This window comes from Gorilla gorilla, chromosome 12 (genome assembly GCF_029281585.2).
Source record: "Gorilla gorilla gorilla isolate KB3781 chromosome 12, NHGRI_mGorGor1-v2.1_pri, whole genome shotgun sequence".
In the NCBI taxonomy this organism is placed as follows: Eukaryota; Metazoa; Chordata; class Mammalia; order Primates; family Hominidae; genus Gorilla; species Gorilla gorilla.
In genome coordinates this window covers 43,190,218-43,334,396 of record NC_073236.2, presented here as the reverse complement: position 1 = coordinate 43,334,396, position 144,179 = coordinate 43,190,218, and the positions used below count along the sequence as shown (strand labels likewise).

Here is a 144,179-nt window from a genome sequence, read left to right as displayed (position 1 = left end):
TAGACATACGGTCTTTAAAGAGGTAATTAAGTTGAAATGAGGTTTTTAGAATGGGCCCTCATCCAGTCTGACTGGTCTCCTTATAAAAAGAGGAGACTGGGACACAGACACACACAGAGAGAAGGTCATGTGAACACACATGGAGGAAACAGCATCTATGAGCCAAGGAGAGGGGCCTCAGAAGAAACCAGCCAGACTTACAGCCTCCTGAACTGAGAGAAAAGACATTTCTGTTGTTTAACCACTCAGTCTGTGGTACTTAATAATGGCAGCCCTAGCAAACTGATACAAATTGATATACTTACCCCATGGCCCAAGCCTACCAATCTATTCTAATTTGCACAAGTGAGTTAGGTCTAGTGCTCCATTAGTCACCAACTTTAAGTGAAGTTCTACTATGTCATCCTTACTGTAATTCTATATTCAGATACAGACACATGGTTCATCTAAAAATTAATCCACTCAAATCTTATACTTGAAGATCAAAAAGTACCTGTATGATTACATGACTCGCCAAACAGCATGCATTTTTACCTGCTTGAGCATCTTAGCTGTGCTGCGTGCCATCCAGATTTAAGATGAAACAGCAGGTCTGAACTTATATAAGTGTGGGAAGGCAGAAAGTGACTTGGGGGGAGTTGGGGCCCAAGGATAACACAGAACTTTCAACTGGCCTTCACTAGTGAGTCACCTGTGCTAAGCATGGGAGATGCTCTGAGAAGAAGAACACGTGCTCTGTTATCCCGGAAAGCTTGCAAAGCTTGCAATAGCTGAAGAAGCTGAAAGTTAAGTGACTTAATTTAAACAATGTCATAAAACAACTAATGGCAACAAAGACTAGGAGGCCACCATGAATCCCCAGAGACTCAAGCGCAGTGATTCCAGTTACTGTTTTTCTCAACGGGCTATGGGATAGATTTCAATTCCCTGGGACCTGGCATTGTAGACCTCTTTGAAACTACATGAACAGTGCTAGCTTTTAAACCCCAGGGGCATCCCACAGGATGTTCTTGATATAGTTGCATGAGCTTAGTGAGACAGATGTCCGGTGTTGTCCTCTGATTTAGGACTATTGCACTCATGTGTGGGGGAAAAATGAAGGAGGATCTCTCCGGTTGGGGGTGGAGTTGGCTTGGTTCCGGGATGGACAGTGTACTCCCCTAGCTCCACCTGTCATTCAAGACCAAGCCAGCAGAACAAAACTCAGCTCATTGTGCTGTCCTGGGTCACCTCGGCAGTCACTTCACCTCTCAGGCCTCAGGTTCCTTGTCTATAAGCTGAGACAACTTCCCCAGTGCACATGATCGTGCTGGGATGAAGATCACAGCTGGGGAGTGCTCTTTGTTTTTAAGGAATTGGGAGAAATGAGGGCAAGGCAGAAAGGCAGTTGCCTCTGTAACTACATGGATGTAAGCCCTGCCCCTGTGTCGTGTACACTGTTCTTCCTCCTAGTTCAGTGGAGGAGCTGTCCACCCTCAAACTGGCAGGCTGGGTGTGATGTTGTTAATGGTTCTCCCCGGAGATGTGCCCTAAAGAGGAGGAGTTGGGATTCCATTTCCAAGGCCTCTGCTTAGAGAGAGTACCTGGTGAATCTTCTCAGGAAGTGCTCGACTAATAAGCCAGACTCCACCAAAATGTGCTGGTGTTGGGGTCACCTGTGAACTTTCCCATAGGCCAACGCAGGGACAGACGTATACATCACTAGCTAAGCCACTGCTGGGTCAATTTAGATATTTAAACTTTTCCTCTTTCTAATTGTTTTTCTCTCTTCATTCTGTTTTCATTTACTCATTTAAGTTCCACTTCCTTTGTTGTTGTTGTTCTTGTTTATAAAACATACTGAAAAGATTCTGGGATGTGAGTTTAAAAACTCCTTCAAAATCCAGATATAACTGCCACCCTATTTGAAACACATCCTGAACTGTGCTTCTTTTAAAAGACATTCAGTGGGAAGGTACCACTTCACATCTATTATGACGGCTGTTACAAAACAAGCAGAAAATAACAAGTGTTGGCATGGATGTGGAGAAATTAGCACAGTGTGCTGGTGTAAAATGCTGGAAAACTATATGGTGGCTCCTCAAGAAGTTAAACACAGAATTACCATATGACCCAGCAACTTCATTTCTGGGGACATACCCAAAAGGATTTACAGCAGAGACTCAGACATCAATAGTCAAAAGGTGGAAGCAATCCAAACGTCCCTCAATGGAAGAGCAGATAAGCAAAATGTGGTATGTATGTATGATGGAATATTACTCAGCCTTAAAAGGGAAGAAAACTCTGACACATGTTGCAATATGGATGAACCTTGAAAATATGCTGCATGAAAGAAGCCAAATACAAAAGGACAAGTATTGTATGACTCTACTTATATGAGGTACCTAGAGTGGGGAAATTCTTACAGAACGTCGAATAGAGGTTACCAGGGCCTGGGAGGAGGGGGAATGGGGAGTGAGTCGGTCCCCATTAAAATGGGGACAGAGTTTCAGTTTGAGAAGATGAAAATAATTCTAGAGATGGATGGAGGTGCTGGTTGCTGTATATTATAAATGAGCTTAATGGCAATGAATTGTACACTTAAAAATGGTGAAAGGGTAAATTTTATATCATGCATATTTTACCATCACCACAACAAAAAGACAGAAGTGGGGAACAGCCTGGACGTTTCCCACTCCCTGGTATCTGTTTGGTTGATCAGACTCATAGCCCAGGAGATATGTATGGATCTCACAGGCAGCTCATGGGTGCAGTAGAGAGATGCTATCGCAGATATATCTAGTGGAAAATGCGTATTTCTGTAAAAATGCTCTTTACATCACTCAAGCAAAGAAAACAGGGCCATATATTTTCCTTTTTCCAGTCAGTTAAAAATAGTGAATTGAACCCAGGCCGATATGCTGATAGCTCTGTTTACTTTCCATCTCAAAGAATTCCTGCCTGTTCTGGGGAAAACTAAGAAACATTTTTGCGTGCATTTCCATGTTTTCTGAGCCTGAGGAATGTGATTGATCGTGGCCAGAATTTAAATTGCCAAGTTCTTAGAAAAGGTATGTTTTTCAACGCCACACCCCACAACCCAATGTCCTTTTCCTCAGATTCTCCAATACCATAATTTAACTAAATTTAACTCGGCAGCTGAGGTTTAGCTTTGCAGTGCTCCCCACACCCCACCCCAGGTCATGATTTCTAAGCTCACACTCTTCAATTGACAGAGAACGTTGAGAACAAATCAACCTAAGGGATGTTATTACAAAAATTGAAATCTCAGGATCACCTCATTAAATTTTAAGTCAGACTTTCCATCCCAGGGCATCAGAGAAAGTATTTAGTGACCAAATATTTTATGTGGTTTTGTGGTCCTAATCTTACTGTCACAGCCTAAGAATGATTTTCATCTCATTTTATTGACTTGAGCGTGAACATTGCATCTCATTAAGCCAAAACCTAAGTTGGCACAGACTGGGAGCTGCTGCAGGGTTTCTCAAAGTGGATGCTGAAAAAAATCTTCTGAACCACGGAAATACCCTTGGGCCGCTTGGCCAAAATGCACCTTTAACAGAATTTCTTAGCCATTCTCTTTTCTGTTCCATTTTAAAACTGGGAGTTCAAAAGAGCTTCTACCCTGAGCTAAAACAGAAGACCAGGTCAGAAAAAAAAAAAAAAAAAAAAAAAAAGATTGGCTCACGGTTGTGGAAAAGTTCAGGCAGAGGCCCCTTGAAAAGGTGTGGCCAGGCGCAGTGGCTCACGCCTGTAATCCCAACACTTTGGGAGGCCAAGGCAGGAGGATCACGAGGTCAGGAGATTGAGACCAGCCTGGCTAACATGGTGAAACCCCGTCTCTAATAAAAATACAAAAAAAAAAAAATTAGCCGGGCGTGGTGGTGGGTGCCTGTAGTCCCAGCTACTCTGAAGGCTGAGGCAGGAGAATGGTGTGAACCCCAGAGGCAGAGCCTGCAGTGAGCCGAGATCGTGCCACTGCACTCCAGCCTGGACAACAGAGTGAGACTCTGTCTAAAAAAAAAAAGAAAGAAAGAAAAAAAAAGAAAAGGTGTGCTTGTCTCTCTAGGTTCATGTTAGCTGTTCTGAGCATAGAGAAGGGTCTGTGTTGGGTATGAACCTACTTGAAGGAAGCCTAGCATAGGGCAAGACTGTTGAAGGAGACCTATTATTCCCCTCACAGGTGTAGACATTTGTGAACTCAGAGTCTCTTGATCTCATTAAAGTGCCCAGTTAAGGCATAAGCACCCTGTCCCCTGTGATTGAATGGTTCACTGAAATTGTCATCACATTATTATGGAGGAGTGGGGATGGTCACCAAAGAAAAAGGCAGAATGGCCGAGCGGCTGAGAACCTGGGCTTCAGTCTCTGCTATTTATAATTGTGTGACTGTTAGCAAGTTACTGAGCTTTTTTAAGCCTAAATTCCATTATCTGTACAATAGGAATAGGGATATTACCTAACTCATGGGATGTTTGTAGGGATTAAATGAGGTTGTCTGGGCAAACACAATATAGTGGCCAATAGAGGGTAAAGCATGTGCTAGCTATTATGTCTAGGTAATTATCTCTATTATAATTGTCATGGACCAGACAGTTCACATGTCTGTTCATCAACTGAGGTCTACACAGCACTGTTTGCAGCCAACACCCTGGGAAGTGCTGAGAGGTACATCCCTATAAGGTAGGTGATCTGGGAGTTTACAGGCTAATTCAGGAAAGAAAGAAGGGTACACTAAATTCATGGCGAATTGTTTCAGAGTTCAGAGAAGAGCTAGGTCTTCAAATAAGCAATAGACTTCAGGCTGCCCCCGAATAACGGTAGAGTTTGGGCAGAGGTTCTGGGCCAGCATTCTAGCTACACTCATGTACCAAAGCCTGTTCCTACTTGACCTCATGCTCACATCCCTCAGGTCAACATTTCAGAGCAGCCCTGACGTCAGGACACATAGAACCATCTTTAGGATGAGGACCCCAGATTAGGAGGTGACAACTGTGAGGGCCTGAGAAAAATGTGTTCCTGGCTTGATGTTGGGTCACCCTCAGGGGTATGAACATAGGAAGGAAGGAAGTTGAGGGACTGGTCCTTTTTCAACCCTTTAATTTGTTGACAAAGAAATGATGCTCAAAAAAGGTGATCTTCTTCCTTGTGTTTTGCTTGCTCAGCTTGTCTATGAATTCAGTCACTCCAAAAAGGTGACTACTACTTACTTCTTATGCCTCTTTTCCTGTGAGATTCTTTTTCTTTTACAATGTCCAGTTTTACACGTGGCAGAATGGCTTTTCCAGCCTACAAAACATGCGACTTGGTTTAGTTGATTCAGACTCTAGAGAACCAGAGAAAGCTTGGGGGCTGAGCACAAAAGTCACTGAGCCAGGCAGGGTCCAGGCAGGAAACAGATGGCACTCTGCAGGAGGGAGGTCTGCAGCGAGTTTAATAAGAGGACTGTTTTAACAAGGGATAGTGGTGCTCCTTAGGGCAGGCAACAAGCAAAAGCATATACCACCCGGGACTTGGAGGGACGGCGAAAATGTGATAACCACCAGCCTGAGAGAGAGGCAATAGCTGTAAAGAGGGCTCCCTGGCAGAACTGTTGCTTTTCACAATGAAAAACAGAAGGAGGCCAGGCATGGTGGCTCACGCCTGTAATCCCAGCACTTTGGGAGACCAAGGAGGGTGGATCACTTGAGGTCAGGAGTTCGAGACCAGCCTGGCCAACATGGCAAAACCCCGTCTCTACCAAAACTACAAAACTTAGCTGGGTGTGGTGGCATGTGTGTCTGTAGTCCTAGCTACTTAGGAGGCTGAGGCAGGAGAGTCGCTTGAACTCAGGAGGCAGACGTTGCAGTGAGCTGAGATCTGAGATTGCACCACTGTGCTCCAGCCTGGGTGACAGAGGGAGACTGTCTCAAAAAAAACAAATGTAGGTATATATATATACACATACTATATATAATAGAATATATATAATTAAAATGCATACACATTTTATTATGTAAATAATAAATATTTATTGTTAAAAAGTAAACTAGAGAAAATTTTTAAGAAAAAAAGTTACCTATTTTTATTTTATTTTAGGTAATATTTTATTTTATTTTAGGGAATATCTTTCTTCTGTGCACATATGTGGGTGTTTTTATGTAACAAAAGTTTTTGTATGACAGAGTAGGATTGTGCTCCTTATTCATTTTTTATGTTTTTATATCCAACTTTCTTCAGTTAAGGTGACAGGTGAGCATGTTCTTGTGTGGCTGGCTACATGGGACCCGTCTTACTGGGACATCATAATTTATCAGACATCTCCTAGCATTGGACATTCAAGCTGCTTCCTGTTTTTTTGTTATTATAATTAGACCACAATGAGAGTATGCACACTTTTGGAAAAAGGTGTATCTGATGTCTTGTCCTTGTTGCCTAAGCTCTCTGAAGTACAGAAAAGCAGTAGAGTTTTAAACACATCTTCAAGGTAGGCAAAGTGTACAAACATGAGCCACTCGTGCGTGGATTAGGCCTCGCTCTCGCCATGTACAGATCATTTGCGTGTCCTACCAAACTCACCTCAAGTCTCTGTTGTCAGTGGGCTCCTGACATTCAGCGGGAGGAGAGACAACACTGGAAAGCAGGCGACTCCTTCAGACCCTGTGGGGCAGCGTGGCTTGTGTGTCCTTGGCTCTGCACCACCCTGCAGGAACAAGTGATCCCACTGGATAGGGCCCGGGATGGAGCACACATAGGCAGGTGGTTGGGCCTGGAAGACTTTGGATGCATCAAGCTCTAGGTTTCCATTCTGTGTTGGTGTTCATACATCACCATTGCTTTCAACTTGGGGCTGCTGAACAGGACCAATGTCCACATGGGATTACCATCTACGCCTCCCCAGCCCCAACGTGTGGAGCGCCTTTTAAGTGACTGGAATCTTCTTCCTTCCCAACCCTGTGGACACCCCCACCCAGCCCCTGCTCCTCAGTCTCTCTGCTCTGAGCAGCAAGGGTTGTCCTCCTGGCAAAGGCTTAGATGAAATGAGTTTGCAGAAGGAGGAGAAGGTTAGAGGACTCAAAACCAAAATAGAACAGTTAGTACAAAAATGGTTTCCTGTTGCCTGTTCTCTGGCATAGGCTTATCTGGAACCCATCTGCTCCCAACAGAGTTGTAGAAACATTAAAGAAGAAATTTTGTTAAGAGTTCACTTGGGGAAGTCTTGCAGGTCTAACCCACTCATGGGAAGAGAACCTGCTCTACAATACTAGTGGGGGACTTTAAGAGAATGTGCTGAAAAAATAATACTAGCTCATCTGCAGAGTACAGAAAACTGCTCCGGCAACACCTAACACTCTGCATTTCCAGATTCTCTGGCAACATGGGAAGCACTGGCAACACTGGGCCTGTTTGCCCTCGTGGAGCACCCCGAGGTGAGTAGAGACTGCTCCTGTACTGGCACCTCCCCCTCACTCCGGAGCAGCGCTGTCTTGGGTCCTGCATCTCAGTGATGGGGGGTGCGCTTCTGACAAGTCAGGGAGGCCCCAGGCCTCTCCACTCTCCTGCAGTTGTCTGTTTGGCAGGACAAGAGGAGACCGGAGGGTCCGCCGGGGGCCCATTATGGGGCTCCAAGTCCGAGCCAAGGAATTTAGACCTTGTCTTTGTGGGTGCTATTTGAGGGTTTTAAACAGAGGAGTGACAGTCCAGCAGGCAGTGCTGTGGGAACCGCTGGGGGTGACTTGCAGGCATTTCAGTGATCTGACTTTGATCCTCTCACAGCTGGCTTGCATGTGGCACCTGGGGGCCCAGTAGAGGATGTGAACACCTGCAGAGAAGATGCAAAAACATCTTCTCTCCAAGGGTCCCCAGCACCCTCTCCCCTTCCTCATTCTCACCTGATCATCTTGATTTTTATTTCACTGAGAAAAGAAAAAAAAACAGGAAGAGAACCACCTTACCTCCCCACCACCAACTCTCCCTACCCAACTGTTACTGAGGCTCCACCCTGCTCCCAGTAAGGCCTCTCCGTCTTTTGTTCACTGGGTCTCACCCCCTCCTCCTACCCGAGGACTTCCTCTGCATTTTCCTCCTCCTCTCTCTCACCCTCTTGCCTTTCCTTTCTGCTGATTCTTCTCATCAGCAAACACACTATACTACTGTTACCGGAAAGGAGTCTGATCCGGACGCCAAGAATGGTTCTTGGACCTTGCACGAGAAAGAATTCGAGCCAAGTCCATACAGTAAAGTGAAAGAAAGTTTATTAAGAAAGTAAAGGAATAAAAGAATGGCTACTCCATAGGCAGAGCAGCAGCATGGGCTGCTTGCCTGAGTACACTTATACTTATTTCTTGATGATATACCAAACAAGGGGTGGATTATTCATGAGTTTTCTGGGAAAGAGGTTGGCAACTCCCAGGACTGAGGGTTCCTCCCCTTTTTAGACCATATAGGGTAACTTCCTGATACTGCCATGGCATTTGTAAACTGTCATGGCATTGGTGGGAGTGTCTTTTAGCATGCTAATGCATTATAATTAGTGTATAATGAGCAGTGAGGACGACCAGAGGTCACTTTCATCACCATCCTGGTTTTGGTGGGGTTTAGCGGCTTCTTTACTACAACCTGTTTTATCAATCAGCGAGGTCTTTGTGATCTGTATCTTGTGCCGACCTCGTGTCTCATACTGTGACTAAGAACGCCTAACCTTCTGGGAATGCAGCCCAGTAGGTCTCAGCCTCATTTTGCCCAGCTTCTATTCAAGGTGGAGTCACTCTGGTTCAAATGCCTGTGACACTATCTTCAGTCTTAAATATAAAAACAAACTAACCAAATAAGGCCCCCTTTAATTGCCTCTCTATTTTCTGGCCCCTTTGCAAGCAGAACCCCTCAGGAGGGTTGACTCCTCCAGTTCTTTCACTTCCTCACCAGCAAGTCCAATGGGGCTGTCATAAGTACATTTCCACAGGACTTCTTTATCAAGGGAATGGGTGCCTCCACTCTGCATAGCTGAGGGTCCCTTCTTTGTCCTATTTTATGCCTCTGGGGCACTGGCCACCCCCATCCAGTCCCTCCCTCTGGAAATACTTTCTTGGCTTGGCTTTTGGGGCACCATGCTTCCCTGGCTCCCCGCTTTCCTACCCTGTGATTGTCCCCATGCTCACACCACTATTTCCAATATAGGACTTGGTTACTTAGACTTTTGGTCTCTCTAGTTGAGCTCCAAGCTCTGTTTCTTCTCTATCCTGAGTATCCAGACTACCCTGGCACTCAAGAAAGGTAAGCTGAAAAAAGGGACAGTAAATGGGCCATCGTTTGTACAATGCCCAGAGGAGCGCAGAGGTACATATGATGCTTAAGAAGGGCAGTCCACCCTTACAAATGACCACAGACTTGCTTCAAACAACAGAAATGTATTTTCTCACACTTTTTTTTTGAGAGAAGTCCGAAGTCTGCATGCCCACAGGACCACACTCCCTTCCTAGGCATTAGAGAGAATGCATCCTTGTCTATTTCAATGTCTGGTGTCTCTTGGCATTCATTGGCTTGTGAAGGAATGACTTCAATCTCTGCTCTATCGCCTTCTCCCTGTGTCTTTCTGGGTCTACGCCTCCCTCTCCTTCCTCTTTTAAAGACACCGGTCACTGGATTTAGAGCCCATCCAAAATCCAGCATCTCAAAAAATGTAAAAAAATAACTAATTACATGTGCAAAGACCCTATTTCCAAACAGATCACGTTCTGAGATTCCCAGTGGACATGATTTTGGGAGATCCCTATTCAACCCACTGTATACAATAAGTTTAGACTTCCCCTTGATATTTAGATTTTCTAAATACCCAAAACAGTCACTAGAGATTCATTCTACTGAGTCTCAAAGATATTTTAGTTCTTCAAATCATATTCTTGAACATTCAAGAAAATGTTTACAAATTAATGGAGCAGACAGTGGTGTGGCATTCCTGACCTATAAATTCGAATATGTACAAATGCATCTACTTTTATTCTCTTAGCAGTGATTTTTTAACGTTTACCTTGTGCTCCCATTCCACCTAATGGAGAAAATCCAGCTAGTCATTTTCAGATAATTTCAGTCTTTTTTCAGTCCTTTCAGATTGAAATACATTGAATCCTACTTTCCACTCTAACCACCATCTCCCCCATTTCTGCTTCCAGCCACAGCCCCAGCTGGCACCGTGAGCAGGGTCTCTGGGGTCCTGTTTATATTACCAGGACATCCCTTAGGACTGAGCACACAGACCCTCTGACCATGGACCTCCAGACTTGCTGGCAGCTCTGTGCCTACCACAGACTCGGCACAGACCCATACCAGTGTCCACTTCCCTACATCATCTCTTACCTCGCCCCTCTCTGCTCCTTCCCTCACTGTATTTAGGCTTGGGGCGGTAGGAGATGAAGGTCATGAATACAAAACAGGCCGGTTCTGCCGGATGGTGTTATACACAGATTTTCCCTTTTAAAAGCTTAGACAAAGGTGTTTTTGTTTTGATTTAGTTTTCATGTTTTAACTTAAAAAGCCAAGAATTGTCCTTCGATCTCAGTTTCCACTGTGGCCATTTTCTCTGAGACAATGACTCCTGTTACTCAGGACACAAGTGAGGATGTTCATTAGAGCAAGGATGGAGAGTCCCTGCTGCCAGGACCACATAGTTATATCATACCATCCACAGTGCAAGGAAAGACCGCCCATCCCGCCAGAGGCTTTGCTCATAGCACCCTTAGTGTCTGAGAAATCACTTCATGCTGCCTCTAGGCCAAAGAAATACCCACCAGTTCTTTTTTGTTTGTTTGTTTTTTGAGACGGAGTCTTGCTCTGTCACCCAGGCTGGAGTGCAGTGGCGTGATCTTGGCTCACTGCAAGCTCTGCCTCCTGGGTTCACGCCATTCTCCTGCCTCAGCCTCCAGAGTAGCTGGGACTACAGGCACCCGCCACCACGCCCAGCTAATTTTTTGTATTTTTAGTAGAGACGGGGTTTCACCGTGTTTGGCAGGATGGTCTCGAACTCCTGACCTTGTGATCTGCCCCCTCGGCCTCCCAAAGTGCTGGGATTACAGGCGTGAGCCACCGCACCCGGCCCCCACCAGTTCTTTATGTTAAGAAATTACATTCAAACAACTTAATAAGTATTTATGCTCTAACAACATAGTAGCCATCTGGAAAAAAATACATCTAAAATGAAAAAAATAAAATTTGTATTTTATTCTTTAATAACCACAATTTTTTATTATTCAGATTCATGCCTATAGGGCACTGAAGCACTTTTTGAACATCACAATCAGATTTAACACCACCTGTTATGGACTGAATGGTGGCCCCTCAAAATTCATATGATGAAGCCCTAACCCCCAGTATGACTGTATTTGGAGACAGGACCTTTAGAGAGATAACTAAGGTTAAATGAGGCCATAATGACGGGGCCTTCATCCAGTAGGACTGGTATCCTTATAAGAAAAGGAAGGGGCCAGGCGCGGCGGCTCACGCCTGTAATGCCAGCACTTTGGGAGGCCAAGGCGTGTGGATCACCTGATATTGGGAGTTCGAGACCAGCCTGGCCAACATGGTGAAACCCCATCTCTACTAAAAATACAAAAATTAGCTGGACGTGGTGGTGCACGCCTGTGATCCCAGCTACTCAGAAGGCTGAAGCAGGAGAATCGCTTGAACCTGGGAGGCGGAGTTGGCAGTAAGCTGAGATCGCATCACTGCACTCCAGCCTGGGCAACAGAGTGAGACTCCACCTCAAATTAAAAAAAAGAAAGAAAGAAAGAAAAGGAAGGGATGCACCAGAAATGTACAAGCACAGAGGAAAGGCCACACAAGGACAAAGAGAAAAGGTGTAGGGGAGGAAAATTTTTTTTAGGTTTAATACTTCGGGCCTGTGAATTAAACTAACAAAAGATACATTAACAGGAGAAAAGATACATCATTTTTCTCAATATCTACATGTATAGGAATTCACAGAAAAGAAGTAGAACTCAAAGCAGCTGTTAGACTCAGGAGCTTATACATCATTTTAACAAAGAAAGGGGATTTGGGCTTCAAAGGATGGTGAATCTTGAGTTGGTGACCAGGTAATATATAGGAGAACACATGGCAGATAAGGTTTAGTAAGGTCTGTTTACGCAAACTCATCTCAGTGCTGACTCCTCATCTCATTGATAAGAGTGCTCTTCTCTTCCAAGGGAAAGGAGGAAAACTTCATGTAAGGAAACATATGCCCTGCTTTTAGACAGACGAGGAAAGAGCAGACAGATCTTCCTATATTTGTTGATTCTTAACTGCCTTCACCTCAAGATGGTCCTTAAGCCAAAAAATATTCTGGGGCGGTATATTTTGATTCCCTTCAATGGTATCTGTCAGGCAAGGAGAGAGGCCTCAGGAGCAGCTAAACCCACTGACACTTTGATCTTGGACTTTCAAGTCTCCAAAACTGTGAGAAAATGAATTTCTGCCATTTAAGCCACCCAATCTGTGGTCCTTTGTTATGGCAGCCCTAGCAAACCAAGACACCATCACCCACATTTCCTTTCTCATTTTTTTGGAGACTGAGTCTCACTTTGTCACCCAGGCTGGAGTGCAGTGGCGAGATCCCAGCTCACTGCAAACTTCGCCTCCCAGATTCAAGCGATTCTCCTGCCTCAGCTTCCCAAGTAGCTGGGATTACAGGTATGCACCACTACACCTGGCTAATTTTGTATATTTAGTAGAGACGGGGTTTCACCATGTTAGCCAGGCTGATCTCGAACTCTTGACCTCTGGTGATCCACCCACCTCGGCCTCCCAAAGTGCTGGGATTACAGGCGTGAGCCACTGCACCTGGCCCACATTTCCTTTCTTTACATTTTATTTTATTATAGTGACTTACCTTTGACATCAAACAGCATATCATCTAGGGCTGAAACTACAAACTACCTCAAGCTTGGAGTCCACATGGTGTGGGCCAGAGTTAAGCATCACAATCTTCCCTACTAGAATTTGAAATACCCCAGGGACTTTGTGAATTTGCTGTAGTATATCCAGGGCACTGCAGTTTGGGAACCATGGCATCAGATAAAAAAAAAAAAAGTGATGTCTTTCTCCTTCAAGAGCCATAGGTTTAATGATATGGGTTAATATTTTTTTCTTATATATCCATCCTTACTATTGGGTTCATTTGACTAATAATCCTTGCATCTGCATAGTATTATAAAAATTCGTGGTTTTCAGTATTTGGTATCAATGTTGTAGGCAAAGTATAGATATACCATTCAAAATAGTAGAAGAAGAGAATGTAAATGTTATGAATTCTATCAAAGAAAATGAATGGAATTGCTTAAGAGTTGTGAGGTGAAGGGCAGAGAGGGGTGCAAGGTGGTGTGGGGGTTTTATATTCTATAAAAGTAGAATAGAAGAATGAAAATAAATATTAAAAAATGAAGAGGGGTGGAGAAGATGGGGGAAATTTCTGTGAGCCAAGTTCTTCACATACATGATGGAAAGATAATAGATTCCATCTAAATCTGATCAATTACCAGAGGGATGAATATGTGCTATTAAATTGTTTTAGAAGAACAAGTAAAACGGATACAGGTGGCTATTCCTGGGGTATAATTCCTGGGGTATGTAGGAGGGGTTTCAATTTGAAGCAAGATGCCTTTAGTTTCCATTTGATAGCATTCTGCTTTATTTGAATTGTTTTTGATTATTTGACTTGATAGTTTTCATAATCAAAGTTTCTAAGGAGAAAATGTTCACCTAATGTTAAATGGAAAAAACAGTATCCATAACAGAATATACAGTATGAGCCTAAGATTGTTTTTATATCTAGTTTTAATATATATTAGGGTAAAAAGAGTGGAACTGAAAATTTCAACAACTTAGTTTAAAGCTCAAATTGGCTTTTATCAATGATTCATGAATCAGGCAGCATTCCTTGTAAAGATTTAGAAAGATGCTCTGATGAGCTGAGCAGAAGAGATGAGCTTTATGGGCAGAAAAAGGCTGAAGAAAGCAGAAGCAAGGAACAAAAAGCAGATTGGTTGTTTCAAAGTCATTTTCCTTATAGGATTAAAACAGAGGGGATTCCCTTATCATGCCAGCTCAGGTAAACTGGAACCCTTCTGGTTGGTTGTGTGAATCTCATTTTTTGGAAAACTGTTAAAGTTCAGTTTGATCAGCTGGCACCTACATAAATGACACCACTCTGATTTGTCTGGTCTGTTGGGGCTCAGTGCAGGGCTCAGTCGAAAACAATAACCTCCCATGCCTTTCATTTAACAGAAATAAATAAACCATACTATTAGCAATGGCTAACTCTAGATGGTGAGAATAACAGTGTTTTTTATTTCTGAAATTAGTAGGTAAAACACTTATAATTGGATAAAAAATTATCCTAAGAGCTGATACCAGAATTTTTATTAGGGAAAGAACTAAATTTCCAGTATATGAGATTTTTGAAAACACTTTCTTAGCCCTTAAGGAGTAGGTAATAGCCACAGGCACGGATGTCTACCAACACTCAGGCACTGCAAAGGAACCTGCTCTGCACTTTTTTTTTTTTTTTTTTTGAGGCAGAGTCTTGCTCTCTCGTCCAGGCTGGAGTGCAGTGGTGCCATCACAGCTTATTCACTGAAGCCTTGACCTCCAGGACTCAAGCAATCCTCCTGCCTTGGCTCCTGAATAGCTGGAACTACAGTTAAACACCAGCATGCCCAACTAATTTCTGTATTTTTTGTAGGGGCAGGGTCTTGTTATGTTGCCCAGGCTGGTCTCAAACTCCTGGGCTCAAGCGATTCTCCCGCCTTGGCCTCCCAAAGTTCTGGGATTTCAGGTGTGAGCCACCATGCCCAAACTCTGCATCTTTTTTCAAGCTGCAGAGCCAGCCTGTGCTTGATAGCCAACCCCCAGTCACAGAAATAAGACCACACTCTGAATTGCTGCTCTTCTATAAACTGCTTTTCTGCCAAATTATTTGGCAGTATGGTTCCCACTCTGGTTTCCAAATCTCTGTAAAAGTCCAAAATAGCCCCAGGCTGGAAGGATGGAGATCATGGAAGTCTTCATAGGCCTCACATAGAAATCAACATGTACAGATTGATCCTGGGATTGATGTCTGTGTGTAAGTGTAGCTGTGGTGGATGGGGCAGGAGAGGTTGGTTTTGGCATGAGCCACAAGGACTGTCTTCTTTTTTCCAAGGAGCTTCTTAGGAGACTCAACACACGCTCACACCATGAGATTGAAGTGGGTTAGGAGTCACCAGTGGGTAGGTCTGTGTGGTTAGGTCAACTTAGCATTGTCAAAACTTACAAAGTCAGGGCTATGTGCATAAGAAAAACTGCCAGGTAGGTATTGATGGGACATATTGGGGGCAGGCACCTTCCTGTCCCAATTTTTGCATCCCTTTGGAACCTGGTAAGAAACTTTCACTACTGAATCTACAACCTTTAAGAGAGGGTCCAGAGGTTGCAAACTCATGTGCCAACAGCCAGGTGAGTGCATGAATGTGTGACATGGACCACTTAAGACAAGAGGAAATAGTGGAGAGACACTGAGGGGGACAAACAGAACCACAGAAAAAGGGTGCAGTGGGATCCAAGCCCCCAGCTGCAGACGGGCAGCCCTGGAGGAGAACCTAAGGTCAGTCTGGCCAATTCAGATGATAAGGCCGCTGGAAAATCATACCAGGGTCAGAGGCCTTGGCCCCAGCAGTGCTAGCCAAGGTTTCCAGACATCTGACGTGGAACTCTAGCTCTTCCAAACCCAGTCACGTGCATCAGCATTTTGCTCTGTTGTTTGCCCCACTTCTTTCCCCTTTCCCTCTCCCTCCTACATTTTTCCTCTCCATTAAGCAAAACAGACCTTGACTTTCTTGCTGAAATGTTACTGAAAACAGCTTACTTAGAAAAGCTGACTTTCCATAAATATCTCAATTTATGAAGAAGAGAACATGATCACTGGGAATCTGCAGACATTCTTGATTAGTTTCTGTTTGCTTGTTTGGCTTTCTCAGGGACATTGGCCAATGCACACATTCTTTTCAGACCTGCACATTAGTTCTGGAGTCAAGACTAGAATTTCTTAAGCCAAAGGACTTTACAATCAATGACCCTTCAGAGCCCACTGATGGGGGTAAGAGGAAGTTCATTATCCACATAAAGAACACGGAGTTAATGACATTCTGGGTTTAACTGTCTTCATCTGGATATGCCCAGGTATATCAAAACAAGAGATTAAAGCAGGACAAAATCATTTACCTTAATGTCTTCATCCACCCCTCATGATGTGCTAGCACAGTGGGAGAACAGAGCAACCCTTAAACTTTCTAGAATAAAGAGCTAATTGGGTACCACACTTATCAATGTGAGGCCAAATACCTAAAGGCTTCCTTTTCTGCTGAATTAATTGTTTTTTTCATACTGAATTCTAAAACCGTTGGAAGTAACCTTTTACCTCTGCCACTCAAACTTCCCACCACTGGCTGTCTCACCCTTTATTGGAGAGGTTGGCTTTGAGAAAAAAGAAATAGGATGTTTTTGTTTTGTTGTTGTTTTATTTTATAATCTGGACTTCTTCTTCTACCTCCTTCCCACCTTAAGTGTTTTAAAATCAATGAATAGCTTCACAAGGGAAAATGAGTATTTGCTCCTTACTCAAAGTCCTCTCTGTTTGATTCCTGTCCTAAATTGAATATTAACTTGGGATGCCTTCTTCCTCATACTTTTTTTTTTTTTTTTTTGAGACAGAGTCTCACTCTGTCACCCAGGCTGGAGTGCACTGGTACAATCTCAGTTCATCGCAACCTCAAACTCCCAAGCTGAAATAATCCTCTCACATCAGCCTCCCAAGTAGCCAGGATCACAGGTGTGAGCTACCATGCCCAGTTAATTTTTTTTTTTTAATTAAAAAATTTCTTTTTGTAGAGATAGGATCTCACTACATTGCCTAGGCTGGTCCTAAACTCCTGGACTTAAGCAATCCTTCCATCTTGGCCTCCCGAAGTGCCAGGATTACACAGAAATAGATGATTACGAAAAAACAGAGTAAACATTATGCATTCGAAGAATGGATATGTCACAGTACATTATTATCACCAGTTACATAGCTGCTTTTTTTGAGACAGTACAAAACCTTTGCTGTGGTCTGAATGTTTCTATTCTCCCAAAATTTGTATGTTAAAATCCCAAGCCCCAATGTGCTGGTATTAGGAGGTATGTTTTAGGGAGGTGAATAGGTCATGAGGGCTGAGCCCTCATGCAGGAGATTAAAAAGACCCCAGAGAGCTCCCTCACACCTTATACCATGTGAGGTTATAGTGAGGAGGCACCATCTATGAACCAGAAAACAAGCCCTCACCAGACACCGCATCTGCCTGCCACTTGATCTTGGACTTCCCAGCCTCCAGAACTGTAAGAAATAAGTTTTTGTTGTTTGCAAGCCACCTAGTCTATGATAGTTGTTGTAACAGCCCGAATGGACTAAGACAACCTGTACGTAAGAAAAAAGTACACGTGGAGAAAATTAGGCAACTCCTTGAATTAGTTCCTCATGAAATGCTTAGAAAGGTTTGTTATCTACTTTATCCTTTTGACTTTTTCTTGGAGGAGCAGCCCATCCATCCCCTTGGCAAATAAATTGCTGGGTGTGTGGTAGCATTTTCATGTAACATTTGATTTTCTGGATGTCTTCTAAATCAAAACAAGATGGCTGCAGTCCTGTTTGTTCCTGATGTGCATCTTCTATTTATGTTTGTCACCGCCCCCAGCTCCCTCTCTCTGTCCTCTCCCCCGTCCTCTTCTCCAGCACTCTCACATTCTTCCTCCCCCTCATTCCCTTCTTTGTACCCCATCAGCCCTGCTTTTAGGTCTGAAGTCCGTAGTTTTCAGCTTGAGGGTGGAAATCCAGCCTGATATGATCACTAATCTCTCTTGGCCACCCTTCACCTCTCCCAGTTAAGTGGCAATTCTTCGTGCCTCTCTGCAAATGTCTTCACTGTAGTACCAACAAGACATCAGAGAATCAATTAGTGCCAAGACCACTCATATGTGTCTGGAGAGTTTTCCAGGTCAATCTATGTTGGCTTAAAACCTTCCATATTTTCATAAATTATAATGGTCTGGTACCGTGAAGTGAACTGGAGAACAAGGCCTCTTGTTCTACACAGGGAAGAGTTCATTTCAAGGGGACATTGACAAATACGGTGACATCTTGATTTTGTCAAATGTCACTATTTATTTTTCAACTATTTTAGCTCAGCAAAACCAAATCTCTCCCTTCCTGGACTTTTTATAACTTTACTGTGACTGTTGAATTTCATGTGTACTTTAGATGAAATATAACCTCTATGTTTCTGCAACATTTGCACTTAATAAAACTGACTATTGTTTTCTTAATGTCCAAGAACACTTTCAAGAGATTTCAATAAGCCTCTTTTAAAAGGCTTTCTTCTGCCCAGGCCCCAAACCAGGAAACTATATTTTACCAAGGGTAAATAAAATTTTATCATTTCCAAAATTCAAGTGTAGCCTCCACACCAGGCACCCAACATGATTAAAGAGCCTGCTGAATTTGAAAAAATGTGTTCTGTTCCCTTTGGTTCAAAAGTGTGTGCATGTGAAACTCCCAAACAAGTTTATAACTGCTAGATACATACATATATATATATATATATATGTACATATATTAAATGATAAATATATTCTATAATTGCATTATATATCTCTATATCACCAACTTAATGCTTCCATTCAAGTTCTGATGCAAAGGTCTGTGAGTGGTCATTCAATCTGCATACAAGCACAATCAATAAAAGGTTTTATATTTAAATCAGGACATGCTCAACCTGGCATCGCCAGAAGCCTTCTCACATGGCGCCTCTAGACCCCATTGCCTTCCCACTCGGAGGTTCCCTGTCCACCATCCTCTCCTCCACCCAAATGCCATCCTTGGGCGTTTATAGCTAATTACTTCAGTATGTTAACTAAATTGGTCTCCAAGCTCTTAATGAAGTTGCAAAAGCTCATTTGCAATATGACTGCTGTCCTCTTAAAACTGGTAAATACCACCATTACTTTCCCTCCAACTAGGCTGGGCTTGCAGCAGAATGGAAGCGGTATATGTGTGCTGCCTTAATGGGGAGCACTCCTTTAGACCGTGAATGCTCAGAAGCTCAATGCTTTGTCTTCCTAATGATTTCAAAATCCTGCTAAACATGTTACAATTGCCCAGGACCCATGCATCTCAGACATCAAATTAACTATCTTCATGTATAGATATGAAGATCTTGTCAAAATAGTTGACAATAATTATCAAAGGAAAGATGTATTATCACAGACGAAGACCTTGAGAAAATCTCTAAAGGATTCTGTTGAGTCTGAGGCTCTCTTGATGTGCATTTTCTCCAAATGAGTGGGTGTCACTGTGAGCTCAAAAACCTGAAACCAACCTTTTCCATTACTTAATAATTCAGATCACCATCTGGTTTATTCCCCCACAATTTATCGCTGCACTACACATGATAGAGTGTCTTCAGTTCAGCCCAGTCAGAAGATTCTGGGGATGCTCCAGGAATATACTTTCCTACCACGATCACTTGGCTGCTAGGTTTGATCCTGGTCAATATGCTCCCTTTTGTGTGTGCCAACAACACACTTAGGAAAGGGTTCACACCTAATTCACATCCCTTGGTACTCTGCAAGTAGACACACGCACACACACATGCACTCATGCACACAGACATGCACATAGAGGCACACGGGACTTTCTTTATTCCCACGTATCCCTGAATCCAACAAGCTTTCCACTCTCATCCCAAAACCAACTGTAAAATCCCAAGCCCCAATGTGCTGATATTAGCAGGTGTGTTTTGGGGAGGTGAAGCTTGTCGGATTCCCTGAATCCAACAAGCTTTCCACTCCAGGACCCAAAACCAACTTTAAAGCACAGCTTTTACCACAGTTACTCCAGACTTAAGCAAGAGGAATTTCAGTGTGTGACTAGGGACCCAGGACTATTCCCAGGTGGCTTTGACTTGGTAACCTCAGAAGGATGCTTGTCCTGTAACCAGCTGTCTTTTGTGGTATGGCCAACAGCCAGGTCTCTGCTCTCTGAGGCAATCAGTAGAAAAGACAGGAGAGGCAAAGGCTGGAGGGGATGGTATTTGTTCACTGACTCAAAGGCAAATCATTCACGTTAATGCTTCTTTATTGGCATTTGTTTCCTGAACGCGTTGATTACTGGCTTTCCTGCCTCTCATGTTGTGTGTCCATGGCACTGCCCTAAACACAAACACCCTAGCTAGAAATTGGAAGAAATGAAAATATAGGAAGAGAGTGACTGATCCTGATGATTGCTCTCTGAGGGTAGGAGAATGCAAGTGGAGGTTTACAATTTAAAAAGGAAGTAAACAACAGAACAGGAAATTCTGACACAAAGTACAGGAATAGCCAATTAAGATAAACATTTTTTAATAAAAATTTCTTTTGTCCAACCCCTAATCCTCAGCGTTGCTGGAGATCCAATGGCACATAGTTCCGGGGTTGTTGATCTTGGATTCAGTTTTCTTTAAAAGGCTTGCCTGCCTGCTGCCTGACTTCTTTCAGTCCCAGCCTAATGTCATTCGGGTTATAGGTTATTGGCTGTTGGCACTTGAAGCATCTGTGTTGTGTGTGTAAATCAGTGACTATAGTTAGAGGAAGAAGTTCAAAGTCTGGAATTAATGACTCATGTTGCTGGGAGCCATTTGACCCAACTCTCTGCTGCGCCCCAAACCCTAGTTTTACTTGGCCAGAGTTCTCATGAGTACTCAGTGAGAAACTGGAATTAGAAATCAGTTCTCCTCTTTGAAATGCAAGCCTGATGGCAGTACAATGATGGAAAGAGACAGCATTATCCAAGCACAAAACCAAGGCTTGCCCTCTGGTTATTAAAATGTTGAAATACTTCCTTATTCCTTGGTAGTAGCAGCCTCACAAGCTCCCCCAGGCGGCCCCACTATGGCATGAAGATGCCTAAGTCCCCCCACACTCTACTGGACTGCTGCCTGTTCCAGCAACCTGATGGTTACCCCCGTACCTGCACAGCAGGAGGCCTCTGTGTCCACCTCCATTCCGATTGGCCAGCATCCCATCAGTAAAATTCTTTGAATGTTATCCCTGCACCAATCATCACTCGTTTTCTCTTTGGGAAGTTCTGGTTGCCACAATTTTAAGAAGACTCAGTGGGACTGAAGTTAGGTAACTGAGATGTTTCCACAGAAAGTCAGAATACCGTTGAGAATTTTTTATCAAGAGACACAAAAGCCTGGAGAAGGCGATGGTTGAATAGGATGTTCCAGGTGAACCAGGGCTCAAGCTCAAACCCAAAGAGCACCTCTTACCAAAAGTATAAAACAGCTGTGCTTAGATAAATGCAAGAAAGTACTACTTTGTACAGCCTGTTATAAACTTAGGAACACTGCATAATATCCAAGATTGTTGAAGATGTAAACAGGTTCAAAATGCATAATCAGTTTTTAAAACGTGAGCATCTGTTAGCTTGAATGTGCTCACTGTAATCTCGCCTCCTGGATTCAAGCGATTCACCTGCCTTGGCCTCCTGAGTAGCTGGGATTACAGGCATGCGCCACCACGCCCGGCTAATTTTTTGTATTTTTAGTACAGACAGGGTTTCACCATGTTGGCCAGGATGGTCTCGAACTCCTGACCTCAGGTGATCCACTAGCCTCAGCCTCCCAAAGTGCTGGGATTACAGGCGTGAGCCACCATGCCTGGCCGAATGTGCATTCTGAAGGGGCAAGTGGAATCTCTGCTGTAGGATTATAACTGTTTGAGGCTGCCGCCAAGGATGGTCATACCTCCGATTATTATCTTGTTGCTTCTATTAAAACAGAATTTTGAACTGAGAGTGATGTGTCCACTTGGACATCAGACACTTTTGTCACTGCTGTCATTGTTGACATGGTGGGGTTCAGAAGAGGATGTGGAAATTCTTCACAAATGGATGGGGGAGGAACCTGAGAACCTTCCTATTTCTTGCCAGGGAAGTCTCAGAAGTTTCTAATGGAGCATCCCCTGACTCCCACCATACTGCTACCCATGGAGAGAATTTACGGTTTGGGATTGCTGGTGCAACGTACAGCGGCTGCACAACAAGGTGGGTGAGAAGAGATTAGACAGAATCCTGGAGGTAAAATTTTAGTTCCAGCTGAGTCCTCGAATCTTTGTAGAAATTTATTATTTGATTGAACATAACTTACCTTTTTTCTGACTAAAAATGATACATATTTGCTGGGTGAAGTGGCTCATGCCTGTAATCCCAGCACTTTGAGAGGCTGAGGTAGAATAATTGCTTGAGCCCATGAGTTTGAGACCAACCTGGGCAACATAGCAAGACCCCGTCTCTACGAAAAAATTAAAAATTAGTTGGGTGTGGTGGCATATGCCTGTGGTTCCAGTTACTCAGGAGGCTGAGACAATAGGATAGCTTGAGCCCAGGAGTTTGAGGCTACAGTGAGCTGTGATCATGCCACTACACTCCAGCCTGAATGACAAAGCAAGACCCTTTCCTCACCAAGAAAAAAGAAAAAAAAAAGAAAAAGAAAAAAAGAAATATGTTTATTATCAAACATAGTAATCCAGAAAAGTATAAAGCATAAAATAAAAACCCAATTGCCCACTACCCACACATGACCCACTGGATCTAATGTCAACATTGTACTAAATGTATTTCTGGACAGCTTTCTCCATAATATGCATATACACACAAGTAACATGCCATTTACAGCAGTCGAATCATACTATACATGACAGTTATGTTTTTTTTGGGGGGGGCGGTGGGGGGGAACAAGTTTCGCTCTTGTTGCCCAGGACGGAGTGCAATGGAGCAGTCTCAGCTCACTGCAACCTCTGCCTCCTGAGTTCAAGTGATTCTCATGCCTCAGCCTCCAAAGTAGCTGGGATTACAGGCCTGTGCCACCACGCTCGATTAATTTTTGTATTATTAGTAGAGACAAGGTTTCACCATGTTGGCCAGGCTGGTCTCAAACTCCTGACCTCAGGTGATCCACCTGCTTCGGCCTCACAAAATGCTGGGATTACAGGCTTCAGCCACCACACCCAGCCTATAATATGCTTTTTAAACTCACTGTATAATAAGTCAATAAATACAGCGCTATTTCATTTTTTTTTTTTTTTTGGAGTCAGGTTCTTACTCTGTTGCCCAGGCTAGAGTGCTGTGGTGCTGTCACGGCTCACTGCAGCCTCAACCTCCTGGGTTCAAGAGATCCTCCCACTTCAGCTTCCTGAATACCTGAGACCATAGGCACGTACCACCATGACAGGCTAATTTAAAAATATATATATTTTTGTAGAGATAGGGGTCTCACTATGTTGCCCAAGCTGGTCTTGAACTCCTGGGCTTAAGCAATCATCCTGCCTTGGCCTCCCCTTACCATTACTTATAAAAATGGCAAAAACTGCAATTACTTTTGCACCAACCTAATAAAACTCTGTAGGAAAGCACTTAGTTTGTTTCCATTTTTTCTACTATATGTTCATGATGAAAATTCTTGCATCCTATCAAACATATTCTTAGACCAGAGCTCTAGATATGGAATTTCTACATCAAATGGCATGCTTATTTTAAATTTTAACAAACATTGTTAAACTGCTCTTAGAGACCTCTAGATTTGTGCGCATATATATGCATATATATATACACACATATATGTATATACACACATATGTAAATATGTATATGGAGAAAAAGAGAGCAAGGGAAAAAGGATAGATCTATTTACCTATGTATACAAAAAACGACAGAGAGACTTATAAGGAATTGACTCATGCAGTTATGAAGGCTGCTAAGTTTAAAATCTGCATAGCTGATGTCTAGCTCTAGTTCAAAAACCAACAGTCTGCTGTACAGCCAAGAAGACCCAATGATTCATGGCTGATGAAGACCACCAGGGAGAAGGATTCTCTCCTACTTGGGGTAGGGCCAGCCTTTTGTTCTTTTCACGCCTTCAACTATTTGGACGAGGCCCACCCATGGAAGGCATTCTTCTTTACTCTGTCCACTGATTCAAATACTAATCTCATCCAAAATCTCCCTCACAGAAGCACCCACAGTACTGTTTGACCAAATGTCTGGATGCCTTATGCCCTAGTTAAGTTGACACAAAATTAACTATCACACTTGCCCTCCAGAAATCTGACCTTATACTCACACCAGCAGTACACCAGAGTTGCTGTTTGCCTCCAGCGGCACCTGCATTGGCCTCTGCCAATTTCTAATTTTTACCAGTGTGGTAGGAAAAAGTGGTATCTTGATATTGCTGGGGTTTTTTTTACTTTGCACATTTTTTTTTTTTTTTGAGACTTTCTCCTCTGTGGCCCAGGCTAGACTGCAGTGACACAATCATGGCTCTCTGCAGCTTTTACCTCCTGGGCTCCAGCAATCCTCCCACCTCAGCCTTTCCAGTAGCTGGGACCTCAGGAGTCCACCACCACTCCTGGATAATTTTTGTATCTTTTGTAGAAATGGGATTTCACTGTGTTGCCCAGGCTGGTCTCAAACTTCTGAGCTCAAGTGATCTGCCCACCTTGGCATCCCAAAGTGCTGGGATTACAGGTGTGAGCTACCGTGCTTGGCCTGCACTTCTTTATAACTAGTGAGGTTAGGCACATTTTCATAAGGTCATTGGCGTCTTTTGTTGTTGCTTGGTAAATTAACAGCTTTATGTACTTGACCAAATTTTCTATTGGATTGATTGCTTTTGTTATATTAATGTATAAAAACTTTGTATTAGTAATATTAATACTTCGTCATATATATTATAATATTTTCTCCAGTTTGTGTTTGCTTTTTAACCCTTGTGTGTTATGTGTTATGTTATGCCATTTACTTTTCAGGTGGTCCAATTCAATGTCTTCCTGCATAGTTGCTATTATCGATGCCTTCCCTTATCTCAGGCTTCTGAAAATATTCCATTGGGTAAGTTTCAGCATCTGACAATTAGGGGGACATCCAGCTTCCAAGTTCAAAAATCCTATGTGTTCTGCTTGTTAACACTCACCCTACTCTTTGCCTACAGAGCCAGTTTCTACTCCCTTTCCTAAATTCTCTTTATAGTGCCAAGATGATCAAAACCAACCCATCCCTCCCGCTGTAGTTATAGAAGCTCTCCATCAGCACCGGGGGCCAGCCCGGTGCCAGGGGTTGGGTTACCAGTTAGGTGCCAGGAGTAACTTTGACATGATCACAGAAAATACACATTAGTTAACACAGCAACAGCTGTGTGGCTGTGCTTCCCAGACGCTTGGGTCCACATGTCTTCAACGGTGCCCACGTACTGAGCGCAAGCTAATGCCAGTGACTGCAGTCTGAAAAGTTAACCCCTCGTGAGACTTTAAAGCTCAGGGTGATCTTTGTTTGTTTGTTTTGTTTCTTAGGAATTTCCTCTACAGGAGACAAGAGTTTTCAAACTGTACCAGACTCAAACTTTTAACTCTAATTGCACAAAGCTGAAGAGTGGCTAAAGACAAAACAGGGACTAATTGAAAGTAAATTAGGGGGCCAGATGCGGTGGTTCACGCCTGTAATCCCAGCACTTTGGGATGCCGAGGCAGGAGGATCACCTGAGGTCAGGAACTCGAGACCAGCCTGACCGACATGGTGAAAAACCCTCTCTACTAAATACAAAGGATTAGCCGGGCATGGTGGCGCATGCCTGTAATCCCAGCTACTTGGGAGGCTGAGGCAGGAGAATCACTTGAACCCAGGAGGCAGAGGTTACAGTGAGCTAAGATTGCGCCACTGCACTCCGGCCTGGGCAACAAGAGCAAAACTCCGTCTAAGAAAAAAAAAAAAAAAATTCAATTAGGGGATCAAGAATGAATCATTAAACATGGATTTTATTTGGACATCTCTTCTTAATATGGCAGAAGCATTGGGTTTTTAAGGTAATAAGAAGCCATTACATTAAGGTAGTGTGAAATGAATATGCAAGGTTGTGTGCACTAGCACCTGTCACTTAAGTGGTAGTCTGTAGGGGTTTGTTGAATGAATGTATGACTGAATGAAACTCAAAATACATTATTGTTGGATCAACTAAGGCTTAAATAATGTATCTATGGTAAACCATGATAAAGGAACAAACACAAATGATTCTGATCTCTAGTTTCTTCGTATGCCATTAAGAGAGGATTGTTGCAAATATCTTTGAGGGTAACTCTCAGAGAGGTTGGAGGTGGAGGCAGGGATTCATTAGAGCAATCTGAGCAGCTTTTCTAAGCTAAACATACCCCACTTCCTCCCACTATAATGGTGTGCGTGCGTGGCCCACCACCCCATTCTTTGGCTCACTTGGAGTTTCTATACTCTAAGTGGAACTCACTCCTTTGGTGAAATGTGTTCCACTTACAATGTGAGACATGCCCAAAAGAGCCCATCCTTTGTTTGTAAGTTTCTCCACAGGTCTTCTACCGAGCCAGCACTAGCCATAATACCAAGTGCTGCTCCACCCCTCAACAATGTCAACCTCCTTTGCTTGTTGATGACCTCACTGTGATACTGTAAAGGGCAGAGTAGCTGATAATGCACCGAGCCTCTGTGCTCAGGAAGTCTTGGGTGCTCAACATCTGTTGTATCTCTGGCTCAAGTGGGTAATAGTGCTGTAAATCAACAGGTGTTCATGAGTTCACTCTGCCTTACGTGCCTGAGGCCCTGGGTGCATGGAAGGAAGCTTTGGGCACCGGCCTGGGTGCTGCAGTCCTGCCCCTCCCAACCTTGCCCTACGTGAACAGGCACCTGGGCAGGGCTCTGTTACACCCTCAGCTGCCCAGCCCATCTCTTGGCTCTCCTGCTGTTGGATACACAGTCCCATGAACTCACTGATTTAATCCATTTTATTACCACTAACTAAATTTAAGACATTTTCTCCTCTAACACAACAGATTTTTCTTCCAATTAAATACTCATCAAAGTGATTAATTAAATGAAAGGCTAGTGTATTTATGCTCCATTTTCCATGTCTGCTTTGCTGGTACACTTTGCAGTCCGGACTTTCCCATTTTCTAGCTGTCAAAATCCCTTCTTCCCTAATTTGGAATGTATGTAGCTAATTCCCTCTGCAAAATCCTATTCACTGATTTAGGCTGGTTAAGGAATTCCCCTTCTCAAAGCGTCGCTCTACTGATCTTAGAGGACACCGAGCTCACTTTAACATGAAAATATAAAATAGAGAGCCTCCGAGGACGTGATTATATTTCTAGTTAATTTGTTCAGACCTTCATATAAAATGACACTTTAATTTACATAAAATCTGTCGACCTCCAGAAATGGCTTAAAAGGTCTAAATAGGGCCGCACACAGTGGCTCACACCTGTAATCCCAGCACTTTGGGTGCCTGAAGCGGGTGGATCACCTCAGGTCAGGAGTTCAAGACCAGCCTGGCCAAGATGGTGAAACCCCGTCTCTACAAAAAATACAAAAAAAGGTGGCAGGTGCCTGTAATCCCACCTACTCAGGAGGCTGAGGCAAGAGAATCGCCTGAACCTGGGAGGCAGAGATCGCGCCATTGCACTCCAGCCTGGGCAACAAGAGCGAAACGCCGTCTAAAAAAAAAAAAAAAAAGGTATAAATAGGGAAACAGAATCTACTTCAAACAATTTCAACAGAGGGAATTTATGCTAGGAACCGGGTGCACAGACGATGGGGGTGTTGAGAGGCTGAATTGGGAGAGTGAGGAAGAGCCACTGCCAGTGGCCCAGGGTCACCCAAAGGAAGCTCAAACCATGGCAGGGGCCACAGCTGTGCCAGAGACACCAGCATAGGCACAGAGAGGGGACCACCCAGCTAAGCCCCAGAAGCTGGGAAAGGAGGCTCCAGGGCAGTGTGCTCTGGCAACCCGGAGCAGAGCAGGCAGGAGAAGGGCTGAGAAGTGGACCGGAGGCAAAGGCCCAAGCTAGGGTCCCAGCCTTCCTTCTCCAGGCTCCAACACAGTCCACATGATGTGGGCAGCTGAGGCCACTCCATGGCTCCCTGACAGTGAGACGTGTGCCTCTGTCCACTGGGAACCACTGCATGTCCACAGGATTGAAGAAAATAACTGTCTCAACCCCCCTTCCAGCCGCATACTCAGGCAGAGTGTTAGCCATAGTGCCTCCCACGTTGCATCTTTTAACAGCCTGGCTTATGTTCCCAAAATGGTGTTGGATAACTAAGGAAATAAAGAGAGTGACGTTTCCTGCAAACTTACATTTCCAGGCTGGGATACGCACCTGCTTCATGAAACACCCACTCTTCTGACATTTCTCCTAACTGAGTCACACAGGCTGAATTTTTCTGATGCTTAAGTTATGTCTGTGCGAAGTTATTCTGAAGGGTATTTGGTGATTTAATGAACAAAGCAAATATTGACCTTGTACAATGCAGGTGTCCATCCACAGGTAAAAGAATAAACAAAATGTTGTGGTCTATCCACATAATGGAGTATTATTCATCCTGAAAAAGGAAGGAGATTCTGCCACGTGCTGCAACATGGATGAACCTTGAGGGCTGTATACTTAATACAATAAGCCGGTCACAGAAGGATCAAATTCTGTATGATGCCACTTAGAGGGGATATCTAGAGTGATCAAGTTTATAGGAACAGAAATTAGAGTGGGGGTCACCAGGTGCTGGGTTGGGGGGACAGGAAGTGGAGAGGTGTTTAATGGGGACAGAGTTTTAGCTTTAGTTGGGGCAAGTGAAAAGAGTTCTGGAGATAGATGGTGGTGACAGTTGCACAACAATTTGAATATACTTAATGTCACTGAACTGTATATTTTAAATGGTTAAAATGGTCAATTTTATGTTTACCACAATAATGCATTTTTAATTTTAAAAATGTCTATTTACCTTGTGGTTTCGTCCTGAACTGGTATCCAGGGAAGACCTGGGCACCTGAGGACCTGACCTCACTCTTCTCCTGCGTTTGGTCTCTGGCTGGTTCTACCCAATGACTAAACCCAACCAGAAGCCAGACAGCAAAGGAGGCCTTTGATGCTTGTTCACATCAACCACCCTGGCACACAGCAAGGGTGTGTGTGGGAGCAGCAGAGTTGCCCAGGGCCCCTTCCGCCCCAGCTTTTCCAATGATCCACCACATGATGGTTGTAAATGGCTCTAGAATTAGAGTCTTGTTGACCAGATTACAGCCCATTATTTACAGTAATTGACAGGGCACATCTGGGTGTGGCTTCCTATATAAACTCAGGGGCTAGCAAGGCATTTGGTCCACTCCATGCTCTCCCTCAGCTCCTATTTGAGGCTTGGCATGTCACCGATTCATGTTTCGTCCCTCTTATTGAGGGTGTTGATCGCTGCTAGAGTACAAATAAGTTTAGCCAAGGGGTCACCAGCTGTCATCGATAATGTCAGTTGGTGTGGATGAAGACTCTACGCATAAATTTGAGAGAGAAATTTGAGGGAGACAAAACAAGGGTACACAGTATCCGGAATGTGCAGAGTGATACTGACCTGTTGGTATACTGTTGTGTTCCATTTTTTGTGTATATTTTTAGCATGTGACTTGAGACACAGTGAAGTCCTGAATTTAGCGGATGTTTGAAAAGCCCAGCCCAGTCCTCAGCATACAGTAAGCATGCTTACTTTCTTGCTGAAGATATAATAGCGCAACATGAGGTGCTGATCGTAGTCCTGGAAAGCATTACAGTCCTGAACGCTGTAATCCCAGATGCTGAAATCCCTAAAGATCAAAATTCCTAAAGCCTAGGACCCTAATGTTTAAAACAAGGTGACACACAGTGCTGTTGCTGTTTGATCAACAGTGTTGTTTCTGCCAAATTTGTGGTCTGTATAGGCATGCGTGCAGAATGGATTTCCCTGTACCCAAAGCAACTTAGACGCATGGCACAGAAGATGGGAAAATTTAACAAGGAATGCTCATGTCAGTGTACACGGACTCCTAGAAGAGTTTCGAAAAGAACAGCATCATATAGAAAATGGAGGTGAATGTATTCTCTAAGGAGGGCCATGTCCTAAAAGAAAATTTGTGATGTAAGACTTTAAAATAAAATTAATGATAGTGAAAGTCAGCCAGCTTTTGTGAACTATCTCTATGCAATCGCCCATAATCCATCCCTGTAATACACTTTTTCACATGCTGAATTTTCTTTTTAGTTTATTTGGGGGAGGGTTCTTTTTAAATTTGTTTCCCACTATTTTAAACTGGCAGCATTATTTTTTACAATTCTCTCTGCTATGTATTTCATTATTGCATCATTTCCAATACTGGAGGTTTAAATCGTGTAAAGACTTTGAGAGAGTTCTAATTTGTTCTACGCATTTTTTTTTTTGCAAATTTGACTCCAGGAAAGTGCATTATCACAACGTTATTTTGTATGTAAGCATTATGTGTGTACATTCTCATTAAGTGAAGACATGTCCTTTTTCTATATCTGGGTTTGTGAAAGACAAAATTTCTCAAGGTCTTGATTCTTTGGGTGACTGCATATGTGGTAGTGACCATCATGTAGTTTTGTTGTGTTTTGTTCTGTTTTTTTGTTTTTTTGAGACAGTGTCTTACTCTGTCACCCAGGCTGGAGTGTAGTGGTGCAATCCTGGCTCACTGCAACCTCTACCACCTCCTGGGTTCAGGTGATTCTCCTGCCTCAGCCTCCCAAGTAGCTGGGATTACAGGTGTCTGCCACCATGCCTGGCTAATTTTTGTATTTTTTTTAGTAGAGACCAGGTTTCACCGTGTTGGTCAGGCTGGTCTTGAACTCCTGACCTCATGATCCGCCCGCCTTGGCCTCCCAAAGTCCTGGGATTACAGGCATGAGCCATGGCGCCTGGCATCATGTAGTTTTTGATCAGTCTCATCAAAAGGCAGGTTGTCCATGATGGTAGTTCACAAGACCACAGTTAGCAATCTGGTTCACCTGCTCATAACTGTTATACCTGTGCGACTATCATTAGTATACCTAGAGTGGTTATGCTTGTAAAAAGATGTATGTTATTATTGCCTATTTTATTGCATTTAGTGGCCTATGAAGTGGTCTGTCATTTTTTTGATGTGTCTCTAATAAGTCCCCTTTTAAAAATGTAAACAAATGTCTTGTAAAGAATTTTCCATTATTTTTTCTAGAGTTATATTTTGGAGATTTTGATCTTTAAGGATTGAGATTTTAGGGATTTAAACTTTGGGGATTTGGGTCTTTTGGGAATTCAACATTCAGGGTTATGGGCTTTGGGACTGTATCTTTCCAGGTTATGGCCTGAACTCCTTAACATCATACTGAGATTATTATTGCGTCAATTTTCTGGTAGGATAACATGATTCATTTCAACACCCAGACTAGGTCAGCATAAGCCAAGTTCAAAAATAAGAGGTGCCTGGATTCTGTACACCAGAAAATGGTGGTGCTATTTTTCAGGTTGAAACTTCCCAGAGCTGATCATAAATGTATTTACACTTACTGGACATTTATGCAGCCGTTCCTGCCTGTTTATTGTTCTGGGAAGTGCAGAAGGAATGTTTATGTAGAGGTTTCAGGAATAGCAAATGGAGTGGTTAGGCAATGAAAGGTATTCACTTGAAAACGAGGCTGGGCTTGTCCTTCCAGATTCTGCAGACAGGGGCTTGGTAGGCAACGCGGTTCGCAAACCACTCATCCTCTGCACCCCAACACACACTGGTTCTGCATCTGAGGACTTTCCAGTCCAGAAAAACAACACTTTCCTCGGTCTACACTCTTTTCCGCTTACAAAAATGATATCGGTCCACGCACTCCCTCCTACAACCCTATTCTCTCGCCCCAGAACTAAGTGCTTCTCCTCTTACCTCTCTGCTATCCTTCTCTGGCTCCTTGGCTAGCTGTTTTCCTCTAACATGCAAACCACCAAGCCAGCAGGGAAAAGCCTGCCCATGGTGAAAGAGACCCAGCTCCCTCCAGCCAGCGGCCAGGTGCATTACCCCCAACCCCATGGCTTCTCAGCTCAGGGAGGGAGAGGAGGGAAAGGCAGTCCCAGCAGCAGTCAAGCTGGGTGGGATAGAGGAAATGGAGGGAAACGTGGGCCTGGCTGGCCCTTGTGACAGATAAGAAACACAAACACCCCCCAGCAGGCTCAGCAGCACTAGGCTTACAGCAGTGGCCTGTGCAGCACTCAGGTGGCTGAGCTTTGTACCATCCTACGTACAAAGCTCAGCTTTGGCAGGCTCCAGGAGCGACAGAACCAGGTTCACAGAAAGATTAAGGCTGCCCACCCCAGAGCAAGAAGCTGTAGTGACAGCGACTCCCTCAAAGATGAGGGTGGTGGCAACAGTGGTAAATGGCACCTACAGTGACTATAAGGGAAAGGTGCTCCAGGTTCAAGGTGAGAGCCTCAGGCTATGACAACAGTGCACAGTTAGTTCATTGCAAGCTCCTTGAGCTGAGGTTCTTCTCTTATGTTCAGGGCTGAGGCTCCAAGACCTAGCACAATGCTTGGCACATGGAGGAAGCTCCATGGACAGTTCTTGGAAAAAATGAATGAACAGCACTGATGGATGAACAAGAAGATTTTATGTCCCACGGGCAAAATGCCTTAGTTCATGGGCCTGGGGGTGCTGAGATTTTGCAGGAGACACTGCCCATGGTGGGGTGCCCTCACCCAGGCTGGTAGCTGGGGATAAACTGGAAGAGCTCACGGCCATCTGTGAGTCTCCATCCTGTCGATCCTTGTGCCTGCCAGTGTCTGGTTCCTAGTGGAGGCTCAGTACATATTTCCCAAATTGAATAAAAAATGCTTGTTTCAGACCTATCTGTTTTGTAGTTTTGGTCTCCAAGTTTTTGAAAACATGACCAAAAAGTATCTGTCCGCCTTTCCCCTATGATACCATAAAAGACAGGCAAGTGCCACATTCATGGGCAGTTCCTCTCCTTGGCATGCCCAGTCCTGACCACAGCCCCAAGTCCTGACCACGGCGCTCCCTGTAGATATGGCTCCTTCCCACAGTGTCTGCTGTGGGTAGTGAATGTCAGGCAGGCACCCTCCCTCACATCTCACCCATCCCCAAGACTGTGAGAGTGTCAGTGTGGAGCGGGAAGAATGTCAAACAGGGCTGCATAGAGGCAGAAGCGTACAATACCTTTTCTTGCCTTCAGCAGGGTCACAGCCAACACTTCTCTAACAAAAGACAGACCAACAAGAGAAAAGCATAATAAGCTTGGTGCGATGGCTCACATCTATAATCTCAGCACTTTGGGAGGCTGAGGCAAGAGGATCACTTGAACACAGGAGTTGGAGGCCAGCCTGGGCAACATAGCAAGACCCTGTCTCTACCAAAAAATAAAAAATAAAAATTAGCCAGGCATGGTGGTGCATGCCTGTGGTTCCAGCTACTCAGGAGGCTAAGGCAGGAGGATTGCTTGAGCCCAGGAGTTTGAGACAGCATTTTGTGAGTTGTGATAACGCCATTGCACTCCAGTCTGAGTGACAGAAACAGATCTTTCGAGAAAAAAAAATTATTTCATCAAAGCTTTATGTGACATGGGAGGCTTCAGAATGAAGCCCAAAAGGCCCAAGGAAAGCTGTCCATTATTATGCTTAGATTTGATGAGGGATGGACAGTCACGTGGAAACATGATGAAAAGGGAATGATCTAACGCTAACAGGCTGAGTGGGAAAACTCAGCAAGGCCTGTCTGTTCAGATTCTTTTTTTCCTCTCTGTGTGGAAATCCTTCCTCCCAGCTATAGAGCAGAGCCCTTCTGGAATGAAGATCTTATGATCTACTTTCAGACATGGCAGCTCAGAGAATTTCTTTACAGCCAGCTCTTGCCCAGAAAGGTAGGAAAAGGGTAGAGTAATACTTTCAGGATTTATGGCTGGCTTTGCAGGAGAGTTCTGATTTCTATGACTCACCTTGGGAAGAGGATTCTGCTTTCTTTGAAAGCTTCAGGGGAGGAAAAGAGGTGGAAGATAGGAAGGCTGGAAAAGGTCAGAGGGCCTTGCTGCTGAGGCTGCTGCTGAGGCCTTCTGAGTAGCCGGTTTGCCAAAGCATCATACTAAAGAGTATTGTTTCCTGAGTCCCAACAGATGCTGTTGTTAGAGACCAAATACACCACCCCTAAATATGCTGGAAAAGTTACCCTTTCGAAGAGGATTTACATCTGTAAAGGAAATCTCCATTCCTGCACCAGGAAGAGAAGGATGACTAAATCCTTCGAGATGTATCTATGGAGAAGGTGCCAACTTAACATGATCCATTTTGTTCATTTTCTGTGCTTTTCCTGGGCATTCTTCTCCCCCATAACAGGGTTTTCCCACGCCATTCTTTCTGTGTTTCAGAAAATGATATTTCAGCCCAAAGTTTCAACTCCCTCTTGGATCTACCCTAGAGATTTGCTCAGCTCACTGTGTAACTCCCATGGATATAGAAGGTATCCATGCTATTTAATATTCAACTTGTTTGTTTTTCTCCTGTTGATCTGTCTTGTGTTCCAGGGCATCCCAGCTAAGAACTCATGAAGGGTAGAGAGAAAACTGTTTTTCCTCTCGTTCATTTTGGGGGGCTGTTCCCAGAGATCAAAGATGAGCCCTGCAAACTGGTGAGTCCTTTCAGAAGTCCTTTATTTGGGCACCCCAATTCCTTGTCCTCCAGCCCAGCTTCCTCCAAGAGAGGTCCTTCCTTAGGACTCTCAGTGCCATCTCTTTCTGATCTTGTCCTTCTCTTGAGAAACTCTACCCTACTCCAGAGGCTGACCTAAGACTGGAAGCCCCCCTCTTCCCTGGACACCTGCAGGATGCATTCCATGGTTCAGCTGGCTAGTCTCTGAGGTAGGCAGTCAGCACGTACTTGAGAGGGACTTTGGATAGTCCAAGCAGGGCTTTGGCACTGCAAATTCAAATAACAGTCCAGAGGATGGGGCTCAGCCTGCAGGCTCTGCCCTGGGCTGTCTGTCATAGAGGCTCCTCTGGCAATAAGACCCAACACAAAAGCATTGAAACTACCCCGTGCTATGTCTTAGGCCAGGTCCTATTCCTGGGGGAGGCAACCCCATGCTGGTGTCTGTAGACAGAAGAGGGAATTAAAGGATTTCGGACCCTCTGTACTGCAGGAGCCAGGTCAGGAGAGGGGTCCCCTCGTCCATCATACATATCACTGAAAATGAGTTGGAAGTAAAAGAAGAATTCCTCTCTCTATATCACACAGTCAGATCAGGAGTTCATTACTTAAGGTAAAAACAATTTTTAAAAGACAAAGTAATCATCAAAGCATGCACCTCCTTTAAATAAAAGGCCCATTAAGTGCCTTTCTAATGTCCTGATTGGAGCATAAATTGGGGCATGTTAGGTCAGATAAAAGTGACCTGTGTGATAAAATTATACATTATGATTACATATATTATATAAAGTTTATTTTCTGTTTCCTTCTTTTTCTCTTAGTGTTTTTTTTTTTCTTTTCTTTCTCTCTTTCTTGCCTTGCCTTTGCCTTGACAGGGACACTTGGAGGATCTGACAGGTCCAGCTACATCAGATCATTGGAACTGGCATGAAAAAGAGCTTCTGGGCCTTACATAGGTTTTTCCAAAGAGTGGGGAAACTCCACGGAATTCTGTAGCCTTAAAATAAACTGCGATTCATTAGTGCAGAAACACAGAAAGCTGTCTTCTGATTCTCAGAAACTAAGATTTTAGATGAAGTTAATTTTCTTATAAAAGAATACAATATTATTGTAAATAATTTAGAGATTGCATATAAGACAAAGAAGAAAATAAAATCAGCTATATCTGTTCCTCCAGCCATCAACACCTTCCATATTTGTGGCACATCCTTTCAGGATGTATGTGTGTGTGTGGGAGGGGGGTGCTTACCTGTGTGTAGTAACTTCATGTTATACATATGCCTTTTTCCCTCAAGGGTGACCACTGTTGTTGCCCAGGCTGGAGTGCAATGGCGCAATCTTGGCTCACTGCAACCTCTGCCTCCTGGATTCAAGCGATTCTGCTGCCTCAGCCTCCCAAGTAGCTGGGATTACAGGTGCCCACTACCACACCTGGCTAATTTTTTTGTATTTTTAATAGAAACAGGGTTTCACCATCTTGGTCAGGCTGGTCTCGAACTCCTGAACTCATGTGATCTGCCCCCCCCTCACCCGCCCCTTGGCCTCCCAAAGTGCTAGGATTACAGGCGTGGGCCATGACCTGCTTTTTATTATCAATATATAATTATATGTATTGTTCCTATATCATTAAATATTCTCCTTTGACATTTCTAAAGGTTGCAGCATGTTTTGCTTTGCTTTATTTTTGATTTTATTTTTAGAGACAGGGCCTTGCTTTGTTGCCCAGGCTGGAGTGCAGTGACACGGTCATAACTCACTGCAGCCTTGAACTCCAGGGCTCAAGTGATCCTCCTGCCTCAGCCTCTCAAAATGCTGGGATTACAGGCATAAGCCACTGTGACTGGTCTGTTCTGCTTTTTTATATACTATTTCTCATTTAATCAGCCCCCTTTTGATAGCCATTTAGGTTGTTTCCAACTTTTCCTAATTCCAAGATAAAAAGAGCTTCGAGAGATGTCCTTGCAGCTATATCTCTGCCCACATCCACTATTCTTTCCTTGGGATAAATCTGCAGGCTTAGAATTGCTGTGGTAATGCAGACAGCTGTTGCCAAATAGTCCTCAGAAGAAGTTGGCCCTCGCCGTGGGTGAGTGCCTTTTCAGCATACTCGTAAGTAAGACATTAAGGAAGAATCAGGAGCTGTTGGTCTCCCAAATCAGTTTCTCTTCCTCTCCCAGCATATGGCTTTAAAAATGCTCTGGGAAGATTTCACTGTTTTAATTCTATAGAGAAAACAGTGTATGGCTCAAGAAACCCTTATAATCATGCATGAACAGGGAGGATAGGGAGGGAGAGAACTTTCTGCGAATGTATTCCACTCCATGGCTTCACAAATGCCTGGCATTTATTAAGCCGATTGTTCGATCTTCCCAACATCCTCTCACCCAAGCAAAGGCCCTTGTAAGCTAGAGAGAAGGTCAGCGAGCTCGTTTCAAAGGCAGCACTAGAAATCCACATTTCCCAGCTCACAGAGGTGCTGTGTGGCCTGGGGGAAGTGTCCTTCCACTCCTGGGCCTCCATGCCAGTCAACTAATCTGGGGGGTGCACAGAGGTGGAGCTGAGCAGCCTGTTGGAGGCTCTGCCTCTTGTATGACAAAGTGAGGTCCCTTTCTGGTGCTGGTGGCCTTCCCAGTTTAGCCACCCTTTGGACTCCTGGAAAATATGAGGCCTCGTGTGTCCTTGAAGCAGGCAGGACAAACGAGGACATGGCAGCCCCTTCCCATCTGGGAGCTGAGGCTTCTTTAATCTGGAGACCTTAAAAGGCATGTGGGAGCCAGGGGCTGGGTTCTTATCTCCTGGGCCTGGCCAATGTCCAGACGTGCCTTATTTATAGAGCCACTGACAAGGGCAGCGCAGCTGGCTGGCAGCTGCACAGAAGGTTGGGGCCATCCAACCAGGCAGTCCGCCTGCACAGCCGCTGTCCCTGCTCATCGGGCTGGAGGACAGAAGACAGAACCCTAACACCACAGGTAAGGGCCACTGGTTCCCCCGTGCCCTTCTCTCACCCTTGCCATCCTTCCCAGCCTGTCTCTGCAGCAGCTCTGCAGGCATCTTGTTCCATGCAGAGGGAGTGTCCAGCCCTGGGAGGAAGCTCTCAGGCACTGGGAGCTCGCTGACCCCAGCAGAGATGCAGGTGGTGCTGGCAGCTGGCTCTCACCAACGGCAGAGCCAAAGAACAGAAGCCACCCTGCCCAGAGCTACAGGGGGTGTCAGCTTGAAGATAGAGAACCCCTGCTCATCGGGAATGAGGAGAGATTTAAATAAAATTGAACCTCTGCCCCCTCTCAGTGGGAATCTGTTTTGAACAACGGAAAACATTTTTTAAGGGGAAAGCAAAAGAAGAAATGTTATAAAATAAACATTGGAAAGGGAGAAAACCACAGTGCACTTGAACTTTTTCTCCCTGACAGAATTTCCGGAAAGCCTGGGCTGAAAAGGCAAATTACTGATGAGTCTGATTACTCTGGGAAAGTGTGTTTATACAACATGACTCTTCGCAGCTGATGGTTTGAAAGCCCAGAGAGCTATTGCATGCTTTAAAAAGGAAATGCATGAATATTTTACAATTTCCAGAGCAGGGCAAACTCCAAAATGCACAGTCCTGAGTAATGCCCTGGCCAATTGTGTAATAATCTCAATATTGATAGGATGCCATATATATGATAATAGACATCATATATATAAACATCCTCTAGCCAGACTCCATGTAAGACACTTTATCAAGTCTAATCTAAAAAGAAAAATAAAGTTGTCAGTCCAGTTTATTTTTCTAAATTATTCTGAAGTCCAAAGATAGTGTTAATAAACACCTGCCTTACAGATTAATGCTATTGTAGCTCATATTTGCTATATGTAAGTTTACTATAGTTGTTTTATTTGTTTCTTGGGAATATTATTTGAATTTTATTTTATTGCTAGGCTTTCAAAATTTTATCGATACATATTTTACATATTTATGGGGTACATGTGAGTGTTCAGTACATACATAGAATGTGTATCAGTACATACATAGAATGTGTAATGACCAAGTCAGGGTTTTGGGGTATCCAGGATGGGCTGGCATAAGGTCTATTATGTATTGAGATCCACCCGACCCCTTACACAAGTTTTTGTATTTAACTGAGTAGGTGACTAATCCACTCAAATGATTACACTTTGGAGGCATTTTCTTATACTAAAAAATATTTTAATGCATAACTTTCATGAAAAGTTGCATATTTTCCAATACGGGGTTCCCTGACTGCACACCCACCATCTTGCCTTTCAGCAGGTTTCATACTTTTAGGTTTCATTGTTCTATTCAGGGCTTCCAGAGTTCTCCATTGATTTCAGATCCCCAAGGCCAGGCCAAGCCATGCCTCTCACTGCATTCCCATGACCTAAAGCACAGGGAACTGCACTCTTTCTACTGATCTCTAAAATATTTCATATTTACAAGATATGGCCCAGAGACTGATTCTAATTCATTCTCTCCCCACCAAAGAAAGAGGTAAAATTATATTGATTATATTTTTTCACTCTACAAATAATCTGTTTACTATAAAAAATACAGACCAGCAAAAAGAAGAAAATGGAAAATCATATACAGTCTTACTACTCAAAGATAACTATTTTTGCAGTTAATTGTTTATCTTATTTATTGATTCTAAGATATCTTTGATTGAAAGATTAACCATTAACTTAATATTCGTTTTTTTAAAAAAAATACCACTATGAGATATTTTAAGGTGAATCCAAAAACATTAAATTATGTGGGAAACTGTAAATAATAATTAACAAAACATATATATATGTATATATAAATCAACTTATTTGCTAATCGTCTTTCTTCCAATTTATGGCCAATGTCTTTTACTGTTGATTCAAAATCTAATTCCTTGAAAATTGGTTATCTCTATATATCATTATGACCAATTTGTTTAGTCAACATATTAAAATATTTATAATAGTTGGATAGATGAGAAGTAAAAAAGGATAAAGAGTTAGATAAGACATTTTATTAGAATATAGCAATATAACATCCATTCAAAGTATGATCTGGTAATTGACTTCTACACTATTACTGGTCCCTTTTGAATCATGAAAAACTCAACCACCTTGTGCCTTGATCTGCATGCCCTCCACGCCCCACAAAATCTGGTTTACTGATTTTTTTTTTGTTACCGTTGATTTGTCAGCACCTCCTCACTTAATCTCGAATACACTAAAATGTGGATGAAAAATAGAAAAGAACTCACATAAGTTCTGAGCAATTTAATGTTTTACAATTTGATACTTCATTTGAATTTAATGGATACATTTTAGATAGAGAAAAGAGGAATAAAAATCCATTTTAACACAGGACTTTTGTTATAGTTAAAAAGTAATACTGAAAAATTAAACTGAACTAAGACCATATCAAGGCAACAATGCATAAAACATACTTGATCTGTTTTATTAAGGAGGAGCATATAATTAGATATTAAGAAGAAAGTGCAAAAATTTCATTCTGGTCTTTTTATTATTGTTTGTTTGTTTATTTATTTATTTATGTTTTGAGAAGGAGTCTCATTCTGTCACCCAGGCTGGAGTGCAGTGGCACAATCTCGGCTCACTGCAACCTCCACCTCCTGGGTTCAAGTGATTCTTCTGCCTCAGCCTCCCGAGTAGCTGGGATTACAGGCGCCTGCCACCATGTCCGGCTAATTTTTGTTTTTTTAGTGAAGACAGTGTTTCATCATGTTGGCCAGGCTGGTCATGAACTCCTGATCCCAGGTGATCCACATGCCTCAGCCTCCCAAAGTGCTGTCATTCTGGTCTTTAAAGAGTAAGCATGTCTAGATGGTATCTGAAGCGGCTATGGGAACTACCTATTTTCATGTTAAGTAGAAGCCATCATAGTGCTTTTTGCCTGGGCTTAGTTCTGTGCAGATAAATCTAGAGTAATTTCAACATATCAGTTCATGGTTTCGTATGAACACAAAATAGAAAATGACATGATTTGAATACTCTACTCCAAGTCGTATCCTTTGTAGGAAGATGAAATGGTTAAGATGAAGGCACAATGGGTTATATGAAAACATTATATATATGTAATAATATGTAATAACTAAAACCAATAAACAGTGCAATAGCTCAAAAGTGAAGTATGGTTAAATAAAATATGATATAGCCATAGTATGGAATATATGCAACCATCAAAAATAAAGTTTGCATAGAACTTTGATTTTTAAAACTCAAACTAGAAAGCAATATTCATAATATTGCTTTCTGAAAGCAATATTATGAAATTGAAAAAATACACCAAAATATATAAAATTATTGATTCTGAAGGATAAGATTGGTAGTAATGTTACATTTTTCTCTACATTTTAAATAGTTTACTAAATTTTCTATACTAAGACCGATCATGAAAGTTTTCGTAATGCAAAATTCTATGCAAACATAAAACAGTCTAATTATTACCACCAATTATAAAAATCATAAATAACCGACCAGAATGATTTAATCTATTAAAAATAATAGCTAGTTTCGGAGGCTGAGGTGAGAGGATTGGTTGAGCCCAGGAGTTTGAAAACAGCCTGGGCAAGAGATCAAGACCCCATCTAAAAAAAAAAGTTAAAATTTATTGAATGATCATTATATCCAGAAACTATGTTTAGCTCATCTAACGCAACAGCACTGTAGGTAAACATTATTATTAATTTTATTATTATTCCTATTTTCAGAGAAGGAAACTGAAGCTTATAACCATGTTATTCATTGCCAAGGGTGCAACCGAGTTAAAGATAATGTCTTGTTTTGTTTGTTTGTTTGTTTTGTTTTGTTTCTGAGATGGAGTCTCACTCTGTTGCCCAAGCCAGAGTGCAGTGGCAAGATCTCAGCTCACTGCAACCTCCGTCTCCCAGGTTCAAGTGATTCTAGTGCCTCAGCCTCCTGAGTAGCTGGGATTACAGGCATAGGCCACCACTGCTAATTTTTGTATTTTTAGTAGAGACAGTGTTTCACCATGTTGGCCAGGCTGGTCTCGAACTCCTGACCTCAGGCGATCCGCCCACCTCAGCCTCCCAAAGTGCTAGGATTACAGGCGTGAGCCACCATGCCCGGCCAATGTCTTTCTTTCCAGTACTTTCCGATCCAGTTGGCATTAGACTTCAATTGCAAAAGAGCAACCCTGTTGCCATATGCAAGGGACAGCATGGTTTGAATGACATAAATGAATGCTTCAGGTATTGAGGGCAAAATCTATGAATGTTTTTGAATACTTGGGATAAAGTTTACAGAGAAAGGGACGTGGTGCCTCAAGGAAAGGAGAAATTAGCAGAGGCTGAGAACATTTACAGGTGAGAAGGAATGTGAACAATATGGAGATGGAAAGTGATAGGATTCCTTTGAAGGTACCAGAAAATATGCTAAATGTGTTGAGGGGTGGGTAATGACTTAAGGACAAGGGCTACCTCACTTCTCTTTGTTCTCTTTTGGACATTTTGAAAACTCAACATTCTGTAAGATGAAATAAGAAAGTCTCTTGACTCCCCAAAGTAAAGGGGGAAAAAAGAAAAAAAAATCATTTTCATAAAGAATCTGGAATAGGACTGATTTGGATTCCAGATTTAAAATAAAATAAAGCTCTGAATTAGAGAGATAATAGTTGTTGGCGTTTGAGTGCTCATGGTGTGTGCAGCAGTGTTGTGTATGCTGCACACACTCAGGATGTACAGGGTGGCTCTATGAGGAGTGTTCCTGGTTTCCTTGTTTACAGGTGAGAACACCGAGGCACTGAGAGGCAAAGGGGCACAGAGGCAGTACAGGGGAAGCCAGATTTAAATACAAGCAGTGCAATGCCAGTTTCACACTAATCCCACTAGAAACTTGGAAAAGTCTCCACAACGGAGAAAGGACCTCATCTTAAAAATGAAGCCGGGCGCGGTGGCTCACGCCTGTAATCCCAGCACTTTGGGAGGCCGAGGTGGGCAGATCACCTGAAGTCAGAAGTTCAAGACCAGTCTGGCCAGCATGGGGAAACCCTGCCTCTCCAAAAAAATACCAAAATTAGCTGGGCATGGTGGCACGTGCCTGTAATCCCAGTTACTCAGGAGGCTGAGGGAGGAGAATTGCTTGAACTTGAGAGGTGGAGGTTGCAGTGAGCTGAGATCGTGCCACTGCACTCCACCCAGGGTGACAGAGAGAGACTCCTTCTCAAAAAAAAAAAAAAAAAAAGAAGAAGAAGAAGAATGAGGACTTTGAACTTATTTTTATTTTTCATTTTTAATTCTCCCTTTAGTTTCAGCACATTCTCAAGAGGCTAGGAAGGGTATTCATCCACCCTAGTTAAACCCTGAGAGCTAGCACTGTAACCTGCACACAGTGCACAGCTAACTAATCAATATTTGCTGAACCAAACTGTTGTGTTTAATTCAGTTGAGTTCTAGGAGTGTTGAAATCCAAAGGAAGGAGCTAGAAGTTTCTCTTCTTGGCTAGTACTTTTCCCTTCTGCAATCCTGGCTGGGAACCAGGTTTCATATTCACTCCCTACCTTTCAATACGTAGCACAAGGACGTGTTTTTTACATGAAATTTTTTGGACGCAATAAGTATTAACATTTGATGATAATGTATGCTTAAGGAGTAGATTCTCTGACTTGGAAGCTTCCATTTACTAATTTATTAGTTTGTGTGGGTGTGTCTGTGTGTGTACACATGTCTCTGTTTGTGTACACATGTCTCTGCGTGTGTCTGTGTGTGCCTCTGTATGAGTCTGCATGTGTTGGGGGAAGAGAAGAGGATGGAAATGCTGAAAAAATTCTAAACTCTGTAAACTTCCTTTTTGAAAAGCGTTCAATTTTCTTCAGAATCTTTTAATTAACTTACTAGGAAACTGTAATATTTTGCTCTCTTTAAATATAATTTAGGAACCAAAAAAGCAGGTGAGAGAGAATAGTCTCTTTCCTTCAACTTTATTTACATTGAATAGAGAACCAATGGCCAAATGTTATGCCCTTCCAATCCCAAAATCAAAGACAGAGGTCAAACAAGACATTCAAATCAGTTAGGTTCAGAGAAAAAATAATAGCGAGTGTAAGACATAAAGCTGAGATGTGGAAAGTGCATGAGACAAACTCCTTTTAGGTCCCTGTTTCTCTACTCCTGCAAATTGAAAATGCAAAAATCTATGAGCAGGTGCAAATGTGTTGGGACTCAAATGAACCAGCATGGGCAATCATCCAAGTGAGGGGAGAAATAAGCACACCCACAATTCCATGTCTACAAACACTCTCAGAAGGAAAATCTCTGCAGGCAGCAAGGAAAAGTGGGATGAGGACCTTCTAATTAAGACAGGGCTCTCCACAAGTCAGACAGTTTGGAAACTCATAGTGGCAAGTTCAACATTGTTTGAATAATGAAAGTTGGGTAGAAGGACTGATAAACCCTTCAGCTACTTTTATTAACAGCAGCAGCAGCAGCACATCCTCCACTCTGGCTGCTGATGAGCTCCGGCAGGATCCTGGCATGCTGCCCTGAGCTGCTTCTACTTTTGTCTGCTGTGCTTCACTCTTTCCTGGGAAGTGTCAGCAAACCTCCGCCAGCCTCGGGCAGGAGCAGCCAGGCAACCCTAGAGGCCAATGTGAGCTCAATTTAACCACAGGTCTCTGTTTAAAATTTGCGATCATATTTGTAACTTAAATTAGACAGTGTGTCTCCTTTTCCCAGATGTTCCAATGGCTTCCCAAATCGAAATAAAATCCTAACTCCAACCATAGCCAACAGAGCCCTACATGATCCAGGCCCTAGGAATCTGACCTCATCTCTTCCTTCTCTCCCTGTCCATCTAGAGAGGCTCCAGTCACACTGCCCTGACCCAGCTGAGCCAAGCACTGCCCTGCCCCAGGGCGTTTGCACCTGCTGGCATCTTTGTCAGACTCTTCCCCAAGACAATCACATGCCTTCCTCCTTCCTTCATTCATACCCAATCTGAGAGCTACCCCTAAACACTTCATCTAAAATGACACTCCTTATCAATCTCTAGCTCCTTACTCTGGTTTACTTGCTATCTCACACATATACACACCCACCTACATATATGTTTATCTCTCCTCCAATAAAATGTGAACTCCAATGAATGCAGAGACTCTATTTTGTTCACTGAGATATGCCCAATACCTACAGCAGTGAGTGGTGTCTAGTAGGCACTAAATAAATGTCTGTTGAAGGATGAAGTTGTGAATAATCTATTTTCATGTATTTAATTTGAGATCTTAGAAAACTTTTTGACTGTAATTCATATTGTAGAGGCGAAATGTTATAAAACTCTTCCTCCCCATCATAAGGGTCATGGCTGGCATTCCTATTACAAAATCTAGATTAACAAGAGAAAAGCATAACTAATTTATTTCATGATATGGGAGGCTTGAGAAAGGAAGACCCAAAGATCAAAGAGAAAACTGTCCATTTTTATGCTTAGAGTCGACGAAGAGTGTATGTACAGTGGTGTAAAAATGTGATTGGACATAATGGGTATGGCCTAATGGCAACAGACTTAGTGGGGAACCCCAGCAAGGCCTGTCTGCTCTGATTCATCTTGGCCTCTGTATGGGGCAGTCCTTCCTCCCAGACACAGGGCAGGACCTCTTTGGAATGAGGTCTTAGGATCTCCTTTCAGACGAGGTAGGTTCGGGAATTTCTTTATAGCCAACTCCTACACAAAAGGGCTGGGGAAAGCTTAAAGTAATATGCCTAGGGTTTTGTTAGATGGAGTTTCGCTCTTGTTGCCCAGGCTGGAGTGCAGTGGCGTGATCTCAGCTCACTTCAACCTCTACCTCCCAGGGTCAAGTGATTCTCATGCCTTAGCCTCCAGAGTAGTTGGGACTACAGGTGCCCACCACCACGCCCAGCTAATTTTTTGTATTTTTAGTAGAGACGAGGTTACACCATGTTGGCCCGGCTGGTCTCGAATTCCTGACCTCAGGTGATCTGCCCGCCTTGGCCTCCCGAAGTGCTGGGATTACAGGCATGAGCCACCTCGCCTGGTCTGTTTCTAGGTTTTATTTTGAAGGAAGAGTGGTTCTGGCTTCTCTGACCTGCCTTAAGGGAGGAAAGGAAACAGGAGGAGGACAGGAGGAGGACAGGAGGAGGACAGGAGAAGATCAGACAGAGACTTTGCTTCAGAGGCCTTTCCAGTGTGCTTCGATTCAAAGCACTCAGCAAGCCACGGCGCCACACTTTGGGGTGTCGTTTGCTAAGCCCCAACGATGCCTATCACTGGTCACAGTGTTCTTGTTAGGATCCAAGTCTAATGTCCCTTGTTCACCACTTAAACTTCACTTTAAAAATTTCCACTACACTTGCATTTTGTCAAGGAAGGGAGGTGGGAGCTACGAGTCAGGTTGCCAGGGCACAAGGTTCTAGTTCTGCTGCTCACACTGGGCCCAGGCAAGATTTTAACTTCCCAGAACCACGTCTGTAAAATGGGAATAATAACAGTAACCTTGTCCATCACTTGCAGGGATTCAAGGAGGCCCTAACAGCCATGGCTACCATGAACTGAGCCCACGTTGTATCGCAGAAAGTACCCCATACTCTTGACTTGCTTTGCACTGTCCCGTCTTCACAGCAGCCACCTGGTGCAGGGACAATTACAATTCCTAGGCTGCAGATGAGGGAACAAACCTAGAAAAGTATCTGAACTAAGGAGCTATAGTTGCAGTACTAGTTTCCTATGGATGCTGTAGCAAATTACCATAAACTTACTGTCTTAAAGCAGCACACATTTACTGTCTTTCATTTTTGGAGGTCAGAGGTCTGAAACAGGTCTCACTAGGCCAGAATCAAGGTATCAGCAGGGCTGCATTCTGGAGGCTCTAGGGGAGGAATGTTTCCCCACCTTTTCCAGCTTCTGGAAGCTACCTACATTACTTGGCTCATGGCCCCTTCTTCTATCTTCAAAGCCCAGAGCATAGCATCTTCACATTTCTCTTTCACCCTGGCTCTCCTGTCTCCATCTTTCATATATAAGGACACTGGTGATTACATTGGGGGCTGTCCAGATAATGTAGAATAATCCCCCTATCTCATGATCCTTAACTTAATCACATCTGCAAAGCCCCTCTTGCCATGTAAGGTGTCATATTCATGGGTTCCAGGAATTCAGATGTGCACATTTTGGGAGACCATCATTTTGCTACCAATTACTAAGAGGCAGAACTGCGATTTGACTCCCAGCCGATTTCTTGACCATCATGTTGTGGGGCAAAGTCTTCGGTGTTTATTAAGTCCTTTTTCCTCCCTTGTGGCAGTGGAGGGAGGGTGGAAACCTCTGGATCCCAGATTCAGGTTTTGTATGCCACATTAAACAGGACAGGTCATCCCCTTCTGCCCTTCTCCTCTGCAAAATAGGACGCCAAAGGTTCACAGTTAACTTTCAACATTGTTTTATCTTATGAAGGTAAGGTTTAAAACAATCCATCTCACCCCATCTCCAAATATATTATTGACTTTTAAGCAACCACAGATGTTTGATAAAAGTAGGTTACAAAGTAAAAATGAAAGCCTAGCATGGGGACAGGCCATGACATGCCTCCTGTCCAACAGGGTGTCTGTACACAGTACAGAGCAGCCGCCAAGGGCAGACCTGGAAGCAGGATCCCCACAGTAAGAGGAGCAGGTAAGGAAGAGCTGAGGTGGCCTAGCTCAGAGTGCTCCAGTGAGGGACACAGGGTCTGGGCACACAGGTGACCAGGGAGAGGGTGGCAACCCAGGCCACAACAGATAGAAGCTCCAGGAACCAGCCTAGCAAGGTGGCAGAACAAGCTGACCCACATGAAGCCAAGGGACAGGGCAAGCATGGTCATGGGGCAGCCATGGGCGGGCTTGTCCGCAGGAGGGGGTAGTAGACGGTCCTCCGAGTCAGGCTGGCAGCCTATGAGGAGCCCAACCTCTCAGGGATGGAAAGATCCCGAAGGTAATTCCAAGGCCCAGCAAACCAGCCAGCTTTGATCCACCAGGGAGGGAGCAAGTCAACAGGACATGAGAATTATTTGGGTACAAAAGAAGTGGGGTTGCTGGGAAACTAGAAGCTGGAGATGAGCTGTAGTTTGGGGAAGACGGGGTGTTCACAGCTCAGCAAGCCCCTGGCTCCCAAATCTGTGTCAGCTGAGCTATGTCCAGACCTCACCTATGGGTGGCACGGGCATCCCTTACATGTATACGCATACCTCCACTCACTTGGGGATGGCTCAGGGCCTCCAGGACTGGAATCTAAAAGGACCTTTGTTCCTCCAGGTGGGAAAGACTAGGGGCCACCCTCAGCAGGTTTCTAGTTGACTGAGACCTTTTATGACCATGAGTTCTCAGAACAGGATTACTTACCTGGTACCCAGTTGCTTTGATCCTTTGCTTAATGTGAGCATCACAGTGTTAGAAATCAGAGGTGAATTTACATGGGCTGTGTGTTTTTGTGACAAAGCAATAAGAATAAAGTAGATTGCATACTCTAGACATACTTTCCTCAGTTATTCATACTTAGGGTGACTATTGAATTTATGGTCCAAACTGAGGCACTTTTGAGAGCACTTTTAATAAGTATGTGAGGTCCACAGGTGTAACTGCTGGTTCTCGGGGCCCTGTCAGAGGGGGTCCCTTCTCTGAGCCCAAAGCCTCACACCCAGGCACCCAGGGCCTAGTGAAGCTGCCTTAGCTGTAAGCACAATGGTTTAGAGGGATTATTCAACATCTAAATGCTTGCCTGCAACCTCAAACACTCTCATTCCTTTCACATGCAAGACAAGAAATGCCGAATAAAGTTTCTTTTGAGGCAGACCAATGATGTAACTCCCTCACAAGGGCCTCTGTTCGAAAGTCAGGGACACGTTTCTCCTATTGATTATTGACATTTGAGAGTTGCACCTCCATCCCCCAAGCCCCGGAGCTCACTTTTCTTTTGTGACATTGTTCTAAATTGGGGTGCTTTTCTGCTGCCCTCTCCACATGTTCATGAGACACTCTCTCTTGTCCAGACTTCACTGAAACAGAAGTGTTTCAAGCTCTGGGTGAGTTTCATAGTGCATATCATGGGTCATGAAATCGGTTCAGTGGATTGAGATCAGCACATTTTTAACAACAAAATGAAATTGACTAGAGCAGGAAAAAATAGAATTAAAGGGAATAGAATGCTTTTCACATAGTAAGAAATTCTTTCCAGAATTTTTTCATGACAGTATATTTTTCTAGCATTAAATGTGAGTGTGATTGATGTGGTTATGATGTAAAAAATGTACTTCCTGGTGTGGGCAGCCACCAAAATTTGCAGTCCCCTGCTATAAACCATCTTTGCAGGTTTTCTTTTTCCTTTCGCCTGGATTCTTACAGTGCCAAGGGCGGCTCTCTTACTCCTACACACCCCTCTCAGGCATCCTCCATTCTCTGCAGATGGCTTAGTTTGAGCCTTTAGGCTAGAGCCAATGAAATGCCTTCCTATTTGATCAGTTCTATCAACATAAGTCTTTATCGAAAAAGGAAAAGAAAGAAAAAGCCAAAACCTTGCACCATTCACCAAGGAGTGATAGGGCCATGTGAGTAGAGATCTCTGAGAAGCTTCAAAGCAACCCGGCTAATTCTCAGCAACCCCACACCTCCTCGGCAGCATCTGCACCCCAGCACTATTTGTGCCTAAGTGTGGGAGTGCTGGATGTTGCTGTGCGTGTGTTCTCATGCACCTCCCTTCTGTGCCACAACAGAAGTGGAAAATATCTCCGCCTGAGTGCCTGGCCCCTCTTCTGCATTGTTTCGGGGTCTTTGCAGCAGCACAGGGGCTTCCAGCCTCTTCCTGTAATTTTGCAGAAGGTAGGTGCAGGAGTGGGGAGCCCTCACATCAAAGGCTGCCTTCCAGGACTGCTGGCTCAGGGAAGGGAGGAGGGTGACCCTGGTGCAGAGCAGAAGAGAGCGACCCTAGGCAGGATGTCTGGAAGGAGAGATAAAAGCAAACTGCAAAGGTATTTTAATAGACCATGCTGTTTCCATTCTTTACCATGTGTTTTTCATTCTGCTTTTGGTTACTTTTGACTTGAATTATGGAGCCTGGTTAAGGTAACATAGATGCAATTACTTTTATACATCAAAAATGAATACTGACTTTTCCTAGTGGGGCTGGGGGTGACGGGAAGTGGCTAAGACAGAATGCACATTGCCTTTTAGAAAGCTGGAAAATTCTTTTCTTCTCACTTCCTTATGGCAGCAGAGAACCTGTTTTTCCAAGAGCTAAGAGCACTTTGACAAATGCACCGGGTAAAAGCTTGCATGCAAGATAGAAAGACACCCCCGATGATGACATAGTGTGGCCATTACATTGCCGAAGAGGAAGCAAATACCAAATACATCTATATTATATATGAAGGAGTGGCCTGCCCCTCCACACCTGTGGGTATTTCTAGTTGGGTGGGACGAGAGACTGAGAAAAGAAATAAGACACAGAGACAAAGTACAGAGAAACAATAGTGGGCCCAGGGGACCGGCGCTCAGCACACCAAGGACCTGCACCGGCACCGGCCTCTGAATTCTCTCAGTTTTTATTGATTATTATTTTCATTATTTCAGCAAAAAGGAATGTAGTAGGAGAGCAGGGTGATAATAAGGAGACGGTCAGCAAAAAACATGTGAGCAAAAGAATCTATGTCATAATTAGGTTCAAGGGAAGGTGCTATGACTGGATGTGCACATAGGCCAGATTTATGTTTCTCTCCACCCAAACATCTCAGTGGAGTAAAGAATAACAAGGCAGTATTACTGCAAACATGTCTCGTCTCCCGCCACAGGGCAGCTTTTCTCCTATCTCAGAGTTGAACAAATGTACAGTCGGGTTTTACATAGAGACATTCTGTTCCCAGGGGCAAGCAGGAGACAGTGGCCTTCCTCCATCTCAACTGCAAGAGGCTTTCCTCTTTTACTAATCCACCTCAGCACAGACCCTTTACAGGTGTCGGGCTGGGGGACAGTCAGGTCTTTCTCATCCCACAAGGCCATATTTCAGACTATCACATGGGGAGAAACCTTGGACAATACCCCACTTTCAAGGGCAGAGGTCCCTGTGGCTTTCCGCAGTGCATTGTGCCCCTGGTTTATTGAGACTAGAGAATGGCAATGACCTTTACCAAGTATACTGCTTGTAAATATTTTGTTAACAAGGCACGCCCTGCACAGCCTTAGATCCCTTAAACCTTGATTTTATACAACACATGTTTTTGTGAGCTCCAGGTTGGGGCAAAGTGGCTGGGGCAAAGCTACAAAGTAACAACATCTCAGCAAAGCAATTGTTCAAAGTACAGGTCTTTTTCAAAATGGAGTCTCTTATGTCTTCCCTTTCTACATAGACACAGTGACAGTCTGATCTCTCTTTCTTTTCCCTACAATATATATATACTTTAAGTTCTGGGGTACATGTACAGAATGTGCAGGTTTGTTACATAGGTACACATGTGCCACGGTGGTTTGCTGCAACCATCAATCCGTCATCTACATTAGGTGTTTCTCCTAATGCTATCCCTCTCCCAGGCCCCCACTCCCTGACAGGTCCTGGTGTGTGATGTTCCCCTCTGTGTGTCCATGTGCTCTCATTGTTCAACTCCCACTTATGAGTGAGAACATGTGGTGTTTGGTTTTCTGTTCCTGTGTTAGCTTGCTGAGAATGTTCCAGCTTCATCCATGTCCCTGCAAAGGGCATGAACTTATCCTTTTTTATGGCTGCATAGTATTCCATGGTGTATATGTGCCACTTCTTCTTTATCCAGTCTATCATTGATGGGCATTTGGGTTGGTTCCAAGTTTTTGCTATTGTGAACAGTGCCACAATAAACATATGTGTGCATGTATCTTTGTAGCAGAATGATTTATAATCCTTTGGGTATATACCCAGTAATGGGATTGCTGGGTGAAATGGTAATTCTAGTTCTAGATCCTTGAGGAATAGCCACACTGTCTTCCACAATAGCCACACTGTCTTCCACAATGGTTGAAATAATTTACACTCCCACCAACAATGTAAAAGTGCTCCTATTTCTCCACATCCTCTCCAGCATCTGTTGTTTCCTGACTTTTTAATGATTACCATTCTAACTGGCATGAGATGGTATCTTGTTGTGGTTTTGATTTGCATTTCTCTGATGACCAGTGATGATGAGCATTTTTTCATGTGTCTGTTGGCTGCATAAATGTCTTCTTTTGAGAAGTGTCTGTTCATATCTTTTGCCCACTTTTTGATGGGGTTGTTTGTTTTTTCTTGTAAATTTGTTTAAGTTCTTTGTAGATTCTGGATATTAGCCCTTTGTCAGATGGCTAGATTGCAAAAATTTTCTCCCATTCTGTAGGTTGCCTGTTCAACTCTGATGATAGTTTCTTTTACTGTTCAGAAGCTCTTTAGTTTAATTAGATCCCATTTGTCTATTTTGGCTTTTGTTGCCATTGCTTTTGGTGTTTTAGTCATGAAGTCTTTGCCCATGCCTATGTCCTGAATGGTATTGCCTAGGTTTTCTTCTAGGGTTTTTATGGTTTCAGGTCTTAAGTTTAAGTCTTTAACCCATCTTGAGTTAATTTTTGTACAAGGTGTAAGGAAGGGATCCAGTTTCAGCTTTCTGCATATGGCTAGCCAGTTTTCCCAACACCATTTATATAATTGGGAATCCTTTCCCTATTTCTTGTTTTTGTCAGGTTTGTCAAAGATCAGATGGTTGTAGATGTGTGGTGTTGTTTCTGAGGCCTCTGTTGTGTTCCACTGGTCTATATATCTGTTTTGGTACCAGTACCATGCTGTTTTTGTTACTGTAGCCTTGTAATATAGTTTGAAGTCAGGTAGTGTGATGGAAGTAAATACCTTTAACCAGAAAGACAAGACACAGAGATAAACATTCTTCCTACTACAGAAATATGGTGGATTCCTCAATGGCTGTGATCTTTAAAAAGAGAAGCAACTGTTGTCCATCAAATAGCTAAAAATACTGTTAGAAGTATAAATATGTCCCCTGATATTGTCAGAAGTTTCATTGAAGTCTCAGGCAAGCAAAATGTGTCCTCTCTTTGTACCTCAATCTCTACTCCTGCAAAATGCAGATAATTATACCAGTAAAGGACTATTGTTAGAGTTGATGCAATAGGTTTATGAAATCTTCAAGTGGCTTGCAAATAATTCAAAATCGAACTGTAATTTCCAATCATTCTAAAAGCTGCATGTTTCATTTTTTGGAGACATTATTGCTCTGTTGGCTTTTTCTAACATATGGGTATCACTGACAGCCTCCATTCTGTACTAAAATCTAGAAGAATCTTCATTCCTCTGGGGGCAAACATCAGAGAGAGGAATGGAAGAGCTGCCCCAGGGACCTGACGCTTGACACCACTTCCTGAGTCAGGCCCAATGCAAGCATCCTCAGCTTGCTTTCCACTATGAGGGAATTGTAATGGGTTCCCATGCCGTCTGAACTGGAGGAAAAGGAAAGAAGTGGGAGAGTAAATTAGTGTTCTGACATTATTGACGGAAGCCTTTACTCTGGTTTCCTAGTTATCTGAGAAGTACAGTGTCTATTGAGTAAAACTGTCAGAACGAAAAACAGTGTTTCTGCAATGACTTTGGTATCTTGTACAATGCAACCTGTAGTATAAATGATCCAGACAATCCTTTTCTCAGTCAAGTAATCAATTGATAAAATAAACAGGACAAAAAAATCAACCTAAAGATGCAATCTCGTGGCAGTATTAAACTGCAGACAGTATTTATTTTTGATTTCTTTCACCTGGAGCATTTTTTTTTTTTTTTTGCCAGAGATGAATCACATCTGTCACAACAACAACAACAACAACAACAACAAATTAGCAGAAAATTGATTTTCATGGTCCTGTTGTCTCTAAGTGGCTTGTGGTTTAGTTTGTAGATCATGTCTTATCTAGAGGTATAATCCTATAATGAAAAAGTAAATTAAACCAAGAGGAAACTATAAATAAAAAAAAAAATTTCTCTTACATGTGATCCATTATTCCCATCACAGTTTTGCTTCCTAAGTAGTTTTGTCTTATCTGAGAAGCACCAAGGATCCATCCACATAGGGCCCCTGCAATCCCCATGCACAGGACATGCACCTCCATATGCATCTTGCCACCAACTTGAGAATGCCAGGAGCTGGTTATGGTTCACAAGGCATGGGAGTTATTGCCATTCTCACCAATAACACCAGCATCTTGAAAACCCAAAGCATAAAAGCAAACAAGTTACAAACATAAGCAAACCAACACATCTTCAAGCCAAACAGCTGTTTCTTACTATAGCTTTTCCTTTCTGGTCCACAACGCGGCCAAGATTGCTGCTGGACATGCATGGTGTTGGAGGACTTGCATGTATGTGGGGAAGGACTGCCCTCCACTGATTCTTTCCTAGGGCAACTCCTCTGAGCTACGCTGCCAATGCATGCAACAGGACCCCAAGAGGGGCAAAAAGCTGATGGGAACAAAAAGATGTACCAGTGAACTCTGGTCCCAATATAAAAATAGCATGGTGGGCAATAGAAACATCTTTTCCATTAAATCAAAGAAACAGATCTGGAAAACTAAATCCTAGAATGTTGAGTCCCTGATGGCAGAGGCTGCATTGCAAGCTCATGCATGGAACTGTGTCCTCTGCATCACAGAAGTGCCTCCATTTGACAGTTACGATATCAGTGTCATGAGGCTGGGATACCTCTCTTGGTCAATGCAAGCCATAGTATAACTGAGCTAGACACTTTCTCAATCAAGCAGCCTTTTGATAAAGAGGACACAAAAATCAACCTAAAGATGGAATTTGGTGGCAGTGTTAAACTGCAGACAGTATTTAATTTTGATTTCTTTCATCTGGAGCATTTTGTTGCCAGAGATCTGTCACAACAACAACAACAACAAATGGGCAGAAAATTGATTTTCATCATCCTGATAGCATTTGTCCTAGAGACAGCATTTGTCTTAAGAGAATAGTGTTTGTCTTTTTGATCAGGAGAGTTGAGCTTATGGTCTTAACCTCAGGCATTGGGCCTTCTGTAGAGTGCTTGTGAATACTCCACCAAGCATCTACACTCCAGTGACCAGGCTTTTGGGTTGCTGGTCTTTGAACTTTGGCCTGTAATCTCAAGCAGGGCAGAACATTGCCACAAAGCCCCAGATCACTGACACCAAATCAAATTTGTGAGGACTCTGTCCCAGATATTCCATGTGAAACTGGCTGTCCTTACAAGCCAGAGAGAACCCAGTGATGATGGGACCAGGGACAGTTCACTTTCTTCCCATTGGATTACCTTCTTTATCAAGGGAGCACTGGACCACATGGAGTCTGACCATAGACTGCATCTGTCTCATGAGCTGGATCCAGTATAGGACAGGGACACTGGGCCACCACTGGCTCTATACAACCCCAGTGCCCCATTCTCATGGTGTGGATGGAGACCCGTTTTCTCCTAAAACTTGACCCACTAGTTCAGGGGTCCCCAATCCCCAGGCCATAGATCCGTACTTGGCTCATGGCCTGTTAGGAACCCAGCCGCACAGCAGGAGGGGAGCAGCAGGCAAGAAGCATTCCCACCTGAGCTCCGCCTCCTGTCAGATCAGTGGAGGCGTTAGATACTTATAGGAGCATGAACCCTAATGTGAGCTGCACATGTGAGGGATCTAGGTTGCATGCCCCTTGTGAGAATCTAATGCCTGATTATCTGAGTTGGAACAGTTTCATCCTGAAACCCTCTGCCCCCCACCTCCCAATTCATGGAAAAATTGTCTTCCACAAAATGGGTCCCTGGTGCCAAAAAGGTTAGGGATATCTGCACTAGTTCCTCCTCGCCATCCCTCTCTTTGCCCCACATCTGTTAGATTCTTCCTCATGTTACTATTAGTTATGAATAATTTGCTACTATTATTAGTGAAGGTGTTATGGGTTGAGTGTCTCCCCCAAATTGATATGCTGAAGCCGTAACTCCTAATAACTCTATGGCCTTATTTGGAAATGGGGTTGTTACAGAGTAATTAGTTAAGAGGAGGTCATTAGGGTATCCCTAATCCAATATGAGTGGTGTCCTTGTAAAAGGGGATATTAGGGGGACATTTGGGCAGACGCACACACAGGGAGATACTATGTCCACTTGAAGACAGAGATCAGGGAAGTGAGTCTACAAGCCAAGGGATGCCAAAGATTGCCAGCAAACCACCAGCAGCTAGGGAGAGGCATGGAGCAAATGCTCCCTCACAGCCCTCAGAAGGGACCAACCCTGCTGACACCTTGATCTTGGACTTCCAGCTTCCAAAACTTGGAGACAATAAATTTCTGTTGTTTAAGCCATCCAGTCTGTGGCACTTTGTGATGACAGCCCTGGCAGACTAACACAATGGGGCATTGGGTGGCTTATCTTTGAGCAAATGAAGAACTGAATCCAAGCAGTCAATTCTCCTCTTGAGACCTTGGCCAGTGCATCCCTTCCCACCCTCAACTGAACACTTTCCCTTAATGACTATGCATGTTCAGTCATACTGGACTACGTAGTACAGGGGAGGAAAATAAAACTTTTCCTCAACCTTCTTCTGTTCCTTTGCTGGGGTCTGTTAATCACACTGTCAAAAGTGAGACCATCAGGAGAAAAGACATACAAATCTTATTTTATGTTATTATTTTAATTTTTATGTGAAGGGACATTCATAGAAAAGAAGTGAAGAACCAAAGAGGCTGTTAGACCCAGGAGTTTATATACCATTTTAACAAAGGGTGATAAATTTGCAGAGAAGTAACAAAACAAGCAAAAAGCAACCTGGGCTTCTAGGACTGGGAGAGTACACATATAGGGGAACCTAATGAAAGATAAGGGTGATATTGGTGAGGTTTGTTTGTGCAGACCTGTCTTGGTGCTGACTTTCTGTTTCCAGTGACAAGAGTTGGTCTCCTCTTGGTATAGAAGAGGGGAGGAGAAACACCTTCACAAAGGGAAATTTATGTCCTGCTTTTTCTGCATTTGCTGCTTCTTAATTGCCTTCACCTCAAAACAATCCTTATACAAATGATACAATAGACTTTGGGGACTCTTGGAGAAAGGGTGGGAAGGGGGTGAGGGATAAAAGACTACAAATTGGGTGCAGTGTCTACTGCTTGGGTGACAGGTAAACCCAAATCTCACAAATCACCACTAAAGAACTTACTTATGTAACCAAACACCACCTGTTCCAAAAAACCTATGAAAATAAAAGAAAATTTTAAAAATCCTTATGCCAAAGTGGCATATTCTGGTGTGACATATTTTGGTTTGGCATATTTTGATTCTCCAGTGGCCTTCTATAGATCTACATGTCTGTCTTTCTGATGTATGGGTACAGGAAAGCCTACTTTGTGGACAGACATACACTAAAGAAAATACTTGTATACAAATATTACACACCAGTCTCCCCTTATCTGGTGGGGATAAGTTCCAAGACTTGCAGTGCATGCCTGAAACTGTGGATAGTCCCAAACCCTGCATATACTATGTTTTTTCCTGTGTATACATACATATGATAAATTTTAACTTATAAACTAGTCACCATAAGAGATTAACAATAAATAATAATAAAATAGAACAATTATAACAATATGCTGTAATAAAAGGTATGTGAATGTGGCCTCTCTCTGTCAAAATATTGTATTGTACTGTACTTAATCTATTTTCAGCCCCATAGTGGACCATGAGTAACTGAAAGCGTGGAAAGAGAAACTGCAGATTAGGGGGGGCGGGGGGAGGGTGCTACTGTATGAATAAATACACTTTATAGAGAGATATATCCTTGAAGAAGAAATAGAATACTCTATGTCTGCGCATACTTTATCCACAGTTGTATTCATAAAAATGTAAAGTGCAGAACGGAAACTGCTCACTAAATCAGCTCAACTGAAATATCTGGATAATTAGTGGTACCTGGTCTTTTGGACCCAATTCTCATGAAATGTGCAACTCTGACCTACTTATGAGATTAAAATGGGGTTTTTGTTTGTTTTTGTTGATGTTGTTTGACCACCTGGGTCTCTGAGGCTTATTTTCAATAGGATGAAAATAAGTGGTTTCTGTTGGGGAGAGTGTTTCCCTGTGGCCCAGGTGGCTTGCCCTGGTGCTTATCTGCCTGGCCCCCACATCTTTCAAACCAGAAGGCCCAGGAGTTAGGATATCCAGCTTAACAAGCCCAGCACTATCTCAATGATGAGCCCTTGGCAGCCTTGGGTGGCCATTCGCAGAGTCAAAAATAAGGACAGGTATGAAACACTAGCTATACAGACTGTGTCTGAATCTCCACCATTTACCCACATGGTGGAAAACATACTACCTCCAGTCCTATTACAAAATATAATGACTTCCCCAGCCTAAAGTGTTTTAATTCTGTGGTTCTCAATGTGTGGTCCCTATACCCCTGAGTCCTTTTCAAGGAGTTTTTGTGGTTAAAGCTATTTTCTTGATACTATTAAGATATTACTCATCTTTTCACTGTGTTGACATTTATGCTGGTACAAAAGTTGTGGTGGGAAGACTCCTAGTGCCTTAGCAGGAATCAAGGTGGTGGCTCCAAACCAAACTAGTAATCATGATATTCTTCATCACCAAGCAGTAGGGGGAAAAAGAAAAGCCCAGCTGCATTCCAGAATGACCTTGACAAAACAACAGTAACAATTATTAATGTTATTAAATCTGGAACCTTAAACACACACATCCTCTTTTTTTGTATTTATTAAATCTGGACCCTTAAACACACACATCCTCTTTCTTTCTTTCTTTCTCTCTCTCTCTCTCTTTCTTTCTTTCTTTCTTTCTTTCTTTCTTTCTTTCTTTCTTTCTTTCTTTCTTTCTTTCTTTTTTTGGAGATGGAGTCTCGCTGTATTGCCCAGCCTGGAGTGCAGTGACACAATCTTGACTCACTGCAACCTCCACCTCCCGGGTTCAAGCAGTTCTCCTGCCTCAGCCTCCTGAGTAGCTGGGACTACAGGCACACGCTGCCACACCTGGCTAATTTTCTGTATTTTAGTAGAGACTGAGTTTCACCATGTTGCCCAGGCTGATCGCGAACTCCTGAGCTCAGACAATCTGCCCGCCTCAGTCTCCCGAATTGCTGGGATTACAGGCGTGAGCCACCGTGCCCAGCAACACATTTTTTTTTTCGTTTTTGAGATGGAGTCTAGCTCTGTTGCCAGGCTGGAGTGCAGTGGCAAGATCTCGGCTCACTGCAACCTCTGCCTCCTGGGTTCAAGCGATTCTCCTGCCTCAGCCTCCCGAGTAGCTGGGATTACAAGCACGCGCCACCATGCCCAGCCAATTTTTGTATTTTTAGTAGAGATGGGGTTTCACCGTGTTAGCCAGGATGGTCTCAGTCTCCTGACCTCGTGATCTACCCACATTGGCCTCCCAAAGAGCTGGGATTACGGGCGTGAGCCACCGCGCCCGGCCGCAACACACATCTTTTTAATATTCAGAGTGATGAAAGGGAAGATGCATGAAGCACTTCTGCTCATATCAAAGAACTGTGACTGTCTTGAGGAAAGGAAGTTGTGCAGTGGCCCAAGTCGTGAGTTTAACAAGATGTTTCTTCCATTTTCACTTGGAAGAACAACTGACAGACAAAGCATACTTAGATTTTGGCAGTAGATATTTTCCCAAAAATGAAGAGTAGCCTGTCATTCTAAGGGAAACAACTGACAGTATTTGTTTTTGTTTTCAAGGATAAAATTTGAGTTTTCAGGCGAAAATTAGCATTTGTGTGGCAGCTTCCCAGTGTGTAAAAACTTTCCTGATTAGATGGATGGTGATATCAATTACTGTAATTTGTTAATATTGTATAATGAAATGTATCAGCATTTGGAAGATCTATAGAAGCAATATTTTCTAAATCTAACAAAATAATGTGTAGGTTAAAGATCTGTTTAAAGCTTAAGATAGACCAAATGGGCTTTAATGTAATAGAATATGAAAAGTATTGATGTGATTTCAGATTCCACCTTGCAATCTGTAAGCAGTAGTTAAGAAACATCTCTTTTTCAAATTTTGGTGTAGAATCTATCTATTTATAGAGAGAGATGATGATCTGAGATGGCTATCAAGATATTTCTCTTTTCCAACGACATTTCTGTATAAGGTTGCATTTCCTTCATAAATTTCAACCAAAACCACATACTCCACAGATCAAATGCAGAAGCAGACGTGAGCATTGAGCTTTCCAGCTGTCTTCTATTAAGCTCAATGTTAAAGAGATTTGCAAAAATTCAAAACCACACCACTCTTCTTACTAGTTGTTTTGTTTTGGAAAGTGTAATTATTTTTCATGAAAACATTCTATGTTACCTGTTACGGATTTAATGTTAATTTTAAATGAATTAATTTTTTAGCTTCTAAGTTTTATTTTCTAATGCAGTAAATATAATAGATATAACCTACATAAACAAAAGCCCTTTGGGATTCTTAATAATATTAAAGAGTAGATAGGGCTGTACTCTTTGAGGCACTCTTTAAGAACAGGTGTTAAGAGTAGCTGGTTTAATTAAACTTGAAATTGATTGAACATGGTTCCACACACAGTTTCAATTCTTGTTAATATTCCCCATCTATTCCTATTGTATAAAACACTGAGTCAAAGACGTATTTTTTGCTGAAATCATCTAGATAATTGTACCATATGGGCCATTTTCCCACCATGGGGTACCATTCGGTTCCAAGGAGTCCCTGGTGCTTAACTTGGGGTTAGGGCCACAAAGAAATAACTTAAAAACACAGGAATCCCGGTGCTTTTAAGAAATTTGCATTGCTTACTTTATTTGTTTATTTATTTATTGTTGGTTCTATTTTAGGAACAGTTTTTCTTCAGGCTGTTTCCCAACACATTTTAATGTGATTTTCACAGACACGGTTTTCGTTCTTGCAAACTGTGTCACATATTATTTCCCTGCCCATTGTGAAGCCACCTTCAATCTCTGTTTAAAAGTGTTATTGAATTTAATTGTTTAAAGACATTATTTAAACCACCTTTGCTGTGGTAAGATATGCTGATTATTTATTTACTTTATATTATTTTAGTTATTAACAGATAATCAATGCACACGGTGCAAAATTCAGAAGGAACAAAGAGAGAATAATGAAAAGTAATTTTCCCCCTCCCTCCATTCTCTTCCTTAGTTCTCCCCAGAAGCAACTACTATTGCCAACTCCTTGTGCATCCTTCCAGATATTCCAAACATGTATAATAGCCACACATCCTTTTCTTACAAATGGTAGGATACTCCACACAATGACTTGCACTTTCCTCTTTCACTTAACACCCTGTCTTGGAGATTGTCCCAGAGAGTGAGATTTTGCCTCACTATTTATAGCGGTGTAGTGCTTGCTCCATTGCATGGACGAATGACTTGACTCTGCCCCTACCTATAAACATTTAGATTGTTTCCCAACTTATGCTACCTTAAAGAATGTTCTAGTATCTGTATACATCTGCGTTTGTGTACAACAAACATATACTAATATAACTTTAAGGATCAAAAGATATGTAAGCCAACATTACTTAGACTACAGTTGTATTAGAGAAAATTGTTAAGTCGTAGGTTACTGAGGAATTGTAAAGAAGCTGGTGATATTGTGAAACAGATATTTGGTCTTCTTTCAGTTTCCTGATGTACAGCTCCTAAAATCCTTTAAATCTGGCCAGGCACAGTGGCTCACACTTGTAATCCTAGCACTTTGAGAGGCCAAGGCGGGTGGATCACTTGAAGCCAGAAATTGGAGACCAGCCTGGCCAACATGGCAAAACCCCATCACTACTAAAAATACAAAAATTAGCTGGACATGGTAGCGTGTGCCTGTAACCCCAGCTACTCTAGAGGCGGAGGCAGGAGAATTGCTTGAACTCAGGAGGCAGAGGTTGCAGTGAGCTGAGATCCTGCTACTGCACTCCAGCCTGGGCGACAGAGCGAGACTCTGTCTCAAAAACCAAACCAAACCAAACCAAACCAAACAAAAACCTTTAAATCTCTTAAGTGACAAGAGTACTTTTGTATGCTAATGAGATAATGGCGGCGGAGGGGGGGCGGGTCCTAGGTAGCTTCAGGATGGGGGTTGGTCACTGGAAAGAACAAGGTATGACTAGAGGGTTGGGACTTTCAGCCCCAACCCCAACCTCCCAGGAGGGCAGAAGGGCTCAAGGTTAAGTTGATCACTAGTGGCCAATGGTCTAATCAATCATGCCTATGCAATGAAGCCCCCATGAAAACCCTAAAGGACAGGGTTCAGATGGGTGTCCGGATGGCTGAACATAGAGAGGTTCCTGGAGGGTGGTGACCCCAAGGAGGAAACAGAAGCTCCACATGTCTTTCCCCATGCTTTGTTCTGTATCCCTCATAATATCTCCATAATACATGGTAAACATTAATAAAGTGCTTCCCTCAGTTCTGTGAGCTGCTCTACCAAATTAATGGAAGCCAAGGAGGGGTTCTAGGACCCCCTCCCCAACTAATATCCTGTTGGTCAGAAGTATAGGTGACAACCTACTACTTGCAAGTGGCATCTGAAGTACAGACTGGCAGTCTTGTGGGACTGAGCCCTCATCCTGTGGGATCTAACTCCAGGGAGATAGTGTCAGAATTGAATTTGAGGACACCCAGCTGGTGTCTTCTAGAGAATCATTTGCAGAATTGCTTGGTATATGGAGGGAAAATTACCCCCTTCTGGGGTCACAGAAGTGTTCTGCGTTGTGAGCATCCAGTAGAAGAAAAACGGCTTGGGGCTGGGCGTGATGGCTCACATTTGTAATCCCAGGGCTTTGGGAAGCCAAAGAAAGACAATTGCTTGAGGCCAGGAGTTCAAGACTAGCCCGGGCAACATAGCAAGACCTTGTCTCTACAAAAACAAAAATTAAAAAAAGATTAGTTGGGTGTGGTGGAGCACCTGTGGTCCCAGCTTGTCGGGAGGCTGAGGTGGGAGGATCACCTGAGCCCAGGAATTTGAGGTTATAGTGAGCTGTGATCATGCCACTGTACTCCAGCCCGGGTGACCCTGCCTCTAAAAAAATTTTTGTGAACTGTTTTTTTTTCTGATATCTTACAAAGTTCTATGGTGAGTAGTGCTTAGCTTTGTTGTTAACTGCTAGAATAGCTCCAGGGAGAGGTGCTGTTCCTCTTTTCTTTAAGAGAGTGGAAAGAAAATAAATCGTTTTGTTAGTCTGACTAGAAAAAGAAATCAGGCTTTATGCTTCTTGATTTTGGAAATTTTTCAGTCCATTTTTGTCAGGAGAGGGAAGAAATAGGGAAGACGGTTGCAGAGAGGCTTTGCCTTTCTGTTTTGACTATTGTATTTCTTGGGCTGGTTGAGAAGGAGACGCTATAAAGATGGGTCATGAGAGCTCAGAAACTGATCACTGCCTTGCTTCAGGAGGCAGCCTGGTGGAAGGGATGGAACCAGGAAACGTGAGCAGTCACACCAGTCACACGCTCTCCTCATTTGCATCCTGTCCTACACCACTAACTCTGACTTTGAGTACATTATTTGCCCTCTCTGGGCCTCAGTTTCCTTACTGAGCTACGTGGAATTTCTTCCTTTTTTTCCCATCAGACCTCTTACATCACCATCTCCACACCCTCCATTGTCACTGACCCTCAGCCCACTGCAATGTGCTTCTGTCCCCATCATGCCACTGATCACATTCAGACGTCACCAACAGCCACTGTGCTGCCACGTGCAACACACTCTCAGCACCCCCTGGCCACTGCTCCTCGGCTGTGTCAGTCACTGGCTTCACTGCCCCCGCTTCTGGCTCTTTCTCCTCATCCTTCCTTGACACTGCCTTCTCAGCCACCTCTGCGGATGCTGCCCCCTAAACCTTAGGCTCCCCTGGAGCTTGACCTGCGACCCACTCCTAACCATCCACGTGCTTTCTTGCACGACCTCACTCACTCTCCTGGTTTATTTATTTGCTCTTTTGCTCTACTGGTTTTTACCTACCATTTGGCTAATGACCCCTATGTTCATACCATCAGCTCCAACCTTCTCCCTGAATCTCATCCTTCTACAAGTTTGGGAAAATTTTCTATTTGGATGGCTGTCCCCAAACTGCTTCTGTTTCAATAAGTCAAAATTGAATTCATCCTCCACCACCAGTTTGTTTTTTTCTATTTTCCTGATGATTATACCTTTTGGTTATCCAAGCTACCTCTGCCTTCTGGGTTCAATCAATTCTCATTCAAGCTTAGCATAATGACCTCAAGGTCCATCCCTGTTGGAGCATGTGTCAGAATGTCCTTCCTTTTTAAGTGTGAATAAGATTCCATTGTATGGTTGTACTACATGTTGTTCACGCATTCACCTATCTATGGAAGCCTGGGTTGCATCCACCTGTCGGCTATTGTGAATAATGCTGCTATGAACATGAGTGTGCAGGTATTTCTTCCAAACCCTGCTTTCAATTCTTTTAGATATATACCTGGAAGTGGGGTATACTTTCATATCTTAACCTTGACCGGAACTTATTGGAGTTTCATCTTTACTCAGCTGGCTCCCTCCCTTCTGGTCACACTGGACTTTAACCCTTAGAAGGGATGGAGTGAGATTTATTCATCTTGGTGGCATTGTGAGGATGAGTCACTTAGCAATCAACAAGTTTCTGCTCAATAGTTTCCCTCAGGCTTTCTACTCAATCCAATTACTAGGAGAAGGATGCCATGTGAACTTTTTTTTTTTTTTTTGAGATGGAGTCTTGCTCTGTTGCCCAGGCTGGAGTGCACTGGCGTGATCTCGGCTTACCACAACCTCCGCCTCCTGGGTTCAAGCCATTATCCTGTCTCAGCCTTCTGAGCTCACCATCATGCCCAATTAATTTTTGTGTTTTGAGTGGAGACAGGGTTTCACCATGTTGGTCAGGCTGGTCTTGAATTCCTGACCTCAAGTGATCCGCCCGCCTCGGCCTACCAAAGTGCTGGGAACCATGAGAACTTTTAAAGTAAAAAAAAACCCTAAGTTCAGGACCATTTACAAATTCATCATTTCAAAGATGAGGATTCTGGGTGAGTAGGAAAAAAGAATTCCATCTAAAACCAGGAGTAAGAGACAACGTTTATCAAGCTGTGCTTGAAAAAGAATGAGAAAAAAAAATTGTACATTATACTTTTTTTAAAAATTTGCTCAGTATGTGACAGAATTGACAGTTCATAGTATTCTTTCTAAAGTTATAATTTGTCTTTATCTTAAAAAGTTATTTTTTAAAACAAACTCAAAGATAATACTAGGAAATTGTGCTAATAACCTTTAATGCATCTACAGTTTAGGACGCAGTGGGTGTCAGTCTGCCTTAATTTTAGAATCAGTTTTTTGACTGAAATGAGAAAGAATGAATCTAAGGATTAGAGCGATGATGGTTATGCACACACCTGTGTCCACAGAGGCTCGCTGGTACTTCTCTTATGTTGGGTCATATTACTGTTTCCCTCTCCCCTTCAAATTTCACAAAGATTCAATAAGCAAGCTGTAGATTCAGGGTGGACATTTCGTAAAGGATGAAATGGAACTGTAGAATCTTAAAAACCTTCTATGTACTGGTCCCAAAGCATCTCAACTGAGGTTGGCTCTATGTGCAGCACTTGGCTTCCTAAAATAACTAAGTCCATTTTCGAATGTTGGCAGCTGTAACTGCCACCTCCAAGGTCCAGCACTGCTAACTTCTATCTGAAAGGATTACTCATGCCATTGCTCCTCACCTTAAATCTGGCAGCATTTTTTTCCACCAGTGTGGATACCTCAGGTCTCCAGCATAAGAGAAACACAAGCTGATACAGGAAGACGCACATACCACACACTTCCGTCTGCTTGCCTGTGCCAAGAATCCTTCTCGTCTGAGAAAGACCAATGTGTTGGTTTTGGACACCACCACCAAATAATAGCATACGATGTGACACGTTTCCCAGAGATTAGCAGTCAAAACTTTAGACTTCAAAAGGCATCACCCTGCTAAATCTGCTAGTAGGTAGCTTAGCACCATTCGAGTGATATCTACCGAGAGACTGGTGCTGTTAGAGACCCTCCATTAAAATGGGTCATGGCCCCTGACACAGGCTCACGTTCAGTTTAACTCTCACCTCTCCAACTGCCAATAGAATGGTCATGGACCCTCTAGAAGCAGACAAGAGAAAATAATTCATTTTGCAGCTATGTGGGGTTATCTGCTTGGGGAAAGCTGGTGTGCAAGTGAGGCCACTAGAAGGTGAAGCAACTGCCAGTAACCTGCCTGGGTTTAAGACTGCTCAGGTGTTCTCCTACCTGGCAAGCTGCCTCTCTGGCCTCCGCCTGATTCCTTTTGGGAGACAAAACTGTCCTGCTGACCCCCTGCTCTGAATCTGAATCTGATTCTGGGTTGGACCTAGGTTAGCAAACTTCTCCTGTGTCCCGATTCTGGTGTGATCCCTGAACTCTGTCTGGGTCCAGACTTCTGGATGGCAGACTCAGCTTCCAGCTCTGCCTGAGTGTGCACAGTAATCTCGGCATCCCCAGCTCAGCCTGGTAAGTGGGCTGAACTCCTGGTATTCCTGATCCTCGGCAGTGGTAAGTGGGCTGAGCTCCTGGTATTCCTGATCCTCGGCAGTGTCCCTTCATTCCAGCATACTTGGCACTGGCCCTCCTGTGGGAGTCCAGGCATGAGTCGGCTTGCTCTCCTGGCGGAGATGCTAGGGCAAGTTTCCCAGGCATGAACTGTGGCTTTGTTACCTACTTCATGGAAAAGTGCAGCCACGTGTTTTTCCAGTCTGATTCACACAGGCAGCTCCAGGTCTTCAGAGGAATCAAGAACAACCATCCCTGAGATGGCTCCAAGGTGGATTTTATATCACCCCTTTGCGTCCTCTTTCTGGGACAAAGAGCCTAGACGGGCATGTGAACAACAATATCACATTATTTACTAACACATCAGAAATGGGACTCTCTCAAACAATGATCAAAATGGTAGCATTGATCCTAAGCACATATGCATATTTAAACTGGCACCAAGCTGTTAATTATGTTAATGCCTTTATTGCACAAAAATGTAAAATTTACTATTAACTTGGGGGCTGACCGAAAGAGCTGGCAAATCTCCCCTATCCTTCCCTATCTGGCTATCTTGCTGGGCTTGCAATGCCAGGGCCTACTTAGAATAGCCACAGCCACACATGAGCATCATGGGAGACTTCTGGGGGCAACTTCAGCTTCTTCCTCTGAAATGATTCCCGACTCCCAGAAATCAGCAGGTGAATTACACCCAGCGCCCTTGTTTGCACATATAAATTGCACAGCTGCCAAGTACAGACTCCTTGAATATTTCCCCAACAAAAACTTCCTTTGGCTTGCTCTCCCCATAGTCTCTTTCTTTCCCTCACTTGCCCATTTTTCCTGCAGAGGGTCTCCTTTTGTTCTCACTGGGCCTGCTCCTCCCAGCTGGTCTCTGAGGTTCCCTCTCTGTGAGCTAAAGCCTCAAGGCATGAAGGCTTTCTCTTTCTTTGGGCCACAACACCCTCTCTCAGCCATTCCTACCCCCACCTCCTGCTGCTTTCTTGCACCCACAGAGAGGACACCATGACCTGGTGCTGCCTTGGCTCAGCCTGGTCTCCCCTCTGCCCTTGCTCTGCTGCCTGCTACATCACGTTGGATGTAGGGTCCCTCTGAAACTGCCTGTCTTCTGAGAGCTTTAGACGGAAAGGGGAAGAAAGTAATCTTTCAAGACTCTAAGAGTAAGATCCATTCTGGATCTCACCTTCCTATACAAAAATGTCACCCTATCAGCAGTCAAAGTATGCTAATAAATAAGATGAACATCATAGTGGCAATCATGGTGGTAGTAGTGATAATGAAAGATTGCTCCTCCAAACTCTGCATCTAGGATCAGGGCCATCAGGTGTATGCTCACTAACTGTCTGCCCCATTAGTTCTGCTCCAGCCAGGAGCTGCTGTCCTTTCTCTGCATCCACGTGCCAGTCGTAAGTGAGGAAGAGTGACCTGTCCAAAATAAACGAATTCTCAATACAAAGCCAACTGGCTGGGTGAAGCCGTACTTCTCGTAAGGGAAGGCTGTGAAGGGAAGGCTGTGATTCTGCAAGTGCCAAAGTGCTGGTTCCAGTCTTGGTTGGAAAGTGTTCTAAGACAGGCTGTGGATGCTCAAATCAACATTAGGATTACATGACTTGGAAATTCCCAGTCATCTCTATGGGTTTGGATGGTGATAGTCAAGGAAGGTGTGCATGTATTAGTCAAATTTATCTTTTGAAAATATTTATACATCCAAAATATGTGCAAGTGAGGGGAAAATACCAGTTTCTCAATCCAAGTGAGTGCACCTTAAAATAGGTAGGGTTGAAAGGCAGTGGTCCTATGTGGGCCATCTCTGCCGGCTGCCTAGCAAAAGCACACCGCAACTGTGAGGATACCTCTGCAAAGCCACAGAAGAGTTGTTGTCATGGCAAGTAGGCCTGCTTCCACAAATGACACATGCTCATGCTGGTAGAGATGAAAGAAGCTTTATGGAATTTCTGTGGGAGACAGAATTTTTGTTTAACTTTGTATGTTACCATTTGTACAGACAGAAATTTTTTAAAGCATTTGATAGAAAATCAACAAGCCTCAAGCAGAAACTAAAGCCATGAATTCCCCAGATAGACTCCTAAAAATTAAGATGGTGGCTTCTGTTTGCAGGATGCAGATTTCAAGGAAGTCCCTCAATGAGTGACCTTCTCTGCGATTAAGGCCTAGGCTGGTGGTGGTGGTGGTGGTGGCAGTGGGGGGAGGAATGGGGCAGGAGAAGCAGCCCCTCACTAGCAAAGAAAAGCTGGACTCTGAGAAAGAAGCACCATCCCAAGGACGTCCACATGCACACTTCCCTGCAGCCTCATTTTCAGCTCTTCATTGTATCTGTGGATGCTATAACCTGGGGGTTACTTCCTTTAATTCAGGCAGAGATTCCCAAGTTTGCATCTGCTGATATCTGGAAGGCCAAGCTCTCGGCTTTGCTTTAATTCAAGTTATTTGCCAACTGGATCTCAGTGCAAAGCCCAGATAACTCGACTGCCTAAATGGGAAATGGGCCTGATGTGTTTGTTCTGAGCAGGGTCGTATAGAGCCATCGTATAGCAGCCTTATGTTGGCTTAGGCATTTTCTTTTCTTCTTTTTTTTTTTTTTTTTTGAGACAGAGTCTCGCTCTGTCACCCAGGCTGGAGTGTAGTGGCGTGATCTCGGCTCACTGCAAGCTCCACCTCCTGGGCTCACGCCATTCTCCTGCCTCAGCCTCCTGAGTAGCTGGGACTACAGGCGCCCACCACCACGTCCAGCTAATTTTTTGTATTTTTAGTAGAGACAGGGTTTCACCGTGTTAGCCAGGATGGTCTCTATCTCCTGACCTTGTGATCCGCCCGCCTCGGCCTCCCAAAGTGCCAGGATTATAGGCGTGAGCCACCACACCCAGCAGCTTAGGCATTTTCAAGAAAAGTGAATTAAATTCAGTAACACTGATCAAGTTGCAAAGTGCTGTGAACACAGATTCAAATGTCTCAGTTCTTGCCCCTAAGGAGCTCACAGTCTTTCCTCTGTTGTTATAAACTTGGAAAAGGAGTGGACTGGTCAAAAATGAGGCTATGATGGCTACCCACGCAGCTTTCCTAGTGGGGATACCTTATTTGGTCTAAGGATAAACAGGAGTCCACCAGGCAGAAGACAGTGAGGAAGGGAGTTCCAGCAGTCACAGGATGAAAGGCTCTGCCCTCACTGGCCGCAGGTAGAACATGTGAGGTGCAAAGAGAGTGAGCAGCAAGGGCTCTCAAAGACTCTCTCCCACGCAGGATCGCAGTGTCTGCTTTCCTGACCTCGCCATTTTCCAAACATATTCTTAGAAAAAGAAAACCTCTCAAGCATTCTTTCCATCTGTTTCTACCCTGACCTGGAAATTCAAGGGACCAGAAGCAATACAGCAATACAGACAGACCCTCCATGCAAACAGCGTGAGACAGAGAACTGAGTCCAGAAAGTGTTAGCAAGGCCGGGGAGATAGATTACATTACAGCCATGTGCCAAATGGAAATTGAATTTCAAGTTATTAAAAGGAAGACCAAAAAAAAAAAAAAAAAGATAAGAAAAAGCCCTCGAGTTTAAAGACGGCTACATGAATAGTTCAGCTATCTGATGGAGATTCACCGCTGGAACCCCTCCGGCCCTCCGGGGAGACAATGACTCCTCTGGTCTTAAGGAGGAGTAATTGCTCAGCATCTCTGACTGTACACATGATTCCAAGCATATTTATAGTGTTAGGATGGCCCAGAATTTTTGAAGGTTTTTTATTTTTGCCAAACAGTCCTGCCAGGAGATGCTGAAGGTCAGATATTTTAGAAAATCTGTTTCTGGTACTTCAGCAGTCAACTACTATTGCAGTGATGGGGAAAGATGCTTGGTTGTTCCAGGAAGCTCTGTCATGACTCCCAGGTCCAATTTTAAAGTACCTTCTGAAATAGGTGAAAGGTATTCCTAAACATGCTCTCTAGAACTTAAAGCATAGCTTTTCATCACACACAAATCTGTACCGTGGGGCAGAATTAGCCACAGGAGGCATTCTCAATTGTCAATTAGCCATAAAAGTGGCTTGAGGAAAAACTAGATAATGTGAAATAACTCTTTAAAGGAAGAAGAGAGGTGGTACATTCTTTATTTCACAGATAATGTAAAGAAGACATACAAAGGTGAAGGGTGTTACCTGTGGCCACATACACTGCTCCATAGGAGCTCCTGGACCTGGGGTTCACCCCCTGCCTCCTAGAGCCTGGCCAGCCCAGGCTCTTTCTAGTTAGACTATTTGGATTTTCTGTTAATGACCCTAATCAAAGTGGAAATAGCACAAAACGACCTTGGTGGCAGTGGAGAGAGAACTTGGGATTTCAAATTTTTAATGTTGACTCATAAAGTTAATTCACAAAGAATAACAGATCTTGGCGTGGTTTAAAATAAACACTCTTGCCAGGCATGGTGGCTCATGCCTGTAATCCTAGCACTTTGGGAGGCCATGGCAGGAGAATCACTTGAATCAGGGAAGGCAGAGTTTACAGTGAGCGGAGATTGCTCCACTGCATTCCAGCCTGGGTGACAGAGTGAGACTCCGTCTCAAATAAAATATCATAAACATTCTGAGGAACAAGTGAGGCATGAGACTCCCCCATTTCAGAAATGCCTGGAAGAATCTCCCATTTCAGGTATTTTAGGGAAGCAAACTGTTCACTCAAAAGAGAATTTTCCAGGTTTGCACAGACTTTCGACATTAATACTTCCTTTAAATGGATTTTGGAATCATTGACAGAGGAAAAAAAGAGTAAAACTCCAAGAGAAGGCAGGCAGAGAAGTGAATGGATTGCTCCTGAAAAGGACTGAAATCAGAGACAAAGAGATCTCAAATAAGAAGCAAAGTTTTTCAGAGTCTACCTTACAAATACTTTTCATCTGAAACCATCCAGCAACATTTACTGGCCCAAATGAACTATGGGTGTGAATAGTTTCATTCTATTGGTCATTAATGTACCAAACAGAGTCTTTCTTAATGAGGTATCAAAGCCACAGTGGAAACTGTATCCAACGCTCCAAATAAACTCTAACCAAGGATGGGAAACTTGGAATCATGGACTTGTTTGTGGATTTGGCTCAAAGTCAGGCATGTTTTGAGGCTTTAAACACTGATTATTTGCATCCAACAAATCAGTTTGTGAAAAAGGAGAGAGGGCAGAAATGGGATATGGAAATTTTGTATCTCAAGAGAGAGCCAAGCATTTTCCCTCCTAACCAGAGCATGGCAGAAGGGAGAAGAAAAGGAAAAGGGCTTGCCATTTGTGGAAAGCTGAGCTTTTCCTGAAAGTCTGACAGGCAAAGGAACAAAGTTTGGATCCTGCAAGGTCGTTCCTGTAACCAGATCAAGTTCCTCCTGTTTGCTGGAGGCCCTTGGGTCTCCCGTCACAACTGCATCCAGCTCACGGGCACAGGCAGGTGCACACCCTGCCCGTAGAGTCATCTTCCATAGACTTCCCTGCTGGATCCGGGCAAATAGTGTTTTCAGAAAAAGCGAATCCAGCTTTCTGTGCCACCACCCTGGGATCTGGTACTGTGTCATGGGAAGGCATGCAGGGACTTGCCTCCTGACCCCACTGCCAGGAGGGGAGCTGGTTTGGTCACTCCTGACCCCTTCCCACCAGCGTTTATGATCGTAGACACTTACTCACCTTCCAACCATGTGAGACAATTAAGAATGATTGCCTCTGAATCAAGGGCAAATCATCCACCAGTTTCCTGGCCAAGCTTTGAGTGGGAGGAACAGCTTGTGTGAAATCCTTTAACGGTGACAAAATGCTTAACAATCTTGATGGCAGTGGTCAGTTAGGGTAACGAACATAGGGGGATCTGACCTCCAGCTCATGTTTTCCTGTGTTCACTTTCTACCTGGTAATGGTGAGCTCATCCTAATCCCCCTGGGGTAGCCCCCATCCCGGTAGGAGGCTTCTGTTGGCCCCTGCACAGATGGGTCTAGCCCACCAGCCTCCCCAGCCACGACCCCACCACAGGGTGGCAGTTGAGAGCACACGCCTAGAAGCCCTGCCTTTCTTTGGCCTCTCCCAGAGAATGAAATTTCAGCATTTGTACAGCTCAGACCCACTGGCTGAAACTTCTACCTCCTGCTTCCCTGAGTGAAGTAACTGACAGAGGAAGTAATACTTCCAACTGGATTTTAGAGTTCCTGAGTCTAGTCTACGTTTAGTCTATCTCTATTTCACTCTCCCTCCCCCACGCCCTAAACTGACATTTCGTAGGTTTCTGGTAAATTACCGAGTCCAGAGTTGGAAGCCCTAAGTGGTATTTATTTTACTTCAAATCACCTTTAGTCATCAGAATCACCTGGAGGGCGTGTTAAAGCAGGAGCTGGCCTGAGAATGTGCACTTCTAACAGGTTTGCAGGGGATCCTGCTGCACTCTGGGACAAGGCTTTGAGACCTGCTAGCCGCAGGAAGTCTTTTCCTCTCTTTCCTCCCTTCCTAGCTGTGCCTCTCCCTGAAGCCCACCTACAGGAGAGACGGGAAAGCGTTATGGGCAGTGTTGTCTCAAGAAGGAATGTCAGGATAATTGGAATAAACAAAAGAAGAACTTGAATAACTGATCACAGTCCGTTGATCCTTTCCCCAGGAAATAGTACTTCTTAATGTGTTTTTTTTTTTCTTCCATGAACTAGCCTTTTATCCATAGCAGAGAGGTTTTCTCTCAAGAAGATAACCTGTCATCTTTAGAACAGGATCTGAACCTTAATTCTTCTTCTGGTGGAAGTTCAGTCCATTTCCTTCTTACTCTGGATTAATTTCCCCTTTGCCATTGAATAAAACAGAGGACTTTACAAAGGGCCTACTTCATGCCAAGTAAGGTGTTTATAGTGCTAAGTGGTTTATGTGCATCTCAAAAGACCTTCGCCACAATTTCACAGACTATATGTTATTAGCCCATTTTACAAACTAGCAAACTGAGGGTTAGGGAAGTTTTGTAGTTATTGGAGATCACAGTAGTCATAGGTAGAACAGAGATTCGAATCCTGGCTTGACTTCAAAGATCAAGCTATGCTGCCATAGACAGCATTATGCTTTCTATAGTGAAAGACTTGTCACAAACAATTCTGTGATCTGTCACTTATTCAATACACATATTTATTAAGCACATACTATGTGCCATGCTCTATAATTAATTAGGTCCTAGGAATATAATGATGTACAGGATGGATGGAACTTTTCAAAACACATTTTCTTAGATTGTCTCATGAAAATTTGTTTTTAAAACTTTGTCCTTCAATGGAATTGCTCATGAAAGCATATGTCATTAAACCCAGAAATTGCATTCCCCTCCTCAATTTCTTGCCATCCTCCTTTGACTTACTATTAATATCAGTTTAACAAATTTGTTTCCTATTTTCCTTAAAGGAGTCTGTTGCTTTTATTTTTAAAATATATTTAGTTTTTGGGCCAGGCATGGTCGCCCACGCCTGTAATTTCAGCACTTTGGGAGGCCAAGGGGGTGGATCACAAGATCAGGAGATCAAGACCATCCTGGCTAACATGATGAAACCTCATCTCTACTAAAATTACAAAAAATTAGCCAGGTGTGGTGGCACATGCCTGTAGTCCCAGCTACTCAGGAGGCTGAGGCAGGAGAATCGCTTGCACCTGGGAGGCAGAGGTTGCAGTGAGCCAAGACAGTGCCATTGTACTCCAGCATGGGCAACAGAGCAAGACTCCATCTCAAATACATATATATATACACACATATATATATACACACACACATATATGCATATATACACATATATATACATATATACATACATACATATGCATATATACATATACATACATATACATATATACATATACATACATACATATACATACATATACATATATACATATATACATATGTATATGTGTATATGTATATATGTATATATGTGTATATATATACATATATACACATATACATGTATATGTACATATACATATACATGTATATGTACATATATACATATACACATATATATATTCGTGTATATATACGTATATATGTACGTATATATGTATATATATATTCGTGTATATATATATTTAGTTTTTGAATGAGTACATTAACATAGCTCAAAATTTACAAGAAATAAAAATGTGTACAGTAAAAATTAATCTCCTTTCCACCCCATGACCCCTAGCCACTCAGATCTCCCCAGAAGCAACCGCTTATAAATATACATTGTCTTCCCCTGTCCTTTCTTTGCTCATGAACACAAATGGTTGGTTTCTACCTACAAAGTGTTCTCTACTTTTATTTTTCTCAGTTGATTTATCTTGGAGATCATGCCAAATCAGTAAATATAGTTACTTCGTTCATTTTAACAGCCGCATATGTAAATAATTCTAAAATGCACCATATTGTATTTAACTAAGCCCTTGTTGACGAACACATAACATGGCCCAGTATTTTTCTATTACAAACAATTCTACAATGACTACTCTTGTGTGTCTATCGTTTAACACAGGAGCAAGTATATCTACAAGATAATTTCCTATAAAGGGAAATGCTGGGTAAAGAGCAAATGGTATGTTCATCTGTAATTTAAAAATTTTTTCATTATGGAATTTTTCAAGCATTACAAAAGGAGACAGACTAGTAAGATGAACTGCTGCATATCCATCATCAAGCTTCAGCGATTATCCACAATCCATGGCTGATAGTATTTCGTATATGTATAGGCCCTATCCATTTCCCCACCCCAAATTATTTTGAAACAACTCCAGGCATAATGTTATTTCACTAGGAAATATTTTGGCACTGTTCTTGAAAAGCAAGGACTTAAGAAAAGAAAAATATATGTGTGTGTGTAATCACATTATCACCCCTAATATAAATTGTTCATTAATACTAGAAAATATCCTGTCAGTGTCATATTTTCCCAGGTTGTCTCATAAAAATTGATTTTCTACTAGTTTATTCTTTGATTAGAATCCAATAAGATCCAAAAAAAAAAAAGAATCCAATAAGATCTATACATGGCAGTTGGCGAAGTCTTTTTTTAATCTCTTGGTTCTGTCTCCATCTCTCTTGTTTTTCTTTGTGCATCGTTGTTGTAGAAACTGGGTATGTTTGTTTCCAGAGTCTGGATTTTACTGACACTATCGAATGACCACAGGGTCATTTAAAATGTTCTGCTACCCATTAGGTCAAAAATTAAACACAAAATTAAATTGCAGAATTTCTTAATAATAAAACACAACATAGCTGAACCTATGTGACACAGCTAAAGCAGTTATTAGAAGAAAAATAACAGAACTAAATAACTCTATCTGTAAAAAAGCAGAGCTAAATGGATTACACCCGTAAGTCAGAAAGCTAAAAAAAAAATTAAAATATAAGACAAAAGGAATCAGAAAGAAGATAAATGCGGAATTAATGTTTCATCATTTTAGGGCTTGTTTTTACAAACTGAAGCTTAAGGCTCACCATTGGAGAACTAGGAGACCATTTCCTAATTTGTAATGATATCAACAACACATCTAGGTAGCTGTCAGGGGCTGGGAGCCTTTTCTACACAAACTTTGCTCTGAATTTCAAAATACTAGCCTGCCTTGACACTTAGTGGAAATTCAGGTAGGGTGGCCTTAACTCAGGTTCTTCAGGAAAACGTCCTGTTTCAGGGACACAGTGAGGTGGGGTCGGGGGAGGGCTGTATTCCGCACATCTAGTTCTGGCTGGGCTTATGGCAAGTCTCAGTCCTCTGGAGTCACCTGAGTGACTGAGGGATGAGAGGCATTTCTGATCCCGTAATATACTTACATGGCTTTGCCATCTACCACACCCCAGTTCAAATCTCAGCTGGCACAGTTACCGTTCACGTGGCCTGGAGCAAATCTGAGCTGAACTTTCCTCACCGTAAATCTGGTAAAAATCTTTACCTTAAAGGAGTGTGGATCAAATGAGATACCAGGTAGAGCTAGTGCTCACCGAGTGGAAGCTAAGGTGATGAAGCCCCTTTATTCTCAAGTTCTGTAATTCCATGATGGAGATCCATGAGGCCTACCAGACGGAGAGTATCAATTAAAAGAAAGCAATCACGGAGTTCTTCCCGCCTTCTCTGGAGGATGTATTCCTATGAGCTGCCCTAAATGTTAAAAATAATACACCTGCCCCCAAAGTGCCTAGGACGCCTTTGTGGTCCACCTACTCATCGTCCACCGGTTTCTGCAAGTGGACCGGTTACCTGCTCAGGAGCAGATGTTTCCATCACGACGCACCCTCTCCCAGGGATGGGCTCAACCTGTGCTCTCCCTGCGACAATGCTAAACAGTGCCATCTGTCCCTACCCAGCGTCAGCGTCACGCAGAGGGCCCGGGCTTGGAATGTGGGAGGCACGCTCCCAGCTCACTTTGGTTTTCCCGCCCTGGAGGGGAATCCAAGATGTCTAACTAGTCTTCTGGCCCCAAGAGGGAGAGGTGGGGATAGAACCTTCCTTTAGTCCTCTCCGTAGTGGAACGAAGGATTCTTTATGGTCATCTGTGGTGTTCATTTCGTAAAGAAGCATCTTCAGGGTAAGAAGGAAAAACGTCCACCGTGCAAATATATCCCAGGCACATGCCTCCTGAGAAGTGACCCCCTCCTCCCTCCGCCTCCCCCGGCACGTCCTGGGGCTTCTCCAGCCTCTCGCTCCTGGGAGCAGGCAGAGATCCCGGCGTGGGCAGACCCCTGGCATTGCGCCCAGGCCTCGTCCGAAACTCGCGCCCGAGAGCCCACGCCGGAGGCGACGCTCCCGATAACCACTGTGCTCCCAAGACCCGGAGGGCACGAAGAAAAGAGCCCTGGCAAACAAAGGGTACGGGCCGGGACCGCCGCAGCCCGGGGCGGGGGCACGGCAACCGCGAGGCCTGGGGGCGCCCGCCCCCCGCGCCCCACGCCCGGTGCCAGCGAGCCGAGGCGTGCATCTCCTTATATGGTCAAATGACACGGCGGGGGTTCTCGAGGGCGGGAGCTGCGCAGCGCTCCACTCGGCCGGCAGCGGAGCCGCAGCCACCAGCCGCCCGCGCCCTCCAGCCCCGTCCGGGAGTCCCCGGCCCGCTGCGGCGCCGTGAGTACCTCCAACCCCTGCGCCCCGGAGGGAGGCCGAGGGGCTTAGCCACCAGGGCTCGGAAGAGGGGGCCGAATCCGGTGCGAGACCCAGGGAGAGGGGAGCAGAGCCGGAGTTGGGGAGACTGGTGAGAGGAGAGCAGAGCTGTGGGTCCGGGAAGACCACTGGGAGAGGGGAGCCGAACCGTGCGGAAAGAAGCCGGGAGAAAGGAGTTGAGCTGTGGGGTAGACCCGGGAGAGGAGAGCCGATCCCTGGGGGTTGGGGGTGGGGAGACCACGGGGAGAAGGGAGCGGAGCAATGGGAGGGGTCTAGACCCTGGGGGCGCTGGAGCTCAGAGGAGCCCACCGACTCATCCCCAGAGGGAGGACTGCAGCCCGCGTCCTCACCAGGTGGGGCACCGCCATGCGGGCAGGGACCGGGCGAGCCTGGGTAAAGGCTGGCCGCGGGTCCCAGCCGGCGGCTGCGGGGAGGTGACGCTGTCCGCCTGCTTCCAGGCCCGACTCCCGAGCGGGCTGTCCTGGCACGGTGGTCTGCGCGGGGGAGTCCGGGCCATTTCCCTTTAGTAGAAATATGTGGAGTTTGCAGTGTGACCTCGCTCCTTGACTCAGGTAGACATTTAATAACTGAACCATTCGGTTAAAACAAAAATGGCTTATTTTAAATGAAAAAGATTCTAAGTTTTTCTTAAGTCGCACTCGTGTGATATCTTAGCATACCAGAAATTGAGGGAAGAAAATATTGAGTGTTTTTCTGATTTTAAATGAATCAGTCATATTTATTTTCATATCCTCAGTCGGGTTTTAACTGGAAGTAGGCTAATCCGGTTAGCTGAAATGTGTAGCTGGCCTGCAAGCAGCAGTGTACTTAAACATCACTGAACTTAAGGCCCGCACTCCCTTCCACATATTTTGGAAGGTAATACATCACAATTTGGGTTTAGAATCAGGAGAACTGTCTTCAAAACACAACCCCCAATACATCTCACATTTTTGATGCTGACTCTACTAATGAGTGTTTTATAATAATATATTAAAGAAAAGAGGTTTTGCACTACCCTGAAGATGTTTTAGACAAAAAAAAAAAAAAAAAAAAAAAAAAAAAAAAAAAAAAAAAACCATTTGCAGCAAGTCTTAGAAGTACAGGAATTCCTAGTCTATCAATTAAACTTTAATAAAACCAAACTCAAAGAACATTTCCTTGTGCATTTATATAAAATTTTGTCAAGTGTTACTGGATTTAGATCACCCCCCCAGTTTAGAAGATCATCAGTTAATACACAGAATTGTGTTTCCACGGTGTTTATTAGCCTGCCATGGTTTAAAATGCGTTTACACCATAACATGTCGATGAAGGCTAATGATGGGCTTACTACAGACCAGAAACTGTTCTGGGCACATAGGTTCTGTCTCATTTTAGCTCACCGTCTCACAAATAGCCACAGGCAGATGCAGTAGGCTAGGGGATGCAGGGGACTGCATGTAGGCTGCCTAAATTTACATCCGGGTCCCTCAACCTGTGCAGCCTGGGCCAAGTCGCTTACTCTCGTGGTGTCTCGGTTTTCTCCACTGGGAAACAGGGACAATGATGTTGTCTTTTTGTTAGGGTTGTTAAAAAGCCTGGACATCATAGACAGTGTATACATATTTGATAGCCTCATTTTTACAGGTAAAGACACTGAAAACAGAGATCAGAGTAACTTTAACTCAGGGTTTCCCGGGCTGTAAATGGTAGCCCTGAGATCTGACCCCAGGCAGCTTAACTGGAGAACCTGAGTTCTAACCACTAAACGCACCACGGGAGGAACACTTGAATATTTATTTATTTTTTTAACATTTGAATATTTCTATGAGGCCTTATGATGCATACTTTGACCCAAGATTGCGTGTTAAACCATTTCCAGTACTGAAAGATGTTTAAATTGCAGTCAAAAACGCCCAATAGAATATTGCCAAAAAAAAAAAAAAAACAGACTAGATATCAGGAGTAGTTTACTCCTGTCCTGTGCCGAGGGCCAGTTACTCAGCCTCTGTGACTCAGGCAGCCTCCTTTGTCAGTACCGGGCCTGAGTTGCTAAGCGGCTCTCTGACTCAGATGCCCTGAGGTACAAACTTCCTTGAGCTTGGGTGAATGGAAACATTAGACATTGGGTTCTTCTGTGCGGTTTTATTATGAGAATTTGATCAAAGCCACATTTATTAAGTGTCCATCTCAAGTTGCGTTATACTGAGTTCGCTTCCTCAAGATGACCATCTGAAACAAAACACGTGTGCTTTCTCTAGTGGCTGAGAACTGTGTCTTCCTGGAGACTAGGCTGGCATTTTGACTTTGGGGTGAGTCAAGTGAATTTCCTCTGTTATCCTAAATTGTGGATTTCAGTTTTAGCTACTGTGATGGTTACTTTCAAGTGTCAACTTGACTGGGCCATGTGGTGCCCAAACATTCAGTCATATGTTCTGGGTGTGTCTGGGAGGGTGTTTTGGGATGAGATTGATATATGAATGGGTAGACTGAGTAAAGCAGGCTGCTTTCCATAATGTGAGTGGGCCTTGTCCAAACAGTTGAAGGCCTGAATAGAACAAAAAAACTGAGTAAGAGGGAAGCCCCCCTGCCGGACTGCTTGAGCTGGGACATTGGTCCTTTCTGCCTTTGGACTCACACTGAAACATTGGCTCTTCTTGGGTCTATAGAGTCTGCTCTTTTCAGACTGCAACTTGCACCATTGGCTCTCCTGGGTCTCCAGCCTATTGACCGCAGGTCTTGGGACTTTTTCACCTTCGTAATTGTGTGAGCTAAATCATTGCAATAAATCTCTCTATGTACATCTCTTGTTGGTTCTATTTTTCTAGAAAACCCTGACTATTACAGCTCTCTGGTAACATCAACTTAAAAAGTCTGCCCACTAACTGTCGTTCTCCCTTTCTTTAAGATTTGATCGCTACTTTGCTCCTGGGAGTCTTGGCTTTCCTCTTGCTGTAAAACATGCTCTCTGCATGGGGATGTCACGAGGGGTCTGGAGCAGCGTCTGGTCTCCCAGGTCCATCCCAGTGCTCGTGGGTGGTGTCTTGCCTGGTGTGAACTTAGACTTCACACTCATCCTCAGCCTTCGGTGACCCACGCCTTTACTAGCCTGATTCTGTCTGCGGCTTCAAGATCCTCCAGTCATACGGTCTTGAGTGAGATGAGGGATGTCTGTGGCAGAAGCAGCTGCCCTGTTTTCATGGGTGAACAGAATTAATGCCAGAATGTCCTTGCAGTATGTAAATATGGAGCTTGTCAGTCAACAAGGAAATAGACCTGTCTGTTTGGGTTAATACAACTTTTGGAGTCAGTAAGAAGCAGGCAGTCAATGAATGAAGCAGAAGGAAGTGTGCAAGCCTCTCGGGACAGAGTCCTGTTGCAGTGCGCCAGAGAAACCCCACAGAGTGGCAGGACTGCAGTGAGAAGGAGGTGGCCAGTCATTCATGGAAGCTGCTGGATGCCAAGAGAAAGGCCAGCATGGGGGTGGGGGTCATAGGTACCTCAGATAGCTGGGAGAGTGAACAGTGAGCCGCACTTGGGAGGTGAGAGGAGACCCCTGCCATGAAGAAGAGTGGGTGGTTTTCGTTTTGTAGGTGTAGAAGTGTTCGTAACTCACTCAGGGAAGGCATGGTAGAGCCATAGCATGCAGGATGGAGTCTCCCTTGGTCCCCACACTGGTGTGATTGATGGACCCGAGGCCACCCGCCATTCTAGCCTGTGCAGCTATGGTTGTCCTGCATGGCTGCAAGTGACGTGTTTTGAGGTTAAATGACAAGATGGGATCTTAAAGGTGATTTAAATTATTTGGAGCTAGAACTAGACTGGAACTCCTTCATAGACTGTGTGTTTTATCTCAGCTTCCCAATGCCTCACGTAGCACATGGAAAACAGTGGTTACTCAACACATTCTTGTCGGCTGGGTTCAAAAGGCTGAACGACATCAAAATAAGTGTAACTCCTCCTGTAGTCATGGACTTCAGATCAGAAATTTGATATTTATTGTTTTCCCATTTATTTTTAGTATTCAATATTCAAAAGATAATTCAGAAGACAGCAGTTTACCTTATTCAAACATTGCCTCACACAGAACCACCAGAGATGAAGATGTTTATTCATTTTTTTTAAGTTGGAAGTTACCAGTTTATGTAAACTATAATACACCTCTGACACCTGTCTGTACATGCATGTAGTAAAGGCTCATTAAATTAATCTGTAAATATATTATACAGTGGTAAGCATAGTCAATTTTATACCTTACAAACTAAGATTGTTTAAAATCCAACAATTTAAAAATAGATTTCAAGTGGATGCTAGATACATTTTTTTCTTTCTTTCTTTTTTCTGTTTCTTTCTTTCCTTCTTTTCTTTTTTTTTTCCAGGGTCTCACTCTGTTGCTCAGGCTGGAGTGCAGTAGCTTTTCACAGGTGCCATCATAGCTCACTAAAGCCTCAAACCCCTGGGCTCAAGCAGTCCTCCTGCCTCAGTCTCCCAGGTAGCTAGGACTGTAGGCACACATCACCATATCCAACTGATATAAAATTTTTTTTTTTTTTAGAGACCGGGTCTTACACTGTGGTCCAGGCTGGAGTATAGTGGCAACACTACAGCTCACTGCAGCCTCGAACTCTTGGGCTCAAGAGATCCTCTCTCTTTAGGGACTCCAAGGCTTGATCCATTATTCTAGTTTATAAAACAGCAACTTTCCTTGACATGATGGCCCTCTCCATTTTATCAGAATTTCTGTTTAAAACAAACTGTTTAGCTAGACGAATGAAGAGTGTTGGGGGTGAGCGGTTTTTGTGTGTAGATACTCCCATCCATAGGAAAATAAAATGTTGCAGGGTATTCTCTGAGCACATTTCCAGGTGTGAGAGTCCCGTGCCTTTGAGTGGAGGATCTTTGATTATAGGCATCACATGTCTGTAGAACATCAGGGCCTTCTGCTGACACCTGGAGCCCGTGTTGGGGATCTGTGCGTTCTTCCCAAAGTGGGCACGACTCCCAGCTGGCTTTTTGCTTCTTGACCTGGCCAGGCTGCATCCTGGACTGTGCAGCTGTGTGTTCACATGGGATTGGAGTCCAAACACAATAAGAAGAGTTATATCCGCTGCGGAAGCAGCAGCTTATCTGGAAGGAGGGACAAGGGCAGCGATGGAAGCTCATGATGTCATATGCCAAACCACATTACATGTTGGGTTTGCTATGCAGAGTGGATTGTTCACATAATATGTTTCTAGTTTTTCATGCTTGATTTTGCCTGTATGTTTGTACTCTGACATGTTTGTATTCATCCACCCATCAATTCATTTGTTCATCCATTCCACAAGTATTCACAAAGCCCCTGGTCCTGTGTGTGTTCCCTGCTGGTGAGGTCTCAGCGACAGGTAGTGGGGACCCTTCCCAATGCTTACGGTTGGTAGAGGACGGGGCAATTGCATGAAAACACTGCACTTTTATAATGTATTTTTTAAAAGAGCCCACACAGACCAGTTTTCCTAATTGGCTCTGGAAAGCTCTGGTTGATTATTGATAAGTAACTGAATATCCCATGCGGATCCCCGGTGACATCTAAAGATACAGGGACTGACTTACTGAAGCTGCTTTTGCATGTGTTGAAGGGCTGCATGCAGGAAGGGCTTGGGGACGTTCACAGATTTCTCCTTAGGAAATGACTATGTTAGAGGAGCCTCCTGCAGCAGGGTTGATAGGGAGAAGCACTTAGGGTTTCAAAGGGGGAGGAGAAAATGGGCCCATTGGGGTCAGATCAAAGTAGGTAGTCAATAAAAGGTGCATTGAAAAGGATGCTTAAATAGACTTCTTTTGCTAATCTGACCTCTTCAGGCTTTACCTGTAGGGATCTGCCAGGCTCCTGGAACTCCAAGGCCTGAGCCAGCAAGCCAAGGGAGGCTGTCTATCATGGCAGTCCCTCCTTTGATCGAAATCTTTCTGGTTAAAAAAAAAAAAATTAGCTGGGTGTGGTGATGCACGCCTGTAATACCAGCTACTTGGGAGGCTGAGACAGGAGAATCGCTTGAACCTAGGATGTGGAGGCTGAAGTGAGCCAAGATAGGGCCAGTGTACTCCAGCCTGGGTGATAGAGTGACACTGTCTCAAGAAAAAAAAAAAAAAAAGAGCTTCCTGGCATGCAGGGTCCTTGCCTCTCTTCTGCCTCATTTCATTTACCCTCCTCCTTCCTTTTTTTGTCCTGTCACCACCCCTCTCCCCTTCTCTTTACTCTTTGTTTCCTTTTCCCTTTATTTTCCTCCAGCTTTGATACTTTCCCCACTCATACTTTGTTTTACAGTTTTTGAATCTGAAAATTTAAAAATAGATCACATTGATGAGCTTGTGAACTTTTAAAATTAGTATGAATTGCGAGTAGTAGAGTGCATTGTTGCTCCCTGGCCCTCTGAACCTTTATTCTTACATCCTTTTTATTTCTTTTTCTTTTTTTTTTCTTTGGAGACATGGTCTGTGTCACCATGAGGCTGTTTCCTTGAGGCTGGAGAGCAGTGGTGCTATCATGGCTCACTGCAGCCTTGACCTCCTGGGCTCAAGATCCTCCCACCTCAGCCTCCTGAGTAGTAGGGACTACAAATGCATGCCACCACACCCGGCAAATTTTTTGTGTTTTTTGTAGAGATGGGGTTTCTCCATGTTGCCCAGGCTGGTCTTGAACTACTGGGCTCAAATGATATGTCTGCCTCAGTCTCCCAAAGTACTGGGACTACAGGCATGAGCCTCTGTACCCGACCTATTCTTACATCTGAGTCAAAGCTGGGCTAGCGAGAGACTCAGAGATCAAAGCCTTCCCTGGGCCATCCCCAGACCTCCGAGCTGCACCTGGCACCTGCCTCACCCATTGCAGTTCCCTTGGCCTGGAGTCAAGCCTGTACCCTAAGATCCAGCTTTTTCAAATACCCTATTCAGGGCCGAAGGGGTAATGACATCATGGAATGATTTAGCTTGGTGAGGAATAAGAACTCCAGGAAACTGTGACTTGGAATTTGATTCAATGAAATAAAAAGGAGGGGTCGCGCCTTATGTTTGGGCATCTCCCTGCAGGCTGTTGCCTGATGCTTTCAGCATTCCTGTGTACCAGCTAAGGAGCAGGAATTATTGATAACCTGTCAGGAGGGATGTGGAGTTCACAGAGAGTAAATGGATTGTACACAATTAGGTTAATAAGTCCTTGTAGAACCAAGATGTCCTACTTTTATTTGAAGAAATCATTCAGAAATGGACTCTGATACCCTGATACATTTTTTAGGAGTCACTGCCCCCTGTCTTGCATAGTAAAGGCAGGCTTCCATGCAGTAAACTTTCACTGGGCTGTCCGTCTCTCCACTGCCTGCGAGGCACACCCAAGTCCATGAACAAGGCACCCAGGCCCTCATTGCCTTGGCTGTTGACTGCGTCTTCCATCTTCCTGGGCTCTCTGCCTACCCTACTCTGTCTCTCATTTCTCTGGCTTTGCCTACTCCACCCCTTGACCTGACCTGTCATCTCACCTGGCTGACCTGTTCCTAGCACAGATAGCATCTCCTCTGGGATGCCTGCCTGCTCTCTTAGGGGCTCCTCCTCTGCGTGCCCATCATACCTGTGCACCTCCAGCACGCACTGAGTAAGGGGCTTGGTAGTCTGTTTGGTATATATCTCTTTTCCTCACTAGGTAACAAGTTCCTTGAGGGGAGGGGCCTGCATTTTATTCATCTTTGTATCTTCCGCACTTTTCATGACTTTAGACACATAGTTCCAGCTCAACCAATGTTCATTCAGTGAATGAATGAGCAATCAGGTATTTATGGGATTTAAAAAATGCAAGTGGCTCATGCCTGTAATCCTAGCACTTTAGGAGGCCAAGGCAGGCGGATCACCTGAGGTCAGGAGTTTGAGACCAGTCTGGCCAACATGGTGAAACTCCGTCTCTACTAAAAAAAAAAAAAAATATATATATATATATATATATACACATACACACACACACACACACACACACACACAAATTAGCTGGGTGTGGTGGCGTGTGCCTGTAATCCCAGCAACCCAGGAGGCTGAGGCAGGAGAATCACTGAAACCCGGGAGGTGGAGGCTGCAGTGAGCTGAGAGCATGCCACTGCACTCCAGCCTGGGTGACACAGCAAGACTCTGTCTCAAAAAAAAAAAAAAAAAAATGCAAGTTATAGGAGATTTCTAATATAGGACAATAGGTATACTTTTAAACACGTTGTAATAGAAGGGAAGCTCTGAGCTTGCTTATTAGCTCATGGACTTTTTATTCTGACGCTCAGGGCTTGTGCAGTATGTAACTGTGTGGAACTCCTTCAGGGGCCTGCTTTCACACAGTGCATCCTGCTGTGCTCCTAGGTAGCAGCAGGTTCTCATTTTATGCTCTGCCCTGTTGGTTGGAGTAGAAATGCTCTCTGCTCCTTGTAGAACTCTAGTGTCGTCTTAGAAGATGAGGAACAAGGTAGAAGAGGGATCCACCACTCTCAGAAAGAATTCTGTAGAATTAGGAGCTGAACCACAGGGCCAAGTGCCTCTTCCCAGGTGGACCCACTGAGCAGATAGCAGCTGCTACTGTTCCTGCTGGGAGCTGGTATCACTGATAATGATATTCATCATATCACTGATGATGACATTCACCATGATGACATTCATAACCTCAGTTGTACTTTGAGCAAATGTGGAGCCCTACTTATTTTCAGAGTTTATTCTCTTAGATTTTTTTTAATTTTTTTAGACGGAGTCTCGCTGTGTTGCCCAGGCTGGAGTGCAGTGGCACCATCTCAGCTCACTGCAAGCTCTACCTCTTGGTTCACGCCATTCTCCTGCCCCAGCCTCCCAAGTAGCTGGGACTACAGGTGCCCGCCACCACACCCGGCTAATGTTTTTTTTTTTTTGTATTTTTAGTAGAGATGGGGTTTCACCATGTTAGCCAGGATGGTCTCAATCTCCTGACCTCGTGATTCGCCCGCCTCAGCCTCCCAAAGTGCTGGGATTACAGGCGTGAGCCACCGCACCTGGCCAGATTTTTTTTGTTTTTGTTTTTTTCTGTCCTGGTCCTGTAGAATCAGAGGAAGTGGAAAACACACATCAGGTATATGAGCACCATGATCATGATTATTACCTCAGAGGAAAGCAGGTGTACCCCTTTCACCAGCTGCCAACATAAGTGGAGCTCTGCAGACATTAACAGAGGCTGTAGACTGTCTCCCTTCCCTAGCAGGGCTGGTGCTTGTCCTGACCCACACAGACGGCCTTTCAAATTAGACTGGAAGTTGATTTTCTGTAAGTCAGATGGCTATTTGAGAAAGCTCAGTGGACCCTCTTTTTCATAAATATGCGTGGGCTTCAGTTTTTCCATCCATAGAATGAGGAAGTTGTCATAGATAATCTGGGGATTTGTTTCCAGCTTTTACAATTCCACGATTTATAGTTCTCTGTCCTTTCATGGTTCTTATTTCAAATTCCCAAATTATTATTCTTATGTTTGTGGGCACGGAATGGGCAGTGAGCCTCTTGTTCCACAGCTAAATCACACCCTTTATTGGAAAAATATATATGTTGGAAAAACAGCTCTCAATTGTGATGAAATAAATGACAGCAACTTTCAAGGCCAATAACTGAACAATTACAGGAAAGCATTGAATCTTGTGCCAGCATGGCTGCTCCAACTCGAGATGGCTGAGGTACAAAGGATATTTATATGTTGGGTTTCAGAATAATAATTCAAGTGCTCAAGAGCCTCATCTTGTGATGTTATCACAAGAATGTCCAGACAATGTTTTCTTTAACTCCAGGAAGAGTGATTTAGAAGGACGGATCTTGCCACATGTGTCCAGCTGCATATTTATTGCTCTTGGAAGAGAATTATTCTGTAAACACAGAAATATCCAAGAATGAATTCTTGAAAGATGATCTTTTCCTTGCTTACAGTTGTCAGGATCCTGTATACGCAATAGTACAAAATTAATGTAATCATAAACCAGGCGGCAATATTTTATTTGCATCAGAAGGTCTGATTCTGGGATTTCACTCTCCTATCTTTTGAAGACTGCAAATTGAACCAAGTTTTCTTAGAGCCTGTGAACCCTTGCTCAGAGTTACATAGCCAACCAGTGTGCCTATTTTTTTTTTTTTTTTTTTTGAGACGGAGTCTCGCTCTGTTGCCCAGGCTGGGGTGCAGTGGTATCATCTCAGCTCACTGCAACCTCCACTTCCTGGGTTCAAATGATTCTCCTGCCTTAGCGTCCTGAGTAGCTGGGATTACAGGCATGTGCCACTAAGCCCAGCTAATTTTTTTTTTTTTTTTTTGTATTTTTAGTAGAGACAGGGTTTCACCATGTTGGCCAGACTGGTCTCAAGCTCCCAGCCTCAGGTGATCCACCTGTCTCAGCCTCCCAAAGTGCTGGGATTACAGGCGTGAGTGACTGCACCCAGCCCAGTGTACCTATTTAAGAACAGAGAAAACTTTCCACTTTTAGCAAATGGAATATTGCCATTTATTCCTGAAGAAAATTGTCTGTGTTTTTAATGCCCTGTGGCCGTTTCTCCACACCAGCTATTCCTGTGGTAGGCTTTTTCTCTCCAGGATCATTCTAACATGATTTTATAGGAATGATCATAAGAGGAGGGCCCATCACTTGCTGCTTATGAGCACCGCGTATTCATCCTAGAAAAATGCAGTGTGCCGGGCATGGAGACCCTTTTTTAAACTTTTATTTTAGGTTCGGGTTACATGTGCAGGTTTGTTATATAGGTAAACTCTTGTCACAGGGTTTGTTGTACGTGTTATTTCATCACCCAGGTATTAAGCGTAGTACCCAAGTCTTATGTTTTCTGCTCCTCTCTCTCCTGCCATCCTCCCTCCCCGCTCAAGTAGGCCCCAGTGTCTGTTGTTCACCTCTTTGTGTTCATGTGTTCCCTCATTTAGCCCTCACTTACAAGTGAGAACATGCAGTATTTGGCTTTCTGTTCCTGCATTAGTTTGCTAAGGATAATGGCCTCCAGCTCCATCCGTGTTCCCGCAAAAGACATGATCTCATTCTTTTTTGTGGCTGCATAGTATTTCATGATGTATATGTACCACATTTTCTTTATCCAATCTGTCATCGCTGGGCATTTAGGTTGATTCCATGTTGTCGGTATTGTGTAGAGTGCTGCAATGAACATTCATGTACATGTGTCTTTATGGTAGAATGATTTGTATTCCTCTGGGTGTATTCCCAGTAATGGGATTGCTGGGTCAAATGGTAGTTCTGTTTTTAGCTCTTGGAGGAATCACCATACTGCTTTCCACAAGGGTTGAACTAATTTACACTCCCACCCACAGTGTATAAATGTTCCCTTTTCTCTGCAACCTCGCCAGTGTCCTGTTCCTGTTGGAAGGGCTTGAGGTGTTGCCCAGGGAGCCACTGACTGCAGCCACTGCATTTCTGACTATTTGATATCGTTGTTCTGGGGAGTGAGTCTTTCCCTTTATCCTGCTCTCAGGGTACCTGGGCAGCTGCAGGATGATCTTACCCGCAGGGAGCAATGATTCATCCTCAGGGACTTTGGCAGTTTTTCTTGTGCAAGGTCAGCTTGCACTCCCAGGTCAAGGGTAATAGTGCCCTCATTGCATCTAATCTCAGGTTTCCCAGGTCAGATCTCCCTCCCTTTTGCCACTGTGATTTCTTGCTATTCAAATCATGAATCATAAAGAGGAGCTCACGGAAAATCTTTTTATAGAAATGGACATATTATTTCTATGCCTGCCTTTCTATTTTGGAGGCAGGGAGAAGGGGAAGATGCAAGGCCGGGTCACAGCCGGACAGGATGGGGGCTCTGGTGTCAGCCCTTACCTGCATTTAAAACTGAGATAGCTTTTTCTGACACAGTAAAAAATAATTTGTGCTTTTCAAGAAGTGGAATGTGACCAGGCGTGATGGCTCACGCCTGTAATCTCAGCAGTTTGGGAGGCTGAGGTGGGCAGATCACCCGAGGTCAGGAGTTTGAGACCAGCCTAGCCAACATGGTAAAACCCTGTCTCTACTAAAAATATAAAAATTAGCTAGGTGTGGTGGCAGGTGCCTGTAATCTCAGCTACTCGGGAGGCTGAGGCAGGAGAATCACTTGAACCTGGGAGGCGGAGGTTGCAGTGAGCCGAGATCGCACCACTGCATTCCAGCCTAGGCAAAAGAACAAGACTCTGTCTCCAAAAAAAAGTGGAATGCATTCAAACACAAAACCGCCCTAGCTAATGAAAAAAGGTGTTATCATTAAAAATTGTGACCGATTAAAGGTAGTTTTAATTATTCATCCAGAGGAATTAGCCACCTTTCGGCTAAAGATGACAGACAGTGGGACAGTTAATGCCTTTGCGTGCACCCCTTTCAGAGAGTGCTTAATGGGACTTGGATTTTCTCTTCTTTTTGATAGGTTGCTGAAAAGCCAGGAGTCAAAATGACTGAGCGCTTTGACTGCCACCATTGCAACGAATCTCTCTTTGGCAAGAAGTACATCCTGCGGGAGGAGAGCCCCTACTGCGTGGTGTGCTTTGAGACCCTGTTCGCCAACACCTGCGAGGAGTGTGGGAAGCCCATCGGCTGTGACTGCAAGGTACCTGCTGCGGGCCTCTGCGGGTCCCCGGCGCTCCCCTAGGAAACACGGGTTTCTCTGTGGTTTGTGCTGAAGCCTTGATCCACCACTGAAGTCTGTCTCTTAAGCCCCCTCTGAGGGGTGTGGACCCTGCGTGTAGCCTTTCGGAAGCTTCTTCCCTCTAGCGAATGTGATCTCTGCCCACAAGCACTGGGTGAGGGCCTTGCCAGGACTTTTGTGCTTAGTGTCTCTAAGTACATTTTCTGTATTCTAGCAATTAGTGCCCTTATCTAACTACTCAGCTGCCTACCAATATTGGAACTTTCTTAAGGGTGGTGCTCTCTTCCTCTTGTCTGTTTGCCCCGTGGTGAGTAACGTGGAGCAGGTGCTGTGCTCAGTCAATATTTGATGAATGAATGTGTACATGAGAGAACCAGAGTTGGTTGCTGGATAAATGGGCACATAAAAGCACAAAGTCCTTGGAAGATTGTGAGCTCTTTTCCTTTAATGAGAGAAGGACAGGATTTGTATTGTTTCCTTTCAATGGGGAAATGTGTTCACGGCTCTCCTGGTATGTCACCGTGTGGTTCAGCAAAGACCACTGGTCACTTGTACCAACTGCCCCGTGGTTGAGGGTGGTGAACCCTGACCTGCACTTCTCAGAAGACCCTTGTTCCAACCTGGATTGCTGAAGGACACCCTGGGGGACCCATCCATAGCCCTGAACTGTCTGATACCTTCACCCGCAAATGGCTTCTAAAACACCCCAGTGAAACCCCTCGTGTGGCTGTCATCCTGAGTGCCGTGAAACTGGCTACAAAATGGGGTTCCTTTGGCATCTCTAAAGGAATTCCCAACTGAATGGGCACCAAGTCAGTTCATGGCATTTTACTATCTCTTTTCTGCTCTCGTTGCTTTGTGCTCTGTAGGGATTTTTGCTGCTCTCCTCCCTGGTCGTTAATATCAGCACATTACCGCTGACTGATTGACTTAGGCCATGCGTGCAGTTGGATCATTCTAGCACATCCAACATGTGTTCCTTCTATTTCCTTCTCTGATCACATCATTCTTAGGAAAGACAGGAATCAGAAGGCTGCACCATCACTTTCTGTTCCCATGGATTTAGTGACAGTTGAGGGATGGTTTCCATCTTGTAGCAAAAGAGACCTCTGCCCTGAGCAGAGATGAAAGAGGTACAGCACCAGCCCCCGAAACCAATGCTGCAGCCCTGTGTCTTTTGGCTTCAGGGCAGATGCTGCGCTGAATGTAAAAGAAACGAAACTCAGCAGTGGTATTGTGCCAAACCTTTGAAATACCATAAGCAAAAATAGCTGATCTGGCTACTCTAAAAGTTGTGTATCTTCCTGTATCCCATCTTGCCTGCTGCGTGTCTCACTGCACCTGATGACTTTTCTCTGTCCCTTTTCATGTATTTAACAGGCCAAGCATGAGAGCTCAGCCACCAGACTGCCCAGTTCCAGCCCAGGCTCTGTGTTTCACTTGCTTTGTGGCCTTGGGTCAGTTACTTGACCCTTCTGTGCACATCTCCACATCTATAAAATGGAGAGAACCAGGCCAGGGGCACAGGCTCAAAGCCTATAATCCCAGCACTTTGGGAGGCCAAGGTGGGTGAATCAATTGAGGCCGGGAGTTCGAGACCAGCCTGGCCAACATGGCGAAACCTTGTCTCTACTGAAAATACAAAAATTAGCTGGGCGTGGTGGTGCGTATCTGTAATCCCAGCTACTTGAGAGGCTGAGGCACGAGAATCACTTGAACCTGGGAGGCAGAAGTTACAGTGAGCTGAGATCATGCCACTGCACTCCAGTCTGGGATACAGAGTAAGACTCTGTCTCAAAAAAAACAAAAAAACAAAACTGGGGAGAACCAGGGGTCTGCTTCATAGGATCTTTCTAATATGTAGATACAAGCCCTCGCACTCGCACTCGTACTCTTCTAGCAGCTGACAGGGTAAGCTCCAGACTGCCACCTTTCTGCTGACTACTTCCTTATTCTTTTCGTGACATGTCCCTTCCACACACCTTTCAGAAGCTTCACCCTCTCTCTTTGTCGCTTTTCATTTTGGAAACATCAATAAAAATGTCCAGTTTGAGGAAGAAGTAGATAGCCTGAGAAAAATATAATTATAAAAGCTTTAGCTGGAAAAGAAATACTTACGTAGGTGAGAGGTTCGGATATCATCTGGCAAAAGGTAAGTCTCACTTTCAAGGACAGATTTTGGATATTCGGGGCTAATCATCCCTGACCGGTGGCTGAAATAAAAACAAAACAAAAATCACTTGCTGTTTCTCCAGTGATTTAGTGGAAAGACCCTTAAAAGCCGTCATCCTTCCACACATGTTTTATGAGCAAATAAACAAGAGTCTCCCAAATGGAGCCAAAATCATCAAGGCTGCTGTCAAGCCAGGAGTGAATTGTGCTGAACTTTTCAACTCGGATTAATGTTTTGAGATACGTGGGGTTACACTGTATGATTTTCTACATTTTGGAACAAAAAGAGACATTGAGTTGAAGCGAGACCTTGGCATTTGGGGCTTTTGATGCTTTAGGCGTGCTTTTCTTGACTTTCAAAAATAATCGGGTAGTTGGGTTTGTAGTGGAAGCAATGATAGAAAAAAATGTTCCTGTTTTTTTCTGGAAGTAAAGCCCACAATCCTGGCAGGCGGGGAGATACCTGATAGAGGAACTGTGCTCTTAGGTCTGGTGGCCAATCTCTTCTCTTAAAATAGCACAGCCACCACAAGCCTCAGCTACTTCCCTCTAAAGGACATGTTCATGTGTGTGAATTTTAAATGTTGGCATGCCTATGGGAATTAGGCTAATTTTGAGAGTCCTGACCTACTTAAATGAGACAGGCAAGACTTCAGAGCCTGTTCTATAGTTTGAACATCCTTTCTATGTAGCCACTGAATTGTAATCTTTATTTCTATTAAGTTACTCTGGGAAAATGCTGTGATCTCAAAGGGTAAAGATTATTGATTTGTATGGCCAGTGTAATAGTGGAGAATAGGCAATGCTAATACAATTTTATGATCCTCTGACATTACATGCTTCCTGAACCCTTTCTTGGATACCTGTTAGTATTAACAAAATATTTTCGTAGACTGATTACAGAGTTTTTGGGGGATCTGCCTACGTTCTGGGCTTCAAAAATTCAACAAACTAAAGAAAAAATAGGGCTGGGCACAGTGTCCCATGCCTGTAATTCCAGCACTTCGGGAGGCCGAGGCAGGTGGATCACTTGAGGCCAGGAGCTGGAGACCAGCCTGGCCAACATGGCGAAACCCCGTCTCTACTAAAAATACAAAAATAAGCTGGGTGTGGTGGCGTGCACCTGTAATCCCAGCTACTTGGGAGGCTGAGGCAGGAGAATCATTTGAACCTGGAAGGTAGGGGTTGCAGTGAGCCAAGATTGCGCCACTGTGCTCCAGCCTGGGTGACAGAGCGAGATTCCATCTTAAAAAAATAAAAATAAAAAATAGGCTGGCTGATAACTCCAGAGATGGCTGCTAATACTGTGCACTTAACAAATTGGTGATTTTAAGCCCTGGGCGACACACGTAACCTAGACTTTGAATGTTCCACGGGTCTGCAAGCAATGCCATGAAATTGGACTGGCCACCATACCCACCCATGTGCTTAGAGGGTGCTATGAAGAGAAAAAAATAATAATAAACAAGAACAAAAGATCTGCAGATCAGAAACTAGCATTCAGGGTTTAGTTTCTAGTGGTAGTCATTGAAATCACTGTGTATCGCCTGATGACTTGTTCCAGGCACTTGTAAATGCCTAAACTGCATGATCTAAATTGCTCCTAACACCCTATAGGTAGGAACTTTTTTCATTCCATTTTATGGAGTAGCCGCTGAGGCCTAGAGAGGATGAGGATCTTGCCAAGGGTTAAAGGGATTAGGAAGTATCCGAGGTACAATTTGAGCCCAGACCCGGAGGGTCCTCACCTAGCATGCGATGCCACCTGCTACCTGCAGCCTCGGGCAGGACCCTGTCTATGCGACTCTCGGGCCAGATGTGGTCAGTCCTTATGAGTAAGAGATGGTGACCACCTGGCCTCAATCAAGTGACCTTCAGTCAAAGGCCCCTACTCTTCTCATGGGCCCCTTTAGGTGGTGATGATTACATTGCAGAATTGAGGCTCAAGTTGTTTCACAAACTCTCTTTCCAGCTTTTGTAGTTAATAGGAAACACTGAAGTGATGATCAAATTGGCTGTAAAAGTCTCAGTTAATGTTTGGTAATGGACAGAAATGTTCAGTGATATTTTGGCAGAAAGCAACCTGGCAGGGCTCTGAAATAGGAGACGAAGGTTTTCACACATACGGGTTAAATCTAGATGCCCCTGGTATATTTTGGAAGGTTTCTGACCAAGCCTAGTGAAAGTTGTAAGGTCAGGTTTGAAAAACCCACCCTTCTGTCCTCGGTGTGACACAGGCCTCCCTCGCTGCTCTTTCTGGACCCTTTTCTGGGAAGAGCGCCTAATCCAGTCACATTCTCAGGGTCCAGCCTGCCAACCTGGTGCTTTTTTTATTTGTTGGGGTGGTTTTTAAGTTCTCAATGAGCAAATTACCTTTTTGGATCTTCTTCCGTGTAGAATTTGTCCACAGAGTTTGTAATGAGCACTGAAAACACGTATTTATTTGGATTTCCTCCTACAAGAGAAAAATCTGTTTGTGAAGGGAATTTAATCAAGCAGGGTCCTAGGATCAGGAGCAAAGCTGTCTGGATGAATTTCATGAGAAGGGCCTGTCAGTGCACGAACTTGGCCTGTCAGTGCATGAAACCAAAAGTTCAGCCACAAGACATAGCAGCAGAGGCGCACAGCGCTCAGCAGTGACCGTACATGCACCGAGGCTGGACCCCGGAGCCAAATCTCCCTGGCTCCACCTTTGACAAGCTGCGCGAAGGGGACAAGTCCTGCCACCTATAAGCCTCCATTTCCATGTCTATACACTGGGGTTCCTAGCTCACGGGACCGTCGGGGTAATTGAGTGAGTTAACGTCTAGGGAGCACCTGTGACATGCCAACGCAGTGCTGTCATTTCTGCTGTTGTCCATTTTTCTGCATCTTTATTTGTAAGGATTTGAAAGAATGTACAGTTGGAAACCTGATGATCTCAAGCAGAAAATATCTTTTCATAATGCTGAGCATGAATGACATGAGAATCCATGTCTGAAGTGAAATCGTATGGATCTCAAGAATGGTTGGTGCCAGCCCTGGTGGAATGGGGTGCGAAGGAGGGAGGATGAGAGCCAGACGTTTCAGTCTGGGTGACCCTGCCACCCAGAGCCACCTTCCATTAACTGAGAGGTCCAGGGCTCCCTCCAGGCCACTTGCCACTAAAGCTCAGCTAAAGTCTCAAAAAGGACACATTCGGAGCCAAGCAACAGGCACAGCCCATGTTAGGAATGTTTCTGAAATGGAAAAATACAAAACCAGAAAGGAAGTGTGTGGGCCTAATCGTACATGTTTATCAACATTTTACTGCAATGTATGACATTTCTGTGAGCACAAGATTAGCCTTGGTATTTTTTTCTGGGAAGTATAAAAGACTTTTTTTTTCTTTCTTTTTGTTTTCAATTTCTCTCTAGAGGAATTTAAAACTGGATATTTCCATCTTAAAGTTCCTGAGCAAGTCTGTCAAGGTGTCCATGTTTCTTACCCTGTTGCCTCTCAGCATCTAAGTGCTATCTCTGTTACACTCATGTTTGCTGTTCACGATGGAGTACTAATGAAATAGCAAAATTAAGCTACTGGCATGGTGCTAATAACTGAAACTAAAAATGGGTTTGGAGCTTTTCTGTTTGGAAAGAGTCACTTGAGCCGGGCGTGGTGGCTCATGCCTGTAATTCCAGCACTTTGGGAGGCTGAGGCAGGAGGATCACTTAAGGCCAAGAGTTTGAGAACAGCCTGGGCAATATAGCAAGACCCCTGTCTCTAAACAGATAGATGATAGACAGACAGACAGAACAGATAGATAGAAGAAAAGAAAAGGGTCACTTGGCACTAGGTCTTCACAGGTAAAGATTCAGAGTGTGGTAGGAAGCACAGACTCAGGCACCCGGGTCTAATCAATGACAATCTCGCTTCTAGGCCTTTTGGTGGCATTTTCTAGTCTACCTCTAAGCTCTAGGGAATCGTGTAGCTAAAATCTTCCCTCCTGCTGAGACTCAGAGAATACCATGTTGGCCAAGATCTCTAAAACAATCAAACCTGGCAGTATTGAGTTACCTTCCTCTTATCATAAAGTCTTTCCTCACTTCCTCCTTATTGTGAACTTTCTTAAGAAGCGAGTCCAGGAGGAAGCAGTGACATGAATTTATTAACTTGACTCAGACTTCTAAAGACAACACAAACTGGGCGCCCCATTCAGAGAGTGACAGGGAAACCCCATGGCATAATTAGTTACCTATGAGTTTCCAAATAGGATTTGGAAAGAGACATACAAGCTAGGTAGCCAGCGTGGCACATGGCTTCCCTGAAGCCAGCATTGCCCTGGCCAAGGAAGCTTTGCAGAACAGATGAGATTTCAGCTGGGACTTGCAGCCAAGTGGGATTTGGCCTTTTGGGGAGAAGGGACAGGGCATTCAAAGGCCAGAGACAGAGTATGGTCAAAGGCATGGAGATGAGGAAGAGGGGACCAGAGCAGAGGGTCAGGTTGGAAAGCGAGTTGGGGTCAATCTGCAAAGGGGCTGACGTGCCAGGTAAAAAACAGGAGCACAGTTTAGTTTTGTCGGATCATTTCAGGTGGAAGGGCAGTGGGAATGTTGGAGAAAACACTTTTTGGTGTCGTTACATTGAATCTGCTCATCTATAAGAATAAAACTTTATTTCATAGAGTTATTGTATGGCTCAAAATAGGTATGAAGAATTAAGAAAAAGAATTTTAGATGTAAAAGGGCTGAGAAAATGAAAAAGCACCTACAAAAGTAGAGTGGTAGAGTTACCAACATGGAGCTTTAAGGTGGCAGATATTCTCATTGATAGGACTGTCTTTATAAGGAAATGTAGGTTCAGCAAGTGACACATTGAGGCAACTCTTCTCATTATTAGCTGTGGTCTAAATAATGACTTATACTAACATCCATTGAGCAATTGTAATACATACCAGCAACTGTTATACCTGCTTGTTACAGCCAGTAGTAGGTCCATTATTCCTGCTGTACAGATCAGAAATCTGGCAAGAGAGGTTCAGTTACTTGCCAATGGTGATGTACCTGGGATAGGGCGGAGCCAGGATTTAAGTTTAGTCAATCTGGCATTTGGGCCCTTGAATTGAACCCCTAGGGTGAAATAACCGAGCAATTTAATCACGTGCTCCTGGGATCCCAGAGGGGCGGGCGCTTGGCCCACAGTGATACAAGAGATGTGTGGACTGTGGGACCTCATGCTCTCCCATCCTGCTTGCATGCAGCAGGCATTCAGGCATTTCTGGCCCAGGAAGCCCACCACCCTGTACTGCAGCAGGGAGGTGGGCCAGTTCTGTTCCCACTGAGGACCCACCAACAACAATGATGCAAGCTTGTTTACAGAGTATTTTTAGTTATTGTACACCACAAAACTTAAGAATGTGAGCATAGGTTAATATTTATCTTCAGGGAAAAGAGTTTCCTTTAGAAGGTTTTAGAATTAGGAACTGCTGCATGCATATTCACTCAGGAATGCGTGTGTGTGCAGTCATAAAGGTAGGCTGAGAGAAACATTGCGGAGCTGAGCGCAGATGGCCCCAGGGAATGATGCCGAGATAATACAGCCCTGGGCAGGAAAAGGCACTTTGTGGAAGGCACTCTGTCTTCTGTTTCTTAGGACAAAACCTGGATCTCTGCATGCCCCAACCCGAATGGGATGGGGAGCACTTTCAGGTGTCCACTCTACACCAGCCTGAAGGGAAAAGGCAGCATCTGGCAGGAGCCAAGGCAAAGTGGTTCCCAGGGGATATAGCAGACCAGGTCGTCCTGAGAGAATGCGGCCTTCACCTTGCGAGGTGGGATCCGATAGAGCCGGGTGTGGGGGAACAGGCTGCGCCTGCAGAAGGTCTCCAAGTCTTGCATGGATGCTTAGTCCAGTAACATGTGTATAATATCCACATTTAGAGGGACAGTTTCAAGTGTCACGTGTCAATGAATCAGTCTTAAACTGTAGCTATTGCATTTTTGTGCCATAAATATTAACTGTAGGAAAAATGGAATTCTGCAGTGCCTTGGACCCATGTGCATGTCTTAGCCAGCTTTTCCATGTCTGTGCAGGCATGCTGATGTGCTCTTTCCTCCATCTGGGGACTTAATGACCAGAGCACTGGCTGTGGTGACATCTAGTGGCTTTGCTTTCCTGTTGACCTTGGAGATTTCTCTCTCAGTTTTTCTTGAAGGTCAGTCCCAAAAGGCAAATTTTCTAGAAATCGTATTTCTCTTCCCTCTCTTGTCACTGATAACTTGCCACCCCTCTGTGTGTAATGCCTCCTCCCTGGGCAGGGCAGCCACCATGTAAAAAGCAACTATCTTCCCAGAGAGAGGCCAAGGATCTCCTCCCCTCTCCCTGGCGCCTGCTCCTCCAGGTCTCTTGTCCCAGCCAGACAGTGACTCTTGGGTCATGGAAAACATTCTGCAGCTTTTCCCCAAACGAGCACTCCTCTATGAGGTGGCTCTCCTGCACAGGGGGACAGAGATAACTTCTGAAAAGGTGTTTTTTACCTACTACGTAACAATCAAAACTTACTTTTTTTTCTTTTGGAGACAGTTTCACTCTTGTTGCCCAGGCTGGAGTGCAATGGTGCGATCTTGGCTCACTGCAACCTCCACCCTCCACCTCCCGGGTTCAAGATTCTCCTGCCTCAGCCTCCTGAGTAGCTGGGATTACAAGCATGCACCACCACGCCTGGCTAATTTTTGTATTTTTAGTAGAGATGGGGTTTAACCATGTTGGCCAGGCTGGTCTCGAACTCATGACCTCAGGTGATCCACCCGCCTCGGCCTCCCAAAGTGCTGGGATTACAGGCGTGAGCCACCTCGCCTGGCCAAAACTTACTTTTTTATTCTTTTAATTATGGTAAAATACACAGAACATCACACTTACCTTCTTAACCACTGTTAAGTGTACTATTCAGTAGTAAGTGCATTCAGATGGCTGTGCAACCAATCCCCAGAGCTTTTGCTTCTTGCAAATCTGAAATACTACCCCCATCAAGCCCATTTACGCCTAGTATTCCATTAGTGGAATGCTAAGCATGTGGGAGTTATGTATATCTTACTGCTCAAGATCATCGCCAAGGTCTGATTGCAGAAATTCAAAAAATTGCAACCTCAGGCATGAATGGGTTACAGAACCCAATGGGTTACAGAACACATTCTCACTCCCATTCCCCTCTCATCCCAGCCCCTGGCAACCACTCTTCTACTTTCTGTCTCCATGAATGTGACTTCCCTAAGTATCTCACATGTGTGAGATCATGCAGTATTTGTCCTTTTGTGACCGATTTGTCATTTCACTTAGCGTCATGTCCTCAAGATTCATCCATGCTGTAGCATGAGTCAGAATTCCTTTCCTTTCTAAGGCTGAATAAAATTCCATTGTATGCACAGACCACATTTTGTTTACCCCTTCACCTGTTGATAGACATCTGGCTTGCTCCCACCTTTTGGCTATGGTGAATAATTCTTCAATGAACGTGGATGTACAAATATATCTTCGAGACCTTACTTTTAATTCTTTTGGGTATATATCCAAAAGTACAATTGCTGAATCGTATGGTAATTCTACTTTTAATATCAGCCATGGTGTTTTCCACACAAAATTTATTCTTAATGCATTTCTTCCACAATCAGCATTCTAACAGTGATAATGTGAATAAAATCTCCATCTCTTCTTAAATTAGGCTGATTACTGTTTTGGGTGGATAGGGCTTCTAATGATTTGTTCAATTTTATTCAAAGTCTAAACAAAGGCAATACTGAGCCACATTCATTTAGGTACAAAATACGTTCTAGAAAGTTGCCAGAGTTTGGTCGTTTCTGGATTTTTTTTAACGGACGCACACACACATCTCCTCAAGGCTATCTGTTTTGAAAGCAAAGAGTAACACAGACCCGACCAGGATTTTGCCTGGGCTGGTTCAGTGGAAATAACTTTCGCATCAGGAGGACTTGAGCTCGAAGCTTGGCTTAGCTCCGTGCCAGGTATGTGACTGGGCAAGTTACGGAACTTCTCTGACCTTCAGTAATAACATTTACCTTGCAGGGCTGTGCCGTGCCTGGAGCTCACAGATGGGGTAATGATGGTCATCACTAGTGTTTCAGATGTCTTTTTGAAGCCAGGGCGTGTGCATGGAAAGAGTGGAGACCATGCCTGTTCCTGAACGATGATGATGTCCATGTGGATTGTGGGCTTTGCTGTTTCTCACGAGTTCGCATGTGTAGACATCAACTCAAATCAAAGCAGTTTTTCCTCTATTTCACTTATCAAAATAACCAATAAAGCACAGGTGATGTTCCCCTCAGATTTCTGAAAATACTTTAAGCTAAAAATACAAAAGACAGGTTAGCCCTCTGCCCCCAACTCCCAGTGCATACCCAGTTTGGGTTCTCAAGGATGGAGAGGGCTTGGGCATTTCAGCAACCTGCCCCCGAGTCCCCCTGAGAGGCAGTGCCTACCCCAGGGGACCCACAATACCCAGAGGTGCTGGGCTCAGGTGAGAACGAATTCCGCAGAAACAAGGGTGTTTAGTCCAGCTTTGAGAGCACTCTATGCTCCTCTCACCTTCATTCCTTTTGTTTTGAGACGGAGTCTCCTTCTGTCACCCAGGCTGTGCAACCTCCACCTCCCAGGTTCAAGCGATTCTCCTGCCTCAGCTTCCCAAGTAGCTGGGACTAAAGGCATGCACCACCACGCCCGGCTAATGTTTGTATTTTTAGTAGAGATAGGGTTTCGCCATGTTGGCCAGGCTTGTCTTGAACTCCTGACCTCAGGCGATCCGCCCGCCTCTGCCTCTTAAAGAGCTGGGATTACGGGCGTGAGCCACTGTGCCTGACCTCTCCTTCATTCTTTATCGTTTTGCGTCAGCAATAATCCTATTCCCAGATGTTCTAGGAAGCAAACTTCCAACAGGGATAGCACAAGAGGTCACCCCTCACAAAGGCCATAGTCATGACTGTCTTCAAAGTGTCTCAGCGTTCACATTTTTAAAATTCCTTGAACTAAAACAAAATGCGCAAAGAGATCACTAAATCAAATAACTTTAGTTTGGTTCCAGGTTCCGGGAAAACACACGTACACGCACACATGTGCACGCGTGCACACACACACACACACACACAGATACTTCAGCAAAAGAGAACTGTTTGTTCTAGTTTTGGTTCCGAGTTAGCTGGTGTTTTAGGACTTTCTAATCAAGGCCAAGATCCATGTCTTCACATCCTACATTCAGCATAACTCCAGCTTCGACTTCGGTTTCAGTAACAGAGACATCGTGGGCAGGCTCTTCTTCAGGGCCATCGTGTGAACAGCCCTCCTGCGCCCTGTTCAGGATACCTACCAACTGGAAGCCTGCCCAGGAAACTGCAGAGCCTAATATTCTGTTTCTGCCTCATGTATAAATGGATGATGATTTGGGGTTAGAGCTGGGAACACAAAGACAGCAATAGAAACATATCCTTTCTAAGATAAAGCTGGGCATAAAGAGATTGTTATTTTAATTTTGTATTGGCACTTTAAAAATGCCGTATGTCATTTTTAAAAGGCAAATATGGAGGGTTCTCTTATTCCTCAGGCAAGATGAAGCCAAGTGTGGAGTCTAGTTTTCTGCGGGGCTCCTTTCTCTCCCTCATCTTTTACTCAAAAGCACACGTCTGTCTTCTCAGGGTCTCTCCCATGTGTGCTCAGTTTTTGTCTCACTTCTCCCACCCTCACCCGCCTCCATTCCCACATCCTTACCCGTCCCCCAGTCTGAGCACTTCACTCTCCTGTTGAACAGCAGCTGTCCACTGCCTTCAGGATCAACGGAATCTCTACACAGACATAAAAGGCAAAAAGGCAGCCATATGTTCCAGTCCAGCCAGGCCGGGGTGCCCTCCCACCTCGCCCCTGGCCTGTGGTCCCTCCAATCTGACATGCCCCCCGTCCCCAGATCTTCTGTGTCTGTGCTCTTTCTCTGCCTGAAATTCCCTTCCTCCCCCAGCTCACAGCCACCCACAGAGGTAGCACCCACACACACAGTCTCTCCTGACCGTCTCCCACCAAACAGTCCTTGGGCTTCCCGTGAACACCCCGACACCCAGAGCCTCTCTGCCATGCCGGTGACCACAGTGATCTGAGTTGGGCAGGGCTCCCTCAGCCAAGGACGTCCTGCAGTCTGTTTCTCTGTCGCCGGATGTGGTGTGAGACGAATTGACAGGTGTTCATGTTTTCTGTTTCTCTTTCTTGCAGGCAATACATAAGGGAAATCCCTTTGTTTTTTAGAAGCATCTCTCACACACAGACATGTGCATACATGCACATCTGTCTAACCTGTTGCTCTAAAATGCAGCAAGAGAAAAGCAGCCTAGTCTTAATTGATTTCAGCAGTTAGGTGGTCCTGGGGCATGAATGTGGGTGCGCCAGGGTGCCTCGGCCCAACTTCTTTCCTTGTTTGCCCTGCAGATTCGCAAGGGGCCCCTATGCTGTGGGTCCAAGCCCTCCTGTCCTGCCTCTGACTGTCTTGTGTGGTCTGGCCCCACAGGACTTGTCTTACAAGGACCGGCACTGGCATGAAGCCTGTTTCCACTGCTCGCAGTGCAGAAACTCACTGGTGGACAAGCCCTTTGCTGCCAAGGAGGACCAGCTGCTCTGTACAGACTGCTATTCCAACGAGTACTCATCCAAGTGCCAGGAATGCAAGAAGACCATCATGCCAGGTCAGGAGGCACTCCTTTCTCATGCGTGAGCCAGTCTAGCTTCAAGCCTTGTGCACGTTCCTCTGACCCCCTGTTCACATTGACTTGGTTCCAGACACTCGTGTTGACTTTCCAGTTTGACCTTGAACTACAGAGGAGTATTTAGAGTACTTACGAAGCAGGGACATACAGGTTCTATCATGGGCAGTAACGGGATCTTTTTGCTGTGCACGTGGGGCAGTGTTATGCAGTCAAATTGTTAGAGTAAGTAAATGGTGGGTATCCCCCTTAAAAATACATCTCCTGCATCAGCCCCCACTTTCCCACCACCATAGATAGTTTCTCTTTTCTTCCCTTCTACCTGCTGAATTTGTACTCATTCAGTTATTTCACCAAGTGTGCATGGTGCCCTTGCTTGCCAGGCACTGGGCTCGAGCTGAGCATTCGTAGGGTGTGAGCCGAGGTGCACCTGGTCCTCTGCCCTTGCAGAGTTGGTGTTCTAGACGGACAGTCAAAAAGGGCACAGCCGCAACTGGGCCAGGTGCCGAGGATGGCAATAAAGGTGCCTTGTGTGTTGATGGGACTGTGTCCCTCATGGTTTTTGTGTGTGTGTAGGTGGGGGGAGTTATTTGTTTTGTTTTGTTTTTTATGTAGGAGAGCAGAATCTTTTATTTTAAAAAGCAAAGTGGACAAAAATATATGGAATTTCAAAATACAGAAAGAAGCTGGGTGCGGTGGCTCATGCCTGTAATTCCAGTACTTTGGGAGGCTGAGGTGGGTGGATCACTTGAGGTCAGGAGTTTGAAATCAGCCTGGCCAACATGGTTCAGTGGTGCAATCTTGACTCACTGCAACCTCTGCCTCCCAGGTTCAAGAGATTCTTCTGCCTTAGCCTCCTAAGTAGCCGAGACTACAGGCGTGCACCACCACACCTGGCTAATTTTTGTATTTTTAGTAGAGATTGGGTTTCATCATGTTGGTTTGCTTTGTTTTTGATAATAAAGAAATACTGAAGAGACTGACATATAGGAAATAGTTTAGAAAGATATGTAGGATGCCAGGTGTGGTGGCTCACCCCTGTAATCCCAGCACTTTGCAAGGCTAAGGAGGGCGGATCACGAGGTCAGGAGTTTGATACCAGCCGGGCTAACATGGTAAAACCCCGTCTCTACTAAAAATACAAAAAATTAGCCGGGCATAGTGGCGGGCGTCTGTAGTCCCAGCTACTCGGGAGGCTGAGGCAGGAGAATGGCCTGAACCCGGGAGGTGGAGCTTGCAGTGAGCTGAGATCACGCCACTGCACTCCAGCCTGGGTGACAGAGCGAGACTCCATCTCAAAAAAAAAGAAAGTTATGTAGGATAAGGAATAATCATTTTTTAAAAAGGCAAGGAGGTAATTTGACCTTTGGTAAGATGGTTTCTTACTGCTACTACATTTCTCTGGTTAATATAACTTTAAAACAACTGTGACACACTATGACAGGGAAGAAAAATGCCCAGGCTGACACAGTCCCAGCCCTGTTGGCAGCTCTAAGGGAAAACAGCTGGAAGGGCTGCATGGTGACTTTAGATGGGGCAGCTCCAGGCAGGAAGGCCTCTTCTAAGATCATGTGGATCCTGCAGAGGCTGGAAACTCGGGCCCCAGTGCTGTGCGACAGTGCAAATGAGAGCTGAAGCCCGTAGAAAGCCAGGCTGACCTGTGTCCTGCCCCACAGGGAGTCACTGCAGAGACACAACACTCAGTAACAATAAGAACCACGACATTAATTGAAAAACAAATTAAACCCTTACTAGTTTCCTGAACAAGGGCCCAAGGAAGCTTCCACTGGGGACTCTAGGGGCTGTTTAAAGACTTTAACTGTTAGCACCAACCATGACATAAAAAGTACGCATATTTCCCGGATTTTGAATTTTTCACCTGTCTTGACTTTCTGTGTTAGTCAGGTTCTCCAGAGAAACAGAATCAATCAAAGAAATGTATACACATAGGTACATACATATGGAGAGAGAGAGAGAGAGAAAGATATATTTCAAGGGATTGGCTCATGAGATTGTGGAGGCGGTAAGTCTGGAATCTATAGAACAGGGCAGCAGGCTGGAGGCTCAGGGAAGAGATGATACTGCGGTTCCAAATGGGAGCATTTGAATTCCGTAGGGCAGCAGGCTGGAAGCTCAGGCAGGGTGTGTCTATTGCAGTCTTGAGAAGAATTAGTTGCCCTTAGGGAAACCTTAATCTTTGCTCCTAAGGCCTACTACCGATTAGATGAAGCCCGGCCCTGATACGTGGGTAACGTGCTGCACTCGAAGCTTACTGACTTAGATGTTAGTCACATCTAAAAAACGCCTTCACGGCAACAAGTAAACCTGTTTTTTGACCAAACAACTGGGTACCAGAGCCCAGCCACGCTGACACATAAAATTAACCATCACACCTTCCCTTTCTCATGGTGTTTACTGGGGAGGGAAAGAAAAGAAAAACATGATCAGATAAGAAGTAAAAACCTAATGTTCAGTGAGAGGTAACCCATACTGAATATCTGAGAATTAACTGGCCGGCAGCCTCTTCTACTAAGGAATGAGGGAAGCAAGAATTCAGGCTCTGTGGTAAGAAATGCTGTGTAGTAATAATAACAACACAGCTACAGCTTCCAGCCCCTGAGCACACACACAGGGGTCAGACACTGCTGCTTTACAGAATCCCATTGAATCTTCAGTGTTCCCTGGGTTGGATGGCTTCATCCCCATTTTACAGGTGCCTCTGCCAGAAGAAACAGACTGGGCACCAAAGGCAGGGCGTCTAGAAGAATCCTGGTGTATGCAAAACAAACCAGCACCGACAAAACACTGAGTCAAAGCACTTGCTTGCCTGGGTTTGATTTTTAAAAGTGTTAGAACCCATTCAAGACGAATATGGGTTACAGCGTCAGTGCACAGCTTTTGCGGTGAATTTACATTTAGAGGACAAGTGAAAAATTCACCCACCAGCTCCACACCCCCCACACAAGTCAGTTTCCTGATGACCAGTCAGGAAACTGGAATACCATCAGTAACCCCAGTGCTGGGGTTTACCAGCTCTCGCGCCCCTATTAGCAGACATTGCTTACAGATGCACCACAGCCTCTAAGTAGACTCAAGTAGCGATTCTGTCTCCAACCCTGCAACCAAATTTCTGGCTCCTCATTTGACTTTTTTTTTTTGAGCCAGGATCTCGCTCTTTCGCTCAGGCGGGAGAGTAGTGGTACGATCACTGCTCACTGCAGCCTTGACCTCTCGGGCTCAAATGATCCTCCCACCTCAGCCTCCTACGTGTCTGGGACCTCAGGCACACACCACCACACCCGGCTAACTTTTTTTTGGGGGGGGTAGAGACAGGGACTCCCTATGTTGCCCAGGCTGGTCGCCAACTCCTGGGCTCAAGAGATCTCCCGCCTTAGCCTCCCAAAGTGCTGGGATTACAAGGCTGAGGCACCGCAGCCAGCCTCATTTGACTATTTGAATCAGATTAAGACATCCCTTCTTCAAGACTGCGCTTCTGCCTGTGGGAGACTTGGTTCAGTGTGCGATTCAGTTAGGAGAAGGAACGCTCCTGCCACCTGCCGGTATTGCTGCATATGACCATGCAGGCTTGCGGCCACTGCTGTCGCCATGCCTCAGAGGTGCACGCGCCATGTCCCTGAGGCTCCAGGTGCCCTGTGCATTCCCTGCACGTAGAGTTGCCCTCGAACTGGTGTTGATCTGATCAGACTTATTTCAGAACTCGACAAGAATGCCATGAGAGTCATAATTGCCCCATATTCATTGGCAAAATCCTTTGGCTTCTGGGCTGCTTAATCACAATGAAGGTCAGAGATCCAAAGAGCAAGTGACAAAAGTATGCATGGGGGTTGAAGAAAATCTTTGTGAATTCAAAGTCCTTCCACTATTTTTACTTGAATTTCAATTGCTTCATGTAATGTTTATTTTAGGATTCATCACCCCACAATTGAATTCCATAGATTGTACAGCTTAGTTTTGAATTATAAGATCGCTGCGTGTCACCATCCCAAATTCCCTCTCACACATTGCCCCCCAACACACACCCTGCTTATTTTATATAATCTCAAATGCCTGGTCTTGGAAGTACAGGAAGCTGAGAAAATGATCCTAAATAACAATCGTGATAATTCTCAGCACATTCCTAATTACTGGAGGACAGACATTTCATGACCAACTTTCTAGCCAGCTAAAATACAACCCCTAGCTTTGTCCTTGGGACCATAAGATTTTGGGGCTGAGAGCTATGGACTAGTCTATATATAGACTCCTATAAGCCACCTGTGTTACTGCAGCTGCTTCCACCTGGTCTGGAGCGGGGCAGTCCCCCTGTCGGCTTGATTCCCCATCATTCCCTGATCCCCAGTTGAAGTCACATGTATGTGACCCTCATGCCACAGTCCCCAGGGATTGGCAACATTTTTCCTTCAAAAACCAGATAAATATTTGGGGCTTTGTGGACCATACAGTCTCTGTCACAACTACTCAACTATTACAAGTACACAACAACTGCACAACTGCACACAGCTGCACACTACTCGGCCGTCTAGCTTGAAAGCGGATGTAAACAATGGAAGTAAATTAATGGCGTGGCTGTGTTCCAATAAAACTTCATTTGAAAAGCAGGCAGCAGTCTGGATTTGGTCTTACACAGTGGCCAGGCCCCTCAGCTAGTCCTGGCACTTACAACACTTTCCTCTTTCTTTGTCCCTGATACTTATTTCCCCAGATTGTTCTTTACATTTGCTTTATATGAAGGGTACTTGTTTACATGCCTATCTGGAATCATCTGTTACTATAAATAGATACACTTCTTTCTGGCAAACAAAAATGAAAAAATGTCAGTCAACAAACACCGAGCATTTGCAGTGAGTCCAGCTTGGTGGTGGCAGGGGTGACCCATAAGTGTTTCAGTTCTCTAGAGCTCCTCAGTTCACTTGGAGAAATGGTAGAAATGTATCAAATGCTAATAGTTATTCAAAAGACAATGGATGGCGTAGGTTTAAGCAATTACTAAATGGGATGTACAAGTAACACATGAAGATTTCAGCCAGGCATGGTGGTGTGCACCTGTAGTTCCAGCTACTCAGGTTGAGGCAGGAGTTTCCCTGGAGCCCAGATGTTCAAGGCTGCAGTGAGCCAGGATCGCACCACTGCACTCCAGCCTGGGTGACAGAGTGAGACCCTGTCTTGAAAACAAAAAAAAACTACATGTAGGTTTTAATTATAGCACTTAGTACAGTGCATAAAACTACCTGGATACATCACAACTTGGTTCAACAGGCAATATGTAAAGTGAGTGTTGTAGAGGCTGCTCACTGAATCAGGTTCGAGGTTCCAGGTTCATTCACACTCCAGCCATTTCCATCCTGCTGCGAACCAGATGGGGTGTTCATTATCAGGTGTGCAGTAGGTGAATACAGTCCCTAGACTCCAAAAGTCATGCTCCATGGGAATTCATCGGAGCTATGCCACACTTCTCTTTATACTTTGCATTGCTGAGACAGACTTAACTTTTTTTAGATTTAACATTCCTAACCACGACATTCAATAAATAAATGTTAAGTACCTAAAATGTACACGTGTTGTTCTAGGAGCTGGGTGTATAGCAGTGAACCAAAAGACAAAGTCCACGCCCTGCACAAAATAGGAATTACCTCCATTTAGAGGCGAGCCTTCAAGAGCTGAAGTGGCTTGCTCTGGTCATAAAACTAGAGGGCAGCAAGCTCTGAAGGCGGATTGCTGGGACTCCACACCCCTCTAACCATAACTCTGCTGTGTTCCTCTTGACCCTGATGACAGGTACCCGCAAGATGGAGTACAAGGGCAGCAGCTGGCATGAGACCTGCTTCATCTGCCACCGCTGCCAGCAGCCAATTGGAACCAAGAGTTTCATCCCCAAAGACAATCAGAATTTCTGTGTGCCCTGCTATGAGAAACAACATGCCATGCAGTGTGTTCAGTGCAAAAAGGTATCTCAGATGCCCCCTTGGCCCTTGCACGTTCTGGCCGATTTGCCTCCATGGTCCATGTCTGTCAGTTCTCTTTCCAAAACCAAGGATACCTGTGATACTTAAGTGGCGTGGGAGCTGTGCCTGTCCTGCCTTACATTCTGAGCATTTATCCGTCGGGTCTGGGTGTCCATCCTTCTTTCAAAGACATCAACATTGTTGAGCTCTGTGATCAAATCGTTTAACCCTGCCTTCTTCTAGACCATTTCTAAATATGTTCTTATGTTGATAACCTGAGGTTAGAGGGAAGGGGAGCCACCATCCCAAAGTCTTGTTCAGCTTCTCTCCATGAATAAAACAAGAAAACAACTGCAAACTTGAGAGGGAGAGAAAGATGGAAGGAAGAGGGGGGAGAGGAAGGGAGGAGAGAGAGACGGATGTGAGAAGAAAAGTAAAGGAGAAAAGTCTGCCCCCATGGATATGGGACAGATCATTTATTAAATGTATCTACTCTGGCCGGGCATGGAGGCTCATGCCTGTAATCCCAGCACTGTGGGAGGCCAAGGCTGGTGGATCACCTGTGGGAGGCCAAGGCTGGTGGATTACCTTAGGTCAGGAGTTCAAGACTAGCCTGGGCAACATGATGAAACTCCATCTCTACTAAAAATACACAACTTAGCTGGGCGTGGTGGCACACGCCTGTAGTCCCAGCTACTCGGGAGACTGAGGCAGGAGAATCACTTGAACCCGAGAGGTGGAGGTTGCAGTGAGCCAAGATCCCACCACTGCACTCCAGCCTGGGCGACAGAGCGAGACTCCATCTCAAAAAATTTAAAAAATAAAAATAAATAAACTTATCTACTCGATAATGTGCTATTCCAGTCATGGCTCTGTTAGGGTTAAAGAAAGAAAGGGAACTGCATATCTGTAGGAAGCCATCTCTCTGCCCAGTTGCCCCCCGACCTGCACCCTTCAGGGTGTAGCTTAGTTTTCTGCTGTGCCCTCTGACTCTTAGACACACGCAACTCTTATTATGCTGTAGCTTCCAGCGTCTCTGTCCTGTTAGGATTTGCATCAGCCTGTTGAGTGGCACCCTCCCACTGCTCACTCGCCCTGGGCAGTGCCAGCTGTGGAACTCATCACAGGTTCTGTTTGCTCTCATCCTCTTATTGACTCTGCTCACCCAGCTTCTGCTGTTTTGCCCTTGGGGCCTCTACCCTTGCGTCTGGGCCATGGAGAAACATGCTGCTACCTGTACCTGGCTGGCCTGGGCAAGAATATCCCCACCTTGCCCGTACCTTTTCTAAGTGCTGAGTATTCTTACCAATTTCCATTCAGTCTTTCTCTCATTTCTTTTTTTTTTTTTGAGACAGAATCTCACACTGTCGCCCGGGCTGGAGTGCAGTGGCTCGATCTTGGCTCACTGCAACCTCCGCCTCTTGGGTTCGAGCAATTTCTCCTGCCTCAGCCTCCCAAGTAGCTGAGATTACAGGCGTGCGTCACCATGCCCAGCCGGTTTTTTTGTATTTTTAGTACAGATGGGGTTTCAACATGTTGGCCAGGCTGATCTCGGAACTCCTGACCTCAGGTGATCGACCTGCCTCCACCTCCCAAAGTGCTGGGATTACAGGTGTGAGCCACCACGCCTGGCCCCATTTGTTCTTTACTGTCATTTTAAATTTTATTTCTCTTTATTTCCTCTCCTTTTATGCTTCTGTTTTTTTCTTTTTTTGAGACAGTTTCACTCTGCCACCTGGGCTGTAGTACAGTGGCACGATCTCAACTCACTGCAATCTCTGGCGGGTTCAAGCGATTCTCCTGCCTCAGCCTCCTGAGCAGCTGGGATTACAGGCAGGTGCCACCACCAAACCCACCTAATTTTTTTTTTTTTTTTTTTTTTTGTAGTAGAGACGGTGTCTCACTTTGTTGGCCAGCCTGGTCACAAACTCCTGTTTTTTTCTTTATTCTTAGATTGAGCGCTCATTCCTGCTTTTATTTTAGGAAACCTCTTCCCTGTTCTCTCCCCTTTTTATTTTTGGTTTGTTTTTCTCATCAAGACCTAACGGAAGGTCATCTGAGTTGCTCTTCCTCTGTCATCTTTCCAATGTGTGCTTTATTCATTTGCAGAAATGAAAGCAACACATCCTTCTGGGATGCATGCTTTTTGTGTGCATGTTCATTAAATACACAAAAACATTCATGCCAGAAGCATCCATTCCTCGACATGAACTTGGCCCTCTCAGGCACTGGGGATCTGATGCTGGACAAGATGCAGACACTTAACTGTAGTCTAGGTGGAAGTACACTCCAGTGTCAAACCCGTCAGTAGTTACTGAGCAGTGTGCTATGGAGGAGAAGAGCAGAGTGTGGAATGGAGGGACCTCAACTAATCTGAGGAGTTGGGGGCCAGGGTGGTGTTTAGGGAAGGAGTCTCTGAGAAAGTCATGCTATGCTCAGAGGCATTGAGTTAGCTGATGTGGATGGGAAGCATGGAATCCGGAGCAAGGGAGGACTGAGGATGCATGTTGCAGGCAGAGGAGATGTCTTACACACACAGGCTACTGCATTCACATGGATACGTTGCAACCAGGCGTGTTTGGTGTTCATTCTCTTGTGCAGTGGGGTGGGTTATAGTAAGATGCTTCATGATTTATGGCTTAATGAAAAGAATACAAGATAGAAGGGAGTCCGGAATTCTAGTTCCTGCTTCGTCATTAACCAGCTATGAATTCTTTGGCAAGTCACTTTTTAATTTCTCTGAGTCTCAGTTTACTCATCCATAAAATTAAGATAATATCTTTCCTACTTCACAAGCTTTATGTAAAGACCAAAGGAGTTACTGGATGATACTGAAATGTTCAAAAAATAAAAAGCAAAAAAGTGTGATTGTGAGGTGCTTGCACTCCATCTTCCACAGCCTTCGTTTGCCAAGCTGAGGCCACCTACACTCCTCTCTGATAGCTTACTCAGCTCCACCAAGCACTCATTTTTAAATAGAATGTGAGATGCAACATTTGGAGAAAAATATCAGGTAAAATTGAGGTACTGATGGCCAGTTCCACCTCATGTGGCTTTGCAGCTTCACCTCACAGATGTTCTAAGACCACAAGACAGGTGAGAATGAAGGCATCCAGCTTATTTTTCCCAAAACTTCCAAGATGCCCATCTCTTCTTGTGGCATCAGCAGGTGCTAGTCCCGGCTGTCCTTGAAGCTTCTTCCTTCTTTCACCGTAAGTGGCTGGAGAGACAGGCTCGTGAATGGCACTGGAGAGGTTACCACTTGCCAGGGTTTTTGTTTTGTTTTGTTTTGTTTTGTTTTTGAGACAAAGTCTCACTCTGTTGCCCAGGCTGGTGTGCAGTGGCATGATCTTGGCTCACTGCAACCTCTGTTTCCAGGGTTCAAGCAATTCTCCTGCCTTAGCCTCCTGAGTAGCTGGGAATACAGGTGCACCACCACACTCAGCTAATTTTTTGTATTTTTAGTAGAGATGGGGTTTCGCCATGTTGGCCAGGCTGGGTCTCGAACTCCTGACCTCAAGTGATCCACCTGCCTCGGCCTCCCAAAGTCCTGAGATTACAGGTGTGAGCCACCAGCCCTGCCAGGCTTCTAAGTAAGGACTCCTCATCAACTTGCCCATTTAACCTCATCACCCTCACTTCCTGGATGAGAAAACTGAAGTGCAGAGATCTTTATTATGACCTGCTCCCAGCCACAGGGCTGGTAAGGAGTAGGGTTAGGATTCAAAGCCAGGTCTCCTTGATGCTGTATTGAATCCCGACCCCTCCACTGTGCTGCTTCCCTGCTCAGAAAGGCGGCAACACCACTGAGGCACCCTATGCCTTAGATCCCCAGCATCCCTGGGAAGGGCTGAGGGCAACCCCAAGCTCCAGTTTCACTAACGGGAAAGCCAGGGCCTATGACACTGGAATGAAAGCGTGTGGCGAGGGTGACGAGTGACGGTGAAGTTTGTAAAGCAGCTTCTTGGTGACTTAACAAACTGGACGTTTCTGGATGAGGATCTTGCATCGTCCAGTGGCAGTAGCTGAGACTGAAGATGTCTGCCAAGCACAGAGGCCACACTAACTCTCCCCCTCATCCCTGCAGCCCATCACCACGGGAGGGGTCACTTACCGGGAGCAGCCCTGGCACAAGGAGTGCTTCGTGTGCACCGCCTGCAGGAAGCAGCTGTCTGGGCAGCGCTTCACGGCTCGCGATGACTTTGCCTACTGCCTGAACTGCTTCTGTGACTTGTATGCCAAGAAGTGTGCTGGGTGCACCAACCCCATCAGCGGTGAGTGTCCCGGGGTTCCCACTTCCAAGGGCGATTGGAAGCTTGAACAAGGCCTAGCATTTTAGCATGTGACCCTGTCTATATCCCTAAACTCCCCAGACCTCCCTAAGGCTCTGAACACAGCAGACTTTTCTGCCTATCTGCTTTCCTCTCCTTGGTGCCCTGGCTATGCTTCAGCAAGTAATGATTCCTTCCTCTGCAGCCCACCTGATCACAACCATATGGCCAGTGCTCCGGTTTAGTTTCTGCTTTGGGTTGGATTATCTCTAAACCTGCAGTCTGTGAGCCTGTGACATCACAAAAGCACAATAAAAACTGGCCTTTTCAGGCTTAGCAGCTGTGCTGTGTTCTTAGAAGTGTCCCCTAGCATCTTAGTGGGACGGTTGTACTCCAAAACATCTTAATGGGAAACTTCTACCACAAGGCCATAGCTATATGAGGGCAGAGGGTACATTCTAAGGAGTTTTCCATATTGTATTCCCCCAAAGAATTCAGCTAAGTGAGAGCCCAAAATCTGGCTGGCTGGCAGACCAGGCTTCTGGACTAGACTATTAAGCAGGCTGGAGAAATTCAGTGTGGAGAACAGATGACTTCACACTAAAGTCCTTTAAATGGTCACCACATATCGCTACACAAATGAGTGACTGGGTGGGGAGAGAAAAGTGTGTGTTCTGTAATAACACAGGAGAAGTTTTATGATGTGGGATTTGCAATCCTGTTGCATTCAGTTGACTGGTTCGTTCCTATCAGAGGAAGGTGACAGACACTTGGAGTACCTGGTGGCCTGGCTTTCCTGTGTGGCTTTTCAGTGTAACTACAGAAACACATCTATACACCCCCTGTGTACTTGTCCTTGACTTTCTTTTCCCTTAGGCCTAGAACCAAGTTCACCTAACTCAGCTAACTCACCTTCCCAGGTCGCTAAAACAGTACTCTCATGTGTAATGCAGAGCTCATTACATTTCCATGTGAAATTAAAATATGAAGAAAAGCGCAGTATTTACACTTTACCTATGTTAAAATATCTCTTTCTGGTCATTTATATACCAGATTTCCCTTGGAATCATTTAGGGGGAAAACGTAATCTTTTGCCAGAACATATTCATCTTTAATGCTGTTTTCAGCAGTAACTTCTGTTGAGGTAAATGTTTATAACATTAAGCTTTATAAAGTGATACAATCTATATAAAAGCACTTTTAAATGTAAAACATTAGATATGAATGTGAATTGTGGTTATTGTGGCACTGAGAAAAAACACTAGGTAAAAACCAACTGTATTATAATCAGGGACCAATGTACCTTAAATATTTGATTCCATTCTATCTGTCTGCAGCTTTCTCAGGATCTTCCCACTGCAACAATATCCCTCTCCCCTCATTCCCACCCACATCGCACTTTATCTGTGAGGCCTTTCCTGGCCATCCCAGGGAGGATTAACCTTTTCCTCTTCTACGTTCCCCTCAGTGCTTCAATCATTAAGTCATAAAAATTTGAGCACCAGGCAACGTGAGGCACCTAGTGAAGACATAAGAGAAATCTGCTCCCTCTTCTCATGGAGTTTCATTTTGTGGGAAAACACATAACAAATACACAGTTAGCATTCTTTGATAGCACTTATCCCATCATTTTGGAACCAGTTTATATATCTCTTCTGATATTCACGAGATCCTCCAGGCTGTGCATAGAATCTGATTTATATATGGATTCCCAACACCCAGTCACTAGAAATTCACACTATCCATATTACACAGTCCAGACTTTGAAATGGATCAAACCAGAATTCCTTCTTCAGTCCCAGTTGTCTGATTCTAACTTTCTTCATCCAGTATTATTTTCTCTCTGTTAACAGGACTTGGTGGCACAAAATACATCTCCTTTGAGGAACGGCAGTGGCATAACGACTGCTTTAACTGTAAGAAGTGCTCCCTCTCACTGGTGGGGCGTGGCTTCCTCACAGAGAGGGACGATATCCTGTGCCCCGACTGTGGGAAAGACATCTGAAGTCAACACAGAGAAGTTGCTGCTTGTGATCTCACACACAGATTTTTATGTTTTCTTTCTCACCCAGGCAATCTTGCCTTCTGGTTTCTTCCAGCCACATTGAGACTTTCTTCTAGTGCTTTTCAGTGATACTCACGTTTGCTTAAACCCTTTAGTGCTTTGTGATAGTTCAGTCCCAGGGAAAGAGAAAACTCGCCCTAGGCCCTAGGTGGGAAGATGGTTTGAAATTTTTGTAATCGAGTAAGGCACACCCAAATGTAAAAATCCTTTTGAATGATGCCTTTATAAATCTTTCTCTCACTGTCTATTTAAGTGCAATTAACATATGTCACGAACTTGAAAGTTTTCTAAACTTAATAAGGTAATGACCAGTTGGTATTTACAGCTCTGTAACCTCCTGTTGCGTCAAGTCTAAACCAAGATTATGTGACTTGCAATAAAGTTATTCAGAACAGAATCTTTTGCCAGGCACAGTGTGTGAAATCATGATTAAAGGTTGAGGCACTGAGTCTAAGTAACACTTTATTGCATGGTCCCATGGTCACTGTATGAAGTGCAGTTCCAATGTTCCAATGGCCTGGGGCATTGCCAACTGGAATAGCATCACACCCTTTAAAGGAAGTCTTCGGCTGGGCACGGTGGCTCACGCCTGTAATCCCAGCACTTTGGGAGGCCAAGGCGGGTAGATCATGAGGTCAGGAGATCGAGACCATCCTGGCTAACATGGTGAAACCCCGTCTCTACGAAAAATACAAAAAATTAGCCGGGTGTGGTGGCGGGTGCCTGTAGTCCCAGCTACTCGGGAGGCTGAGGCAGGAGAATGGCGTAAACCTGGGAGGCAGAGCTTGCAGTGAGCCGAGATGGCACCACTGAACTCCAGCCTGGGAGACAAAGAGACTCTGTCTCAAAAAAAAAAAGCCTTCAGTCAGCACCAGGCACCTCTTCCTTGCTACCTTCTCTCCCTTTTTTTTTTTTTTTTTTTTGAGACAGAGTCTCGCTCTGTCACCCAGGCTAAAGTGCCATGGCACAATCTCAGCTCACTGCAACCTCTGCTTCCCGCGTTCAAGCGATTCGCCTGCCTCAGCCTCCTGAGTAGCTGGGATTACAGGCACCCACCACTATGCCCAGCTAATTTTTGTATTTTTAGTAGAGATGGGGTTTCACCATGTTAGGCTGGTCTCGAACTCCTGACCTCAGGTGATCCACCTGCCTCGGTCCCCCAAAGTGCTGGGATTATAGGCATGAGCCACCGCACCCAGCTACCTTCTCTGTCTTTCCCATACTCTTTCTCTTGGAATGTAATCCTCTGCATTTGACACAGTAACATAAACTGACAGTGAAGCCAATTTTCAGGTCATTTTTCTTGGCAGAGCTTATCGGCTCTGTCCCAGTGTTACGGATCCACATCTTACACCGACTTCCATAAAGTGAAAGATTGCACAAGGACATAAGCAACTTGAGGCCAGAGACGACATCATGTTCATCTTTATGTTCTCAACACCCTCGCAACTGAGGGCACACTGGGAGCCTTCAGTGTTTCTGAAAAGGGCAGTAAAGCAGGAGAGACACACAGTCATTACAGTAAAAATAACATTCTGAGCTACTAGTGTGGCAGTAGTCTGTGGAATAATCTCAGATAGCAGTATACAGTTGGGAAGCACGGAGCCAATGTATGGGATAAAACATTGCACAGTTCTCTTTAGAATGGGAGCATCAGTGACCTTTTTGTCCTTAGTTTTCTAAGACAATGCAATATAATAAAATGATAGGCTGAGCAACAGAAAAATTTGGTGGAAATCAAGTCTGATATATGCTCAGCATATGTGAAATCAGTTTCTTAATCTGAGTGGTAGTCACTGTTAGAATGTTTGATAATGTCTGGAATGAGTCTTTTGGTTTTATAGTTGACTTGAGGTTTTGCTTAAAAAGAATAATTTCATCCCTTGTTAGTTGTTTTGCTGTTTTCTACTTCATAATATAAAAGTAAAAGCACTCCAAATTTCATTTTGGAACATCTTACTTGTTCCTCATTAAAACCATAGACTCTCCCAACCTTAAATTACCCATTCTAAAATTAACGGTTAGGGGGAATTCCACTTCTAGTAAATAGCTCCAATTGGACTAATTCTCCTCCAAATTAACAGTCATTCTGGACAAAATATTTATTTAATTGTTGAGAACACTGGAGCACGATCCAAAGCAGGCAGATATTGGAGGGCGGTAGACACTTGGAAGAAGAGAACGACACTGGGTGATTTTCCTGTTTCGGCCTTTTATCCAATGGCAGGCCCCCGCCAGGGATCTAAAACTCTGTTAGGAAACCTGCAGTCTTACTGGCCTGAGGAACTAGAGGCCAGAGTTCGGGACAAACAGCCTCTGGAAAGTGAGGAAGAAAATCCTGAAAAGGAGAGCCCCAAGTTCGTTGCGTGAACTTAGAAATTTCTGGCTGACAACTGAACCGTGTATACTTAGGCCAGACTCCAAGCAGCCCAGCCAGGGCTAAAAGCATTGACTGACAGGACTTTACGGACAGTGGTTTGCAGGGCTTAGCTGACCGACCCTCTTCCTACTGAAGGAAATTACTTGTATATAAACCACACAACACAAAGTCTCTGAAAATTTCCCCAGAAGCATACAACAAATAAACATTCATTCAGGAAAATCCACTACTAAGTATTAGAAAGAACAGTGAGTCTGTGGCATTTGAGCCACAGCCTCATCCTATCCCATCCCCACTCCCCAGCTTCATGTGACAAACTCTACTCTGGACCAATGCAGCCAAAAATTAAGGGGTCTCTATTCCTCCAGCTACCGGTCTAGGGCTTTGCCCCAGGTGCGACAGACTGAGAATCGTAGAGCTCCAGTTGCCCCTACCCTAGCCTGCTTAGTGCGGAGGCTCCACATTGGGAGGGGCAATCTGAGAAGATCAGCGGCTATCAACCCACTCACAGAGAAGGGATGTCAGTCCTGGAGAAGCAGGCTGCTGTCCAGCCCCCAGAGGAGATCCAGGCTCTGAGACTGGTAACTCAGCAGTTATGCCCAAGGGGACTGGTATTTGGTACGGAGAACGAGAAATCTTTGCCTAAGGGGATTGTCAAAAACAATAAGACATCTTGCCAGTGAGCCATTAAGGAAGGGGCTGGTAACTCCATGCTATTAGTAGCAAAAAGCAAAATGACAGACCAGCCAGAAGTTTAACACAGAAAACCAGAGAAAGAGATAGCCAAGAAGAGCCCTCCTGGAATCTGGTTTATCCTTGAGGTTCAGGAAGTATGTATGGACTGGGCTGTATCCACTCAGGAGCAATCAGATGTGAAACAAACTTGAAAGCATTCTCTAAGGCATACACAGATCCATCAGCAAAGAGCAGAAATCTTATTAGCTCAAAGTGCTTAAGCAGAACCTCTGACCAAACACTGGCTGAACATATAAACATGTTTGTTCAAAGAACTAAAGGAAATCATATTTTAAAAAGGAAGGTAAAAGAACAATTACAGTTCTTCCTCCATATCCATGGATTCCTCATCTGTGGATTCAACCAACTGTGGATCAAAAGTATTTAGGAAAAAAACAAAAAAAGTTGACACAGTTCCAAAAAGCAAAACTTGGATTTTCCACATGCTGAGTACTATGTTGAATCCATGCAAATGAAGTGATGTGTAGGCATTGTATTAGGTATTATATTATAAGTAATCTAGAGATTTATTTAAAGTATACAGAATGATGTGAATAGGTTATATGCAAATTCTATGCCATTTTATATAAGAGACTTGAGCATCCATGGAGTTTGGTATTTGTAGGGGGTCCTGGAATTAATCCCCCACAGATACCAAGAGATGACTTTACTCACCAAACAAACCAATAAAGAGATAAAAATTATTTTTAATAAATCAAATGGAATTCTGAAGTTGAAAAGTACACTAAATGAAATGAAAAATTCACTAGAGGGGCTCAGTAGTAGATTTGAGTTGGGAGAAGAAAACCAGTGAACTTGAAGACAGAACAACAGAAATTATACAATCTGAAAAACAGAAAAAAGAGTGAAGAGAAATTAAAAGAGCCTCAGAGAAATGTGAGAAACCATTAAGCATACCAACATATGTGTAATGGAAGGACTAGAAGGCTAGGAGAGAGAAAAAAAGAACAGGAGAAAATATTTTTCAGAGTTCATGACTAGCCAGGTGCAGTGGCATGCGCCTGTTGTCCCAGCTACTCAGGAGGCTGAGGTGAGAGAATTGCTTGAGTCTAGGAGTTTGAGGCTGCAGTGTGAGAAAACAGCACCTGTGAACAGCCACTGCACTCCAGCCTGCACAACATAGTGAGACCTTCTTAAAAAAGAAAAAGAAAAAAAGAGTTAATGGTTGAAAAGGGCCCCAAATTTGATGAAAAATATTAATCTACATATTCAAGAAGCTCAATAAACTCAAAGTAAGATAAATGCAGAGACCATACCCAGACACATTACATTCAAAATGCTGAATGCCAAAGATAATGAGAAAACTCTGGCTAAATGTAAAATAATATAGCTATATGATTAAGACTTTTTATTAAATTGGGAAATTAAACATACATATACAAAAGTACACAAAACAAATGTCAACAGGCAAAACTAAACCAATGAGATGTTGGAATGTTCTCTATCAGGGGTTGTAAACTATGGTCCCTGGGCTAAATTCTGCCCACTGCCTGTTTTCTTTCCTATTTTATTTTTTTGAGACAGGATCTCGCTCTGCTTCCCAGGCTGGAGTGCAGTGGCATGATCACAGCTCACTGTAACCTTGAACTTCTGGGCTCAAGTGATCTTCCCACCTCAGCCTCTCAAGTAGCTGGGGCTACAGGCACGCACCACCATGCCCGGCTGTGTGTGTGTGCCTGTGTGTTTTGTTGTTGTCAATTTGAGATGGAGTTTTGCTCTGTCACCCAGGCTGTAGTGCAGTGGCATGATCCTGGCTCACTGTAACCTCCGCCTCCTAGGTTCAAGTGATTCTCCTGCCTCAGCCTCCTGAGTAGCTGGGATTACAGGCGCCTGCCACCACGCCCAGCTCATTTTTGTATTTCTAGTAGAGACAGGGTTTCACCATGTTGGCCAGGCTCGTCTTGAACTCCTGACCTCAGGTGATCACCCATCTCGACCTCCCAAAAGTGCTGGGATTACAGGTGTGAGCCACCACACCTGGCTGATGCCTATTTTTTAAATTTTTTTTTGTAGAGATGAGGTCTCACTATGTTGCCTAGGCTGGTCTCAAACTCCTGGGCTCAAGCGATTCCCCCCATCTTGGCATTCCAAAACGCTGGGATTACCAGCATGAGTCATCACACCTGGTCTGTTTTCTTAACAAAAAAGTTTTATTCAAACACAGCCATGTATGTTCATTTATGCATTGGTTTGCTGGCAATGTTTTACTATCTGGACCTTTACAGAAAAACCTGCCACCTGTGCTGTACTGTGTATCTTGATCTGGGTAGTGATATACACACACACACACACACACGTTTTTCTCCTGAGCTATATAACTTAGAACTTTTCTAAGTTTACAGCATTTTATTATAACTCAATAAAAATTTTAAAAGTTTAAAATGTTACACTTTGAACTTGAGTGCACTTGAGTACACTTTGAGTTACTTTAAAGCTTGTCTTTTTTTTCATTAAACAGCAAGCCAACTTGTTTGATCTTTACTTGATTATTACAGTACGTGAAACCTTTGGGGGTCAGTCTCTACTGCCTGATGTTTCTGTTGCAGCCCACACTGGGTCCACTGTTTTCTTGTATGCAAGGATAGCTCTGACTTGTGTTCATCACTACCTTTAAAAAGTTATCTGGGGTGTTTCTTGAGACTTAGAATAAGGATGTCTTCCTGCAGAGACGATTGTCATTGTCTTTACTAGACACATGGGCTACCACCAGACTAGAACTATTTCCCAGTCATTTCCAGAGTTACTTTCACCTTCCTGGGGATGTAAATCTTAGCTACAAGTCTGTGTGAGAGTCGGCTTGCCTGCCTCCACCCCACTGTGTCCCCTTTCCCTTTCCTATTCTTCCTTCCTTCTTTTCCTTCTTTTTCTTCCCTCCCTCCATCCATGAAAAGGAAAGATGTATTTCTAATTCACACTTATATGTGGTGGTGTTTTTTGAGGTCATACCTATTAGTTTCCCCTCTTGGAACACTCAGATTTGATTTCTCTCTCCCTTACATTACAGTCACCTAAACTACAGCTGAGTTTCAACAGAGCATCAGACAAAATTGCCTGCTTCTCTGGGTTCTTGCTGTCTCTTAGCCTGTCAGCTCTTCTGTGCTTTTATGTTTAAAAAACCCATTTTTTTCCCAGCAGAATTGCTCCTTCCATTTAAGAGCAAGCCTTCTTCTCTAATGTTTAGCAAATGAAAAACCTAATTATAAATATTGTATTAGTTACTTCTACTTTGTTACACATTCTACAATGTTAAGATTTACATTGATTACATCTATTTCATTGGCTTAAGATTTAAATGCACAACTATCTTGTAGAATAAATTACATACTTAAACTTTGTGATAATATTTAATATTTAGGATATTATAAAATTCTTTTTTAATTTTTTTTGAGATGGAGTTTTGCTGTTGTCGCCCAGGTTGGAATGCAATGGTGCGATCAGGGCTCACTGCAACCTCTGCCTCCAGGGTTCAGTTGAGTCTTTTGCTTCAGCCTCCCGAATAGCTGGGATTACAGGCACCTGCCACCATTCCTGGCTGACCTTTTGTATTTTCAATAGTGATGGGGTTTCACCATGTTGGCCAGGCTGGTCTTGAACTCCTGACCTCAAGTTACCAGCCCACCTCGGCCTCCCACAGTGCTGGGATTACAGGCGTGAGCCACCACACCTGGACAGGGTATAATAAAATGCTTAATAGAACTAGTTACCCTCAACTGGAACAATGAAAATTTAGTCACTTAAGTAAGTCAAAGAAACAGTTTCACTGATGAGGGAATCATTCTACATGAACCATAAACAAGGCAAGAAACTCATTAAATATATCTGCTGAGGTGCAATGTGCCCTGGAACTACAATGGTTACTACTCCCTCAATATTGCCCTTAGTGAAAGCTTTATCTCTGGAAAAACTTTAGAGAAATGCCTGCAAAAGAACTCAGTGGTGTTAATAGAGCAGAACTTTAGAAACTAGCAAAGAAAACCTTATGATCACAAAAATGAAGCCCAAGGTATATGTATTGAACATTGTGGACTTGCTACAACTAGACACTATCCAATTTGTAAGCAGAGGGCTGCCCTCAAGTCTTTAAGTCAGCACAATAAATAAACTCTAACTCCTTTGGACAAGACTTTGTAAAACTAGTTATATTAAAGCAAAATAAAAGTTATATTAACTTGCGTATCACTTAATCATATTACTTTAGAAACTTAAAATATATACTCAATTCTCAATCATCTTTAGTGATGCCCATTCAGACTTGAGGGCACCTCTCATTTTCTGCCTAGTTATTAAATGATAGATTACAGAGGCTCAGGGATAAGCATAAGGTTAATTCTAGAAATATCAAGAAATAAGATCTGGAAGAGTCTTAAGGATAAGAGTGAAATCCATCTGCTTTGCAAAGGAGGAAGTGGAAGCCCAGGAAGAATAAAGCTTACTCAAGACTGCAAAGAGGCCAACACACTAGAAATCAGAAATCTTGACTCCTAGCCCACCGTCCCCTAAAACGTGGGCTTTTTTCTTACACATAGAGATGAAGATGGGGTAAAAACTAAATACATGAGTTTTTAAACACGGAGAAGGAAATGTCCAGGTGACATACATGCCAAAATGTATGTAGTGACCTTTCAGTGAAAAAGAAAAAAAAATTGAGACTAGAACTCCATTATAAAAATAAGAGCAGACTGACTTCATCCCTGACATCTATTCGCATGTATGCATTTTACTCACTACGTTCTGAGGGTGCTATGGTTTGAATGTCTCCCCCAAAAGTTCATGTGTTGAAAACTTAATTGCCATAGGAACATTATTAAGAGATAGGGCCTTAAAGAAGAGATTAGGCCATGAGGACTCTGTCCTCATGAATGGATTAATACCATTATCACAAGGGCAGTTATTACGGAAGTGATTTCTTGATTAAAAAAAAAAGAAAGATGAGTTCAGTCCGAGTTCTTCTGTGCTTTGCATACTCGCTGCTGTCTTTCTGCCTTCTGCCGTGGGATAACCCTCACCAGGCGCCAGTGCCATGCTCTTGGACCTCCAGAACTGTGAGCCAAATAAACTGGTCTTTATCAATTACCTAATCTGTGGTATTCTGTTATAGGGAGAGAAAATGGACTAAGAGAGGACCTTCTACAAGAAAAATCCAGTTGTTTGTTTTTGATGGGTTTCTCTAGGCTTCAAGGAATTTAAAAAATATAACTAGTAAACTACCTAGTGCACAGAATACTGTGACTTTAATTGTTAAATGTTCTTCAGATTCCTTCTCAAATTTTTATCTAGATTGAACAACTGGGATTAAGAAGAAGAAAAGGCCCAGCCAGGCGCGGTGGCTCACGCCTGTAATCCCAGCACTTTGGGAGGCCGAGGCAGGCAGATCACAATGTCAGGAGATCGAGACCATCCTGGCTAACATGGTGAAACCCCGTCTCTACTAAAAATACAAAAAATTAGCTGGGTGTGGTGGTGCGTGCCTATAGTCCCAGCTACTTGGGAGGCTGAGGCAGGAGAATCGCTTGAACCCAGGAGGCAGAGGTTGCAGTGGGCCGAGATCCTGCCACTGCACTCCAGCCTGGGTGACAGAGCGAGACTCCATCTCAAAAAAAAAAAAACGAAAAAAAAAAAAAAAAAAACCCAAACAAACAAAAGAAGAAAAGGCCCTTGCGGACAGGGACCATGTTTTATTTACTCCATTTCCTTATTTAGAGCCTAAGTACAGACACCTTAAAACTGTTGAATGGATGTTTGTCTAGGGATTTATTTTGTTGTTGTTAATAGAGAAAAGTCTATTTGACATTCTTTTTCATTAAAACAAAACTGTGAAACTAAAATGATATGACTTAAGCAACATTAGAAATGAGTCTGTAAGATTAAAGGCAAAAGGAATGAACATAATCACTCTCATCTAGCTGGTAAAGTCGTTTCTCACATGGGTACAGGCTAACAATTCTGCAACCTCTATACATGTGTACTGCAATTGAACAATTAAGTAAATGGATGGTGGTTGGTAGGAGCCATGTTTCTCACTGTTGGAGTGGGAGGTTCCAGACATGCAAGGGAAGCCTGGAATGATCAATATGGTAATAGATTAGAGTTAGAGACATAGTATGAACTCATGTTTTAGTTACTATAGATACAGATGGTTACATATAGAAATATCTATAGAAATGTACACCTATAGGGGTTAATATAGGTACATATATTTCCTTGCTCTGTCAGTTGAGGAGGCCTAAAACCAATGACACCCCGGTAGCAATCAGCATACTTAGTACCCAGATCTCAGTTTTTAATAAAAGGAGCAAAGGCTCCTTAGAGAAATGGCTCATTCTAGGGCTTGGGCAAGAAATATACAAAATGACGCGAGAGCATCCTATAGTACTAGAAAGGATGTGTTCAAAGAAAACACAATGATGGGATAAGTCACAGGGAAACGGGAGCGAACTGAAAGAGCTTTCAATGGCCAAAGCAGAAAGAACTGGAGTTAAAAAACAAAACAAAACAAAAACACACATTAGACTTTAACCCAAAATATAAAATAAGTATCCATGAGTCATACTGACATAAATCATTGAATAAAATTAATGGTAGAGAATACTTAAGTCTCCTGTGCAGAATTCCAAATAATTTAGGTACTTCACCAGCAAAGTAACTCTGCATTCCTTAAGTGAGTTTGTTCCAAAGAGCACAGTATGTATGAAAAGGGGAAACAGAAATAACCTTTTTTTTTGGGGGGCGGGGGGCGGTGGGCAAAAATGACATTTAGAAGGGAAAAGCAATAACTATAGTGGAAAAAAATGACAAACACTACGTCGGCCAAATGAGGTTAAGGTTAACCTCAAAAGTAGTATCATGTTTACAGCATGTGTCCTCAAAATAATGTGATGAAAATGGCAATTTACCTCTGTAGTCCTCCCTGCAAAACACATAGCCCCAGTCTAGTCATGAGAAAAACAGAAAAATCCCAATTGAGGAACATTCTCCAGGTATTTACCTGACCATTACTCTTCAAAACTGTCATCAAAAACAAGGAAACTCTGAGAAACTGTCACATCCAAGAGAAGCCTAACATGACATGACAACTAAATAACATGGTATCCTCGGTAGGATCCTGGAACAGTAAAAGGGTATTAGGGAAAAACTCAGAAAATCGAAAAAAATTAACAACTTTAGTTAACAATGAGTCATTTCAACAAAGGTACCATATGAATGTATGTTAGTAGGGAAACAGTGTGGGGTATGTTAAAAATCTGTACTACTGTGGCAATTTCTCCAGAAATCTAACTGTCCTAGTTTATTTTTTAAAAGTTTATTTTAAAAACTTATATAGCAAGGCAGAACAGACATAACAGAAGGCTTCGAAAGATAGGATGGTTTTATATTTATGAAAAGCATTTGTCTTTCACCATAACTGGTAAAGCATTTTACAGTGTCCTAAAGGTTTGTTAGTCAAAGTAAGTTTTAGTTTATTTACCTGAAGATTAAAAAAGAAAACAAAACTTGGCTAATTTTACTTGAGGATAAAAGATAGGGCTATTACAGACTTACTCAACTAGTCTATTTTTGATTAAACTGAATGCTTGGGTAAGTCTCAACAAACAGCTTCCAATTGGTATTAGAATCAAATCCAAAGTCCTACATTCATACATCATCTGGCTCCTGCCTACCTTCTTTGACTTCATTTTATACTACCACTGCCCCTGTTTTCATTCACTGGAGCCACACCAGTCTTTCTGTTCTAAGAACCTAGTAAGCCTTAGGGCTTTCATGTTTTGCCCTTGTGTGGGACCTGTTACCTACTGCTGGGTAGCAAACTACCCCCGACACTTAGTGGCTTTATACAACTCCCATTTTATTCACTCATGATTCTGAGAGTCATCAATTTGGACTGATCCCACCAGGAAGCTCATCATACAGCTTTAGTCAGCCGGCAGCTAGACCGGGGGGGGGATAGGTGACTAGTGGTCACATCTGGCAGTTAGTGCTGGCTGTTGGGTGAGCCATGTATTTCCAGTGGGTATGCCTGGGCTTTTTCACATGGCTGCAAGCAGAAGTTCAAGTGTAAGAGTAGAAGCATTCACTTGATCAAAGCAAGTTACAAAGCCAGGTCCACATACAAGTGGTGGGAAGCTGACTCCAGCCTTGATGGGAGGAGTATGCAGCCATCTAAAATTGGACACATGTAGAATGCTTCTCCTGAAAGCTTTCCATAGCTATGCCTTAGGCATGCTCTCTTCAAAATATAGTATCTTCAGAGGCCTTTCCTAACCACTGTATTTAAAATAGCTTCTCATCCTACTTTCTTCATCCTTCACCATTTCTTGACCCTGTTTTACTTTCTACCATTACAATTACTCATTATTTCATGGTTCACTGTCTGTTTTCTCTATGAAAGCAAGTACTTAATCTGCCTTGTTCATTCCCAAGAAAGAGCTAGCATAGTACGTACTCAACAAATACACAGGCAATTCAAATCTCTATTTTTTATTCCACAATAAGATGATCAAGCTACTAAACAACTGAAAAAGCAATGCACTTTAGTTAGCAAAATGCACTTTAGTAAAAACAATCTAAGTGGAAATAAGATTTTTGTCTCTTCTGTCCAGACAAAAAAAATGAAGAATCTATGTGTTAAGTACAAAGTAGAAGCTGGGTATGGTGGTGCATGCCTGTAGTCCCAGCTACAGGAGGCTGAAGCAGGAGGACCACTTGAGCCAAGGAGTTCAAGGCTGCAGTGAGCTATGATCATGCCACTGCACTACACTCTGGGCGACAGAGCAAGACCTCATCTCTAAAACAAAACAAAAGACAAAGTAGAAAGTTACCTGAGTCTTTTCCAAGTTATTTAATTTACAGCATCAGTCTCCAAATATAATAATATTAAGATAGCAGTTTAGAAATGAACTTTTTTCCAGATCACTCTAACATAAAATCTCTCAACTGAATCTCTAGTTTGTCTCATTTTGTTAAGAGCTTTAATATTACATGGGAAGTTCAGAGACTTCTATTTCCATCCCTCAACATGTAGTGACAGTCAACATGTCAGGCTCTGTAGCACCGTGATATCCCAGCACCAGACCACTCCAGCCACCCTCTCATTCAAAGAAGGGCTACAAGATATGGCTGGACTACTCGAATCACATCTGATCTTAATCAATCCAGGTATAGAAAGTTGTACTATAAAGAATACTTTCCAAAATTGTTCACTCAAATAAAAACAGATCAAGTCATTACAGAGCATTTTTCCATTTTAATAAGAATAACAGACCTACTCAAGGTAATTTTATTCTGTTTATTTAAATAAGGATAAGGCTACTTAAAAGACTTTTTACATACAAAAATGTACAAGGTTAAACTTTTCTGTACTGAATTACAAAACCTGCACAAGCATGTAATAAAAGAGCACACTTAAAAACATTCTGACCATTATTTAGCCTCTAAAAATTACTGAAGTTCAACAGTAGTAAATAAGAGGAAGCTCTTACATATATATATATATATATATATATATATATGATTTAATCTACTGGCAGTTTTACTTAATGTAAGTATTTAAAAGGTCACATTGCTATTGAATGAGTCTCTAGATCAATTTTAGAATTGTCTCTCAAAACTTAAGTCAACCAAAATATTATTTCAAATAGTAATTCCAATTCTGAAGAATTTTAATACCAGCAAATATATTATGGCCTCATAGTAGTAACTGAACCAACTTTCCAAAGTGCCTGGTAGCTGTCCAGATGAATTAGGCTGCTTTGGAAAACTGTACTGTCTCTACAGCCATTGAGAAGCCATTCAGTGCCCTGGTGCTGTAGGGACCTGAGACTTTCCAGAATTCACACAGCAGTCTATGATCCCTCAAATGTAAGAGGACAGGGGGTCAGCCTATCTTCACCTCTCAGTGAATGAGGAGGGCCAAGCAATATGACTTGCAAACCTAAGCTAGAAGATTGGGATCTACAGTAAGGAGGAAGGAGAATTAAAGTAGAGAAAGAAAATGTATAAGGAGAAAGGGAAAAGAAGGAACAAAGAGGGAAAAGAAGAAAAAACAAGGATGCCTGCTAATGGCAGGAAGTGGTAAAGCGCCTATAACTACAACTTACAAGCCACCCACTAATTCTAATGCCATTCATTTGCCTACTCCAATAATAAGAAAAGCTGGCTTTACTGGAATATAGAATCTAGAGCAACATTACCCGCCTCATGTTAGTGAGTAACTAGTATTCTAAAGTTGTTTGCCATACATATCAAGTTCTTCTAACCTTTGAAGCAAACCAAAACACTTCAAAACTCAGGGCTCCTAGGGCTGCTGCTCCAGATTCCCAGCATTCAGCATGCTTCATTATGTGGAGAAAGACATTTCAAGACAAGCTGTATCTACACACCTTCAGAAGGAACAAAGCTCTAAGAAGGTGGGATTATGTTAACACATAGTACATGGTTTAGCGTTTCTCCACATTTCAAACTCAAAATAGCTCAATAATATGCTGCTACATGAGCATTGATTCTGAATGTTCATAATATAAACTTCAATTTGAAGCAACAATGTTACACAGTTCAGCTGTTATTACCAACCTACTCTGTAAGTTAAAATACAAATAAAATATTAATTTTATTGAGTAACTAAAAATAAGTTCCCACTGACTTAAAATCGTCAAATGGCTAACTCTCTCTCAACTAAGAGAGAAACACAGATGGAAGCAAAAAGGACAACTGAATATAAAATAAAATTTGTCAATCTACTCTATAATCTGCACTTCTAAAATCTCCTTTTACATATATGTATGTATAGGATCACAGTTGCCCACCAACATTATGTCTGTCAGCCCTGCAGATAACAATTTACTGTAACGTTAACAATTTATGCAATACTTAGTATGTTTTATCTTATGTGTACAGATTTACAGTTTGGAATAAAGGCAGAATGATTAAAAACTATTGGGTTAAAGTCTTAGTATGGTACTTACCTGCAAGGCTGAATTAATTTTTTGGAAGGCTATTCAATAGCTGAACTAAAATGCTTGTTTAACAAATCAAAAGAGGAATAAGACTACTTTAAAACATATTGAAAAAGGTAAATCCCAATTTGAAGATCAATCATATAACGAAAAAAGTATGAAGTACCCTTTGCTCTTGCTTAGAAACACATAGCAGAACAGTAGAAACTAGAACTCATGAATACAAGGTAAACCCTATTTTCCCACTGATTTCCACTATACAATTGGAGTGAAAATACCACTCAAACAAAAATAAACAAAAAATCTTAGCAGGTAATTCTGTGTAGAACAGCCATGTGGGAATTGTCTATATTACAGCTGCAGGGAATCTCACGTAAGCTAGGAGTCCATCTTCCTATGTTGCACTCTGCAGTGACTTCCGACTCCAGTAGCTCCTCTATTGCCTACTCCATATTACACTAATTTTTGCAGCTCACTGCTATGCTTCCTGGACTCTTATAAATTCTAGAATTCTACCCCCACTCCTAACTCTCTAAACTTTCTTCCATCGAATACCACCTCTAACATGATTACTCTGCCTGAAGACTTTTTAAATCAACTTCATTTTGAAAAGATTAAGCTCCCACGAGCGAGTAATAGCTGAACTCACAGAGTGAGATCACAGACTGCTCATGAAAAGAGTACGTAGGACTGCTACATGACAAGAACATTCTAAAGGATGGGCCAGGTACAGAATCGACCAGTCAACTCATAATATATGTATCAATTGTTACAACTTCAAGGAAAGGAGCAATAGCAAGCACTGATTCCTTTTTGCTTTTTATGGGAAGAAGCAATGTAAGCAATTAAAGAACAGCATTTTTATCTGTATATTCTGAATAGTTTTCCAGCACTACTACAAAGATGCTTTTCTTGGTGAACCTTTAAGGATGAATGTTGCAATATTTACTAAAATACTGTGATAAATTGGTATATGCTTCTGCTTTGTAAAAGAAATAAAATGGCAGGCAAACTAGTAAAATATTTGAGTTTTTAAAAAAAATCTCAAAAATCTCAAATTTCCCCCAAAGACTCTGAATAAGGCTAATGAGAGTAACTCTGAAAATTCACTGAATGCTTTTTTTTTTGAGATGGAGTTTTGCTCTTGTTGCCCAGGCTGGAGTGCAATGGTGCGATCTTGGCTCACCGCAACCTCCGCCTCTCAGGTTCAAGCGATTCTCCTGTCTCAGCCTCCTGAATAGCTGGGATTACAGGCATGCACCACTATGCCCAGCCAATTTTGTATTTTTTAGTAGAGACGGGGTTTCTCCATGTTGGTCAGGCTGGTCTCAAACTCCTGACCTCAGGTGATCTGCCCACCTCAGTCTCTCAAAGTGCTGAGATTATAGGCGTGAGCCACTGCGCCTGGCCAATTCAATGGATGCTTTATAGCACATTTGTAGCTAATAATTTCAGTAGGGTCAATATAAATGACATATACTAAGCCATTGGTTTAAAAAGATATTCTTTCCTAATCAGGGCAAGACAGGCAAGAATTTTAAAAAAGGAAGGGAGGGAGGGAAGAAGGGAAGGAAAATAAATCCTTTATTTTTTTAAACCTATTTGAAACCTCTTAAGAAAATTCCACAATAATCAGGATTTCTGTAAATATTGTCAATATATATGAACATATTTGAAAAACTACAGTTACAGTATATTTACATTTTTGGAAACTTTTCTTCAGGGCCAAGTAACATGTTGTATCTTCCTTTTTGCTTGTGGGGGCTTCAGGTTATTCTGAAAGACATGAACTGAAATCAGTTTATACTTGCAGAAATATCAGAAAACAACTAAAATGAACATTTTAAACAACCAAGGTTTACTATTAATGTATTAATGGAAGATCACTGCTGCCATCTGGTGGGAATATATTCAAAGAAACAGGGGTGAGTTCTCTAGCTCTGTGGTTCTCAAATGTGTGTAGTTTAGAATAACTTAGAGCACTTAAAAACATGCCCCAGGCCTGGTCTTATCACAGAACCAATTAAACCAGAATCCATAAAAGGTAGGGGGATAAGGCTCTGACTTCTTTTTGCTTTTTTTGGAAGCTCCTCAAGTGATGTTAACATACAATCAGAGTTGAAAACCACTAACTGCTCCAGATCTGCTTTCTCCCTGTCCAACCTATCTCCTCCATCAACTTTACAATTTAACAATCCAAAATCAATGCAAATAGGCTGGGCAGGTGGCTCACGTCTGTAATCCCAGCCGAGTCAGGTGGATCACTTGAGGTCAGGAGTTTGAGACCAGCCTGGCCAACAGGTTTGGTGAAACCCTGTCTCTACAAAAATAAAAAAAAAAATTAGCTGGGTGTGGTGGCAGGCGCCTGTAATCCTAGCTACTCGGGAGGCTGAGGCAGGAGGATTGCTTGAACCTGGGAGGCGGAGGTTGTAGTGAGCTGATATCTCACCACTGTACTCCAGCCTGGGAGACAGAGCAAGACTCTATCTCAAAAAACAAACAACACAACAAAAACACAAAGTCAATGGGAAATGTTAATAAGAAGAAAAAGATTTATATGTGGGCCCTACATAAAAAAGAATCTTTTATCCTTAGTGTTTCACATATAGCTCTCTCACACACTCTCTCTCTCTCTCTCTCTCTCTATATATATATATATATATCTCATATCTATAAAGCAGTAAAATTTTGTAGGGTAGAGAAATGCTGTTTAAGAGCCTGGAAAAAAAAAAAATTCTCTGAGGCTTACTCCTTATGGCAATATTTGAGATGTGGCTTTATTGTTCTAACTCTTATCCCACACTTTCCTCCTCTCTCCCACAAAGGTAGCTGAAAGGAGTATGGAGGAAGCATGGCCTCCGAAGTGTGTGCCCTGGGATCAAACAAACCTAAATTCAAATCGCAGCCTGGTGGCTTACTAATAACTCTGGAATTCTGGACAAACTTATTTAAATTTACTAAGTTTCTGTTTCCTTATCTGTGAAATTGGAATAACGAAGATGCCTACTTCATAGTTACTGAAAGGATTCAATGAACTAATAAAAGTAAAAAACTCATGACCAGTCAGGTGGTTTTCTTTTTCCAGTCTACTATTTTAGAATGTTTAAATTTTCTGAGTTTTGATCACTTTGATACATGATTAGATGATAATAATAATAAAGGCAAAGTATTCTACAGAATAATGGCTATTAAACTACTAGGTATTTAAAAGTAAAAGCACTTTTCTGAAGCGCCTATATATATTTTATACATATATATATAAATCATCTCACAAATTAAACTCTAATACATTGTGTTAACTGCACTAAATGTGCCAACAAGCATCCAAATGATTCAACATAGTGGAGCACAACATAATAGATTTCCCCAACTTCTGCTATTCCCACTAAGCTAGGTAAATTGAGCAGTAGGCGAGGCAAGTGGTAAATCTTAAAAAGATTCTGGCGTCTGGTGTGGTTTTAAGGTATGCACAAACAGACAGACTTAAGGTCAGGCCCCAAATGCTACTTAATAAATGTGTGACCCTGGACAAATTACTTAATGTTCTAAACCTTGCTAATAAAGGAATATTTATCTGTTTTAGTTCCAAGACAGTTAAAGGAACTAAATGAGAAATATCTAGGAAAACTGCCTAACAGATCCTCTCTCTACGTATTTTAAGCAGAAATAACTTGAGTGAACTTTTAAAAACATTAATCACCATGGATTTTAAAATTCCAGGATTCAAGTACTGGAGTAATAAGTTGTATTATACAAATCAGACAGACCATCAAAAGGGTTCAAGAACAGAATGTAGCACAGTCGACCCACCTCCCGTCATGAGGCAGACTGCTCAAGTTTCATTCAGACCACTTACCAGCATGGAAACCACCCCCATACTTACCATGGCCTCTGCCTCTTCTTTAGGAGCAGCTCGCTTTAACTTCACTGGAGTAGTTCCAACAGGGGACAATGGTGGCGACTTCACAGGGCCTGAAGGACTTTTCCTATGCGTTAAGTCATGGTTCTGTTTAGTGTCATTATTATTGTGTTCCGTTTTATTGTTCACAGGCAAATTGGAAGACAAAATTAGGGGTGAAACACTCGAAGAGGAATTTGATAATTTTCTAAAGGCATTACTGGTAAAGCTTGCCTGAGGGGGAGGCTTCAGTCGATCATTATCTCCATTCTCTGTCTTTTTCACTTTTATGCTTGTACTTGTTGAACTTCCATCAAATACGATGAGGGGTCTTTTCCTTAACCCATCTACAGTGCTACTCCTGAAATCAAAGAGATGCACTCTTGAAAAATACCATCTGGAATGGCAAACCAGTTCACTGGAATTCAAGTTAAAATAAGCAGTAAACAAAAAGATTTTCTGATAAGACTAATCTGAGACTATTAAAAATGAAATTTTCTATGTTCATTCTAAATGAAAGAATTTCCTAGTGTTTTATTTCAAAGTTTAAAATATTTATGTACAAGAAATTCAAAGTTAGCTTTAATGTATACACAACATGCAGCTATTTTTAAAACATCAATTAACCATCTAGCCCTGGAACTTAAAATGAGATTTCCTAGTTAAAAAACAAACACCAGCTTATTGATAGGGTTATCTTAACCATGTAATCAGTTAGTATTTTAAAAGGATGATAAACTATAAAACTATACCAAGACTACCACAGTAGCAATCTACAAATGAGGCACAGCATTCTACTCCATTCAGTAAAGGTCTCTAAAGCCAAGACATCTTCTAAACTAATCGTAACTATGACATTTGTACAAGTTCAATTGTAAAATTTGGCAAGTGTCTCATATTTACCTTCTGGAAATCTAATTTCCACTCTTAATAGTAAAGGTTAATAATGAAAGCATCCATTTGCTTATTACTTATTATACCTCAGATAATATCTATATCACAGATTAATTGAAAAAAAATTTATTTTTGAGACGGAGTTGCGCTCTTGTTGCCCAGGGTGGCGTGCGATGGCACGATCTCGGCTCACTGCAACCTCTGCCTCCCAGGTTCAAGTGATTCTCCTGCCTCAGCCTCCCGAGTAGCTGGGATTACAGGTGCATGCCACCATGCCCAGCTAATTTTTGTATTTTTAGTAGAGACGGGGTTTCACCATGTTGGCCAGGCTGGTCTTGAACTCCTGACCTCAGGGTAATCCGCCCGCCTCCCAACATGCTGGGATTACAGGCGTGAGCCACTGCTCTTGGCCTAAAAAAAAACCCTTTTAATTAAACACGTTAAAAGAATCTGAGATAGCCAGTTATCAGGAAGAACATTTTAGCCCTGCCACTCAAAGTGTGATCCAGGGACCAGCAGTACCAGCACAGCAACGTCAGTATCTTAGGAGCTTGTAAGAAATGGAGAATCTGGGGCATCAACCTGAATACATCAGAACTCACCTTTTAACCATATTCCTAGGCAGTTGGCCAAACTCAACAATTCTTGGGTCATCACTGAACATCATTTGGTAGAAAATGAGAAGTAAGCTCACTGTATACCCACTGCCTTTGTAGAAGGGAAACAGGGACTGAGAGCAGGGTTTGACAGCTTGTTTAATCTAAGACTCAAGAGGCACATTAAAGTTTGAGAAGCACAGGGCTATGTTGCTATGGACCTGGTCCTAGCTCTGTGTGACCTTGGGCATGTTATAGCACTTCTCAGGATCTCGGTTCCTCCACAGATAAAATAATAAGTAGTTCAACAATACAAGATTATCTCTTGGATCCTTCCAGTTTTAATGCTCTGATTCAATTGTGAATTTAAAAAATAGAGTCAAAGATCCTTTCCAAAATGATTTTGGGGGACTAATCAAGACAGTTGTACAAAGATTGCTTCAAAGGAAAGTATGACTGGCACATAAAGTTTTGCTTACTAGAACAATATGCCTGAATGTGCTGATCAAGAGGAAAATACTGGCTGAATAACAGCAAAAGTAAATTAAAAGCCATATGCAGTGTAACCCATATTTATGAAAGTTAACACCACTACATAGTCTGTACTAGTAAGTAAAGTAACCATCAAGCTAAAATGGTCAATCTAAAATGCATTCTTGATCAAAGGTCAGACTGTGTGTGTATTTTCCAAAAGACAATGAGCAGACATGTATTCTTCGACTATTCTTCATAATTGGAGAATAATCTCAATCATTAAGTTTTTCTTTGTAAAACAGAGATTAAAACTCAGAGGAACATACTCCCCTTTACCCCTACCCTCCTACTCTGTCTTCTCTCACTGCTTCTAGTGGATTGCCTATGATGGTGCCTTACAAATAGAAGGCCCTAAAAAAAAATTAATTGATCAATAGTATCCACTTGAAATATAATAGACACAGAAGAGTTCACTTAAGGATCTTAGGACACTTTGTACTTATTAACCAATCAACAACACTGATTAATCAAATGTAATTTTCTTTAAAAAAGAAAAAAATCACTTGCTTGTGGTTTTATAAAACTTTTTTTGAAATTAAATAATTTTAAATAGCATAACTTAAGCTAGTTAACAGGCCCTTCATTTGTGTATTATTCAAAGACCTTAGAGTTTAACCTGACTTGACTTTTTCCTCAAAATTCAGGAAATCCTATTGGCTCTATCTTCAAAATACATGCATGCTCCAAGCCACCAAATTTACTATTGTAGTCAAAGCTGTTGCCATCTATTGCCTGGATTACAGTACAGGCTTCTAATTTGTTTCCCTGCTTCCAGTCTTATACACACCCCTTCCCCTCCCCACACACCTTAAATCACTTCTTAGGACAGCAGCCAGAGTCATCTTGTCAAAATGTACATCTAATGATGTCACCACTCTGCTTAAAACCTGCTAGTGGCTTCTCATCTAAGTACAGCCAAAGTCCTTACAATGACTTACAAAGCTTTACATGATCTGACAATCTCTCCCGTTTGCCCCCAGTACAACTCGTTCTTCCTACTTCTCCACCCAGCCCTGATAGCTGCTTTGTTGTTCCTGGTATATGATGGGCACATTCCAGATCCAGCCTCTTGTATTCTGCCTGGAATGCTAGCTTGTTTTCTTCTTCCTACAGGTCTCTCTACTAAAATGTCATTTTTCACTAAGATCTTCCTGGATAATTTACCAAAAATTGTAATCTTTCTCCCTGGCCTTTATTACTATATAACAATACCATATCTTAACTGTTGTTATGTTTCTCCCATCAAAAATATGAGCAGGGAATTTTGTCAGTTTTATTCACTGCTATACGCACAGTGCCTGGTGCTCAATAGATAGTTATTGAGTAAATAAATTTTTTACTTAAGTTTATCTCAGGAAAAATCAATAACTTATATATAACTTTAGTTATATAAGATAAATTGAAAGCTAGAACCACCAAAAAGTACCTTTTAGTCTCATTTTTAATCTCATGTTGTTCTCTTTTCTTTTCCATCATTTTCCCCCATCTATTCTTCGGCAAATCCCTCTGAGGCAATGGTATTGCATGTTGGACATAAAGGTCAGTAAGACTGTCTTTGTTTACTCTTACATCAGTTTCAACAGCTATGTTCTTCTGCGGGAAAGGAAACAAAAGTAATTTCAAAACAACGTTTTTAATTTTAACAAGTAACCACCTTACCTAACATGGTAAAACATTACTGCTTAAATAACAAATTATAAAAAACCATTTTCACAATAACACGCACACTTAGAGACAGTGTTAAACGTTAAATTCTGTAGATACTAGGTTCAGCCTCATCTTAAAAACAATGGTCATATTTTCTCAGTGTGACAGGGATTGCTGTCCACAACTGCTCAGCCAACACACCAAGCATGAAAGATCATTTCCAGTAAAATTATCTTAATATACAAAGGGGACTGAAAATGGGAGACTGCCTGTTGACAAAAGAAAGCTAACAATGATTAACAATAATCACCACATTCTGTCAGTAAGCTACCTTGAGTGTTACTATCATGATCAGATTAGTGGGATGAAGGTCTCAGTCTGTCTTATATTTCTCGTGCTTCTCTAATCTGGTGCTTCCTAAATTGAAGTTAACTACCAAGATTTCAAATAATACCACAAATAGAAACTGTTATTCCCATACTGACGACAGTAGCACTACATCATTAGAAAAGCCTGCACCCCATTTTCACTGGTCCTTTCAAGTAAGCTTCCAGTCATTGTCCAACCATCTCTACCTAAATCACCAAATTCTTCCTCATTTTCCAATTTGTTCTTGACATCATGAAAAACATAGCATAAGCACAGGAGTAGTCATGAAGACAGAGTTTGGATTTAAGAAGGAGAAATGAGAATGGAAATGAGATCACAGGCTCTTCAATTTCAACTCAGAAAGGCTTGAAAACATTTGTGTTTAGTACCACTGACAAGCCTATATCCTCTAACAAAAACTAATAAAAGCACATTTTACTTCTCTTTCGTATATTAGACTAATCTATTTTTAGCCCCTACTCGAGGGGAAACTACCAGGATTCTCTTGGACAACATTCCCAGAGAATTCATAAGCCCATTACTTTGGAAAGTATTGCCTTAGAACAGTGGTTGTCAAAGCATGCTCTCTGGGCCAGCAACAAGCTCGATAAAAATGCAAGATTTCAGGCCACATTCCGGAACTACTGAACGAGAAACTGAGGACGGAGCCCAACAATCTGTGTTTTAGCAAGCCCTCGACTCATTCTTAAGTACCTAAAAAGTTTGAGAACCACAGGTAAAAACTTACTGACATAATTAAGCTCTACGTGGCAAGAGGACTTGAAATTCAACAAAGATAGGGTACTAAGGGGAAAGCCATATGAAAAACAACAAAATACGCTACATAAACCCCTAGGAAACTTCCAGTAATTCTCTATCACTTAAAACATCACTTTTTTCCTTTCTCATTTTTCTCCTATTATCAGAGGCCACACCAGCTGGAAAAGAGCACGCACTACATGGAGAGCCAGGAGCCCTGAATTCTCCTCCCGGAAGTACCATTTACAGATGTTGTGACCTTAAACAAGTCACTTCATCTCTCTGGAACTCTTTTTATCACCTTTAAACGATTAGAGGGTGTGGAATGGACGGTTTCTCAGATGCTTTCCAGTCCTGACAGTCCATGATTTCTACATTCCATGTCTATTCCACGCTTCTTTCTTCCTCAGGTCGGGGCTTACACACAGGCAGGGGGTGTCGCCTGGGACTCCTCTTTACAAGCCATCGGGACTCAGACAGATAAGCCCTATTTCCCAAGCATTCCTGATATTCTACGGACGTCTCACTTTTGGAGAGGGGGCGAGGAGCAGGAGCGACGGGACAGCTGCCTGGTCTGTGTGGGTGGAGAGTGACACAAACCCGGCGGGAGTGTCCGTGGTTGCCGAGGGCTACTTAAGGCAAGCTCGGGTGCAAGCGCCTCACCTGGGAAGGCCCACCCGCCCACCCTCCGATCCGGCGCGCCCAACCTGCTCCAGAGTGAGGAGAAGGAACTCCTGGGACAGCAGCTCCGGGTGCAGCAGCAGTTCCGAGTCCGTGCAGCTGCGACCGCCCACATCCCCCGCCATGGTCGTCGCCAGGAGACCCCAGTCGGCTACCCACAAAACCCTGCGAAGGAAGCGTTGCGGAAGTGACGTACTCGGGCGGAGACTCGCGTGTGTCGTCACTCTCAGTGCGCCGCATGCCGGGCTCCTTCTCTCGCTGCTGGTTCTGGTGTTGGGGCCTGGTCCCGCTTGCAAAAGCTCCCACGGACCAGAGAAAAGAAGAGGATGTCAGACGTAGAAACAAATGGCGTGTCAAGTTTCGCAGGAAGAGAGGGAAGAGTGAAGCTCCGGGAGCCAGCCACGATTAGTCGCGCCTTCTGTGACGTCCAATGGCAGAGGTCAAAGGGATTCCTGGGGCAACCTCAAGGGAAAGAATTCTGGCTCCGAGGGCCGGTGTACAGTGCTTTAAATATGGCAGTGGTTGTGTGTGAAATTATCGTGTTTTTCTGTTTAACCTGTTTCTTGTCTCTTCATCGCCTTTCTATATAATGTAAGACCAGAGGCTTTATGTAGTGAATTCCCTATAACCCCGGCTGCTTGGACAGACAGATAGGTATTCAAGTATTTGTTTCTTGAAGTAATCCTCTGAATTAACCTGCTCACATGTAAAAAATAATAACGGGCTGGGAAACGCCAGTCATAGCTGCCAAACGTTTGTTAGACATTTACAGTGTGCCAGGGACTGCATTTTACGTGTATTATCACATTCCTCAGAACAGCCTAATGAGGTACATATTACTAGAATGCCTATTTTTCAGATGAGGAAACTGATGCATAGAAAGGATAATTTACTCAAGAGCGAGGAAGTAGCAAGCATAAAATCCAAGTACATTTTTTCTGCATGTATTAATAGGTACAATGAAGTAACTTTTTAAATTGCTGTAGGTATCAATTATAGTCTTAATTCCTAGTAATTCACTTACTAAGAAATATTTTCTGCTTCTCTTTCATCATTCATGGGAGAGATACATATCCCTAAATATTTTGCACATTTAAAACTTAAACTTGGGTGTGGTGGCTTATGCCTGTAATCACGGCGTTTTGGGAGGCTCAGGTGGGAGGATTGCTTGAGTCCAGGAGTTCCAGGCCAGCCTGGGCCACATAGTAAGACCCCATATCTACAAAAAATAAAAAAAAATTAGCCAGGCATGGTAGTGCCTCTGTAGTACTAGCTACTCGGGAGGCTGAGGTGGTAGGATCACTGGCGCCCAGCAATTCCAGCCTGCAGTTAGGTAGGATTACCACACTGCACTTCAGCCTGAGCGGCAGAATGGGACCATGTCTGAAAAAATAAATAAAAAATAAAACTTGCAGGTATGTTCTGAATGTTTATTGTATGCATCCTCTATGATGTATCATTTTATTGGAAATTATTGCATTGTCTACAAAAATATGAAGAACTCTGAAGATGCCAAAAGATAAACCGTGAAAGAGTACTAGAAGTGAGCTCCTCAAAAAGATAAAGCTGAGAAGTGTTTCCCAATTTTTCTTACTCATTTATGTATGTAATACTTTATGTCTAGAAACTGAATTTCAGAGCTGGGAGGAAACTTAAAAGTTAGTCCAGTTCTTTCATGTTAGTGCCAAGAAAGCTGATCAGAAAGAGATTAAATGACTTGCCCAAAATTGAATAGTCTTAAATCTGAGCTGAGGCAGGCGTCTGAATGTCTTAAATTGGAGTTAAATGTATTAGCGTCATAGTATTAACATCATCATATTCCATATCTCTCAAATCCGATTTGATTTTCATTACAATAGAGAAATAAGTGTGATTAGTATTATTCCCATTTCCTTCACCGGGAGGCACATTGTTTTAGTATCAAAAGCAGCTACCTTGGGAGAATCCGGGGCTAGAAACCTGACTTCATTTCAAGTTTTACTCTTGTTGCACCAAAACCCTGGGTGAGTTAGTTTCTCAGCCTCAGTCCCCTCATCAGGAAAATGCTGTGTTAGCACTTTCTGTGAAGAATGATCAAAGGAGTGGAGATTATAGAGATTATAAACACACTTGACACAGAGTAAGTGTTTAAGAACTGGTAGCTGATTTTTACAAAGTTATGGGTCATAGAAGGCAGTTTAGAGAAAAGGGCAGGCTTTGGAGTAGCTCAGTTGTATTATAACCTTGGCTTCTTTACTCACCTAGGACATACACTCTCTCTTTAGCTGTAGCTTCCTCCCCTCTGAGTTGGAAATTATAAGCCATCTCACAGTGTTGTGAGGATTGGAGCTCAAGTGTGTAAAATGCCTCCTCTGTGGGCTCTCCTTGGAGAGTTCTTGTATCCTATTGATTGTCATCAAAGGAAAAAAGGGGCAGGATGATGGCATTAAGTGGGAAGAACCTTGAGTTTAATAGTCTGAAAAAGTGGTTACAGGTTCTTGTTGTGCTTTTCCTCTCTGTGGTTTTCTGAACCCATCGCCTAACCTGAAGCCTTAAACTTCATCTGCAAAAATGTTTTGTGGCAGGTAAGATGTCTTTTTTTTCTTCCAGTACTTCCCAGTTTAAAACTAAGAGTTCTTCCTTGCTTATAACTAATTCTATTAATATTATTCTAGGTGCCTCTGAAGCAGAACTCTTGAGATGGAAGGATTGTCATCTGAGGAAAAAAAATCAAGATTAAGAGAGGAGGAACTAGAATGAGATTCACATACCATCTCTCCTCCAAGGGAAGGAGAGAGTGGTGATGCCTGCCCACTCCTTCCTGGGCAGAACATTTGTAGCATGGAACATTGGAGAATTTGCAGTCTGCTGACTTTCTGATTTAGGAGGTTGATGGGGAGGCCTTATAATTTGTATTTCTAACAAGTTCTGAGGTGATGCTTCAAGTATGTCCAGGCAGAAGGGCCGCCTCACAGAGAATTCTGCCATACCACATGGGAATTGAAGTCACAGACATCTCTAACCCTCAAGCCTGAAACCAAAAGACTGAAAACCAACGCTACAGTGGACAAAGAACATCTCGGAACTTCTGTGGGGACCAGTGACACAAGGACCTAAGGTCTTTCTCTTCTCATCTTGGCACTTCAGAAGTCTCCCCAATCTTGACAAAGCCCTGGAGAAAGGGCCGGGCCTCCCATTGATAAGAATATCACTGCAGATAAATGGAGGTTTCAAATTGAAAGAAAGGAGGAAGGCCTCCTGTTGATAAGATTATTGCCACTGCAGGTAAATGGAGGCTTCAAATAGAAATACATTTCAGTTACAGAAAAAAAAAAATAACTTTGTTACACATTTGAGTTTGCAGGCCTAAGGTTACTCCCGCTACACTATCATCTGTAAGTATAAGGCACTCAACATTTTAAGCTAACTATAAGGATTTTTGCTTCACTCAAAGATCCTGAGGTTTTATTCACTAACATTTTTATTTGGTGACTATAGTTGACAAGAACAAAGCTGTGGGGAACCAACAAACACTGCAATGCCTGACATTGTCACCTCACTAGATTGTGAGTTCCTCTGGGACAGGGTCCGTACATTTTCTTAGAATCCCTCACTTAGCCATTAGCCTGCACAGTGCTTGTACTTAGTAAGTGCTCAGTAAATGTTTGTGGAATGAATGCATGATGAACAAAATATATACTGAGGACTCTTGGTGTTGATTGTTGTTGATAATGTAATAGTTAAGATATGTTATAAATATGTTATAAATATTGTATCAAAAATATACTTGAACAGGCTGGGCGTGGTGGCTCACACTTTTTATCCCAGCCCTTTGGGAGGCTGAGGCGGGTGGATCACTTGAGGTCAGGAGTTCGAGACCAGACTGGCCAACATGGTAAAACCCCATCTCCACTAAAAAAAAACAAAAGTTAGCTGGGCATGGTTGTGGGTGACTGTAATCCCAGCTACTCGGGAGGCTGAGGCAGGAGAATCGCTTGAACCCGGGAGGTAGAGGTTGCAGTGAACCAAGATCGCACCACTGCACTCCAGTCTAGGGGACAGAGCAAGACGCCTCAAAAAAAAAATGTACATATATATAGTATATACATACACACGAGCATAAAGGAGCTTCAATGTGAAGGTAATAATTTAAGCAACATTTCACATTTTGGACCTGTGTTAGCTATTTAGAGCAGTTAAACTACTAGCTTGCTTTTAAATCCATTGTCTTAGTCATTTCAAGTTGTTATAACAAAATACCACTGAGTAGTTTATAAACAACAGAATGCATTTCTCTCAATTCTGGAGGCTGGGAAGTCCAAGATCAAGGTGCTGGCAGATTGGGTGTAGTGAAGATCCATTCATCAGAGATGGCACCTTCTCGCTGTGTCCTCACATGGTGGATGGGGCAACAGGCTGTCTTAGGCTTCTTTTATAAGGGCAATAATTCATGAAGTTTCCACACTTATGATAGAATTACTTCCTAGAGGCCCCACTTCCAAATACCATCACCTTGAGGATTAGGTTTCAACATACAAATTTTGGAGGTACACATTCAGATGATGACAGCACTCATAGGTTACCTTTCATCTTTGGGTTCTCAGTGCCTGCTACAACAGCACAAGAACAGTAAGTGTGTGCTGAATGAATACAGATGAATGAACCTTTCCCCATCCTCAGATACTTCCCAACTGAGCTCCACTATCACCAAACTTCTAGAGCACATTATTTTTTGCCTTATGATCTCGTTAGGTGGGTTTTTCTTGCACATACCACACTAATCCAGTGGTCCTCAAAATTGTGTGCCCATTAGAATCCTCTGGAGGGGTTGTAAAAATAGTTTGCTGGGTCCTACCCCCAGAGTTTCTGATTTAGGAGGTTTGGGATGGGGACACCAAAATTTGCATTTCTAACAAGTCCAGAGGTGATGTTGATACTGCTGGCTACCAACTCTACCTTATAAAACATTGCACATTAAACTGTTGAGGGTAGAGACTGTCTTCCTCATTTCAGTATCTGCTGAAGCCTCTGGCATAGTACCTGGCACATAGGAGCTGCTAAAGAAATAGTTGATTGAACAATAGTTCAAAAAAGTTTATTTTACTGAAGCTAGATTACAAGTATATGAATGTGTGTGTATATGTGATTAAATGAGCTATTACATGTAAAAGCCCTTAAAACATGGCACATAGCTGTTGCTTTAAAAAAATCAAAAATGTAACCTTTCTTTGCTTATATTCTAAAATGACACCAACCATCCCACATGTGTGCTCTTAAATAGCTTATATATTAGAATAATGGAATCTTAGTACTAAAGGCTGGATGTGGTTGCTCATGCCTGTAATCCCAGCACCTTGGGAAGCCGAGGTGGGTGGATCACTTGAGGTCAGGAGTTCAAGACCAACCTGTTCAATGTGGTAAAACCCTGTCTCTACTAAAAATACAAAAATTAGCCCTGTGTGGTGGTGCATGCCTGTAGTTGCAGATACTTAGGAGGCTGAGGCAGGAGAGTTGCTTGAACCCAGGAGGTAGAGGTTGCAGTGAGCTGAGAAGATTGTACCACTGCACTCCAGCCTGGGCAAAAGAGACTGTCTAAAAAAAAAAAAAAGTAATCTAGTTAATATTTCAATATTGAGCATCAAGAATTTTTAAAAATTGGTTGAGTGTTTTTTACATGCAGAAAGA

General features: G+C 43.4%; 2 protein-coding genes, 3 long non-coding RNA genes and 1 pseudogene across 11 annotated transcripts; 2 read left to right on the top strand and 4 right to left on the bottom strand.

Annotated features, from left to right (window-relative positions):
- Nucleotides 1-50,144: 50,144 nt before the first annotated feature.
- On the bottom strand, nt 50,145-77,072 carry LOC134756736 (uncharacterized; annotated as a pseudogene).
- FHL2 (four and a half LIM domains 2) lies at nt 76,770-115,449 on the top strand. Its single transcript, XM_004031546.5, is given in 8 exon segments — nt 76,770-77,227; nt 77,230-77,342; nt 79,495-79,545; nt 89,657-89,836; nt 102,561-102,735; nt 108,550-108,719; nt 112,804-112,990; nt 114,841-115,449. Coding segments are annotated over 8 exon segments (1,167 nt in total). The 5' UTR covers nt 76,770-77,088; the 3' UTR covers nt 114,993-115,449.
- On the bottom strand, nt 91,993-97,118 carry LOC134756426 (uncharacterized). Its single transcript, XR_010129882.1, has 3 exons — nt 96,960-97,118; nt 94,421-94,502; nt 91,993-92,088 (listed from the first exon to the last, which is right to left on the bottom strand). It is a non-coding gene; the product is annotated as an uncharacterized lncRNA (long non-coding RNA).
- On the bottom strand, nt 97,374-100,888 carry LOC129531853 (uncharacterized). The gene is made up of 2 exons (XR_008677292.2): nt 100,604-100,888; nt 97,374-100,364 (listed from the first exon to the last, which is right to left on the bottom strand). It is a non-coding gene; the product is annotated as an uncharacterized lncRNA (long non-coding RNA).
- Nucleotides 115,450-115,501: 52 nt separating the features above from the next.
- C12H2orf49 (chromosome 12 C2orf49 homolog) lies at nt 115,502-138,671 on the bottom strand. 7 transcript variants are annotated; one of them, XM_055378958.1, is made up of 6 exons: nt 138,542-138,671; nt 136,486-136,652; nt 133,270-133,396; nt 133,021-133,143; nt 130,839-130,913; nt 126,648-126,970 (listed from the first exon to the last, which is right to left on the bottom strand). In XM_055378958.1, exons 1-5 carry the CDS (start codon nt 138,638-138,640, stop codon nt 130,857-130,859), a joined length of 573 nt encoding a protein of 190 aa, XP_055234933.1. In that variant the 5' UTR covers nt 138,641-138,671; the 3' UTR covers nt 126,648-126,970; nt 130,839-130,856. The 7 variants fall into 7 exon arrangements, with proteins under 7 accessions (XP_018876535.1, XP_055234933.1, XP_018876533.1 ...); XM_019020990.3 differs by lacking the exon at nt 126,648-126,970 and adding an exon at nt 115,502-116,531 and having other exon boundaries at nt 133,021-133,396; XM_019020988.3 differs by having other exon boundaries at nt 133,021-133,396.
- Nucleotides 138,672-138,720: 49 nt separating this feature from the next.
- Nucleotides 138,721-142,295, top strand: LOC129531852 (uncharacterized). The gene is made up of 2 exons (XR_008677291.2): nt 138,721-141,079; nt 141,170-142,295. It is a non-coding gene; the product is annotated as an uncharacterized lncRNA (long non-coding RNA).
- Nucleotides 142,296-144,179: the final 1,884 nt, after the last annotated feature.

Excerpts from the sequence above, each read along its gene's own strand:
- C12H2orf49 (XM_019020990.3), bottom strand. The coding sequence starts at position 138,640 with ATGGCGGGGGATGTGGGCGGTCGCAGCTGCACGGACTCGGAACTGCTG. Across the intron at positions 133,397-136,485 it reads ATTAAAAATGAGACTAAAAG|GAGTAGCACTGTAGATGGGT; the intron begins GTACTTTTTGGT and ends CTTTGATTTCAG. Across the intron at positions 130,914-133,020 it reads AAGAAGAGGCAGAGGCCATG|AATAACCTGAAGCCCCCACA; the intron begins GTAAGTATGGGG and ends CATGTCTTTCAG.